This window comes from Notothenia rossii (assembly GCF_949606895.1).
Source record: "Notothenia rossii genome assembly, chromosome: 6".
Classification (NCBI taxonomy): Eukaryota; Metazoa; Chordata; class Actinopteri; order Perciformes; family Nototheniidae; genus Notothenia; species Notothenia rossii.
The window spans coordinates 37,667,189-37,794,017 of record NC_136909.1 but is presented as its reverse complement, the minus strand read 5'-3'; the positions used below and the strand labels follow the sequence as shown (position 1 = coordinate 37,794,017).

General features: G+C 41.6%; 2 protein-coding genes and 1 long non-coding RNA gene across 6 annotated transcripts; 1 reads left to right on the top strand and 2 right to left on the bottom strand.

Moving 5' to 3' along the window:
- Positions 1-21,919: 21,919 nt before the first annotated feature.
- Positions 21,920-32,041, bottom strand: rnf214 (ring finger protein 214). The gene is made up of 6 exons (XM_079687623.1): positions 31,666-32,041; positions 27,847-28,076; positions 27,638-27,771; positions 26,313-26,541; positions 23,317-23,526; positions 21,920-23,046 (listed from the first exon to the last, which is right to left on the bottom strand). The coding sequence occupies exons 1-6, from the start codon at positions 31,817-31,819 to the stop codon at positions 22,249-22,251; spliced, it is 1,755 nt and encodes a 584-aa protein (XP_079543749.1). The 5' UTR covers positions 31,820-32,041; the 3' UTR covers positions 21,920-22,248.
- A 903-nt stretch (positions 32,042-32,944) lies between these two features.
- Positions 32,945-101,267, top strand: snx2 (sorting nexin 2). Its single transcript, XM_079689228.1, has 15 exons — positions 32,945-33,265; positions 49,449-49,548; positions 50,900-51,060; positions 65,928-65,994; positions 67,941-67,984; positions 68,698-68,839; positions 70,882-70,960; positions 80,063-80,138; positions 83,027-83,140; positions 83,410-83,503; positions 84,337-84,542; positions 90,003-90,146; positions 97,700-97,780; positions 97,866-97,937; positions 98,407-101,267. The coding sequence occupies exons 1-15, from the start codon at positions 33,167-33,169 to the stop codon at positions 98,455-98,457; spliced, it is 1,530 nt and encodes a 509-aa protein (XP_079545354.1). The 5' UTR covers positions 32,945-33,166; the 3' UTR covers positions 98,458-101,267.
- Positions 101,268-108,491: 7,224 nt separating this feature from the next.
- Positions 108,492-110,912, bottom strand: LOC307042325. Of its 4 annotated transcripts, none has more exons than XR_013809081.1 (4): positions 110,810-110,912; positions 110,374-110,434; positions 109,702-110,273; positions 108,492-109,522 (listed from the first exon to the last, which is right to left on the bottom strand). It is a non-coding gene; the product is annotated as an uncharacterized lncRNA (long non-coding RNA). The 4 variants fall into 4 exon arrangements; XR_013809082.1 differs by having other exon boundaries at positions 108,492-109,825; positions 110,026-110,273; XR_013809080.1 differs by having other exon boundaries at positions 108,492-110,273.
- Positions 110,913-126,829: the final 15,917 nt, after the last annotated feature.

Below are 126,829 nucleotides of genomic sequence, written 5' to 3'. Positions count from 1 at the left end.
AGAATAGATTGTGAAAAACGCTATTTTCTTCAAGAAAAAATCATGACAATGTGTATAATACATAAAATAAAGTTAAGCTTAATAAATAACACTGAAAAATACTAGAAATAAGTACGCTTTTATTGAAAATAGTTTATCATAATAATATATTTTTTTTGGCAGGGAAAAGGAGGCTAATATACCGAATGACCTACAGCTGTTTTTAACAACATTTAAAGTGTTTTAGATGCACTTTTCCTTTATAAAGACCGTTAAGATCCCAGCATGGGCCCTGTCAGAAAGTTAGGCTGCAGAGTAATCGTTCTGAGAGAAGATGACAGCAGAGACCTCTGATCGCTCATTCTCACTGCGTCTGTGATCTCCTCCTGAATGAAATAATAGTGAAATAAAAGTCTCTAATTTCACTGAGGGGTGCCCAGAGAGCCTCTTGAGGGCCCCTGAGGGTCCCCAGACTCCACTTTGAGAGCGGTCGGTCCAGCCCACGTTTACAGGCTGCGGTAATGATGCTTGTTTGTCCAGCGGTCTGTAAATCACACCAACATTAGAGGTGTCACAGGATCCACTGGAGACACAGCAGAGCATCACTAATACCCCCCACCCTGGAGACGCGCCCCCCCTCACTCCACCCCCTGATCCATAACAGCAGCCAAACAGAACAAAAAACACCCGGCTGTACAGGACATAAAAGTAGTTTTAAACCAATACCGACCATCTTTAACACTGTAGATCATTTAGATGTGAAAGAAGCTCTAAAACAAAGAGGACAGCCCTCAATTAAAAGCAATTTAATTAGAATATATTTAATATTCGTATATATGTGGGATCATTTATTACAAGGAAAATTGGGTTTTGTGACAGTTGCTCCATTTTAGAATAAAAAAACAAACAAACATAAACATAAGAATTTAAAGTAAAATGACCTATAAAAAAATATATAATACAACAAAATACACAATTATTCAAAGTATTGGCAATAAAGAGAGGATCAATACATGTATTTATATAAAAACAAGAAGTTAGAGTAAGAATGTTTGTTCTACACTATATATCATTTACTGTACTGTATAATATAAAATATACAGCAGTGTATAATTTGTATTTGATATTAATGCTTATAATATCTGATGATTTTTTGCCTTGAAGTTAATATTACAAAAATAATCCTTTAGGGTTATAAAAGCGAGATTTAAACTCTGCTATTATTTGCCTCTACTAAACCCAACCTGATACTATTTTTACTTTATTTCTATATCATAAAATAGTTGTATGGTTTAGTAATGTAACACTTTTCTTTACAAGGTTAGAAAGTGCTTCACTGAAATAGAACCCAAATAGAAAATTATATTTAAAATACACAAAAATGAGGGATCATACAAGGACTGATTGTTCCTTTTTTTTTTAAACAATAACCCTTAAAACGGCCATTTTTAGCTAATGTTCAGTATTTGTATGTTGTGCCTCTACTGTGTCATGTCTCCATGCTTTCATGTTCAAAAAGCTCTTTATTGTTCTCATACTACCTGTGCTGCAGCACCTCTTTTCACCCTCTGTCTGAAACCAGAGCCCAGTCTGCTCTGATTGGTTAGCTGGACGGCTCTGTTGTGATTGTTCAACCGCTACCATGTACAATATGTTGAACATAGTGATGTCATTATGTTACAGAAGTAAACAAAGTAGTCAAATGGAGATGTTTCAGGCCGGGGGGGGAGTGTTTGGGAGAGAAACTCCCTCTGGAGGGAACACAGGGATTGTAGCCTTTGCAGACCGTTAACGTGCACAAAAACCTATAGAACACACTATAGCAGTGGTTCTCAAAGTGTGTGTGGGGGGGGGGGGTGCAGAAGCATGCCAGGGGGGGGCGCGAGACACCAGGAGGAAAAATGGTTATAAAAAAAAAAAAGATTAAAAAAGATCAAATTTGAAAGATTATTGATTCGAAAAGAATATGATGCAGTGCAGTACTATTACGTCTGGGTCTTTGTGTTTCATTAAAGCTCGGCTCTGTGTGTGTGTGTGGAACGAGCCATTTTGTGTGCGCGAGCGAGAGAGAGACAGCGCACCGGTACTGGAGATCGTTGTTGTTAGCTTCTGGTGCTAGCGAGCTATGCTAACGGATATAAGGAGTTTTTTCAACAACAAAGTGGAGGAGAGTCCTCTCCTGTCAGACTGAGAGGCTCAGTGAACTAAAGGACTCTCAGTGTTATCTCAGTGGGTCTCAAACGTTTTGGTCACCATTAATGTAAACAATTATTTCCGAGGCACACGTTTATATGATCATTATAGTTATAAAAAAATAAGAGAATAAATGAAAAACAGGTATGAAATGACAGTAAAACAAGAATAAAGTTTAAAAGGGTGATTTGTAATATATCCATAAAGAAAAAGTAAATCTGTTTACAGTTCTGTTTCATATGGGTGTTGAGAGAGGTATCCATAGATCTCTTCATTTTGCTCTCAAAGTGCACCAGATTGATGCTTTTAACTTCAACATTTAAAAATAAATCTTCCCGGGGGAGCTTCCCCCCGTACCCCCCTATGTGAGGTCCAAACACCACCTATAAAAATAGCACTTTACCCCTGCTTACACCTATATGCCGTGAGCTGATTATCGAGCCTTCATTGCAACAGTCACACTGTGTATTTGCGTGGGGATGTTACGGTATCTGAGAGGACCCAAACGCAGGACACGGCAGAGTGTTCAAAAAGGGTTTATTAGTGAACAAAAGGTGCGGGAAGGATAATCCGGCAGGAGTGGCGAGGAAGTGGAGGCTGGTGACGACAACACGGCGGTCAGAGAATGATCCTGGAGCACAGGAAGAAAACACGTTAGCGTCAGAACATCCAGAAATAAGGTAGCTGATAATGCTGAGTAGCCTGGAGGTTTACCACTGTGGTTTAACAACGATCTGGCGCCGACAGGTTGTGGAGCCTCTGCTGATATGCCGTTGTAGATGGCTGATGAGAATCAGGTGTGAGGGTGAACAGCTGATTGCAGCAGGTGAGCCGGGAGCCAGAGTGACAGCCACCACGCCCACACAACAGGCAAAGGGAAAACATCCCCAAGGAGGCGGCTGGAAATGGACAGCCACCACAGGGGAGTGTTGCAGTAGAACATTCCACTGTAGCGCCCGGTACAATAATGGGAAACCCTAAATGTTTGAGCACCCTCTATGAAACGTCAAGCTACCCCACAGCACCCCCAAAAGAAATCTCTGGCGCCGCCACTGAGTCTGACTATTTGTGTTGGGGAGGGCCCGACTTTTTTTTTTCTCCAAAGAGGGGGCCTGGCAGAAAAAGTTTGAGAACCACTGCACTATAGGAAAGGGAAAAACCCAAAAAGTACAACATCAGGGGTGTCCAAACTTCTTTCACCAAGGGCCACATACAGAAAAATATACTAAGGGGCCCCACTAAAGGTAAAGTATTGCCTCATAAGTTGGTAAAATCAATCAAATGTAGGCAAATTATGCTTAATACTTGAAAATGCCATAAGAAAAAAAACAGCCAATATCACAGTTCTCCATAGGGTTTCATTTATTGTGTTGGCAGCTCATCCCTTAAAACAGGAGCCTCAGATTGCTGATAATAAGGGGAAACATGAAGGGTGTATTTCAAGGTTGTTAGGTATTACATTATACTTTTTGAATTTGCTGAGGACCACATTTGGCCCCCGGGCCGTAGTTTGGAAACCCCTGATTTACATGCACAAAAACCTTGATAACACAAAAAGCATAGGGCCCCTTTAACTTCATCTGGTTCGGTCATCATCAGGTCAAGTGGACATCTTTTTTTTTCTTTTCACAAATGTACTGTTCTGTTTAGTTTTCAGTTATTTTTAATCCATCTGTTTCTACACACAGAAACCCCTCCTCAGTCTTGGCTCTGATTCCAACTAGCAGCACCTCTATCCCAGCCCCCGCCTCCCCCCCTCTGTGGTCTTTATTCTCTGCAGCATTCTCCATTCATTACAGCTGCTTTACTGTGAGACGAGCAGCTTTTATTGGCACTGCTGCCTGTAAAATCGGTCGAGAGACTAACCTTTGCACAGAGGGAGGGAGAGGGTTTGTTAGAGGAAAGATGGACGTTCACACAGTAAACAGGAAGCAGCACACAAATACACACTGTCGTTATTTCCCACACAGGACTGCAGAAAGACACATTTTCAGGCAATGTTTGTGACTGTGTTCTGATATTTATTAGGAAGCGACGGCTCCTTTAACCTCGCCCATCGACCGCCCAACGCTCCCATTAAGGCTGACTGGGGTGTCCACAGGAAGAGAGAATGTGAATGTGAGTGTGTGTGTGTGTGTGTGTGTGTGTGTGTGTGTGTGTGTGTGTGTGTGTGTGTGTGTGTGTGTGTGTGTGTGTGTGTGTGTGTGTGTGTGTGTTTGTCTTCAAAGTGGAATCTTTAAAAGACTATAGGTTGTTTCTTGGAGTGTTTATGAGCTGAAACCTCCCTGTTAGCTGGTTAAGGTTCATTTATCCAATTCGACGCTCTCCACTAAAATGAGTGTTGTTGTTCAAAGAAACAGAGTGTTTTATTTCTACATCCTTTAAAGAGGTCCTTTATGATTGTTGTGGTTTACCCTCTCCTGTAGTGTGTTGTATAGGATTTGTGCACATGTCAATCCCAATGAGTCTCCATTGGACTCTTTTGTTTTCTTCTGTAACATAGTGACATCACTACGTTACACTTCTATTGGCTAGCACTCCAACACATTGTACGTGATAGGCTAAGGGGCGGGACATCTCTAAGCGGTTGACCAATCACAACAGAGCCAGCCAGCTAACCAATCAGAGCAGACTGTGTTCTGGTTTCAGACAGAGGGTGAAAAGAGGTGCTGCAGCAAAGGCAGTATGAGAACAATAAAGAGCTTTTTGAACATTAAAGCATGGAGACATGTCACAGTAGAGACATTCAATATGAGCCTGAAAATGAGCACAAGTTGTTATCTTTAAGAAACAGATTTAGAACCATGAAAGAGAACATGACTGTCGATATGTAGAACACAAAATGTAGTGTTTTGCTTTTCAGTGAGGAAACCAATGTAACGGATGATTACGATGCAACGTGATAGCCTGTAACAGAATCAGAATCAGAATACCTTTATTAGTCCCACAGAGGGGAAATTTGCAGCGTTACAGCAGGAAAGAGCCACAGACAGCTTAGTGTTGCATATCTTAAATGCGTTAAAAAAGTACTAAGTTATCATATAATAAACAAACAACACAACAATATGCTAAAAAAGTACTAAGTTATAATATAATAAACAATAAATGCTAAAAAAAGATAAAAACTAAAAAAGTTACATAATTTTCAAAAATACCAATCAAAAACAAATCAAATCTACATATCAAATCCTGTAGCAGTTCTTAGGATTTAGCAGCCTGGTATATATTACAGTTATTAAAGATGTCATATGTATATAAAGTATATATTGCACATAAAGCACATATTGCACATAGTTTGACGGTATTTAACAGCAGCAAGTTACACAATCTACAAAATACAAGATAGATACCTTGTAACAGTAACAAGGGTTTAGCAGCCAGGTATATTACACAGTCACTAATGGCATATATATATTGATTGATTTAGTGGCCAGGTATAAATTACACAGTTATTAATGGCATATATATATTGCACATATAGCACATATTGCACAAAGTTGGTTTGTATTTAGCAGCAAGGGGTGTTATAGTCTGTGTTGTGTTGTGGTGTGTGTGTGTAGGAGGGTCTACTAGGGGCAGTGCTGGTTGTAAAGTCTGACCGCTGCAGGAAGGAAGGACATGCGGTATCTCTCTGTGTGACAGGTGGGGTGCAGCAGCCTGTCGCTGAAGGTGCTGCACAGTGAGGACAGGGTGTCCTGGAGGGGGTGGGACATATTGTCCAGCAGGGAGGACAGCTTGGCTGCCATTCTCCTGTCTCCCACCACATCCACAGTGTCCAGTCTGTTCAGTCTCTTCCCGTCCGCAGCCGAGATGCTGCTGCCCCAGCAGGTCACACCATAGAAACTGGCTGATGCCACAACAGAGTCAAAGAAGATCTGAAGGAGTGCCCCCTGCACCCCGAAAGACCTCAGTCTCCTCAGCAGAAAGAGTCTGCTCTGTCCCTTCTTGTACAGAGCAGCAGAATTATCAGTCCAGTCCAGTTTATTTTGTTCAGATGAACACCCAGGTATTTGTAAGATTTCACAATCTCAATATCTGCTCCCTTGATGTTCACTGGTGTCGGGGGGGAGTGTTGGCGCCGTCTGAAATCCACCACCAGCTCCTTGGTCTTCGCTGCATTCAGCTGAAGGTGGTTCCTCAACAAAAATCAATCACATTCGTTTTACAATCTCTCCAGTTTTTTTTAAATCTTTATCGTCCATGTGTGTTTGAGTGCGCACAGTCCAAGTATGTGTGTGTGTGTGTGTGTGTGTGGGTGTGTGTGTGTGTGTTAGGGGTTTCACCAACTAATCAACTGTGTCTTTATTATGACGTAACGACTAGTCGACTAGTCGACTACTATTTTGAAAAACGTGTCGACTAGTAAATATTGGTAGTTGTGAAACCCCTAGTGTGTGTGTGTGTGTTGTGTGTGTGTGTGTGTGTGTGTGTGTGTGTGTGTGTGTGTGTGTGTGTGTTAGGGGTTTCACCAACTAATCGACTAGTCGACTAGTCGACTACCTTTACCACTAGTCGGCGCTGTAGGCCCTAGTCGACTAGTCGTGAAAAAAATGGAGGTAAACGAGGTGCTGCAAAATGCTACAAAACACGTCCGACATTCTTATGTATGGCAGTACTTCAACGAAGATGTAACCAACTCCACAGTGAAGTGTCAGTTGTGTACAGCTGTACTGAAGTACAATACAAATGCATCTGCTATGCGCAACCATCTAAAGATGAAACACCCGCTGCCGACAGCTAGCACTAGCAGTAATGCTAGCACCAGTGAGCAACGGACCGGCGTCAGCACTGAACAGAGGCAAACGAACAGCAAGAAAACACGGGTCAACAGTGATGCGGATGATGAGCTACGGGATTACTGCCAGCGGACACCGCCTATCCCCACAATGGATAATCCACTGGAGTGGTGGGCAGAAAACGTGCACCGCTTCCCCCGCTTTCGAGGAGCTACCTGGCTATTCCAGCCACAAGCACCCCGAGTGAGAGGGTTTTTTCCCTGGCAGGCAACACTGTCACCCGAAAGCGGTCAAGCCTCCTTCCCTCACATGTCGATGCGTTGGTGTTCAAACCAAAAATATGGAAAGGTGGACGTTATCGTGGAGGACAGCGAATAAAGTGTTGTGCAATGCGCTGTTGCGCACTGGATTTACGTGGCATTTATGTAAACAAGAGTTTTTTGCTGTCGATTTTGGTGAGTCCAGTGTTTGTTATTTACTCAGCCATGTAACACAAATTAAAAAGCAGTGTTTAATGTTACTGTATGAGTTCCAATAGAAAATACAGTTGTAAACCTCTCTTTGTGTGTCTTTATTATGACGTAACGACTAGTCGACTAGTCGACTACTATTTTGAAAAACGTGTCGACTAGTAAATATTGGTAGTTGTGAAACCCCTAGTGTGTGTGTGTGTGTGTGTGTGTGTGTGTGTGTGTGTGTGTGTGTGTGTGTGTGTGTGTGTGTGTGTGTTAGGGGTTTCACCAACTAATCGACTAGTCGACTACCTTTACCACTAGTCGGCGCTGTAGGCCCTAGTCAACTAGTCGTGAAAAGAATGGAGGTAAACGAGGTGCTGCAAAATGCTACAAAACACGTCCGACATTCTTATGTATGGCAGTACTTCAACGAAGATGTAACCAACTCCACAGTGAAGTGTCAGTTGTGTACAGCTGTACTGAAGTACAATACAAATGCATCTGCTATGCGCAACCATCTGAAGATGAAACACCCGCTGCAGACAGCTAGTACTAGCAGTAATGCTAGCACCAGTGAGCAACGGACCGGCGTCAGCACTGAACAGAGGCAAACGAACAGCAAGAAAACAAGGGTCAACAGTGATGCGGATGATGAGCTACGGGATTACTGCCAGCGGACACCGCATATCCCCACAATGGATAATCCACTGGAATGGTTGGCAGAAAACGTGCACCGCTTCCCCCGCTTTCGAGGAGCTACCTGGCTATTCCAGCCACAAGCACCCCGAGTGAGAGGGTTTTTTCCCTGGCAGGCAACACTGTCACCTGAAAGCGGTCAAGCCTCCTTCCCTCACATGCCGATGCGTTGGTGTTCAAACCAAAAATCTGGAAAGGTGGACGTTATCGTGGAGGACAGCGAATACAGTGTTGCGCAATGCGCTGTTGCGCACTGGATTTACGTGGCATTTATGTAAACAAGAGTTTTTTGCTGTCGATTTTGGTGAGTCCAGTTACTGTTCGTTATTTACTCAGCCATGTAACACAAATTAAAATGCAGTGTTTAATGTTACTGTATGAGTTCCAATTGAAAATACAGTTGTAAACCTCTCTTTGTGTGTCTTTATTATGACGTAACGACTAGTCGACTAGTCGACTACTATTTTGAAAAACGTGTCGACTAGTAAATATTGGTAGTTGTGAAACCCCTAGTGTGTGTGTGTGTGTGTGTGTGTGTGTGTGTGTGTGTGTGTGTGTGTGTGTGTGTGTGTGTGTGTGTGTGTGTTAGGGGTTTCACCAACTAATCGACTAGTCGACTACCTTTACCACTAGTCGGCGCTGTAGGCCCTAGTCAACTAGTCGTGAAAAGAATGGAGGTAAACGAGGTGCTGCAAAATGCTACAAAACACGTCCGACATTCTTATGTATGGCAGTACTTCAACGAAGATGTAACCAACTCCACAGTGAAGTGTCAGTTGTGTACAGCTGTACTGAAGTACAATACAAATGCATCTGCTATGCGCAACCATCTGAAGATGAAACACCCGCTGCCGACAGCTAGCACTAGCAGTAATGCTAGCACCAGTGAGCAACGGACCGGCGTCAGCACTGAACAGAGGCAAACGAACAGCAAGAAAACACGGGTCAACAGTGATGCGGATGATGAGCTACGGGATTACTGCCAGCGGACACCGCATATCCCCACAATGGATAATCCACTGGAATGGTTGGCAGAAAACGTGCACCGCTTCCCCCGCTTTCGAGGAGCTACCTGGCTATTCCAGCCACAAGCACCCCGAGTGAGAGGGTTTTTTCCCTGGCAGGCAACACTGTCACCTGAAAGCGGTCAAGCCTCCTTCCCTCACATGCCGATGCGTTGGTGTTCAAACCAAAAATCTGGAAAGGTGGACGTTATCGTGGAGGACAGCGAATACAGTGTTGCGCAATGCGCTGTTGCGCACTGGATTTACGTGGCATTTATGTAAACAAGAGTTTTTTGCTGTCGATTTTGGTGAGTCCAGTTACTGTTCGTTATTTACTCAGCCATGTAACACAAATTAAAATGCAGTGTTTAATGTTACTGTATGAGTTCCAATTGAAAATACAGTTGTAAACCTCTCTTTGTGTGTCTTTATTATGACGTAACGACTAGTCGACTACTATTTTGAAAAACGTGTCGTGTGTGTGTGTGTGTGTGTGTGTGTGTGTGTGTGTGTGTGTGTGTGTGTGTGTGTGTGTGTGTGTGTGTGTGTGTGTGTGTGTGTGTGTGTGTGTGAGTGACCTAGAGGTCAAGTCTGTCAGGAGGTCTAATCAGCCGTCCGTACAAGGAGAAGGCCCGGCCCTGTAACTCACAGCATGGTGTACCCCCAGGGGAAGACCGCGACGACCTCGGGGGTGATGGCCTTGGAGACTCCTCGGGGACGCCGACGACCTCTCTGGCGCTCCCCCCATTCGCAGGCTGCTCCGGGTCCGATTCTGGCAGAACTGACGTCTGGAGAAGGGCCTGCTGGTCGAAGATCAACCCTGTTGCGCCGATACGTGGTCCCCTCCACACCGACCAGATAGGACTGGAGTCCCAACTGCTGAAGGCACACACCTCTCCTCCATCGGCCCGTCCTGTCTCCTGGGAGCGGCTTCATCCGTATGGGCTGGCCGACGTTTAGCTCCGGCAGATCTGTCATATGTCAGCTTTGCTGCTTGATGTTTCACTTTCAGCTTGTCAGGAACACCCGTGACGACCTGAGGCACCAGTAGCTGGTCGGCCACAGGGAGAAGGGTTCTCAGTCTCCGCGACATAAGCCGCTGTGCTGGGCTGCAATGCATACCCTCAGTGGGCGTATTTCTCCAATGCAATATGGCCCTCCAGGGGTCCTCTTTGGCACGGTCTGCCCTTCTGCACAGGCTCTTTACAATTTTCACTGCTGACTCCGCTTTGCCGTTAGCCTTTGGGTGCCTCGGTGAGGCCATGACATGCTCAAAACCCCACTCTCTCGCAAACGCCCGGAACTCTCCACCGGCAAACTGGCCTCCACCATCAGAAATGGCCCTGTCTGGGACACCGTAGCGTGCAAACTGTGACTTGCATCCACGGATCGTGGTGTCCGCTGATAGGTCAGGGAGCAGGTCGATCTCCCAAAAGTCAGAATAATGGTCCACCAAAAGCAAGAAGTTCTGTGCTGCATAGCTTTACAGATCCATGCTTACTAGCTGCCAGGGACGTGTGGGGAGCGGGTGTGACATCATAGTCTCTTTCTGTTGTTCGTGTGCATACTCATTGCACACAGAGCACTTTTGCACATAATCCTTGACTTCCCCTGGCATACCGGGCCGGTAAAGTATATCACGGGCCTGCCTGTAGCACGCCTCGCCCCTCACGTGGTTGTAGTGGATCCGTCTCAGCATTTCCGGGCGCATAGCTTTTGGAATGATGACGCGCTGACTCCTGAAGAGCACGCCATCCTGTGCACTTATCTCATCTCTGATGGCCCAGTAGTCCCTGACGGCTACAGGGGTCTCCTCTTTGTGTCCTGGCCATCCCTCCAGCACGACAGACTTAAGTGTTTGAAGACACACATCCTCCTCAGTGTGTGTCCGAATCTGTGCCAGGCGTTGGCTGCTGACATTTAAATAGTCTGCCTGCTGAATGGCCGCCGTGTCACACTGCTCCTGCTGCATGCTGCAGACCATTTCACGTTGGTACAGTGTGTTTGTTCTCTGTGGCGGGGTTGTGGCTCTGCTGAGCGTGTCACTTATGTACATCTCAGGGCCTGGCTTGTATACCACCGCAAGCAGAGGTGAAAGTGGTTTGAATTTCTTGCAGGTACTATAATGCTACCCCGACCTTCATTGGTTCATATTGTTCTCCTCCGGCCCCCAGCTTCATGCATCCCTGAACACAAACTTCAAATTTTTAATGCCTTTATGGGGTAGAAATTAGAAACACTTGACAATATGTATAGTCAATTATTTATTTTCAATTGTGCATACAACTTGTGTCAAAACTTAACAGACCATTAGCAAGGCATGTTGAGGGAGGTAAACTACACACTTTTCCACATTTTCCACAGAGGGCTGAAGTAGCTCTCCTCTTCTGTGTACCGGCGAGCCATGCAGCTTGTTGAGTGGGCTGCTCTTCTTCCTTTGCCCAGTCAGGTCTTCACATAAGGCAGTGGATCCCACTGTCTGCATGGTGGTCCCACAGAGCTGATGAAGAGGAGATTTGCTGCATTTTTTGCTGTAAGTTTGCTCCTATACTCAGTTATGATGTTGTTCATTGTGCTGAACCCCCGTTCACAGTCAGCATTGCTTGGAGACAGTGCCACTGCCATGAGCAACTTCTTCATTTTGTTGGGAATGTTTCTTCCTCCACTGGCCTTGTATTCTGTGAATCCAAGATGGGCCTCTTGTTGGTTCACATGTAGGACATCACACAAAGCCCTCACCTCATTATCTCCAAATCGAGGATTGTCATGGTCCCAGTTGTCAGGGTTGAGGACTGCCATTTGATTGATAAGGCTGTTATAAGCCTCTTTTCGGTTGGCTGCAACACTGGCCTGTGCTCTGTTTGCTGTGGTTGTGAAGAGTCTTTCTTTCATATTGTCTGCCACTGCTCGGATGAACTGAGCAGAGTCAATGATGGGAGACCTGCCAACTCTTAACTCCTCTCTCTTGAATTCCATCACTTCCTCTGCCTGACTGGCATCAACTGCATGTTGTCCTGGGTAGCGATTGAAACTTTCTATGCGTTTGACATACGTCGTCATGATGTCATGGGCCTTTGGGAGTGTGGTCTTCCTGTTCTGAAGAATTTCTGACAAGTTCTTAAGTTCAGTCAGAACATCTGCCATCAGTGCAAGACTTTTCAGGAAGTTGATGGAGCACAACTTAGAAAGCAGACCTTTGAATTTGGCCCTCTCTCTGCTGTCCCTTGTATCATCCTCTGATCCCTCACGGAAATGTTGTGCCAAGGCTGGATAAGACTGCCAAACTGCAGAGACTGCCCTCCATGAAGAAGCTACCCATCGAACACTGAACACTTTTCCAATCCTCCTGAGGGCGATGTCCAGGTTGTGAGCACATTCACTCAGCTGCCGCATGTTTTTTGGTGACTGGCTATATAATGAATATAGGCTGTCCATGAATGCCAGGAAGTCCTTTGTTCCCCCTGTCACATCCAGTGCCTGGTCAACAGCAAGCTCCAGTCTGTGATTAAGGCAGTGCCATAGTATGATGCCTGGGAAGTCATCCTGGAGCAACTTCCCAACACCTGACTTCACTCCCAGCATGACACTGGCCCCATCACTGCAAAATCCAATGAGGATTTCTCTCAGCAACTCAACAGTGAAGCCATTTTTAAGCAAGCAACCCATAATCTGTTCCTTGATATGAGCAGCAGACCATACTATCCAGCTCAACCAGGTCCAACGGAAAGGCAATGGGCTCCATGTCTCCATCAACACTAGCCTTCAGGAACACAATTAGTGTTGATTTGTGCCCAACACTGGTTGACTCATCAGCCAATACTGTGATTTTGCTCTTGGTCTCTATTATCTTTTTTAGAAGTTCCTTTTTCATCTGTGATGACACATGCTCAATTATGTCAACACAGACAGTTTTGCTATGCAAAACACGCCCCAAATCAGCAGAATTTGCATGCTGCAGGTCAATCAGAATCTCAAAGTCTGTGAAAGGCTTGTTGTTCTTGGCCACATAATAGGCTGTCATGAATACCTTGACAGTAGACTCAAACACAGGCTCCTGACTACTCGCGTTCATGTTCAGAAGAATATCTTTATTTGCTGTCTGAATAATCTTGACTGCTTCATTATGTGCTGCAGAGTTCTCGTGTTCGCGGATTTTTTTGCGCAGTGATGAAAGCTGGACATCCCTTGATTGACCAGCTGGGATTATCTTTCCATCAGCCCACTGAATAGTAATATTAACACCACGGGAGGCCATGACACCCAGATCCTTCACATCATGGCATGGGGTACAGCCTAGCCTTCCATTGTGAGCATACATCCATCCATTCATGTTTGAATTGTTCATATTGTTCTTCTTTCCATATAGAAGGGTATGCAGTAGGGCTAGCATCACCTGTGGTGGCTTCTGAGGGACCTGCTGCCACTTCTTCTGGCTGAGTCTCCTCTTCCTCCCTCTGGGCCTCAACTGTTATAAATTAGAATAAAGATGTATAACTAAATTCAGCAGACAGTCAAAAATGTACAAGTCTCTGTCTTTCTTTGAATTTTCCGAATATTGGTTACATAAATTAAAATACTAATAAAATAAAATGTATGCCACAATGTGCAGATTAAAATAGAAGATATCAAAGCAAAATATTTAATGTTAAAATAGTATGCTGTGTACATATTGTGTTCTGAGTAAGATAGCCATTGACTATATAGAGCAGGGGTGCCCAACCTTTTTTGAACCAAGACGGCGGCAATCGTTGACGGGGGGGGGGTTATTAACTATAGTTATTTGACCACAATATTTGAACACAATTACAGTTTATTTTATTTTCAACTATATTCTTCTTCTTCTTCTTCTTCTTCTTCATATTACTACTACTACTACTATTATTATTATTATTATTATTATTGTTATTGTATATGTAATATTTTTCACTCCCTTCTCTTTTTCAAGTGAGGGTGCATAACATTCAACTGGGACCCTTATGCACCCCCGTAGAACCGGGCCTGGAGGTGGCCAAACTACGGCTCGCGGGCCACATGCGGCCCGTTGATGTGTTTAATGTGGCCCGTCCAATATTGGTATAAATGAGCCAGGGTTCCCGCGCTGATCTTAAAAAACCTTAAAGTCTAAAATACAACGATCCAATTTTTATTTATGTTATCCCCCACTGTCCACACACCGCGCGCGCCGCGAAAAGTCCCTTCCTCCCTGGTCGTCGCAGCTGCGCGTGGACGTCGCCCCGCGTGCGGGAGAATGGGATTAAAACAACCCTCAGCCCGACATGAATCAAGACGGAACCAAACAATGCCCCCCGGCCCGGCTGTCACATTGATACATCATTGTGGCCCCTGAGCCACAAAGTTGGGCCACCCCTGTTGTAGGACATTAACGATAAAACAGAATATTGTTGTTCTACTTTTAGACATCTTGAGATCGACTGGGGATCGACTGGTTGGGCACCCTATATAGAGATATACAGTTTGCTAGTTAGCTAACTTATTATATTCATCATGGCCATGTTCATGTCCATTCTCTGGGCTAAATAAGCATCATCACCTGTGTCATCTGTGGGCGTTGTTTTTCAAATTTTAAGCACATTCTGAGTTTCTTCATCTCTCTCCTTTCTCTTAAACATCTGAAGAGTCGTCGTTTGCATTTTTGCTTTAATTACCACGTAGCCTAATTTTCTAGCTGTCATTCAGTCACTCCATTCTTTTCTCCTCCCGCTGTTCTGATCAAGTGGGGAAAAGCTAATATGTGACCCGCTCTATCGAAATCAGTCGGAAGTCGCAACGGCTCATTTCAAAATAAACGTGAATTTGCGTAAAAAAATAGTTTTTCGGGGTTCGGGTGTTTTGTTTGATTTTAAATAAACAAAGTCTTGGCTTTCAGAATATGAAACTTGTTTCGGCAAATTCAGATGATAAATACAACTTAGAAGCTTGTAACGGCATAATTACAAGCGGAGAACGGAGTAACTTGAGGTCACAGCAGGCATAACAGCAGCCGGTGTTTCTCGTTAGTGTTTTCCCTGGGACACAAACACAATACGCACAAACGCAAAAATACACAAACACACACACGTATATACACACACACACACACACACACACACACACACTCGCGAGCTTCCCCCAGACCAGTAATCCAAACCAAAATATCTGCCCTTCGTAGTATAAATTCCACGGGTGGAGCTGTCAATTCTTCCTGGTCCTCCGGACCGCCTGGAAATCTCTTACCGGTACTAAGGACCGGGTAGGACCGGCACACTTTCAACACTGACCGCAAGGCAGTAGTTCTGAATTGTGAGGAGCATGCTCTGAAGGCGCTTTGGCGCACTGAGGGGCTTGGTGAAGATGGACACCAGCGGGCGGTGGTCAGTCTCTGCAGTCACATCACCCCTCCCATATAGGTAGTAGTGGAAGCGTTGGCAGGTGAATACGATGCTCAGGCACTCCTTTTCGATCTGTGCGTAATTTTGCTCTGTTTGGGTCAATGCCCGGGACGCGAATGCGACAGGCTGTCCCCCTTGAAGCAAGCAGCAGCCCAGACCCGCCTGACTGGAGTCGCTCTGTACGGTGACTGGCTTGCGGACGTCATAGTACCTTAGGACTGGCACCGCCGTGACCAGTGCCTTGATTTCCTTCATGGCGGCATCATGTTTGGGCAGCCAGTGCCACATCACATCCTTGTCCAGCAGTCTCCTCAGCGGCTCACATACCGCTGACAAGCGTGGAATGAATCTGGACAGATAGTTCACAAATCCGACACACCGCTGGACCCCTTTTGCGTCTGTTGGGTTTGGCATGTCCAGAACCGCCCTGACTTTGTCAGGGTCAGCCTTGAGGCCCTCCGCGGACAGTATGTGGCCGTGGAAGCGGACCTCCTTCACTCAGAACTGCAGCTTTTTCAGGCCCAGTCTCAGCTTTACTTCCCTGCATCTGTCCATCAGAGCTATGAGGTTTGTGTAATGGTCGCGATTGGCCTCATCCTCTGTGTCCCCACAGCCGACTATAAGGATGTCATCGGCTATGGACTCAATCCCTGTCAAGCCGGCCAGCAGCGCGTTGTTTCCCTGTGACTAGTCCCTCCCACGAGAAGCAGGGAAATTAGTTTTAAGAGCAATGGGACGTCCTTTCCTCCGGAGCGTCACGTGAAGCGACGTCCGTTTGTGATGACGCTGCACAGCTGATCATCTGACAGCAGCCAGCTCTGTCCCTGTTATTTCCACACACACCCCCGCCTCTGTTAGTACACATTTACTGACACAAACATTTGTATCATCTGTTGTAGACCAAAATAAATAAAAAATAAAATAAGAACTAATTCTCAAAAAACGCCATTCTTAAAATGTATAAACGAACAATAGTTTGATTAATATTGATTAGAGTGCACAAAATAAATAAAATAATTGAGAGAAGAAAAAGAGATTTTGTGGAGACACCATGTGGGACCATAATTCACCTTGCTTATTGTGTTGCCACACGGACCCTTTAGTGGTAACACCTGTAGCTTTAGCTGCCATTCCTGCTAGCTCGTCAGGCAGAGCAGTTCATATGTTAACCTCTCTGATATTAATGAATAATAAAGATTGGAACTCCATTCTTAATACACCGCCTCCGACTCCCATTTCACGGCACTACACTGGTGACCCTGACTAGTCCGAGAAAGTTTCTGGAAAATTAACGAACATGGCTTAGCGCGATGTTTTCATAAAGCTGCCGGAATTCTGGGAGCATGCCGCGGAGGCATGGTTCGCGCACGTGGAGGTGCACTTCGCCTGCCGACATGTCCGTGACGGGGACCTGAAATACTACCATGTGGTAGCAGCGCTGGGAAGCTCCACGTCGTCCAGGTTGGTGGGATTTATCGCAGCCCCCCCACACCATGGCAAATATGAGGCGATTAAGGCCCTTCTCCTTAAGACAATTAGCTTATCTGCTAAGGAGAGGGCCCGCCAGATACTTGACATTCAAGGCCTAGGAGACAGCAAGCCATCTCAGCTGATGGAGAAAATGCTAAATCTGCTAGGGGGGGAAGATCCCCGGATTTTATTCAGGGAGATTTTCCTGCGTCACTTGCCTCCCCGGGTCCAGACGGCGCTGGCCAACACGCCTGTCACGGAGCCCCGTGCCTTGGCTGAGGAAGCGGATCGTGTTTTCCTGGCTACACAACAGCCCGGTGCAGAGACGTTAGCCGCGACGCTCAGCGGCCCATCTGCAGCCAAGAAAGCGTGGCGGAGGCCGGACACGGCTGTATTGAGCCGGCGTGGAGACACCGGAGAGTGCTTTTACCACGCACGTTTCGGGACAATGGCGAAGAAATGCATCGCTCCGTGCAGCTACAAACCCCCGGGAAACGGAGGGGCCGGCGCTCAGTAGTGGCCCTGAGCGTCGGCGGCACGGGCAGGCTCCTCTTCGTCAGCGACAGCGTTTCGGGGAGCCTGTTTCTGTGTGACACGGGCGCACAACGGAGCGTAGTTCCAGCGTCGAGTGAAGACGTCACCCGTGGTGGGCATGGACCGCGATTGACGACGGCTAACGGCGGTCCCATTCACACGTACGGCGTGAGGCCGTGTGTTTGTGCATCGGAGGACAGCGTTTCAGCTGGGATTTTGTGACAGCGGACATTTATTTTCCCCTCCTCGGAGCAGATTTTTTGTGTACTCATGGACTCTTAGTGGACGTTAAGAATAGGCGTTTGGTTGATGCCTTAACGTTTTCTTCCCTCGTGTGCACCCTTGGCAGCGCAGCGTATGACGGGCTGTCGGGCTCGCTGTCCGGGACACGGGACCTGTCGCTGCCCACCTTCTCTGCGCTTACCGCTAAGCATGGCGTGGAGCACCACGTCACTACCGAGGGGTCTCCTGTCTACACTAGGGCCCGGCAGTTGAACCCTTCTAAGCTGGCTGTAGCGAGGGCGGAGTTCGCAACCATGGAGCGCCTGGGCGTTGTCCGCCACTCCGACAGTCCTTGGGCTTCCCCCCTGCACGTCGTCCCCAAACCGAACGGCGGGTTCCGCCCGTGCGGGGATTACCGCCGACTCAACGACGCCACTACGCCTGATCGCTATCTGGTGCCGCACATTTAGGACTTTTCGGCGCATCTGGCCGGTACGGGGGTGTTTTCCATGGTGGACTTGGTGAGTGGATACCACCAGGTGCCCATGCACCCCCTGGACATTCCCAAGACAGCAGTGATAACGCCTTTTGGACTTTTTGAGTTCCTGCGGATGCCTTTTGGACTCAAGAATGCCGCTCAAACGTTCCAGCGCCTGATGGATTCGGTGCTGCGGGACCTGCCGTTTGTGTTTGTCTACCTCTACGACATACTCGTCGCCAGCGCTTCAGTGCAGGAGCACCTGTCCCACCTCCGAGCCCTTTTCACGCGGCTCACGGATTAATCATAAATCCTGCAAAGTGCCAGTTCGGGGTGTCTGACATTGATTTTCTGGGGCACCGCGAGGGCGGTGCTGAACCACTGCCGGCGAAGGTGGAGGCTGTTGCGGCTTTTCCTCGCCCGCTCACAGCCCGGTCGCTCCGTGAGTTTCTGGGGATGGTGACCTTCTACCACCGTTTCATCGCCCGGGCCGCACACATCATGCGGCCGGCCGCTGTATGAAGCGTTGAAAGGCAAGACTCCCGTCCAGGCGATCGACTGGACAGCAGAGGCGGACGTTGCTTTTGCTGAGGTTAAAACCGCGTTGGCTCAGGCGGCTTTGCTGGCACACCCATCATCTGCGGCTCCCATCTCCATCACAACGGACGCGTCGGACTACGCGATCGGCGCGTGCACGAACAGTGGGTGGAGGGTAGGCTTGGGCGGTATGACGGTATTACGGTATACCAGGGTATTTCGAAATCCCGTCGGTATGATTTTCAATACCGTGACGTCACAGACTGTGCGCCAAATCACATATGCGTTTCATTCTATTACACTGACACAGAGTCTTGACAGGGACGACATTGGTTGTAATGCACAGCACGCGCCAGCAGAGGGCAGGGGAGGGCAGTCCGTCTTTCCTGCTCTCAGAGCTCAGCACAGAGCTGAGCTGAGCAAGATGGCGGCAGCATTTGCCGGCCCCGAACTCGGACAACTAGTAAAAAAGAAAAATGCCTCTGCGCCTATTTAGGACTATTTTGGGTTTACTCGTCGCCAGTGACTTCATCCAGCACAACGAGAGACAGAGGCACTTCTTTGGGAATGTTTAAGACGGGGTGAGTGAGTGTTGACATTTTTTAATCCTATGCAACTGGTTGATGGTTTTGTAGTCGAGGTCGGACGGTTTTAAAAACGAAAGCATTTACGTGCTAAACATTCACGCGAGTAATCCAATGAATCAAATGGAAATAAGGTTTTTAACACATGCATGGAATAATATTGCCAAACTACTTAGTGAATATAGCAAACTTTATTCAATAAGTCAAGTATTTACTCCCGGAAAATGTTTATGTATGATGATATATTGTTAACTTAGCTCACAATGGAAACAACGTCGGACATCTACAAACGCGTCCTGTATCCGATCTCAAAATGTGCTATTTGCACAATGTGTCATGTATGCAGCCCTTGTTTTGCACTTGCGCGCACGTCGCGGCACTTTGCGAGCGTCTACCGGCTCGGGCTGCATTTTACACCGAACATATAATATACCGTTCGAAACATCTATTTGCCGCAACACGCCACCTCGCTCAAATCGACCCAAGTCATACCGTCATATACCGTATACCACGGTATGATGTCAGCAAGGTATGACGGTATGAAAAAAATGATACCGCCCAAGCCTAGTGGAGGGCGCTTGGCAGCCGCTCGCCTTTTTCAACCGCCAGCTGACGCCCAGAGAACGCAGGTACAGCGCCTTTGACCGAGAGCTCCTTGGACTTTATTTGGCCGTGCGGCACTTCCGTTTCATGCTGGAAGTTTGTCGACCACAAGCCGCTCACCTTCGCCATGTCAAAAGTGGCGGAGCCTTGGTCGGCACGTCAGCAGCGGCAGCTGTCCTACATATCGGAGTTCACTACGGACATTAAGCACGTGGCTGGCAAGTCGAACCTGATTGCTGATTGCCTCTCCAGAGTCGTCATCGGTGCCGTCCAGTTGGGCCTGGACTATACTCGCATGGCGGCGGACCAGGTCACAGATCCCGGCATCCAGGCTCTGAAGGTGGAGGGCGCGGGGCTGCGCTTGGAGGACGCGGTGACGTCTCCACGGGCCTGTCGTGGCCAGTCGTTCCCGCCAGCTGGAGGCGCTCTGTGTTCGAGGCGGTGCACGGACTGTCACACCCCGGCGTTAAGCCTTCGGTGCGCTTGGTGGCCGTGAAGTTCGTCTGGCATGGCAGGGGTAGACATTAAGGGTAAAATGCCACTGGCCCTCCGGGCCGGTGGAATTGTATTATCACTGGCCCCACCATTGTAACCACTGGCCCGGAACATTCGTCCAAAAATAAATCGACTTATAATGAAAAAGATTAACACATTTGTTGCAATAGTAATTTATGCACTAACTACATTACTACTAGTACTACAACATTTGAATCATCAGTTCTTCCTCATTTTCCTCAATTGATCATATTTGGTTTATTAAAATAATGATATTCTGTTCATTGTTAAAAAATGTCTGTAGTATTATTATTTGTATAATGCGCTTTCTGCCTTCCTGTCATTAGGAGTTAGAAATGTAATGGCTATGTAATAGATTTGATTAGAACCTTCATTATCCTAAACTGCTGGGACATTTCCCTATAGCCAATACCTTTATATTTTCTACTCTTCACTTACTTGTCAGCATAGGTCGGCTTTGATGTACACTACAATATGTTATATATCAAAACCCAGTTAGATTAACATTCATTGGATTGCACACTTTGTTTGTTTGTTTGGATATGTAGCAAATTAACATTTTAAATAGCGCTTAATGACTGACTGAATGGAAAGGACAATAAATGAAAATTTAAAACGAAAAAACGATCATGAAAATGTTTCCAAAAAATGAATAAAATGATTTTTGACCACTTTGTTGTTCAGATATATCACATTTGTAACTAAATGATACATTAATTGAAACAAAATACGGTATAAACTGAGGAGTGACTCTCGTGAGTTTCATATATTTTCTTCACTCCGCTGGGAAACTGCTCTCATGTCAAGAAGCATCACATCAGTGCATGCACTGCATCGTCCAATCAGTGAGCGATACACAGTAAGGGGGCGGGGCGAGTGTCTGAGGATTTCATCGGAGGATGGTCTGGTGGTTCCTCGATTATAGCTCCTCCATTATCGATCCTCGATCCTCAATCCTCCGACAAAAATAAGGATATTGGGACGCTACTCAAGATGGCGCAGACAAATCAACTTCCGGTGAGACCGGGAGCGAGGAAATGAAAAATAAGAGAATTGAGAAGGGCCCCTTGAGTGAGTGTACAGAGAGTGGAAGAAGTACTCACATCTTGTACTTGAGTAGAAGCACCAGAGTGTAGGAATACTCGGTTAAAGTAAAAAATCCTGCATTCAAAAATGTTACTCAAGTAAAAGTACAAAAGTATTATCATCAAAATATAGTGAAAGTAGCGACAGTAAAAGTAGTCATTGTGCAGATTGGTCCATTTCAGAATAATATATATGATATGTTTTATAATGATTGATCATTAAAGTGTTCTCAAAGCTGGTAGAGGTGCAGCTAGTTTGAATGAGTTTGGATACTGCAGGGTAGCTTGTGAAGTGTTGTACTTAGTTACTTTACACCACTGGTAAGTTAGAATCCAGTACTGCACAAGATACATGTGATAAACATGATAGCATTATAAATCAACTTGTCATAGTTAAGCCTGGATAAAAAACCTCCACGCTTACATTCACAAAAATGGTTGAGTATTAAGAGATTACATTTTTATTTATTCTTTCATCATAAATTAACCAATCAGAATTGCAACTTATTCAATATCAGACAACTTTATTTTGGCAAACTTCTTGTTTAGCTGCATGATAATAACAACATGGCAGTGAAACATTGAGAAGATTCGTGTTGTTAATCATTAAAACAAAAATATTGAAAAGAATATCAGTTTTCTAACAACGTCGCAGTCACATGATAAATTGAATTCTTTAATTAACTTATTTGCAGCTTGTACCCTAGAAAAAGACATCTGTTGGACATTAAAAGCTTATTTTTGGAATGTTTTTAAGTGTTTCTCCGTCACTTCCCGGGGCAGAAGGGGCAGGAGTTGTTCTTGCTGGACTGCAGCCACACCCGGATGCAGTCTCTGTGGATGGTGTGGCTGCAGCCCAGGGGGTGCCGGCTCTCTGGGTCCACGTGGTTCTGGCACACCAGGCAGGGCTTCAGAGGCCCGGCAGCCTGACCCCCCTCTGCCGCTCTCTGCGGGGGGGGTGTCGGCCTCTGGATGGGGCCCGGGGGTGCGGGCCGGCTGATGGGCCCCGGGGCCGACCTCTCGTTCTGCACCAGCTTGAAGCCCACCTGCTCGATGACCTCTTCCATGGACATGCCGGCCAGCGTGCCGCGGGAGCTCTTCACCTGTTGGAGCAGCGACGTCAGCTGAGCCCTGTTGCATTGTGGGTAGCGAGCCCCAAGCTTCTCGAGGACCTTGTCGAGTTTACCGGCGGGGGCGGAGGTGGCAGCGGCGCCGGGGGGAGGCGGGGATGGAACTGCAGGATGGACAGGCTGAACGGGAGGGGACGGAGAGAGACTGGGAGGGGGGGTCACCCTCATCTGAGCTCTGATGTGGGGCTGGAAGTGAGGCGGGGGCAGGTAGACAGGCTGGTGCATGGGTGGGAGGGAAGGCTGGAACTGGTGTGGGGGTGGGGGGTGGTTGTAGCGGTGGCGGAACTGGGGACAGGGAGGAAGTTGGAACGGTTGCTGGTAAAAGTGTGGGTGTCTCTGGGGAGGGAAGGGTCGAATCACTGGGATTGGAGGAGGAGGGGGCATGAACTGGGGGCGGACCAGGGACTGCATCACCTGGTTAAATCTCAGGTCAGCCTGCAGGAAGAAATAAGAGTTAGCTATAAGTCAAGATTCAAGGCTTTACTGCCATGTGCACATTAGCTACAGTGTAGATATGGCAATGACAAACTGAAGTCACAGGCTCCTCCAACAATGCAACATACAAATACAATTGAAATAGTGAGTCATTCAGTAAACATTTAAACTCTGACCCGAGGGACCAACACTTTAAAGAAGAGCGGCTCTCCACCTTGAGTATAAATACATCTCCCCTTATAGATATCCTTTTGGTGGGGGTTGTCTTACCATAGGGACCTGGGGCAGTGACGGCACGTTGATCCTGGGGAGGGTCTCTAGCTCCCGGCCCTGCTGCAGCTGCTGCAGAACCTCCTGGAAGCGTCCCTGGAGCTCCGCCTGGTTCCTCCGCACCAGCCCTTCCTTCTTCTCCCACTTCTGCCTCTCCTGAGGGTACTGCTGCGGGAACTCCGCCCTGAGCGTGTTCAGGTAGTGGCCCACCTGGGACAGGTCACCACAGGGTCAACATTGGAACGTTGGGGTCTGGTCATAGTCTTGTTTCCAGCAATGTGAACCCGGAAATGTTGAGTACGCCAAAATGTATGATAGAAATGTAAAGTAGTGGGTCCCCAGCACATGGAAACTGCAGGATGCTAACTTGTATAAGTTGGGCATATAGGCTATTTAATAGGGATGCACCGAATATTCGGCCACCGAAAATTATCGGCCGAAAATGGTTAAAAAGGCCCTTTCGGCTTTCGGGAAAAAATATCACCGAATGTCAGAGAACAGGGTTAAGTTGATCATACTCCGCATATTTGTCCGGGTGTTTTGATTTCAAGTGGTGGAGTAATCCCGAAGTGGTGAAAGTCTTTGCAGTTACACCCCCTCGAGAAATGTCAGCTGAACACGTTTTACAAATCGCAATCCGCGCCTCTTTCTCTGATATTTTGAAATATCTCCAAGCGGCAGACATGTTGGCTGTGAGCCAGCCGCGAGCATGGTCGCGCACCGTGCTTGTCGCCGCGTTTTGATTACGTCATCACAACAACACGTTAGGTTACCAAACTTATAGGTGCATTTGTTGTTGTTGAAGGCCTGGCTGTTACAGTCTTTATTTACACTATTTTGTTGTAGGCCTACCGGCCTAGATGTTTATGCAGTTTTAAAGCACCTTGGCTTTGTTCTGAATGCACTTTGTTGTAGTTATCCTACAGAGAAAAGAAAATGCACTTGACTTGGAATTAATGTACTGTATGCATTCAAAAGTGCTGAATAAATGTTTTATGGACCCATAATAGTGATTATTATTTAAGTTAAGTTTTGCCATAATCATGTCTTTTTCCATAATCAGGTAGCTGAACAACATTGGTAAAAAATGTATACATTATATATATATATATGTATATATACAGTGGGGCAAAAAAGTATTTAGTCAGCCACCAATTGTGCAAGTTCTCCCACTTAAAAAGATGAGAGAGGCCTGTAATTTTCATCCTAGGTATACCTCAACTATGAGAGACAAAATGAGAAAAGAAAATCCAGAAAATCACATTGTCTGATTTTTAAAGAATTGATTTGCAAATTATGGTGGAAAATAAGTATTTGGTCAATAACAAAAGTTAATCTCAATACTTTGTTATAAACCCTTTGTTGGCAATGACAGAGGTCAAACGTTTTCTGTAAGTCTTCACAAGGTTTTCACACTGTTGCTGGTATTTTGGCCCATTCCTCCATGCAGATCTCCTCTAGAGCAGTGATGTTTTGGGGCTGTCGCTGGGCAACACAGACTTTCAACTCCCTCCAAAGATTTTCTATGGGGTTGAGATCTGGAGACTGGCTATGCCACTCCAGGACCTTGAAATGCTTCTTACGAAGCCACTCCTTCGTTGCCCGGGTAGTGTGTTTGGGATCATTGTCATGCTGAAAGACCCAGCCACGTTTCATCTTCAATGCCCTTGCTGATGGAAGGAGGTTGTCACTCAAAATCTCACGATACATAGCCCCATTAATTCTTTCCTTTACACGGATCAGTCGTCCTGGTCCCTTTGCAGAAAAAAAGCCCCAAAGCATGATGTTTCCACCCCCATGTTTCACAGTAGGTATGGTGTTCTTTGGATGCAACTCAGCATTCTTTCTCCTCCAAACAGGTCTAGTTGAGTTTTTACCAAAAAGTTATATTTTGGTTTCATCTGACCATATGACATTCTCCCAATCTTCTTCTGGATCATCTAAATGCTCTCTAGCAAACTTCAGACGGGCCTGGACATGTACTGGCTTAAGCAGGGGGACACGTCTGGCACTGCAGGATTTGAGTACCTGGCGGCGTAGTGTGTTACTGATGGTAGCCTTTGTTACTTTGGTCCCAGCTCTCTGCATGTCATTGACTAGGTCCCCCCGTGTGGTTCTGGGATTTTTGCTCACCGTTCTTGGTATCATTTTGACCCCACGGGGTGAGATCTTGCGTGGAGCCCCAGATCGAGGGAGATTATCAGTGGTCTTGTATGTCTTCCATTTTCTAATAATTGCTCCCACAGTTGATTTCTTCACACCAAGCTGCTTACCTATTGCAGATTCAGTCTTCCCAGCCTGGTGCAGGTCTACAATTTTGTTTCTGGTGTCCTTTGACAGCTCTTTGGTCTTGGCCATAGTGGAGTTTGGAGTGTGATTGTTTGAGGTTGTGGACAGGTGTCTTTTATACTGATAATGAGTTCAAACAGGTGCCATTAATACAGTTAACAAGTGGAGGACAGAGGAGGCTCCTAAAGAAGAAGTTACAGGTCTGTGAGAGCCAGAAATCTTGTTTGTTTGTAGGTGACCAAATACTTATTTTACCGAGGAATTTACCAATTAATTCATTAAAAATCCTACAATGTGATTTTCTGGATTCTTTCCCCCCATTCTGTCTCTCATATTTGAAGTGTACCTAGGATGAAAATGACAGGTCTCTCTCATCTTTTTAAGTGGGAGAACTTGCACAATTGGTGGCTGACTAAATACTTTTTTCCCCCACTGTATTTCTATTAATCATTTTCGGCCTTTGGTTTTCGGCCAACTGTTTCCTATTTTCGGTATCAGTTTTGGCGAAGAATTTCCCATTCGGTGCACCCCTACTATTAAACGCAAATATGCTAATCCTGCAAATTGCCCAACATATGCAAGTTAGCATCCGCCAGTTTCTATGTGTATTTCTATAAAAAAACGTTTGTGTACGCAACATTTCCAGGTTCAGAATATGAGCTGGTAAATAGACAGTATCATTCTGAATTCAAAGCTGAAGTCCGTACCTCCCTCAGCCAGCCCTCGATGCGGGCCATGGCGACCTCCCTCTGCTTCTCCACGGCAGAGATCTCGTCCTGCAGGGCCAGCAGCTCGGCTTCCTGCGCCTCCTTACTCCCCCGCTCCATCTCCTGCCGTAGCTCGTCCAGCTCCTCCTGCCACCTCCGCTGCTCCTCGCTCTGGTCCTCCATGAGAGCCGCCAGCTTGATCTCGTTGTCCTCCAGCTCCTTGGCCAGCCTGGAGAGGAGAAGGAGTGTGTTCAACAATATTATCCATGTATTTGTTGATTTAGATGCAACTGACACAGAACAGTTTTTTAACAGTCTGACATCAATAAAATATGATTTTTTTATTTTCCCCAATTGGTTTTACTGGTCTTGCAAATCTATACAAACCACATAATTAACCTAATAACATATCAGTGGCTTCTTTTCAACACTAGTATAGTGGTACATTATTGAGAACTGAAAATCGCAGCTGGTCAAAAAACGTTCGTTACGTAGCCAAGATGGGGGCGGGGGTGGCTAAGTCCATAGGGACTTGGCTTGGCAACTGGAAGGTCACCAGTTCAAGTCCCGGAGAGACCAAGTGCTACCGAGGTGTCCCTGAGCAATGCATCGTTCCCTACACTGCTCCCCGGGCGGCGTACATAATGGCAGCCCACTGCTCCTAACACTAGGGTGGGTCAAATGCAGAGACCTTCCCGGGCGCTGTGCAATAGCTGCCCGCTGCCCACTGCTCCTAGTACTAGACTCCTGGTACTAGGATGGGTTAAAAGCAGAGAACACATGTCACTGTGTGCTCTGCATGTGTGGCCATTAAAGAGGATTTCACCCCTCCCAATATTATTATTATGGCTTTCATGGAGTGTGAGAAGTGTCCAGCGTTCCACACCCAACTTTTCGTCATTGATACAGCACTGGTTAATTAAAAATATTATTTTAAAACATGCCCTTTGGTGGATGATGTGTTTGACAAATCACAGGGGATGCATGAGCATATTCAAAAAGAGATGGTGAAAATAATGTAATTGGCACATTTGGCTGCTGCGTTGTTAGAATAGAGTTTGGCTAACCAGCAAGCAGTTCCTGATCTGCTTTAATCTTATTTTTAAATGTTCTGGGTGGGCTGGACTCTATCAGTCTGGTTGGAGCCGGTTCAATTCCTGGCCTTGCTGCGTGTTCATTTCTTATTATTTCAAAGAAAGTGAAGAACATGTGCTGTATCCGCCCAATTATAGGGAACCACTTCACGATTGAATGGATTCTTCCTTAAGCCATTATTCTCCCTTTTGACTTATTTGACAAAGAAATGCGGTCTTCTTGGTATTTACCTGTTTCTCTCCTCCTCTGCTCTGTTCTTCTCTGAGGTCATTTCCTGTTTCTTGGATAGGAAGTTCTTCCTGGTGGCCTTGGAGTTGTTCAGCTGCAGTTTAACTCGCAGAGACTCCAGTTTGTCCAGAAGAGCCTGGAAACAAAGTCACAGTGTGATGGAGGAACAACTTGTTTTAACTTTTAAACAGTGTGTATGTGAGGGTCTCACCAGGTGCTGCCGGGTGGCCTCCTCCTTCCTCCTCTGCACCTGTTGCTTCTGTTTCTCATGCGCCATCCCCTCCTCGCCCTGCTGCTTCTTCATGTTGTCGTACTGTTCCGTGAGGCTGGAGCTGTAATCCAACATGGCCGCCACCTGACTCTCCCAGTCCGTGTCCGTGTTGACGCCCACCTCTTCGGTCATATTCTCCGTCTGCACTGACTGCACTTTTTGCAGCAGGTCTGGGAAAGGAAAGGAAACCAGTAAATAAGAGGGTCAAAAACTGTAAACAACGCAAAGCATAGTATTAAGAGACAAGAACAGGCCGCATCACATTAAGACTCATTGGTGACTCATATTAAGATTATATACATTTGTTGATGCTATATTCATGTCTTTTAATCTGAGTCTAAATGTGTCATATTTTATAAACTTGCATATGGGAAGCATTTTGCTTGGCAAGCCCAGTCTGCTCTGATTGGTTAGCTGGCCTGCTCTGCATATGTTGGAGCACTTGCCAATACAAGCATGAGTGTTGCATGGTGATGTCACTGTGTTATAGAGGTGGGAGACAAACTTTGAATTGTTAGCCTTTGCAGACAATTTACAAGCACAAAAACATATATGACACACTACAGGAAAGGGAAAACCAAGAAAAGCATAATCTTTTTAAATGCAACAACATATCCTGTATTGCACAATACTCGACTGACTTCCTGTTTGATTCTGAGAAAAATTACAGATAACTTACTTCTCAGGCAAGCTTGTGTCTCTTACATGTTAATAGCAAGAAAGCAGTTCAAACCTATAAATTGTATTAAAAGTTAGATATCATATCAGTAGAATGGTCCTTAGAACACATACACAATTACTGTACTGGAGTACTTAAATATTTTCTTTCAAAGGCACTTTCCAAGTACCTTACAACATGAACAAATATATATCCAATTATTAATTTTCATTGTCAATCTTTAAAAAATGTTTTTAAAAGAGTCAAAAGTAATTTTCCATGTTAAAATATGGATTAGGATGAGGACTTTATTGGACATTTCACATGCTTGGTATCAGTTACTATAGTACACTATATATATATATATATATATATATATATATATATATATATATATTAGGGCCGGGACTTTAACGCGTTAATTAAGATTAATTAATTACACAAACATTAACACGTTAAAAAAATTAACGCATTTTAATCGCACTTATTTTTGCCCTGCGGAACGTTTCTTACTGGATGAGTTTCAGGCGTACCGATTATACTGGAGCACCAACTAACGTTCATGACTTCAGACAACAACAAACCACAGTGAACAGGAGTCAAACATGAACGAAGAAGCTGATGAGACCGCTTTGGTTGGCCCCGTGGATGGGACATTTTGTTTTAAAAAACGGACGGATGGAAGCGTCGATAAGAGCACGGTTGTATGCAAATTATGCATAAAGGAATTCGCATATCACCGCAGCACATCAAGCCTCAAGTATCACCTCAAGGCAAAACATATAGCAGCTAGCGTGGAAGCTAGCGTGGAAGTTAGCCCGACTCCGAGTACAAGGACCCACACCATACTTGCCCTCAGAAATCGGGAGCATTTCAAAATGCAAAATTGGGGGGGGGGGGGGGGGGGGTGCGCTAGTGGATCGCCGGAGCTGTTAGATTAACATTAACATGCTTATTGTAGTTGTAAGTGCACTGCCTTGCGGCCTGTAGTACCGTCCTTGATGGAGCATATGTGTGGACTGGACCTGCATTTTACAGGAAAGGAGTGAGCAGAGAGTAGAGTAGTTGTCGATTCTTGTTCTGTTTTCTGTGAATATCTGCCTCACCCTCTCAGACTTCTGAGTTGCGCGTGCTACTAAAGAGACGTGTTACCATGGAAACCAAACAATGGTGTAGCTGTATTAAAGTCCAAGTGGAAACAGTCGTGTGTAAATCTGATTTTGTCAGAAATCGGGAGAAATATGACCCCGGGAGGAAACCGGGAGAGGGCAATGAAATCGGGAGTTTCCCGCGAAAATCGGGAGGGTTGACAAGCATGACCAACACCCAAGCCACACTCAACCAGATGACTGGTTTCAGGGCCAGGATAACTAAGTCCACGTCTGAAAAAATAACCAGCTCACTGGATTGCACTCGACTGTAGACCACTTGGATTGGTAGAAGATAAGGGGCTGCAAAAGGTACTACAGATTGCATCGTCTGACACAACATATGAGCTGCCATGCAGAAAGACAGTGACAAAAAGAATCCAGCAGCTTTATGACAATGAAAAGGAAGATAAAGAGAATTTATTGGAGAAAGCCGAATGTGTTGCCCTGACTGGGGATCATTGGATCTCGGTAAGCAATTCAAATTACCTCTGTGTGACGGCACACTTTATTGACATCTTCTCACTGTTCTCAGGTCAAATATTTATATGTGATAAAAAATGTGATTAATTTCGATTAATTAATTACAAAACCTCTAATTAATTAGATTAATTTTTTTAATCGAGACCCGGCCCTTATATATATATATATATATATATATATATATATCAGTGACGTGCGGTGAGGTTCATGGCTGGTGAGGCACTGACTCTTTCAGAGTCAGATTTACAAATATTATATTTTGACCTTAATCAAAACATTTGGTTATTTTCAAAAGCTTTTTTAGTCTGATGCGCCAATTCATTTTAAACAGACCGTTCAACAAAAGGATACCCAAAATCTAAATATTGGATTGTTCTTTCTTTGTAAGATCCCATTTTCATTAAAATTGTGGTCTTACCTTGACTTGAAGATTAAGTCCATGCTCTCCTTCTGGACAACAATCTCTATTAGTTTTTTGTAAAAGTCCTCCTTATCTTCCTGTAGTTTCAAAAGTCTAGTTTGTTGTTTGTGTCTACCGTCTCTGCGTAGAATAACAGTAGCAACAAGAACCTGTGGGCTCACGTGCGCCCCCTTCAGTGCGGCAGAGGTTATGGCTGCCTCTCCTGCTGCTTTTTTCATTGCCGTTATATGATGAGACCAGCGAGCCTAAATATAATATATACGTTAAATAAGTTATTTAGAGACAATGGATGGCGAGGATAAATTTAATAAAGGGATCTACAAACATTACATTGGTGACCTACAGTGAGAAGGTAACAGGCATGCGCTTAGGGCCCGCTTTCCAGACAGTTTCTGTGGGTTGACACATTCTGAGGTGAGGCAGAGCTCATCTGTGCCTCACCTCACCCCACAGTAACTGGCTTGAGCGCGCTCACAAAATAAGTGCCCGCGCTAAATTAGTGCCCGTGGTCCAGCAAGTTACTGTGGGCTTACGAGAGGCAGAGCTCGTCCCTGCCTCACTTCTCATCGCTCCCCGTAGTTGTAGCGGAGCTTGGCAGAGCCTCCCCTGAATGCACGTCGCTGGTCTCTAAATAACTTATTTAACGTATATATGATATTTAGGCTCGCTGGTAAAGATAATCTTAATATATATATATATATCTATATTAAGATTATCTTTACATTTGACAGCAGCATAGTAAAGTGAAGAACACATTAATGCATCAATCGTTATTATGAAATAATATAATACAGAGTATTTTAAACTGGGCCATTCTGCATAATGAGTACTTATATTTTTAATTAAGATTTTGAATGCAGGACTTTTAATAGTAATAAAGTATTTCCATACTGTGGAATTAACATTATTACTTTTACTGTAGTAAAGTAAAACAGGAGTAGTTCTTCCACAACTGTTTTTACTCTTGACAGAGTACATCAAGTGTGCTGCAGTATTTTAGTACGTCCTCCACCACTGTCCCTCCCTTTATAAACCCGTAATGATGTTACCTTCCACCGTCATGTTTGCTAACGCTAGCTCCAGGTCTTCTTCCTCCTCCTCCTCCTCCTCGTCGTCGTCCTCCTCCTCTTCCCCCTCGGTTAGATGTCGACCTCCTGGCTCTTCCTCTGACGGCATGCTAGCAATCTCCCCGCTAGCAGCCATACTGTATGAAATGAAACTTAAAGTTAAACCTTGCTCGTTAAGATGTTTAACAGCTCTGGCAGCTAATATGCTAGCTAGCAGCGAAAGTGGCAACACTTAGCGCATAAAGATTTTTTTTCAAATGTATTTTTTTGCGATATAAGCTGTTGACAAACTCCAGTTTACACTTGCCGCCATTGACATCCGAAACACACGGAAATAACTGCGTGTCGTTAAATTTGGTCCGGCTGTAACGTCACAAAGCTCGTCTATGATACAAAACATGTTTTTTTTTCTGCAGACAACTTTATTAAACATGGCAGAACAGGGAAATGTCAGTAGAAAAGTCAAAATAAGTAAGTGCTATCATGCCACACTGTGTAAATACTCTTCTACAAGTGAAAGGCCTGCTTTGAAAACTTACTTCAATAAAGTAGCCTTAGTAATGGGAAATGTAGGGTCAATGTAGTTAATGCAAAATAAATGTGTGAATGTAGTGAAGTACATATTTGTGTCTCAGTAAGGTAACATTTCCTCCGGATTAGACATACATAATAGAAATTAAAAAAAATAAAGCCTATGTAAGGTCTAGGGATGTTCACACATTTTCTCAACAATTTCAGATTTTACTATTTTCAGATTTTCTTTTTGTATTAACTTCTATTTTATGTGCAATTACATAACTCCATAACGTTTAATCTGCTTTCCTTTATTCAACTACTATTTTAATCGTTTTATTTGGTGTTTAACTACTCATTTAATTAATATTATTTATTGGATCCATTGCAATAGTAACGTTTCTTATTGGCGTGTTTTTTTTAAATAAATTGCTTAGTTTAATTGGATTGTTGTCTACTGAATATTTAGTTGTTCTGCTCATTTTGTGTGCTTATCATTTTTTAAATTAGATTATCTTATTTGTATTTCTTTTTTTATTTCATTTTTGTTATTGTTGTAGATATGGGGAGGAGCGTTGTATAAGCCAGGGACTCAATTATACATCTGTGAAAAACTTTTAAAACAAATAGCCAAGTAATTACGAGATTTGAGATGCTCTTAATCAAAAGTATTGTGTGAATTTATAAAATGTGAAGTTTCCCTAAGGTCACCGTCAAACTGGCGGTGACAGGAAAGAGCTGCAGAGTGAGACCTCTTCTTCTTCCTATCGTCTCTGACTCCCGTCCATGCTCCCATCAGGACTCCTGTTAGTCACATGACAGAGCCGGGAAAACCTCCTGACTCCCCGCTCCTTCTCTCCTCCCCTCGCTCTGTCAGTCTACTGTTTTCTCGCTCTCTGTCTGTGTGTGTATGTGTGTGTCTGTTAGCTAGCTGTTAGCTATCGTCACAATCAACCGCAGGAACGACACCATGGCGGACACAGCCAGGGACCCTCCACCGGACCACACCGAGTTCCATGAGCTGGAGGACGGGGAGGACCTGTTCCCGGAACCGACTTCCACTCTGGAGGTAAGGAGGAGGGGATGAAGGGAGGCCGAGGGGAGCTTTGGCAGGCAGGGCGTGATGCTTCCAGCTGACAACAGATGAAAACTTAAGAGGGGGGTGAGCAGTCAGGAGGAGAGCTTTTAAAACGGTTCATTTTTGAATGGGGTTTGGCGTGTGAGTGGTTTTTCCATCCCTGCACTGTCATCATTCAGCAAACAGACGTTTAAACAGTACTGAAAATGATGTTTTTAACAACACTAACGGTGGCCTTCAAAGCCACCGTTACAGGAGTCCAGGAGGGTCATATTTGCACGGAGAGAAACGCAGAATAGGTATGTTTGCCCCACCGTCATGTGACTGTCACGCAGGTGTAGGTGATGCATTCAGGGCAACCTGGAAAAACGGAAAATAACCCTTCAGCAAAACTAAAAGTTCGTTTTCTTGTGTTGTTGAACTAATTAAAACAGTGGTTGAAGTTGTAAAGTTATTGCATCATAATGTAATGCCGGAGGCAGTGTTAGGACGAGTGTTAATCTGATAAATTGAAAGGAAAAAGACACTGAAAAAAATAATGTGTTTTGGACATTTTCAATAGTGTTCACTTATAACAACTAAACAAGAAATTGAATTAAAGTGAATACAACTAATCACTACAGGCATGGTATTTGTCCTTAAATAGATAACATTTGATCTATCATGAGTCATTGGCTTTGGAAATGTATAGAATATGGACCTAAAAACCTCAGGAGCATGATATAGCTTCTCAGAAGCGATGATGAAACCTTGGATGAGGAAGATACACTTTGTTGGCCAATTGCGTTGGTGCAAGAAATTTTAATCATGTTACCAGTAACGGTGAAAATATTTCCACATAGTGCGGAGCAGCTTTGTAGTATAATACAAACAAAGAGCAAAACAAGTCCTCAATTGACCAGACCTAAACAATATATGTCAGATTGTTTCCCGATTTAATTCGATTTTAATATTAGTATAAAGACAATGTACAGGGAAAAAAAAGTTAATGGAAAAAAACAACCCTCTCATAAATGATCCAATTTCACCGGATTCCGTTTTTCACACCAACGCGGTTCCAGGGCCGGTTTGGAGCTGGAGCTTGAAAAGCACCGTTTTTTCCCTGTTCACACCGCAGCAGCGGAGCCGCCTCTAAGCTCCGGAATGCGGTTCGTTTCAAGCACCAAAAAGTTGTCGGTCTAGAAAGCAAGCACCGCATACGTCACGCTTACGTCGGAGGCAGGGGCGGGATCAACCTCTAACAACAACAAAAAGCCCGTGTTTTATCCAGTTTGTACACAACAATGGAAAACCTAAAACTTAACAAGCAGCAATCTGGTCTTCCGAAGAGGTACAGAGGAAGCTGGAGGGGAGCACGCTAGCTAGCTCTAACGCCATCGAATAGGACGTATATTTACCTTCTTTCGCCTACGGAATCGTCGTTGAAGTTGATGATGATGATTGTAAAGAACTTTTGAATGTAGCATGTAACGACTGTAAAATTGGTAGTAAAGTCGTCCAATTTCTTCCTTTTCGTTTCGACAGAACAAAACCAAAACGAGTAGCGCTTCAATACAATCGGCCATTGTTGTTGTTGTCGATGTGAGGTGTTTCCGCGCGGTTTGGCTTTATGAAGCAGGCACGCAAACGGTTACGTCATGACGCAAACGATGACGCAGCACCAGTTGGGCTCTGAGCCGTGTGAACAGAGCGGGAGCTGAACCGGTTCCGGTCCAGAAAAGCTCTAGCACGGAGCTCGAACGGGAAAAGCCTTGGTGTGAAAGGGACATTAGAGGCGGCTCCGCTGCGGTGTGAACAGGAAAAAACGGTGCTTTTCAAGCTCCAGCTCCGAACCTGCCCTGGAACCGTGTTGGTGTGAAAGGGGCATTATTGTAAGTTACTGTACACTTTTGAAAAATGTAGTTAATTTACTATAATTAGTTTGTTTAATATCGAATCATATCAATTTGTTTTAAAACTCAATAAATAACAAAGAAGACCTTTGACCGGCACTTTTCTAATTTTGTCCGGAAGATCTAAACTTTAACGGGCATGTTGACCGGCAAACAAATATTCTATCGGGAACTCTGGTATATGTGCACATCTAGATACAGCTATTTGTTGAAAGGAGAAAAGTGTAGTTTATGTAAATATATTATTTAAGTCCATGTGACATAATAGACTTCATTTGGGTAAGCTTAAATAATTCCTGTTGATGATCAGTCATTTTTGTAGGTTGGCTCACCGTTTCAATGTTTTGAGTGTACCAGTAGTGATAAATACAATTCTTACTGATTTTTGCTGATCTTACTATTTAAGATTTGAGCAGGAAAACAGAGTGTAAAGGAGTGAGAACTCTGTCTTTTAAAAAATCTCAGATTATCAGTTTAAAAGCAGTTTATTAAACAAAAAGTTTCTTCATCTGCTGTGCCGTAACTTCACACAAACACGCACACCATCATACAGACACGCACGCACGCACGCAAGCACACACACACACACACCTTTTTTTCTGTTTTTGACACGTCAGCACTCTGGATCTCATTCTAGTGATGATTATGTTCCTTGAATGTCACAACAGCATTCTTCAATATGGGTCTGTGGTTGAGACACATTGAAGAGACGGATCACGTTTTGTTCAGTCGGATAATCTCCACATGTCTACCCTACTTTTATAATTTTCGAATCATAAATCTAATCGATAGATTTATGATCGATAGATTTATGATGGCACTCTATTACCTCATAAGTTAAGTTATACATTGGCAAAATCAATGAAATCTAGGTAAATTATGATGTAAGTGAATATGACTTGAATATGAAAAACAGATCACAGCTCTCCATATGGTTTCAATTATTTTGTTACAAAATGTGTTTCGAGCTAATTCCTTAAAACAGAAGCCTCAGATTGCTTATATAATAAGGGTAAATAGGAAGCATATATTTCAAGCTTGTTAAGAAAAGCCAAATAACTTATTTACATATCAACTAAGATTTGTTAGAAAATGTTTTCAACTTTAATTGACTGATTTATTTATTTGAAAGGTGGGCTTATTAACACATGAAAACTGTGTAATATATGTTTACATATATATTTAAGGAGTACAATATAAGACAAGCACAAGTTTCATGTGTGGGCCATATTACTTTTTTAATTTGCTGATGGCCAATTCAAAATGGACAACGGGCCACAGTTGGCCCCCGGGCCGTAGTTTGGTCACCGCTGCTGTAGACCTAGTAAAGCAATTTGGGTTGAGTATTCATGTTGACTGCAAGGGCTGGGGATGGACAGTGACCCTTTATATTATATAATACGAATTGTTTTATTCGATTACAGTTATTGTGTTTTGCTGATGTCAGCATCATTCCTCTCTGACATGAACTTCCTGTGTAGTGTCCTCAGGTTCCCTTTTCACAAAGCTATTTCCTGCACAGCTTTTAGCCATGCTAGCAGCTAGCAGTGCTTTCTAAACTTTTTTTACAATAGTAAAATAGCGGTGTCTTTTTAATTCGATATGGGATGGGCCACTGTTTGGCATGACACACAAAACATAACAATAATAATATAACTTTTCCCAGTTAAATACATTGAAATGTAGACACTTTTATAAATTAGACATTGAGTTATGTGTATGTTTAGGTCTGTAACAGGGCTGCGGTTAATCAAAAGTTGATTAAAATCCTAATATTTAAACTTTGTGAAATATTGTGTGTGTGTGCGCGTGCCTGCGTGCTTCCTCTGAACCCTGTGTGTGTTTGCTGAGTAAGGAGTGAGGAAGCTCCTCTCATCATCACTCATTTCCTTCTTATCTTCCCATCTCTCCCATCCTCTTCCTCCTCTCCAAACGTGGAAGATCTACAAGTTTGTTTGTTCAGGGGAGCAACAGATGAAGTTTCATCTTTTGCTCAATGCTCATACATTTTTTCATTCTTCTTTTTAGAATAAAACCCTTCAAATATTGTTTAAGTCTTTATATTTTATTTCATTTTTAAAGTTGAATTGATTGTTTTTTGTTCCGTTGATTTCCCTTTATAATGTGTTGCATAAATGGGTTCTGTGCCTTCAGAAAGACCTTTGTCTACAAGGCAGAGTATAGAATATCTTTGTTATGTTCTTTTTTTTTCTTCCAAAACCCTCATATACATTTCCAGGAGTTAAAATATATACAGACAAAATGTCCTTTCGTCAATCATCACATACATTTACAGTCAGTTCTTTGAGGTCGCAACTCGTAAAAAATGTTCATAAAGCTCTACAGTCCATAAGGCAGTGTGTGTGTGTGTGTGTGTACTTCGTATGTGTGTTAGTTACGACACACTGCACATGTGATCAGTAACTGTCTGCTGTATGCAGATGAGCTTGTGGTGTTTACAAGCGGGAGATGTTGCAGGAGATTAAGACCTTTCCATTTCACCTTTCCGTTCGGTTAGCCAGAATAACACGCATTAAAACACATAAGGAAATGAAACAATGAACCAAAATATCCACTAAGTCCAGCTTCATTTATTAAACCATGAGTTTGATGTTCAGCATAGCACTCTTTCCCACTTTTTTTGGAAAATGAGTTTGCCAGACAATATTTAACCATAGTGTTGTCATTATAAGACCATTTTTTGCCACATATATGCAATACGTCATGCAAAATATGGACACATTTATTCATGTCCATTGATTCACAATAACGTAGGTCATCAAATATCATACCATAATCAATAATGTAAGAAATTGACTGCGGTAATGTTGATATATAATACTATGAGTTAATAATTGAACATTAATCAGGTCATCATGTCCATACATCAAAATGAAAAGCAGTTATCCTTTTTATTGTGCTTTATTAGCAGTAATGTATAGTCATTTCCAGTGACATGCCACAATGTGGAGTCATTTCAGTAGAGCGTAGAGAGTTTTATGAATTTATATTATTGTCTTCTTAGCTAGTATTAAAAGGGCCGGGCACTATATTCATATTAATATCCATATGGATTTATGTGGCAAGATATTGTCTTAGATTCTGAATATTTTAGTATTACATAATTGTCTTTTTCTGGTTTGAAAATACTCCATTAAAGTAAAGGGATATTCTGAACCTCACAGACAGTTTTAGATATCTATTATTTCCCTTTTTAAAAATTTAAAAAAAATATATGAACATATTAAAAAAATGAATTATTATTATTAATTAAAAAAAATTAATACATTATTAGTAAATCTTACAATATAAAATACAAATAAAATCATTATATTGAGGTATTTTCTCAAAAATGTTGTTATTTGATTTGTTTCCATATTGTTATACAAAGTCCTTTTTAAAATGCACCAGCTTTTAATATTCATACATCATTAGTGATTTTCTAAATTTGACAAAACTTTAATCTATTTATTTTCTGCACAGGCTGGTCATGTATTTCTATTAAAGGGGCCCTATTATGCTCATTTTCAGGTTCATATTTGTATTTAGTGCCACTACTGTGACATGTTTACATGCTTAATTTTCAAAAAAGCTCTTTATTTTGTATACACTCTAGAGCAGGGGTTCCCAAACTTTTCAGCCCGTGACCCCCAAAATAACAGTGCCAGAGACAGAGCTAAAACATATACACATCGCTGCAGTTATTATCCAGTGGACTTTCTCAGGACTTCTGATTTATGGGGGCAGACCCCCACAAAGAAACAAATATATTTACACATGTAAGTTCATCATCTTAACAGTTTTTTATGCTCAGCGAGTCATCCGTGAGCAGAGCATCAAGTTGGCATGCCTATAAAAGCTGAATGCGGCGATTACCATCTTGTTTAGCAAAACGCCTTACAAACGTATTAAGAATGATCTAAAGCTTTAGTGCGTTTTGACAGTCTCTTCTCTGTCATTGTAGAACGCAAATACCTCAATCCTTCCGTGTACTTGGGTCCGAATGCTTCTCGTTTTGCGCCGTCCCGTTCAAATTGCTGCCAATCACATTTCCACGCCCGTGCCAGTGCCGGGGGAGGGGTTACAAGGCTCACGTCTTGTGCTGCATTCACTTGCACTCTGACATCAGGGATTTTCTCTCATAAATGTCACAACTTTTATTTCAAAACAAAGTTGCCAACTCTCCCCTACTTTAGTGGGAACAATGAGTCTGCGTCTTTGATGTGCACAGGCGAATGATGCGGGGATGCAATGTAGACAGGAATAAACGCAGATCATCCTCTGGCTGCAGCCTTGACCGGTACTTGCTTTTGATCAAAGTAAGTATTATTACAGTTAAAATAAAGGGCGGTGCCGGCCGTCAGCAAACCGAGCCGGCCGTCAACGGCCCGCTGATGACCAGCCGTTCTGTGATTCTCCAGAACACACAGATGGCCCCTGCCAGGACGGGTCCATGAAAATCCTAGCTTCAAATAATCGTGGTCATACTTCCTCTGTTATATCTCTAACAGGCTCCGCCCTCTACTGCACTCTATGGGTACCACCTTATCATGCAAGCATTCACCTACTGAGATTTCTATGGACGGCGCCGGGGCGGGCCTACCTGAATGCGTGCGCATCTCACTTCCGTATATTAGGAGGCCCCGCCTCCTGACCATCATCCTTTACTCTTGAGCGAGCGGAGGTGATAGCCTAGCACTGAGTCCGAGACGTACTTTTTGAGAGAAAGGAAGAAAGAGAAAGAAAGATAGCGGGCGCCAATCCCCACCACCTCTGCTTCGAGTGTTTGGGGAACCAGGATATGGCCGAGGCGGTGCCATTTCACGTTCGCCATTCCTTCCGAGTCCGCCGTCCATGGAAGTCCACCGCCCAGGGCTGTGCTCTCCCTGGATGATGATCATGGCGGCGGGTGTGTGGGCTACTCGGTCATTGCTAGAGATGCCCCCGCCTCACCAAGTCAGAGTGATTATTGGGTCGCAAGGCCGAATAAGTAGCTTGGTCCACAAGCCTTGCCCCAGGCCCGGTTCTCCCGGGGACCGGTGCTCGGTGGCTTCACATGATATAGGGTCGACCCTACTTCATCACAGGCCGCCGCCGCTGCCTGCCGTGTGATGTCCCTGGGATATCACAGCATGGCATTTTTCCAAAGAGGACCGTGTTGATCTCCTGGGAGCCCCCGTCTTTACGGAAGGGCTCTATGGATCGATCTCCTTGCTCACGGGATAAGGAGTAATCGCAGCGTGGCTGATTCTTGCCCATCCCCAGCGGAAGAAACACTGTCCTACACTCCCCGCCCCCTTCTATAAACCCAAGTAAAGGGAGCCAGCAGGTGGGCGTGTGCACCTGAGTGGAATAAACTGGGTGCTGTCAAAGCACTGTGCAGGTTCAAGAGACGCTATTGCTGGCGTGCTCTTGTCAGAAAACACACCTTGCCTGGTATAATAGCTCCGATTAATGCATTTCGCCCTTGTGAGAGTGGCCGCGGTCCGTTCAGGGACCTCCGCAGGGGAACGGTGGTAAACTCTACTTCTGTGTGTGTGTGTGTGTGTGTGTGTGTGTGTGTGTGTGTGTGTGTGTGTGTGTGTGTGTGTGTGTGTGTGTGTGTGTGTGTGTGTGTGTGTGTGTGTGTGTGTGTGTGTGTGTGTGTGTGTGTGTGTGTGTGTGTGTGTGTGTGTGTGTGTGTGTGTGTGTGTGTGTGTGTGTGTGTGTGTGTGTGTGTGTGTGTGTGTGTGTGTGTGTTGCATTCAGTGATGCATTCAGTGAGAACGAGTGCATTTATCCCAGAGTAAGAGCAATCTCTCTCCACTTTTTCCCATAATGTCCGTTTCGAAGAGAAGGCATTGTGACGGCGCTCGCGGCCCCCCTCCCCTGAGGGCGTGCCGCGGTGCGTTGAAAGACCTCAGTAGAGAGAAGAGTCATCGCAGCGCACGCTCCTCCACAGGCTTTTCTGCAGACGAGGGAGCGTAACGCGACGGTGAGACGAAGGGAGAGGTGCCGGCACGGAGATCTCGTGCCCGCGGCGCCCTCCACCTCTTCAGCCCACCCCGTGGAACCGGCGTGCCGGCACTCACGGGGACTGGCTGCCCGTCTTCACGGATCTGACTGGCCTGGCGGGGGGAGAAAATCTCTCCGCCCGGGACGAGAGGGCGAATCCGCCTCCTCCCTGTACAATGCACAGATCACTACGTTTTCTAATAAGAATGAGGTTGATCTGTATCCAAACCTGAGTGTCTTTTGTTTCCACAAATGCTACACTTACACACAATGTTAACCGTACAAATTCCCCATTCGCTGCCCCAGCTGTTGCTCCTGTAAAGGAGGTGGCTAGTGGGCTTGCACAGATGAGAGGGATGAACCGCAGGGAGTGCTATCTAAAGGAGAGCGCTATGCGGGTGCAGGGACATTATGGCTTCCCATTATGGCCGGCGTATTGCTGTCAGAGAACACACTACACCTAGAGCAAAGACTCCAATTAATGAATTTTTCCATAGTGGTAAAGGCTGCATTATGGCGGAGCCCGCACTCACACAAGAGCGCGTGGCGGTGCATTCAGGGAACTCAGGACACACTACGCCTATAAAGACTCCGATTAAATGCTGTTTACCGTAGTGGTAAAAACAGCATTATGGTTGAGCGCGCGCTCACACAAGAGCGCACGGCGGTGCGTTCAGGGACCTCAGTAAATAATCGGCCCTTTCTGTGTCGACCCTCCATGGGCAAATCTTCCCTTCACAGGGAGTTTTGCGGCGGAACGGGTCACCAGAGAGTGTCACAGCTTCATAGCTGCGGCCCCACAGCTGAGGGCTTTCCATTAACACAATGTTATGGGGAATGGAAACTCAGCTCTGTGCTAACAAAGTGGATGGACAAGACGTTGAAACGGGGCTATTCACTCCAGTTTTGCAGCGTCCCACCAAATTTTATGGGCATGCCAGAGGAAATCTGTCTTCCCAGGAGGAGATTGGTTTTCTCTCAGCAGAGATTCAGGCTCTGGTGCAGAAACAGGCTGTGTCTGTTGTGCACCCTCAGCACAGAGAAAATTGTCTTTATTCCATGTACTTCCTGGTTCTCAGGAAGACAGGGGAATCAGATCTATTCTAGATCTCAGCAGCCCGAATCGCTACATTGCCTGCAGAAAATTCTGCATGTTAACTATAAAACAGTTAATGGGGTTATTGCAAACCGGGCGATTGGTTGACCACCATCGACCTGAAAGACGCATACTTTCATGTGGAAATTGCTCCGGAGCACAGAAAGTGTCTTCGTTTTGCCTTCCAGGGAATAGCCTACGAGTACAACAGATTACCGTTCGGCTACTCCCTATCCCCATGCACATTCAGAATGTGTGGCCACTGCGCTTCAACCGCTGCGCGCCCACGGCATGAGTTTTTCTTTTACTTAGACGACCTCATAGTCATGGCCGGGTCCAGGGAACAGGCAATGCTTTGCACAGCACAATTGATCACACACCTAACCAAATTAGGCTTTGCGTTCAATTGAAAAAGGAGCACCCCCATACCTCACCAACAGGCGTTGTAGTTGGGAGTGGTGTTCGATGCAGGCGCGCTACGCGCAACCCTGTCAGGGAGCAGAAGTGCGTCCCTTCTCCGGGCGGTTCACAGGCTGCGACAGGGGGCAACAGTGACAGCTTTAACTGTCATGCAGACTCTGGGTCTCATGGCGGCTGCTCACATTGTGCTCCCGCAGGGGTTACTGCATATGCACCGCCTGCAGAGGTGGTTCTCCAGCCTGCGTTTGGATCCCAAGAGGCACAAACGGCGGCTGGTGACCATCCCCCCCTCAGTGGAGGGCAACCTCCGGATCTGGGGATCTCCCGGGCGCCTCCGGAGGGGGTCTCCACTGGGACGGGTAACCTCCTACATCACAGTGTTCACAGACACATCCAGAACAGGATGGGGAGGGACCTGCCTGAAGAGGGCTATAGGTGGGCGCTGGTCTCTAACAGAAACACGACACAGCAACCTCCTAGAGCTACGGGCGGTAGTGTTATTCCTCCAGCATTTCATGCCCCTAATTCAAGGGAGACATGTATTGGTCAGGAGCGACAACAGCACCACAGTGGCTTATATCAACAGGCAGGGCGGAGTCCGCTCCGCCACCTTGTTGGCCACAGCGGAGAGGCTGCGGTTATGGGCTTCAGAGGTGGTGTTACAGGGCTCGACATTATAAATGGCCCGCTGGTCCGGAAGCACTAATTAGACCCCCCGGGCCAGCATAACGTACTTTCCACTTGCCCGCTCGGGCCACTAAAAACATTGCTTTAAAAAAAATTGTCCTGTGGTAGGCCTATTGGTATTTTGACTAGCAATTTAGTTAAATTGTTTCGTTTATCAACGCTACAACATAGCGTTCCGTGATTCGGTTGTCGTTGTTGGGTGAAAAGCAAACAGCTGTTTGCTGTGGAGCGCAGCGCGAGCAGGCTCCCGTGAGCGGGAACGCGCTCCTTCACTACAGACTATCGCACCACCTAACCATTCGCCAAAATGTTTTTAATACCAGCGGTAACCGGCCAAGCGCCAGGCAAAAAACAATCTTCAAATAAAAGAAAGTCACCGGAGGAGTTAAAGGAGAGTGACAGGGAGCATGAGAAGAAGAGGTAGAGAAAGTTTCAGCCAGTTTGATCGATGGAGTTGGCTTCTAGTGGTGCAGTGCAGTCCTAAAACCCTTTTTATAATCTATCGATTAGATTTATGATTCGAAAATTATAAAAGTAGGTTAAATCTGGAGATCATCCGGCTGAACACAACGTGCATTTATCAAACAGGTTTGTTTTCCACAGACCTTATTTCCAGCTATTTTCCAAAACCCTGTGGAGAAATCCCATTGCTTTTTGTCGAGGGAACCAGCAGCTTACTTCCTGGTTTTAGGACGCGTCACTGGCTGCACCTCTCAATATGATGCCAATATAAACAAGGTCTTCTGTCGGCTCTGTACATCAATGCCGACCTATGCTGACAAGTAAGTGAAGAGTAGACAATATAAAGGTATTGGCTATCGGGAAATGTCCCAGCAGTTTCGGAGAATGAAGGTTCTAATCTATAGCTATTACATTTCTAACTCCTAATGACAGGAAGGCAGAAAGTGCATTATACAAATAATAATACTCATAATAGCAGACATTTAAAAAAAATGACCACAATATCATTATTTTAATAAACCAAATATGAACAATTGAGGAAAATTAGGAAGAACTGATGATTCAAATGTTGTAGTACAAGTAGTAATGTAGTGAGTGCATAAATTAGGCTACTATTACAACTAGGGCCGGGACTCGATTAAAAAAATAGAGGCTTTGTAATTAATTAATCGAAATTAATCGCATTTTTAATCACATATAAATATTTGACCTGAGAACAGTGAGATGCCATTTTGTTCACATGGATTTTAGTATACCATTGAATAATGACTGAATACATAAGCTTAAGCAACAAAATATTGTTTATTTTTTTCAAGGTGGTACTTAACCAAGAACAACAGAAAAGTGCAATTTTTGCCATAAAGTGTAGCAATAGCATATTTAGGAATATAGTACATTTCAGAGATTCAGGTAGCCTATAGGTAGGTAGACCTTCTGTAAACTTTAACACTTTGTTTTTTAAGTAAAACACAATATTTTCAAGTACATTCAGAACATTGGAAACCCTGACTATTAGAAAACATCTCTCTGTTGCTTCAGAGGCCATAACAGACTTTGTTGATTTACCAACAGTTGATTTAAAAAAATCTAATCAATTTCAGTCCAACTCTCTCAATAACCTTGGCCAAAACAATAATCAGTTCAACATAAAGTGCCAGTTGCACCAACAACGTAATAAATAGTTCAACATAAAGTGTACCATTTAAAATAAAATAAAAAAGTGCCAGTGATTGACCTCAATCCCTCCTATTCTTCCAATATCCTGATGAAAAATAAAATCTCTCTGTTGCATAGGCCACTGTTTAATCAACGCGAATTGGGTGTGGGTCCTTGTACTCTGAGTCGGGCTAACTTCCACGCTAGCTTCCACGCTAGCTGCTATATGTTTTGCATTGAGGTGATACTTGAGGCTTGATGTGCTGCGGTGATATTCGAATTCCTTTTTGCATAATTTGCAAACAACCGTGCTCTTATTGACGCTTCCATCCGTCCGTTTTTTAAAACAAAATGTCCCATCCACGGGGCCAACCAAAGCGGTCTCATCAGCTTCTTCGTTCATGTTTGACTATTTTTCACTGTGGTTTGTTGTTGTCTGAAGTCATGAACGTTAGTTGGTGCTCCAGTATAATCGGTACCCCTGAAACTCATCCAGTGAGAAACGTTCCGCGGTGCAAAAATAAGTGCGATTAAAATGCGTTAATGTTTGTGTAATTAATTAATCTTAATTAACGCGTTAAAGTCCCGGCCCTAATTACAACAAATGTGTTAATTTTCTTCATTATTAGTCGATTTTGTTTTTGGTGGACGAATGCTCCGGGCCAGTGGTTACAATGGTGGGGCCAGTGATAATACAATTCCACCGGCCCGGAGGAATTTTACCCTTAATGTCTACCCCTGTGTTATCTCTGAGAGCCCTCCATATCCCGGGACTGGAGAACAGGGGGGCCGACCTCATGTTGAGGGGGGGCCCCCTGCCAGCTGAATGGACGCTTCACCCAGAGGTGGTGAAGCAGATCTGCGCCCATTTCGGGAGAGCGGAAGTGGATCTGTTCGCCAGCCTCCATGGCCCTGAGCGACGACCCGCCTTTAGGGGTGGACGCGTTTGCACACGAGCCATGGCCAAGGAAGCTGCTATACGCCTTTCCACCGCTGCGTCTCACTCTGACTCTCCTGGGGAGAGTGAAGCGAGAACGTCTGGTAGTCATTCTGGTAGCGCCGGATCACTCAGACCGAACCCCTCCTTTGTGCCCAAGAGCCTAAGGAGTGCGTTCAGGTCGAGGGCTATTCAGTTGGGGAGGATTTAGTCTTCCGCCCCATGGTGGGGCCAGGGAAGCTAAATTACACCTCTTCTGCCCGGTGCGCGCGTTAGCATGTTATGTAGAGCGCACAGCTACCCTGAGACGCACTGAACAGCTGTTTGTGTGCTTCGGGGGCGGGGTGAATGGAAGAGCTCTGTCCAAGAAACGCCTGGCAGGCTGGCTTTGCGGAGGCATTGCACACGCCTACGAGCAGGCAGGGACAGCCTGTCCCACGAGGGTCCGTGCGCACTCCACACCAGCTGGGGCTGCGTCGACAGCTTTATTCAACGGTGTGAGTGTGGAGGACATATGCACGGCGGCGTCTTGGTCAACGCCAGGTCCCTTCATAAAGTTTTATCTCTTGGATATGTCTGGCTCTTTCTCAGCATTTTCTAAATGCGCTTACGTTTCTCCGGACTCCTGGAGGGTCGCGGGGTGACGTAATGCGCTTTGGGCCCTTACAGGGCTAAAGGCCTGGGGGCAGGAGGGGGAGAGCCCTCCATACTATAGTCCGTACACACTCTGCACAGGGTCAGTGTCTGAGTGTGGGGGACATAGGGGGCACTTGCGCTCTCCCCGTGCTCTTTAGGGACTCAGGAGGGAGGGTGCATAGTGAACCCATACAGCTGCGGACTTTCCCTGTCTGCCTATAGGCGGTCGCAGGGGAGCCCTCAGCACTGTTTTCGAGCACACTTTTTTTGCGAGGCAAGCGCGTCAGGGTGTGCTCTATCGTCCGAAGCCTGGACTTCTCCACGGTTACAACCGAGGGAGAGGTGAGTGAGGCGCAGCGGCTGCTAAAGCCGGTCAGGGACAGTGAGGTGGAACGGTGTGCTGGACGACAGTGCGTGCATACATCGGGGCTCCGCCCACTATACCCTTAGAGTCCAGTAGAGGGCGGAGCCTGTGAGAGATATAACGCCGGGTTACGTATTGTAACCCTTGTTATATTAGCACAGGCGGAGCCCTCTACCCTGGGGCACTGTCTGTCCTATACCGCTCGCTGAAGAGTGGCGAAGGATGATGGTCAGGAGGCGGGGCCTCCTTTTGTACGGAAGTGAGATGCACACGCATTCAGGTAGGCCCGCTCCGGGGCCGGCTACGTCTATAGAAATCTCAGTAGGTGAATGCTTGCATGATAAGGTAGTACCCATAGAGTCCAGTAGAGGGCTCCGCCTGTGCTAATATAACAAGGGTTACAATACGTAACCCGGCGTTTTCTGCCAGACGCTGTCTCCTCTCTCACTTTAGGTAACTTCACTAAAAACACGACAGGTGTTTTTTTCTTTTGGAGCTGGTATTATCCGGATTTTCTTTCTTTTGTGCTAACTCAGCATAACTATTTACACTGACCTCCCTCTGATGTCATCTGTAATGATCCGCTGCTGATCCTTCAGGTTCACCTTCAGTGTTTGAGGAGTAGCTGCATGTAGGAAGCTCTGAGTTCAGCAGGATGCATGACACACACTTCTTCTTCTTCTGTGGAATATTCTGCTTCTTTTCAACTGCTGTACAGATGTTTCCATGCACTGCTTTCACTAACTCCTCTTGAACATTGAGAAACTTTGATGTGACAGTGAAATTATGCATTACTGTGGACCTCAGAGAAAGTGTTGCATTTTTAAGATGAAGGAGGGGTGGTCTCTCCTTAGATCTATCTCAGGGTGTCCGCGGGGTCTTAAAAAGTATTAAAAGTTGATAAATCAATTTAGCAAAAATTAAGGCTATTAAAAAGTATTAAACGGCATTTTCCAAGGTATTAAGAAGTCCCACAGCAACGACAACATGAAACACCCTTTAATTTACTGAAACGACATGTCGGGAAACCCCCTCAACGCGGCCCCATGCATAGCGCGCCGTAAAATGCTGCTTCTTATTTTAAGTTTCGTTGCCTTGCTCCGCTCTGTGGGGGGTGGGGGGGGGGGGGTCCCAAGGTGGGTAGACCGACATACGCAACGCTCTGGGGGTCCAACGGCTCCGTGTGTAAGCCCTATATGATCATTTTCTGATAACGATGAAATAGCCCGCCTCCCTCTCCCCATGTCTCCTGCTGCTGCTGGGCTGTCAGAAGAGGGGGAGGAAAAGAGAGGCAGGCACCGTTTATTAAATATTATTATACAGATGCATAGAGTCGTTATCAATTTGTTTTAAAGCTCAATAAATAACAAAGAAGACCTCTGATCGGCACTTTTCTAATTTTGTACGGAAGATTTAAACTTTAACGGACATGTTGACCGGCGGAATTTTTTTTTTTACGGAAACTCTGCCGCACGGTTCCCTCGTCCCTTGGAAGTGGCGGAGAGGTGGGTGTTTTTCATCTGCTGGTGGACTACCTGAGAGATATACAGCAGGAGAACACGCCGTCCACCGCGGAGAATAAACAGAAGGGCAACCATGGCAACCATGCTCCGGGGTCTTCTTCGCTGCTTTTGGTGTATTTTGTGGCGGCAGCTGCGCCACTTACAAGCCTGGCATATGTACTACAGCGTTTCCAGCATTTCCAGCGGTCTAGTGTGAACGGACACATCAATGAATCGAATGCGTGTGAACGGAAGACTTTTTTGCGTATGCGTTTTACCGTATGCGTCCTCGTGGGACCGGGGTCTAAGCCAAACTATATCCGGTCACAGAGATCTGCTATTTTAAAGTAAAGTCAACACATATCGACCCTAATATAGTCTATATGAGAACAGGTCTTAACATATATATCGTTTTTTGTAAACATATGAAAAATGTGTGAGGGTGATGACGTCAGAGCATCGTCCTATGTGCCAGGGCTTAGCCCCGGACAGCCCCAGCCCAATTTAACCCCTGGATATTTGTGAGGGAGCTCCTATATGGCATTACCCCGCTGAAGCTCACCAAAGTTTAATATATTTCATTGTTCAAAGTTTTGTCAATTGTTTTGTTTATTGGTCAAATACTGGTTTCTAATGGTTTCTGAGGAGTTTTACTGGAATGAAAGAGCACAGAGTCTACAGAAGCAACAAAGCAGCATACTGCATTAAACCTGACCTTCACAGAGAGGTTGAAGTTCATATGGAGAGGAGGCTTCAGTAGTCTGTCTGCACTCTGTTTAGTTGTGCTATCTTACAATCAATATAGTCAATGTGAGGTAAAGTGTGTAACCGGTTAGAACTCAAAGTTGTGATGAGGTCTTAAAATGTATGGAAAGGGTCTTAAAAAAGGTCTTAAAAGGTATTACATTTGACCTCAGGATTTCTGCATATACCCTGTATCTACATTGATGCAGATGGCTGAGTTAATAAAGTTTCCTGCTGCACAATGAGTAACATATGTTATGTGTGTTTCTGTGTGTGTGTTTACAGTCAGGACCAGCCAGTCTACCTGCTGAAGACATCAGCACCAACTCAAATGGACCAAAACGGGATTCGCTATTTGATGACGATTCAGAGGACCTGTTCGCAGGTACAAACACACACACACACACACACACGCAAACACACAGAACTGTTTTACCATGAAATCGTCCACATTTCGGTGTTCCACACCCGTGCAAATGTGCGCTGTTGTTGGTTACACATCGCCTCCAGGCCAAAATATCCAGGGTAATGTAGGAGACAGGAAGAATTATGCAGGGATTAATAATACATTTTATTGTCCTTCCGTATACATTTTTGATCATCTTTTACCGTCCGTCGCAAATCTGACATGATGAGAGTTTGGGAAGTACTAAAATATACCAAACATGGTAAAAAGTACATTGGTGGCTTGTCAAACTTTTTGTTGAACAATAGGAGAAACCCAACAGGGAATGTGATGTCATCAACAACCAGTTGGTCATCTTGGAAATATACCAACGAAAGCATCCCATTGACGTAACATGTAGGGCAACTTTTCCCTTTAAACTTTTTAAACATGGTCGTAAGGCACCGTTGTGTCTTTTGCTATAACTGCTAATGCCGAAGAAAAACAAACACAGCTAATTAAAAGACCATGGGATTATATTTTATACATTTCCAACATGGAAACTAAACTAGAGAGACGTAACCAACATTAGCAAGAGATGCCAAATAGCTAGTGTGGCAGCCATCTGCTGACTGTATATTGTCAGAAAGAAATTGCTTGACTACAGTAACACAAACCACTACAAATGGAATAAGACTTGAAACATGAAATGTAGCAGTATACAGTATATATAAATATACCGTTAAATACATTTTGTATGATAAACCATGGTTTTGATAGCATTCTGTTAGCATACCGTTAGCCAACTTACCTCTGTCCAAATGATTGTATAGTTGTAATTGGGCCTCTAGATCTGAAGGTCCTGTATCCACTTTATCCATTTGTAAACATTACATTGGCTTCCAAATATTAAAAATATTCACATTGCCGACAGGTGTTGGCACTAACTACAAACACCAGATGTGCGCTGACATCAGTAACAGTGATGGGCGGCAAGTTTACAAGATCCTTTGACCCTTCTTCTATTATTCAAATCATTACAAACAAAGACAATTCTCTCTGTTAGGGCATCTATACTCTTGGCTTCTATATTCATTTCAGATGCAAGAGCTGACAGACGACGAGTCGAAAGATGATCATTATTGTTGGCTGCTGCCGTTTCTTTAGAAACTATCCTGCAAAGATGGCCGCCCTGCACAATAACACTCTGAGATTGCATTTCCTATTCTCTTATGTCCTTCTTTAATGAATTAACATCATGTTACATAGAAAGTAACTTGAGAGAAAACATTGTGATCCCTTTGTTTGCCCCATTTTCATACTCGATCACACTCTATCTGTCCTGCTGCAGAGGCCACAGAGGAGGTTTCGTTGGACAGTCCAGAGAGGGACGTCCTGCTGTCTGATGGCCCGTCGCCCGCCATCACCCCCATCACCCCCCCCATCTCCATCCTCACCCCCCGCCTCGGCCTCGCCCATGATGACATGTTCACACACTCCTCCTTCGACGAGGTGAGTGCACACTTTATAAAAATGCTAAAACGTCTATAAAAAAATACTTTATTGATCAACTACGGAACCCTGGAGGATTCATTGAGAGAAAAATAAATAAAAAGTGGCCACGTTTTACTTTCTCGTTCGCACGAGTTAATAAAGCGTGCGCACGAGTTAATAAAGCGTGTGCACGAGTTAATAAAGCGTGTGCACGAGTTAATAAAGCGTGCGCACGAGTTAATAAAGCGTGGCCTCGTTTTATTTAAATTGAGGGATTCATGTCCTTGACTCAAAGTATCTGCTGCCCACAGCTGTTTTATAGAAGGAAACCCTCCTTCACTTTATGAAATCTCTGCGGCACCAGTGGCCTGTACTACGAAGCAGGATTTGCTATTTACACTATTCATTCATGAAGTATGACGCTGCGCTGTCAGCAGGCGTCTCCATGTTTGTGATTGGTCAAATGTTGCTAACCCCATCCCTTTCACGTGAACGCGCTCTCAGCCGGTCAGAGAAACCCTGGTTGATTTACTGAGTTGATAACCAGCTTCGTAGGACCGCTTATCGACATCGCCTTTGTCAGGGTTAGTTAAGCCGGGTAAATCGAACATATCCAGGGTCTGTTGAACTGGCTTCGTCGTACAGGGTGCTGGAGGCAGTAACGTGTAACTCAGCAGAATCTGAGAAGAGCAGCACCAGCTGCAAAGAGCTGTGCCTTTTAATGTTTACTTCACTGTGTTTCCCTTCATTTGAACCGCTGAATAGAGATCGAGGCTGCTACGTTTAACCTGGTTTAACCACACACACCTATACACACATCGAACTACCAGAGTATTCCCCCTCGTCACTGGCGGCACATATCAGACCCGGGCCGGGGGGCGGGGCCATATGACCGGGCCCTTTAAACCCAATAAAGCTTGACAAAAATATCGGGAGTCCGGGGTGGTAATCTGACGCTCGTGCGTAAAAAGTCGCTCAATCAGTAAGATTACAATTTTAAAAAATGTTTGAAAGAAAAGTAACAAAAGAAAAGGTGTAATATTTAAGATTTCGTTTCTGCAAAGGGTATAGAAACGAAATATATATCAGAGATAATAATGATATAACATGACATAAAGTCCAACAAACCACAAGGACAACGAAAACATAGCCTAATAAAATGACTACATTTCTGACACACCATTCACCATGGACAGCCAGCCGCCACCATGAAAGCACAGCAGTGTAAAATTGGCACGGCGGCCCATACATTCACGTACAAGTAGGCTACTGTACAAATTAAATTTGAAGTGTACTCACCACTACTTGAAGGGCACTCGGCGAGCCTTGCGCTCCGCGAACTCGTCCACAATCCGCTGTATGTCCAATTTCTCGGCTCGGTCACTTTCGATGGACAGCAAGGCCAGTCCACTCAGTCTCTCCTGTCCCATCGTGCTCCTCAAATAGTTTTTGATGAGTTTTAATTTGGAGAAAGAGCGCTCGGCGGTTGCCACGGTGACAGGAAGAGTCAGAAATAAGATGAAGGCTGTGCAAACCTCACTGAATGTAGATGTTACTGCTGGGTTGTAAACAATGAGCATTTTTACCAGATCCGCGACAGATTTTAGTTTTTGAATTTTGTCCCTGAAACAGGTTCTGAAAGAAAGCAGCTGGCCAGGGAAGCTGGCGGCGATGTCCCGACTGTAGTGCTCTCTAAGCCGCTGGGCAGCTTGGTGTAAATCCTCATCCTTTGCTTGTAGTAGTGTGTTGGGGTGAATTGCCTCAAACATGTTCACAGTTGCATTTAAGATGGTGAATCTTTGGGACAGTTGCTGGATGATTATAGCGAGACATGCATTGAAAACGGTCACCCGAAAGTTGCTCTCTGCGTCAGTGAGGCGGCTGTCTTCAGAAAGTTCATCAAAGTGTCTCTTAACTTTCCTGGCCCTGGTTGTTTCAAACTGTGTTTGACTTCCCCATTTATTAGCCAGGGCAAGAGTGGCGGACTTCGCCTCATCAAATTGTCCCCGATACTCCACCAAAACACTGATGGAATTTTGCAGTAGAGTAGATGCTTTGAGAATATCCGCGTCTTCTGCTTGCAGTAAATGTGAAGCACAATTTATGCTTTCCAAAATCTTGCTCTGCATGTTGACCAAAAATAGAAAGCTAAATTTACTTATGGCATTCTTGAGTGCACTTGCTTCATTGCGCTCATCCTTTTTGTCACTGGTAAGGGATATTTTGACGAGGGCTTTTATAATGTCTCCATATCTGTGCCTTAACGCAACAAGCGCATCATGGCGAGATGACCAGCGAGTGGGACATAAACGTTTTAATGTGATAGTTCTGCTCTCTGGCGTCATTCACTCACGCATTCACAATGCCCATCGTTTGATACTGTGACCAAAAAAGTTGTAGAGCGTCTCTACAGTGTCATAGAACTGCTTCACTCCAGGGACATTTTTAACAGAGTCGTTGAGAGCTAGGTTGAGATTATGAGCAGCGCAATGAACATAGTGGGCAAGGGGCTCATTCTCGGCTATTCTTGCTTGCACGCCACTCATATTAGCCGCCCCATCATAGCCCTGTCCGCGACATTTAGACAGATCTAATCCGTTTTTCTCTATAGAACCAAGGATTTTGTTTTCAAGCTCTGAAGCTGATGAACCTTCAGTCACTTCAAAACCCAAAAAGACTTCATTGATCTGTATATCTGTTGCAATATCCATGTCGTTCTTAACAACAGTTATGTAGCGGTAAACCTGACTCAACTGGTCTATCTTTGACACATCTTGCGTTGTGTCCATGATGACGGAATAAAATGGGGCTTCGTTTATTTCATCAATGATGTGAGCTTTCACACGTTGAGATAATATGTAAATAATCTCATCTTGAATCTGGTGACTGAGGTATTTCACTGACCCTTCTGGTCGGTTGATTAGCTCTTTCAAAACCGGGTCGCAGCGAGCCAATAATTCTATTATTGACAAAAAGTTGCCAGCTTTTCCCTGACCTAGAACCTCTCGATGGCCCCTGAATGCCAAGTTGCTTGAAGCTAGAGTGAGAGTTACATTAACAATGCGCTCCACGACCTGTCTCCAAAATTAGGCGGCATTACGCACATTCCTCTCCATGTCAGCGTCTATTGTGCCGTTGGTTTTCCACTGCTCATATACTACGCATGCACCAAGGCGTATTTGAGTGGATTCATGCCTCTCAATTTTAGTAGAAATATGTTTCCATTCTTTTATTCCGTTTACCCATGCATTGTTGTAGAACGGTGCCTTTCGGTTGGCAAAAAGCCAGCAAGGCTCACAGTAGCAGCAGTCCAATTTTGGGGAATAGCACATCCAGCTACGTGGAAATTTCATCCCAACTTTAGTGGTGGAGGTGTAATGGCTTTCTGAAAAACAACGGTTATCCTTGTCTTTGGGAAATGGACCTTTGGGTTTGCATGGGCCCATTTTAAGGATATATCTTTTGATATTGGCGTCCTCAATGTTTTCAAAATAGTTTGCCCGATCAATCGGAAAACGCTCCAGAGGATAATTGCAGGACACATCATGATCCGTGGTCTGAGTTTCACCCGTAGGAGTAGCGTGAGGAGGAGACCTGTTGCTGCTTTCATTCCCAGTGTCCGGAACTTCTTCACCTTGCGGCGCAGCAGGTAAGGAGCCGGAGGGGGAGGGGTGCGGCTGGTCAAGCGTCAGGCCTGGCTCTCCTCTAGACGAGCAGCTAGCAGCTGCTGAGTCGTCCCTATTATTATTATTATTATTATTATTATTATTATTATTATTATTATTATCATCATCACTACAGCCGAGAGACAGAAAAGGAAATAAGATAGGCGGCCGAGCTACACGAAGTAACAACAACCATGATATCAACATTTAACACAAACTCACATTTTCTTGCTGACAGACGTGTGTGTCCGTGATTGTAGCCTACCTGTAAATCTGGCTAACCCTCACTAACGTTGTTGGCGGGCTGGGGCTGGGGGATGAAACACGGCTGGCAGTGGCAACAACTTCAGGTTCATCTCCCGCAGGAGGAGGAGTACGGCGAAACAAATATCCATCTAGCTTGGACAATTTGGCTTTTCCTTGGTCCTTTTTATCTTTTTCTTTGCGTTTTGTAGCTCCACTTTTGTGTTTATAACTGCTCATGCTTAGGTAGTGCTCTGTTGAATGACAAGTGATTGATGATGACGTTGACGTTCATTTACGTATGATGTTGATGGACGGCTGTTGATGACGATTTTACCCAAAATACATTTGGAGACAATAGAAGGGATTCACTTGCAATTTTTCATGTTTTCATGTTAAATGTGAGTGTGAAAATAGCAGCACAAGTTCAACTCATATTATAGGCTACAATGCTTTATACCTAATATGACCACGAACGTCAGTGCACTCAGTGGCGCGAGGCAGCAGGGCCCGCCGGCAAATATCTCGGGGGCGGAGCCTGCTGCCTCGGCGACGGGCCCCCATTGGGTCCCGACCGTTCCGGGCCCGGGGAGCCCTGCCCCTACAGCCCCCCCTGAAGCTCCGCCCCTGCCCCTCGTTTTATGAATGAGATGTCCTGCCTTCTAATCTAGAGAACTAGTTATTCCATCATTACTTTTATTTACATTGAATAGCCATATGAGCTAATGTTAGCTTATTAGCTTAACGTAGCTAACCGCATGCAAAGGACCCCTGCCACATGGAAGATTCTCTCAACAGAACTGGAAGGACTGCACACTAAATTGAGGTAATTCATTACTTTTTCTAAGATGTTGTTACTGAAGCACAAGATATTATTTTAAAATGTGAATTGTAACAGTGGTTTCCAATTCAACACCAAATTGATAGATAATCAGTAGACCTAGTAAGTCATGTTATTTGTGGAGCTTACCATGTTTTAGTAATTTTATAACAGTATCTACCTTTGAAGGCGCTTTGTCTGTGCTCTTGTAACATTATTTGTTGAGGTGTTAAAGTAACTTGAAGTTACACAATTCTAACTGCATTTGCCCAGGGTTTGCACTGAAAAGTTAGCTTATCAAGCTAATGGGATCCTGCATTAGTGAGAACATGAGTTAGTAAGTTATAATTAAAGAATAAATAATACCATTTTATAAAACATAATTGATACAAATAAATTAGATTTTTTTTTTAATGTATTTTATATTTGTTCTTATTGACCTTTTGTCATTCTTCCATGTAGATGTTTGCTAATTGAGGAACAAATGGTGAGTGTAGAGTGTGTGTGTTTCATCGTCCTCATATTGTTAGGTAGCAGATATTGTACAGTTCAAACTATTTCTATAGAGTCTTGAGTTACAAGCCCAGATCCTCATGTGAATTGTTTTTACTAAAATCTGTTTCCCCTACATGAAAAGTCAATGGATTTCTGACACGTTATTGTTGTATTTTAAAATGCGGAAACTGAGTGACATGATCACGGCTCAGCCTTTAGCTGACTTTGAAGCGAGCCAGAGATCCACCTCATCCCTCCAACAGGTAATTAACCCTTGTGTTGTGTTCGAAAGCTGTTACCCTTCATGATGTTCGCGGGTCAATTTTGACCCATGATTTATCTCAGTCCAAAACATTCACAAATAATGACTATCAATCAATCAATCAATGTTTATTTATATAGCCCAACATCACAAATGTTACATTTGTCTCAGTGGACTTCACAGTTTGTACAGAATATCAGTATGACAATACGACATCCTCTGTCCTTAGACCCTCACATCGTACAAGGAAAAACTACCAGACAAAACCCACAGTTTAAAGGGAAAAATGGGAGAAACCTCAGGGAGAGCAACAGAGGAGGGATCCCTCTCCCAGGACGGACAGACGTGCAATAGATGCCTTGTGTAAATTGAAAAGATAATACATTTGCAACATAGGTAGTCCAAATGTTTGGAAATGCATGTGTGTATAATAGGAAGATGAATCCACGAGGATATCCATCCAGGACTTATGATCCAGGACCACAGCCACGACTCAAGATCCAGGACTCGCGATCCATGACACAGGACCGCAGGATCATCCATGACTCCGGATCCCGGCGTATATAGACACGAAAAAGAAAGAAATTTGGGGAAGCTGGGTTCATCGGAACATGAGAGTACACAGGTATAGACAGACAGAAGGAAGAACTAAGATGTCCCCCAACAAACTAAGCCTATGTCAGCAAAACTAGGGGCTGAATCTAATCAGCCCTAAGAATAAGCTTTATCAAAAAGGAAGGTCTTAAGCGCACTCTTAAAAACGGATAGGGTGTCTGCCGCCCGAACACAAACTGGAAGCTGATTCCACAAAAGTGGAGCTTGATAAGAAAAGGCTCTGGCTCCCATTGTACTTTTAGAGACTCTAGGAACAACCAACAACCCTGCATTCTTGGAATGCAATGCCCTAGTAGGACAGTAGCGTATAATGAGTTCTTTAAGGTAAGATGGTGCCTGCCCATTAAGGGCTTTGTAGGCGAGAAGAAGAATTTTAAATTCTATCCTGTGTTCTATAGGGAGCCAGTGTAAGGCAGCCAGAACAGGAGTAATGTGGTCCCTTTTCCTAACTCTGGTTAGTACACGAGCTGCAGCATTTTGAATCAGCTGAAGCGACTTGACTGAATTCTTGGTACACCCTGATAATAAGGAGTTACAATAATCCAGCCTTGAAGTAACAAATGCATGGACTAGTTTCTCTGCATCGTTTTGAGGCAAGATATGCCTGATTTTTGCAATGTTACGTAGATGGAAGTAGGCGGTCCTTGAAATTGATTTTATGTGGGCGTTAAAGGATAAATCCTTATCAAAAAATGTAACACCAAGGTTCCTTACAGTCTCACTGGAGGCCAAATTAATGCCATCCATAGTTAGTATATCTTTAGATAATTTGTTTCGTAGATTCTTCGGGCCAAGTACAATAACTTCAGTTTTGGTTGTGTTTAACATCAAAAAATGTAAGGTCATCCACGTTTTTAAGTCCTTGAGGCAGTCTTGAATTTTATTTAGATGATTAATTTCATCAGGCTTGATTGATAAATATAGTTGAGTATCATCCGCATAACAATGAAAGTTTACAGAATGATTCCTTATAATATTGCCTAACGGAAGCATATATAGTGTGAACAAAATAGGTCCAAGCACTGAGCCCTGTGGCACTCCATGGCTAACTTTGGTTTGCATGGAAGATTCATCGTTGACACGTACAAACTGAGAGCGTTCAGATAGATATGACCTAAACCAGCCTAAAGCAGTTCCCTGTATGCCAACTAAGTGCTCTAGTCTTTGCAATAGGATATCATGGTCGATAGTATCAAATGCAGCACTAAGATCGAGCAAGACAAGAATAGAGACAAGTCCCTTGTCTGAGGCTATTAGAATGTCATTTGTGACTTTAACCAGAGCTGTCTCTGTGCTATGTTGTGTTCTAAAGCAAGACTGAAAATCTTCAAATAAATCATAGTTTTTTAAGTAATCACACAGCTGTTTTGCGACTGCTTTCTCAAGAATTTTTGAGAGGAACGGAAGATTAGAAATAGGTCTATAGTTGGCTAAAACCTCTGGATCGAGGTTGTGCTTTTTAAGAAGCGGTTTTATCACTGCTACTTTGAATGATTGTGGAACATAGCCTGATAATAAAGACATATTCATAATATTTAATAAAGAAGTGCTAATTAATGGAAAAACTTCTTTTAACAGCTTAGTTGGAATTGGGTCTAAGATACACGTTGATGGTTTAGAAGAGAGAATCATTGAATTTAATTGTTCAAGGTTTATGGCTGAAAAGCATTCTAGTTTACTATCTAGTGTAATATTAGAACTTACGTTTCCGGGAGCTGTTGATAATACTATACTGGTCAAAGGCAAGAGGTCATTGATTTTGTTTCTAAGAGTAACAATTTTATCGTTAAAAAAGCACATAAAATCATTACTACTGAGTGCTATGGGAATATAAGGCTCAGTCGAGCTGTGGCTCTCTGTCAGCCTGGCTACAGTGCTGAAAAGAAATCTTGCATTATTCTTATTCTCATCTATTAATGAAGAGTAGTAGGCTGCTCTTGCTTTACGCAGTGCTTTCTTATATTCATTGAGAGTAATATGCCAAATTAAACGAGATTCTTCAAGTTTAGTGGAACGCCATATCCTTTCAAGTTGTCTCGACTTTTGCTTTATTTTGCGGGTTTCGGCATTATGCCATTGAGCTAATCTGTCGTTTTATTTTCTTCTTTTTCAAAGGAGCAACAGAGTCTAATTTTATTCGCAGCGCATCTGTAGCACTATCAACAACATAATCAATTTGGGGTGGTGTACATTTTGTATACGTTTCCTCCCTTACATGCAGACAAGCTATCGAGTTAAGTATTGGTGGAATCTCTTCCTTAAATTTGGCTATAGCACTAACAGATAGGTTTCTGCTGCAGGAGCTTTTGACTAATGCTTTGTAGTCTAGTAACAGTACTTCAAAAGTTACTAAGAAATGGTCGGATAAAGCAGGATTATGCGGTTCGACTAATAGTTGCTCAATTTCAATACCATAAGTCAGAACAAGGTCGAGAGTGTGATTATAGCAGTGGGTTGGTTTATTTACACTGACGGACAACAACAGAATCTAATATAGAGTTAAATGCAACAGTAAGGCTATTTTTATCATCGTCAACATGAATATCAAAGTCACCTACGATAATTACTTTATCTGTTTTAAGTACCAAAGTTAATAAAAACTCAGAGAATTCTGATAAGAATTCTGAATAAGGACCTGGTGCACGGTACACTGTAACAAATAAAATTGGCTGCAAAGTTTTCCAGGTCGGATGCGTAAGACTAAAAACGAGGCTTTCAAAGGAGGTATAATTACATTTTTGTTTAGTGTTGATAAGTAAACTTGAGATTGCTGCAACTCCACCTCCTCGGCCCGTGCCTCGGGCAATATGAGTATTGATATGGCTGGGTGGAGTGGCCTCATTTATGCCGACATATTCTTCATGTATCAACCAAGTTTCAGTGAGACAGCATATATCAATATTATAATCTGATATTAAATCATTTACCAATATTGCTTTAGATGCTAGAGATCTTATGTTTAAGAGACCACATTTAATCTTCCTTTTTTGTTGCACTGTAGTAGTTGTTACATTTACTTTTATTAGGTTATTATGTATGACACCTCTATTAGGTTTTACCTTAAATTGTCCTTGGGCAGACACACACACTGTTAATATTGGGTATTTTATTGGGTTCGGGATTCCTATGGATGACTGCCTAGGAGAGAGCGCAGAGAAGCGTGTAAGACTGCGACTCTGCCTCCTGGTCTCAACTCCAGTTTGTCATTGGATTAAGTCCACAAAGCCCTGAAATGTTTGCCGAAATGAGATTTGCACCTTCCAAAGAAGGATGAATGCCGTCTCTCTTAATCAGACCAGGTTTCCCCCAGAAGGCTGTCCAATTATCTACGAAACATTGTTTGCTGGGCACCACCAAGACAACCAGCGCTGAAATGATGACATGCGGCTATACATGTCATCATTGATCAGATTGGGGAGGGGACCAGAGAAGATTACGGTGTCCGACATTGTTTTAACTACACACCGACGCCACATTAAGTTTGGTGACTATCATCCAATGTTGTTTCAACTACATCATAACTCACTTCTAATGAATTCATAACCGTACAATCCTGTTGTAATTTTGTTGTATGGCCCCAAAACACATTACACAAAATATTGCACCCGTTCAGGTTCAAATGTTAGTGTACATATTCTTTGTGAAAGGTCAAGTTCCCGTGGGAGGAGAGGGGCCAGAGGGATGGGAGACCAGGTGCATGTTGCGAAAAAAATATTGTTACAGTGGATGGTGGGGGTGGGGTGTCTAAAGTCAAAGATGAATCCTGATTGGGCCAAATTGGACCAGAGTCACCCACAACAATTCCGCTCTGTCTACCCAGACACCAAATTATACACTTTTTTTTTAGCGACCTTCAGACTTGGCTAAAATTGTCAAAATCAGTTTTGTAGTGTTTATATAGCTGTTGTGGAGGATATCATAATGCCTTGTTCCGATAAAAAGAAACTAGAGCGTAGTTATTATATAATTTGAATTTGAAATGGGTCACGGGAGACCCGAACACAACATACGGGTTAATTAAACATTTACTGTGGACTATTTCTATACAAGGTAAATTCATGTCTCTATCAAGTCCAATGCCTACATAAAATGCCTGTTTACCTCATTCAAATTAATATATTGTTTAATAAATGTAGAATCTCAATATAACTGTTACTTGTTTCTAAATATCATAGTAGAAAGATATACCCCTACCATTTGATAGCAGTATATACATCTTATAACATGAAAATTATCTTTATTGCCACCAAATTCTGTTTTTTTTCTCCTTTTGCAAATGTATTTTCCAATTTAACCTAATGTGCATCAGTTTACATGATTGAATCAATAGGGAAGTAGATCCATTATTATTACTATGGGGGTTTCAGGTTTTTTAACAACAACAGCACTCCTCAGAAGTCAGGAACATTGACTTTATGTAACTTCAGTCGTCATGTTCTCATTTATTTTTAGGTTGTGTAGTCTTGATGTGTTTCAGAGAACGTCCCCATATGGTACAACCCAAAAAGTGGTGTGTGTGTGTGTGTGTGTGTGTGTGTGTGTGTGTGTGTGTGTGTGTGTGTGTGTGTGTGTGTGTGTGTGTGTGTGTGTGTGTGTGTGTGTGTGTGTGTGTGTGTGTGTGTGTGTGTGTGTGTGTGTGTGTGTGTGTGTGTGTGTGTGTGTGTGTGTGTGTGTGTGTGTGTGTGTGTGTGTGTGTGTGTGTGTGTGTGTGTGTGTGTGTGTGTGTGTGTGTGTGTGTGTGTGTGTGTGTGTGTCATCGTCCTCATATTGTTGGGTAGTAGATATCGTCTTTAGGTTGTGTAGTCATGTGTTTTGGTGGACGTCCCCATTTGGTACAACCCAACGAGTATAGAGTGTGTGTGTTTCATCGTCCTCATATTGTTGAGTAGCAGATATTGTGCAGTTCAAACTATTTATATAGAGTCTTGAGTTACAAGCCCAGATCCTCATGTGAATTGTTTTTACTAAAATCTGTGTCCCCTACATGAAAAGTCAATGGATTTCTGACACATTCTTGTTGTATTTTAAAATGCAGAAACTGAGTGACATAATCACGGCTCAGCTTTTAGCTGACTCTGAAGCGAGCCAGAGATCCACCTCATCTCTCCACCAGGTAATTAAACATTTACTGTAGACTATTTCTATACAAGGTAAATTCATGTGTCTATCAAGTCCAATGCCTACATAAAATGCCTGTTTACCTCATTACAATTAATATATTGTTTAATAAATGTAGAATCTCAATATAACTTTTACTTGTTTCTAACCCCTACCATTTGATAGCAGTATCTACCTCTTATAACATGAAAATTATCTTTATTGCCCCCAAATAATGTATTTTCTCTCCTTTTGCAAATGTATTTTCCAATTTAACCTAATGTGTATCAGTTTACATGATTTAATTAATAGGGAAGTAGATCCATACTTATTACTATGGGGGTTTCAGTTTTTTTTAACAACAACAGCACACCTCAGAAGTCAGGAACACTGACTTTATGTAACTTCAGTCATCATGTCCTCATTTTGTTTTAGGTTGTGTGGTCTTGATGTGTTTCAGAGAACGTCCCCATATGGTAAAACCCAACGAGTGTAGAGTGTGTGTGTTACATTGTCCTCATATTTTTGGGTAGCAGATAACGTCTTTAGGTTGTGTAGTCATGATGTGTTTCAGAGAATGTACCCATATTGTACAACCCAACGAGTGTAGAGTGTGTGTGTTAGATCGTCCTCATATTGTTTGGTAGCAGATATTGCACAGTTCAAACTATTTCTATATTGGAACCCAAATAACACAATATTTGATGTAAATATACTTATGGTGAAAACAATTATTAAGTCTTGCTTTCGAAGGAATGGCAGTATGTGCTTTTATCATGCATTATATTCTAATTTATCCTTTCAGATTCACAGAAGAACACAACACAACACTTCACTTCAACAAAGCTTCCTCAAAGTGCTCCAATGAAATGCAAGGTAAATAAGCATTTTGTATTTACATTACTCTATTAGAAAAATGAATTGATCTTAACTGGATTTCTAAAGGACATTTCTACTTTTTTGTACAACTAATGCACTTTACAGTACATGCCAACATATGCCCATTCACATGCAAATGTATGCCAACATTTTGACCATTCATTCACTGATCACAGAGGCCATCATTCACACACATTTGATGATGCTATCATTTAAAAACAAACTATACTTTTTTCTATCATATCCCACATTTTTCACTTTAACAGAGCAATTTCTCAAATACATTGTGTCTTGTTTCCATTTATGACAGCTGGGAAGATGAAAGAAAGTGGACAGGTGACGAAGTGAAGGCTATTGAGCGGCATTTGTATCCTTTCATAACAAGCTGCAGAGTACCAGGTAAAAAGGACTGTGACTCCTGTCTCAAGGCAGAGCCAGTAGCTCTGAAAGACAGGGACTGAGTTGCCATCAAATGTTACATTCACAACAGAATCATGTCATTAAAAAGGAAGATGAATACATAGGACTAGAACATGCCAACTTCGTCTGAGGTACAATTGTAGTTTGAAAATAATATTTGTTTCTTCATTCCCTGTAGTTTTATTGGTAGGGATTTAATAATCAGCCTAACCTCAGACGTCTTGTGTTAATGTGTGTGCTTGGCTTGGTTTTGATATTATCTTGTTTTCCTTGAATTATTTAATTAGTTTTGTTCTTGTACAAGCATGTCACATAAGCTTGACTGTCGCTGCCAAATGTTAATATGTTGACATGTATCCATGAGGGATTTAATGTGTTTTCCAACCCCCCTCTTGTGGTCACTTTCAGCCAACAGGAAATGTGTTTTTGACAATTATTTACAGTTATGCCATCATGTCTTTCATAAATAAGGTTTGACTATGTTCTGTCTCAACAAATAATATAACTAGTACTTCAAAAGATGGTTAATTCCATCATTATTTCCGAAGTTTTCACCATTGATTTCTTCTTGCCCACAAGTTGTTTGATGTGGTCTTTCAACTATTAAGAAAGAATTCGGAGTGAGGGCTACTTGTAACATGCTTCATTTATGGTAACTTTGGTAAACTATATTAAACGTTGTACGTTATTTAGACTGGTTAACTAAACATAGTGTACACTTGTCATGTTTCATAGAAGCTGGAAGTTTTAATAAAAAGTTAATTCCGTGCTTTTTACAAGCAAAAAACGACTTCACTGTCTCACACAATAGAGGATAGGGGCTAACGTTTCTGGGTTGTGGGTGGTCTATTCTGGGTGTAAAAAAAGGTTATTTTCCAATTTATATGACCAAATAATTGGTTGTTAGGTTCTAAGTCAACAAACAATGTTTTTAAGTTGTTGCTATTAGTCTTTCTCATAACAGGGAAATTATGAACCCAACTCTGGCAACAATAATACTCAGACAGGTTTTGTAGTTAAAAAGCACTACATTTTGAATAGTTGACACAATCCTGTGACTTTTAGTTGACTATTGTTTGGTAAAGGAATAGTCATGAGGGCAGCCTCTTTTAATTTCCTATTTTCTCCTATTCTGGTGTATACTTCAATTTATATATTTTGCCAGCAATTCATTAAATGTAGAAACAAATAAAGTGTTTCATCCTTTTTTTTATTATATACCTTTTTAACTTAGCTTGTTTATGTTTCTGGACTGCTCAGTTTTAATATGTTGTATCAACAAGTTAATATGAATAGACTTTTCGTGTCAGAGGTTACCTGACTGGCGAACATGACTAATTATTTAATGTTGAAGTTTTAGTTTTTTAATGTTTTATGCAGATATTTCAATCATAAGTAATGAAGGCATAGTTGCAAATACAGACTCTATTTTGTGTATTACTGGGTCTCCATAAGTCCCTTAAACTTGAAAATGTAGTGTGTATCTATGGGGTCACAATTCATATAAACATGAAATATCAGTGTGTGTTGCTAAGGGGCTCATAAGTCAAATAAACCTGTTCATGTCCTCATAAGTAGTATTAAAATCAGGTGTCCGCAAAATATAGCATTAGACAAAAGCTCAATAGATGGATGTCTTCCAGGAAGCATGGATATAAAATACTTTGATTCCCAGGTCCCGAGGACCTTTGGAAAGGCATGTCCCCATTTGTCACGTTTTTTTCACAAGTCCTGATATGTCCTATAAACGCGTGCGTGCGTGCGTGCATGCGTGCGTGCGCTCAGCTCTGTGTGCGTGTTCGGTGTGTTTCTGTGTGTCCGACACCACCGGCATTTGTTTTCAAATTACCACGAACAGTAATTTACACAAATCTGGTTCTCCATAGTTATACTTGTATGTGTATTCCAAAGTGAAAGACATTTGTTTAATCTTAATCTCGATGTGCTATAGTCCTGCCGGAGTGCACCGTAACGAACTATACTATCATAAACAAATGCCCCCCACACACACACACACACACACACACACACAAACACACACACACACACACGCAAAACGAGGCCACGCTTTATTAACTCGTGCGCACGAGAAGGTATCTCATGCGAACGAGAAAGTAAAACGTGGCCACGTTTTATTTATTTTTCTCTCTATGAACCCTCCAGGGCTCCGTAATCAACAGATGGAAAATTCAAAATCAAATATATACTTTTCAAGCATTAAACAGAGAAGGAGAAAAGTATGTTTTCTCCCTGAAGCTCTTACTAACATGCAGCTGCCCTCTTAGTATACTGATCAAACTTTACTGGAAGAATGAAAGTCAAGGAAATGGAAACCTGTAAAACTGGAAACATGACCGTTTTCACACATGTTTTGTTTCTGTTTTGTAAGATTGAAGAGGAGAAGGGCGACGATTCATTCGACATGCACATTTCAGTCTCTGACCCAGAGAAAGTGGGTGAGTACACTCTGATTCCACTTCCTTGTAGTCCTGGAATATCCTTGAACAATGAAATGTGTATTTTAAACAGGAAAGAGAAATTCAGCTGATATCAGTGCATTTCTACAGCAGGAAAAGGGGATTCCCAATTAGATTCTGGAATTTGATGATTATTTTCATTTACTTAAAACAGATTGGTGCGTTTTGTAGGCTGACCTGGAAGTTAGATCGCAAGGGCTTTCCTGACTATAAAGACTTTTTTTTTTTCATTGGATTTTCAAATATTGCTGGAAATACCATATTTGGCAAACACACGTTTATGATACTTACAAGTTTTGTTCACCGGGATAATTCCCACATTAACACAGCTTTTATGATTTCTGAAGCATTACTGCAATAGACAGGAGTAAAAAGCTAACGTAAGGCTATCCATTTGGGGGGAGGCTGTGGCTCAGTGGGGGTGTGCGTTGATCTTTGGATCAGGGGAGAGCTGGTTCAATCCCCACTGCAGTCAGCTTGTCGTTGTGTCCTTGGGAAAGACACTGCACCGAGTCTATCTAAGTGGCTTTGGTTAAAAAAGTCTAACAATTGACATGTAATCTTAACTTCATACACAACGGTCACATGACTTCACGTCACCACCGCTAAGCTAAAAGTGGCTAATGTTCGGTGTAGTTTAGTAGTCTCATTTAGTCTCTTGTTAGCAACCGCTTTTTTTCTGACACGCTAAAGCTTAGGACATTCACATGTCCAGTATTCACTGACGTATTTAAGTCGTTGAACAAAACCTCAATCTTGTGTTAACCAAAGACCTTATTTCGGAAATCTAACCATAAACAAATTTGAAAAAAACCTCAGGAGGGAACAGGAAGCACTCAAACTATTTTCAAGGTTTACAGTAGAACTCTCTCCTGCACTACTCTATTAAAGTGTATCTACAAACTAAGACTACATTTCCCATCAGCCTTCCCCACCTTTTCTTTCTGTTCTTTCTTCTTTTCTCCTTGAGGATACTGAACATGTTTGTGGATGATAATTCTCCTCAGCTGATCTCCCTTCATGTGCTGTCAGCAGAAAGTAAAGTGCTGCGTCGACACCATAGACTGTATATATAAAGGTCGACACTGACTCGGTCACACTGTCATCATACTTCCAAATTATTCTGCTAATGCTTTATTGATGCAACAGCATTGAAGCTCTGCATGCAGTTTGCACCCCCTGCAGGCTCAAATGTGTCACTACGCTCTTTTGTGAAGAATTGTAATAAACAAAACAAACTGGCTTTCAGATATATCAACTAATGGGATCAGGTGCATACATAAGACAAAAATTGGAGAAGGGGCTCTGTAAGGAAGTCTGAAGGAAAAGGCAGATTGTTTTCGGCTGCGTACTTTCAAATTCTAGCGCACTCGAGCCGGTTTCTCCAAAATGACATACCCCACCTTTAACTATGTGTAATTTACGAAGAATGAGAAGAGAAAGACGAGTCCATAAATAATGTCCTAAAGAGCTTTTTCAATCCGTGAATCTCTGGGTACAGCCGGTCATGAACATCCAGCCTCAAAGCATCAGAATACACATATTGGAGAAAAAACTCATCATTGGTTTCTATTCTAAAATGTTACCCCATAAAACCGAAGTGTGTGACGGCACAAACGGAACATAGTTTCAAAGTGTCCTGAGGGCATCAGAACACACCAGGACACATGAGGACTTTATTATCAGCTCTTACTTACTGCACTCACTTGACCATCCCTTTGTGTAAACATGCTCTAAGAAGACGGTAAATAAAACAGCTGAAACACCCAAAGATTTACTAGAGGAACACACAAGAAACCAGTTCAACCCGTATCTGAGTGTGTTCTAGTGTGTCTATGTATCCTTTGATACTGTTTGCATAGTGTGTGTGCACTCTACTGCTTATGCTGATGAAATAATGGAGTGTTTTTGTGTGTGTGTTCCAGGAGATGGGATGAATGCGTACATGGCCTACAGAGTGTCGATCAAGGTGAGAATAACAACATCTCAGACACATCTGCAGTTTTTTACCACAATCCTGAAGTTTGAAGGAGGAACATATCTGTTTAGCTGAATCTGAAGAGTATGTTCTCTGTAAAGTGTATCTGTCAGCGGATATTAAGCGGGAAAATCAGTTGAAGTCCAGCAACTATAAATATCTCCGGTTTTCCTTCAAAATTAAATCCCCTTAAACAAATCTGCTGTTCTTAGATCTTCACCTTTACTCGTGTCAAACATGTAATTTCTTTCATGAGGATGGCACCGTAGGAAAATTCAGTTCGATCAGAAAAAAAATTCCTATGTACAGTTTTTCCATTCGCCGGAAATGTACCGGACTTTGACCGATAAAATCTCTTTCAGGAAGATGAAATCTCTCCGGTCAAAGTTTTTCCCGTGAAATTAATTTATAAACTGCTATTATGCCAAATGCACTTTTCCTTGGCTTTTAAACCTAAATGTGTCCCTGGTGTGCATAGTGCATCACACAGTTTTAGAAGACACAACCCTCCCTCTTTTTCTCCTACTCTCCTTTCTGAAAAAACATTTGTGAAGTCAATAAGCTAAATGCACATAAACCACTATTTGAAATGTAAGAAGAAGCAACAGAGTATATCTGAAACAGAACTGCTGCAGGATCACATCTCTCTCTCTCTCTCTCTCTCTCTCTCTCTCTCTCTCTCTCTCTCTCTCTCTCTCCTCCAGACGTCCATATCTCTGTTTAAGAGCCAGGAGTTCTCAGTGAAAAGGCGTTTCAGTGATTTTCTGGGTCTGCACAGTAAACTGGCCTCCAAGTACCTGCACATAGGCTACATCGTCCCCCCTGCGCCAGAGAAAAGCATTGTGGGTAAGTGTAGCCACTCTCTAACACTAGTTATTCTCAAACTGAGGTACAGGAGTCTGGAAGTGTCATTCAGGTACATTGTTAAAGACGGCAAACAACAGCCAACATTATAAATATAACAACATAAATCAGAGTTCAAAGGTATGTAATGTTGGTGATTTCTTTACTTCACTAAGAACTAATTTAACATAATTAAAAACAGTACAAATAAGACATCATATGTAAAATACCAAATGTATCAATAAGGTTTGCCCCACATTAAGAACAAAATTATTCAATCTTCCATCAAGTCCATGTCCATTGGTGAAAAGTGACTAACTACATTTACTTTGCAGGCTCATATTACTGATATAGAAATGAATTAAAAATAAATATGAATTAAGATACCTGGCGGTGTTATAATTGAGGATTAAGATAAATATTATTCTGAAAAGTGCTACTCTTTATTATGAATAATTTCAGTTTTGGCACTTTGTATGAATTGACGCTAATGTTAAATAATATTACTATAACATTTTGAATGGAGGACTTGTGACATCTCTCGGTTGACCAATCACAACAGAGGCGGCCAGTTAAACAATCAGAGCAGACTGGGCTTTGTTTCTTCTGGCCCTCTGCCGTCTGCTCAGCTGTCGGATTGAAGATGTCTGGTTCAACCATTGTAGAGTGTTTAGTTCTCCATGATCATAACAAACCCTTCATACAAAGACCACTTGTCTTGCTGATTCTCTACCGTTTAATGTTCCTGTGTCGGGAGCAATCTATTTCAATATTTAAAAAGTCCCCCCAAATAAAATGCATCCATTACGCCAGCCTAACCCAACCCTATCCAAAACTGTGGAACAACCTGCCAGAAAATAGAGGCACACTCGGTTGACGTTTTTTGCAGCTGAATACACACTTTTCTTTACTTAGCTTGTTATTAGCAACGCCCCGCTTCTCATGGTAAATAAAACGTTTTTTTTAAAGTAATGATAATAATAATAATATTTTTTATTATTATTATTATTAAACAATAAAAAATATATTTTAGTTTTTTATTACTTTATTTTATTTATTCATTTTTTTAACCTCTTTCTTACTTTAACTGAGTGGGTTATCTGTTGTTGATGTTTGGTTATTTTTACTATATTTAAATGGATTTATTCTATACTCTTTCGACCTTCTTGTTGTCTAAGGCAGGGGTTCTCTAACTTTTGGTTTATGCGGACCACTATTTATTATCAAGGATTTTTGCGGACCACCTCATCTGCAAACATATATAAACGTAGTGCCAGATTCCAAGATTGACGGCGAAGGTTAGCTGGTTCTCGTTAGCCAGTGTCTCGTAGCACAGAACACAGAATTTTCTCTTAATCTTCCCTTTTTTTGTTTTTTCCTGCGGAATCTGGCTTGTAGATGCCTCCGACTGACTCTCATTATCTTCATTAACGGTAACGTTAACCCCTTTGCTCTTCAGATAACCTGATGCTAGCCACAGATCCATGTTTGTGGTGTTGCACACGTAACCATGGGTAACCAGTGGTGAAATGAAGTGTTGTCCATAATTAACAATAACAAATATCTGCGTTTTAACACTATGTTTATATATGTACTTATTTGTACAGTTTGCATATGAGGTGTTCTGCGTTTTTAAAAAAAAAAATTTTTTTACTGACCACCTGCAGTCGGACCACAGTTTGAGAACCGCTGGTCTAAGGTATCATGCACACATGCTGTAAAAGGTTTTCAAATTTGACTTGAATTATACTTCTTATTTTCTGTTTGTCTTATGTTTTGTTTTCATCTTGTGTATGAAAAGTGCTATACAAATAAAGCTATGTTAGTGCTTTAGTAGGATTTTCTACTACCTAAAAACATGAAAGACTACAGGGTCATGGCTTGACCCTGTGAAGCTTTAGTGTAAATGTGAACCTCATAGGAGATGATCCGTCAGCGGCAGCGCTGACGGATCAGACCTACAGTGTGCAGTGTGTTGATCAGCAGTGATTGTCGTCCCGGGAGCTAATGAGTTTTTATGGTAATGAGTGTGTACTCTTCTGCAGGGATGACCAAGGTGAAGGTGGGGAAGGAGGACCAGTCGTCCAACGAGTTTGTGGAGAAGAGGAGATCGGCACTGGAGAGGTACGATAAGAGGAAGATATTTAAAACACTTCAGAGCCACTATAATCATTTTTGTTTTAGTTGGTGGATGGGCAGAAACACAAAACATGCAAAATGTGTCTTTAACAAATAATTTTCCAAAATTGTTCTCATAGTCATTATGCAGCACAATCAATATTAATACACATCATGTATTAATTAGTTATGCAGCTGTGAGTAGGATCAGTTTTCAAATCCATCCTCAGCGTTGCTTTCAGGGACACATAACATCTAAGAATTGTTATATTTTATTAAAAAGTAGATTTTGAGGGATTAAGGATTGAAACGGTAACTGCAATCTACATCAGAAGGTTTGGAAAATATATTTGATTTTATTATAATAACAATAATAAATGGGATTTATATAGCGCTTTTCTAGACCCAAAGACGCTTTACATTATGAGTAAGGTCGACAAACAAAACAAGAACAAGAACAAAAACACAAACAAAAACAAAAACAAAACAAAAACAGAAAAGCAGTCAGGAAGATGTTGGTTCAGAGGGGGGAGGGGCGGGTTTAAGGATAAGCAGAGTTGAAGAGATGGGTTTTGAGACGGGACTGGAACAGGGTGAGGGAATCAGACTCAAGGAGGTCTTGGGGGAGGGAGTTCCAGAGCTTCGGGGCTGCCACAGAGAAGGCTCTGTCCCCGAAGCTCCGGAGTTTGGCCTTGGGGATTGAGAGCAAACCAGCTGAGGTGGATCTGAGGGACCGGGGTGGTTGGTAGAGGATAAGGAGGTCAGTGAGGTAGGGGGGGGGCCAGATGTTGGAGGGCTTTATAGGTGAGGACCAGGAGTTTGTAGTGAATGCGGTGTGAGACGGGAAGCCAGTGGAGTTCTTTGAGGACCGGGGTGATGTGATGCCATGATTTGGTGTGGGTGAGGAGTCTGGCGTCCCTATTAAAAGGGAAGTCTTTTTTTTAGATTGAATTGTTTAGAATAATGTGATACATTTGGGATGAGAAAATACAGGCCTTTTAAAGACACCCAAATATCGTAATTGGACTTGATTAAAGTTTAATTTTTTTTCTTCTTTTTCTTCTCATTAAAAACTAAAGGAAAGTCAAAAGAGTGGATTACAAACTTAAGGAGGTAAACAAAATAACTTGTAAAAGAGAAACAAATAAAAAAAAACTGTATGCAACAGTCTGTGTTGCTGCTGAGGTGGAAGCAAGGTGTTTATGACTTGTGGACCCAGAGCAGAGAGGTGGGCGGGGCTGACATTCTGCTGCCCTTTGCTGATGTGTTTGATTGACAGGAAGGTCAGCCAGTGACAGCCGATAGAGCTTAGAGCTGCAGAACTCCACACTGATGGAAACGCACAGATGTTTTAATTTCTTCTTTCTTATTTATATATTTTGTTTATGAATATTTATTTTTGTATATAAGATCTTCAGTCATAATAATCATTCCTAAAGAAAGTTTTTTTCAACTTTTTGGTTGAATTATAAGTTATTATAAGGATGATTGAAAAATGCAAGTGTATTAAAACATTAATATATATATACAGTGGGGCAAAAAAGTATTTAGTCAGCCACCAATTGTGCAAGTTCTCCCACTTAAAAAGATGAGAGAGGCCTGTAATTTTCATCCGAGGTATACCTCAACTATGAGAGACAAAATGACAAAAAAAATCCAGATAATCACATTGTCTGATTTTTAAAGAATTGATTTGCAAATTATGGTGGAAAATAAGTATTTGGTCAATAACAAAGGTTCATCTCAATACTTTGTTATATACAGATGTAGCGATTCATTTCAGACAGTTTGAAACGCGAGGGCCGTGATTGGTACGTGATCTGCCCTCGCTCAAGGGAAAACCTCCAGTTTGACTTGAGACCGCCCCCGTGATAGATAAATGTAATTATAATGAAGCCAGCTGCAATGGATCATTGATCCACCAGGGGGTGCAGTGGGGTTCCACACTGGAGCTCATGTGAAATAAAGTGAGATACAGTATGCTGGATGTACAGCGGAACTTTGTTAAGATCCATATGTCACGGATATCATACTACTGTGCTAAATAAGAGACATGTAATCATTTACAAAACATCACCATGTTGTTATTTAACAAAATAATTTGTTGTTCGAAAAAAACGAACGGGAGGAAATGCAGCCCGGCTCTCGATTTTTAATCCTAATTTAATCATCATCTTCACCACGATCATTTATGTTTATGTTCGCCGAATTGACATGAAATCACTGACACATATGAATATGCTGTATTCAACTTCATTAAAACGTTATTGACGTGCCTAAACTCAGTAATTCACCAAAAATATGTATATTTTAATGGAGCTTCGTCGGTCGATCAGGATCCCAAAGTGTAGCGAAGGGATCCTCATCTGGATGAAGGGTGTTATTTTCCCCATAAGGAACAAGTCGCTGCAAATTATCCCGCTTATTACATGGCCACATTCTCAACAAAGTAACGACATGACTCCCAATATTAATTGAAATGCTTTTATGGATTTAGAAAATGTTTTTATTGATTTAAAAAATAGTTGTCTGTATTGATTTAAATTGACATGCATCCGCTAAGAAAAATAGTCCGTTGTTACAGTTTTTTAAACAGTCTGAATGAAACGGCAGCTCTCAGCTGTGTATTTACACAACTAATGGCCCATCAACCACAGCTCTCTCCACCCCCCTCCCCCCCTGATCTTTCTTCTCCAGCAGCTAAATTAACAGTAGGTTACTCTGAGTGACCATAGACTGTATGTGACAAGCTTACAGTTAGTGACGTAACAACACCATAAAAGCTGGTGGGTTGAAAGCAATACGGGAGGTAAAAATAACTAGAATAATTGTTATTTATTTATTGTGGCTTTTATGTTTTTAGGTATAACATTTTATGTAATTCAGGCTTATAGTTCACCCTTCTCTAAAAGCCTTCAACAATGACAATATTCATTGTAATTTAATAAATCCTTCCAACACACATTGTAAAAAATAGCCTACTGTAAGTTAAGAAATCATTTCAATATGTACATCTTCTGATGTAACAACAATAACATTATAAATAGTAACATAGCTGAACATGGTATTGCACATTTAGCTTTGAGTGTTACTGACCTGAGATGTTTTTATTACATGAATTAAGGTGACTGAGGCTTTTTAACATACAGGGATGCAAACTCATCAGGTAAGAAAAAGGTGACAAGGATCCGAGCCCCCGGCTCCCCCACCCCACGGAATGACAGAGGATTTTAGCAGTCAGAACAACTAAAGCAGCAGTGTTCATAATAACAGAAACGCCAAAGAGTCACATCTAATAGAAATATATAAAAGCATTTATTTTAAATTGTGTAGCAGTCAGTTTATAATTTTGGCAGCACTGTTGAGCATTTTGAAAATATATTTTCGTGACTCTGTGCAAGGCTTAAGTCTTTTTATCTTTATAGCCACATGGTGTAAAGTAACTAAGTTCATAAACTCAACAAGTACTATACTTGGGCACAATTTTGAGATACTTGTACTTTATTTAAGTATTTCAATGTTTATCTACTTTGTTTTTCTACTCCACTACAGTTCAGAGGTACATGCTGTACTTTTCCTCCACTCCATATATGTAATCCCTTTAGTTACTTTACAGATGTGGATGAATGATGTGAAATATAATCAAGTGTTAAATCAGACTTTAGTTCCACCTGGAGTAAATCCACAAGCTACCCTGCAGTATACAAAGTCATTCAAACTAGCTGCACCTTTAGCAGCTTTGAGAACACTTTCATGATCAATCATTATAAAACATATCATATCTATTATTCTGAAATCGACCCATCTGCACAATGACTACTTTTACTGTCGCTACTTTCACTATATTTTGATGATAATACTTTTCTACTTTTACTTGAGGAACATTTTGAATGCAGGACTTTTACTGTAACAGAGTATTCCTACACTCTGGGACTTTTACTTTTACTCAAGTACAAGATCTGAGTACTTCTACTTTTACTCAAGTACAAGACCTGAGTACTTCTACTTTTACTCTAGTACAAGATCTGTGTGCTTCTACTTTTACTCAAGTACAAGACCTGAGTGCTTCTACTTTTACTCAAGTACAAGATTTGAGTACTTCTACTTTTACTCTAGTACAAGATCTGTGTGCTTCTACTTTTACTCAAGTACAAGATCTGAGTACTTCTACTTTTACTCAAGTACAAGACCTGAGTACTTTTACTCAAGTACAAAATCTGAGTACTTCTACTTTTACTCAAGTACAATATATATATACTTATACCACCTCTGTTTATAGCCTATGAAAAAAAACGATTAGAAATAGAAGGCTAAAGCTAACGTTAGCAGATAGTGACAATGTATGCTAGCTAGCTAGCTCAACGATTCCTTAAATAATATTGCCACAGAAAAACTTTTCAGTTCACATCACACTCTGCCACTCCGACAGGGAGCTCTGCTCTGAACACCTGAACGGCCCGTTCTAACAGCTGTTCACCAGCGGTCCAGTCTGTGCCACAGTGACTCCGGACGCACAGTTAATATTAACGAACGCACCCGTAGGTAATGTAGCTGCTGAAGCTAGACCATCATCTCGGAACAGCAGAGCCTTATTATACATCCATGAGCAGAGCCGACAGGCAGGAAGACTCGAGCACACAGCTCGTACTTCATTATAATATATAAAAAAAGAACACCATGCGTGTCATGATGGCACATAACAGCTCACGGCCGCAGATTACTCCGGGTCCCAGCCCCCCCCATACCCGAAAAATATTTGTATTGCAGATCTACATGAATCACACAAACGACTTATTTTGGATTCAAAACGGCGAATTTCGCCGAAAGGTGACAAGTTTGCATCACTGAACATAGACAGAGCACAACTGAAAGATAACATCTGAAACGATGTAACAACATAATACACTTTTCGGGGATGCTTGGGATGTGAGTGAGGGACACGGCTTAGAACGGGCGTGTCGCCTGGCAGGACAGGAGAGTGTGTGCACCAGTCTGCCTTGATCTATGAATTCATGTCCGTGACACTCACTGCTGCCCACAGCTGTTTTATAGAAGGAAAACCTCCTTCACTTCATGAAAGTTTTTTAACCACACACACCTCTACACACATATGACAGGTGTTATTTTCCCCATAAGGAACAAGTCGCTGCAAATTATCCCGCTTATTACACGGCCACATTCTCAACAAAGTAACGACATGACTCCCAATATTAATTGAAAGGCATTTATGGATTTAGAAAATGTTTTTATTGATTTAAAAAATAGTTGTATGTATTGATGTACTATTATTCTTAGCAGATGCATGTCAATTTAAATCAATACATACAACTATTTTTTAAAACGGCAGCTCTCAGCTGTGTATTTACACAACTAATGGCCCATCAACCACCGCTCTCTGCCCCCCTCCCCCCTTGATCTTTCTTCTCCAGCAGTTAAATTAACGGTAGGTTACTCTGAGTGACAAGCTTACAGTTAGACACAACACTGTAATTGCAAGTGACCCTCAGTTAGTTGACTTTTATGTTCAACTGCTAAATTCGTTACTGATAAAAAAAGGGCTTCTACTGTACCTAATTACCTTAACACTAGAACCGCATGAGGTTTTTGTATAGGCCTACCTAAACCCGTCAAATCCCGCTATTAGAATGCAATTTTTAACAACATAGGGTGCTACATAACACACTTTCAGGAAAAGTCACGGACTGGGAGACTTTAATATTTTATTGAAAAAAAGTTACATTGCACACACACAACACACATCACACAAATTGACCCGATTGGCGGTTCTAGTGTTAAATAAACTCACTAATTAATGAAACCAGTTCAATACGCATTATTCTTATTCTTATCATTCTTTATGAGCGCATAAATAGTCTTAAAATCAGATGTTTTTTAAATGAAATCTGACGGCAGGCAGTTAGCTCTGATCACCTATGATAAAAGCGCCGCACCTAATCGCTGGCCATTCAGCCACAGACACTGTTCGAAATGGGGGGAAGCTAGGGGGAGCTTGGCTCCCCCGAAAAGGGAGGGAGCTCCCCTGATGGCTGACTTTGAGATAAATAGGGGGAGCCCAAAACAATCGTGCATATTTGTGTCACACAGATTAGAAATGTTGAGTTTCTGTAAATAACAGTTCTTGAAATAAATAATAGTTATTGTTCATTACAGTTTTTGAATATTTGTTTTATATTTGTGAATATGTCTGGGTGTTGCCATCTGTACGTGGCAGCGCTGCATTCTTACTTACGTTGCTATGGTTATGGCGGTGATGCCGGCGCGGTATTTGAAATGTTCATATTGATATTTTTTTAACTCTGGCTGTGTAATAAAAAAATAAGGCAAAACGAAAACAGCCAAGCGTCACAGCTTTTGGATTCACAAGCAAAGAAGCGAAGGAGTCTAAAAATGACAACGTGAACGGAAAACAACTTTTAGTTGGCCGGCTGTAAGCGACGTTAGGGTCGAGCTTGACAGCTCCACACCGAGGGAGAGGCCTGCCGATGCGGAGCCTGAAGAGGCTTCAACAACGGCCACATCCGCCGGCATAGTGACACCGTCAGTATTAGTAGAGGAGTGTTTTTATAGCAATTGATCGCATCCGCGCTGCTGCGCCAGTCAACAGAGCGTGCGTGTGACATATTTAGTAGCAGGATGTGCTCTGAAAAATAGGGCTCCCCGAAAGCAAATGGGTAATTCGAAAACTGACAGAGCTCCCTCTATACAAATCAAACTGTAGACGGTGTGAAAGCACCTATTGTTTTAAATAATGGTCGGAATGTGACCTGTGAGCCTTCTGAATTACCGTGGGACAGCACATTCTAAACTAAAATGTTCAATCAATAAAGTAACATCTTATCTTATCTTAATAATATCTTCATATTAATAATAATAATAAATCATACAGTATGTGTCCGAAAGCGAGCAGGAGGAAGCAAACACAAAAATATACTGCATATTAAAGCAAACGATTGTAAAGGTAAAAGTATGAGCATAACAAATAAAGAAGTGTAATGTAAACATTTACATTATAATTATGATTATTTAATATATAAAGACTATATATTATTGAATTACAAGATTAGATATACTTTAGTTGATCTAAAATATTGTTGTGTTCAAATGCTCTTCAAAACACAACTGAAAGTCCATGAAACTTGTCTTTCTGTATTTGTGAATGAAGCGCCATCTCCTGGTTAAAACCTGAAATTGAAAATCTGGCAACGCCCTCTTCGGAAAATAGTGGGAGGGCCTAACATTCCTCTATACTGGTCTTTGGCAGGCAGGAAGCTGTAAGCTGGAGTCCGAAATTCAGTGCTACATCTGTACCCTTTGTTGGCAATGACAGAGGTCAAACGTTTTCTGTAAGTCTTCACAAGGTTTTCAAACACTGTTGTGTCCTCTAGAGCAGTGATGTTTTGGGGCTGTCGCTGGGCAACACAGACTTTCAACTCCCTCCAAAGATTTTCTATGGGGCTGAGATCTGGAGAATGGCTAGGCCACTCCAGGGCCTTGAAATGCTTCTTACGAAGCCACTCCTTCGTTGCCCGGGCGGTGTGTTTGGGATCATTGTCATGCTGAAAGACCCAGCCACGTTTCATCTTCAATGCCCTTGCTGATGGAAGGAGGTTGTCACTCAAAATCTCACGATACATGGCCCCATTCATTCTTTCCTTTACACGGATCAGTCGTCCTGGTCCCTTTGCAGAAAAACAGCCCCAAAGCATGATGTTTCCACCCCCATGTTTCACAGTAGGTATGGTGTTCTTTGGATGCAACTCAGCATTCTTTCTCCTCCAAACAGGTCTAGTTGAGTTTTTACCAAAAAGTTATATTTTGGTTTCATCTGACCATATGACATTATCCCAATCCTCTTCTGGATCATCCAAATGCTCTCTAGCAAATTCAGACGGGCCTGGACATGTACTGGCTTAAGCAGGGGGACACATCTGGCACTGCAGGATTTGAGTCCCTGGCGGCGTAGTGTGTTACTGATGGTAGCCTTTGTTACTTTGGTCCCAGCTCTCTGTAGGTCATTGACTAGGTCCCCCCGTGTGGTTCTGGGATTTTTGCTCACCGTTCTTGTCATCATTTTGACCCCACGGGGTGAGATCTTGCGTGGAGCCCCAGATCGAGGGAGATTATCAGTGGTCTTGTATGTCTTCCATTTTCTAATAATTGCTCCCACAGTTGATTTCTTCACACCAAGCTGCTTACCTATTGCAGATTCAGTCTTCCCAGCCTGGTAATTTTGTTTCTGGTGTCCTTTGATAGCTCTTTGGTCTTGGCCATAGTGGAGTTTGGAGTGTGACTGTTTGAGGTTGTGGACAGGTGTCTTTTATACTGATAACGAGTTAAAACGGGTGCAATTAATACAGTTAACAAGTGGAGGACAGAGGAGGCTCTTAAAGAAGAAGTTACAGGTCTGTGAGAGCCAGAAATCTTGTTTGTTTGTAGGTGACCAAATACTTATTTTACCGAGGAATTTACCAATTAATTCATTAAAAATCCTACAATGTGATTTCCTGGATTATTTCCCCCCATTCTGTCTCTCATAGTTGAAGTGTACCTAGGATGAAAATTACAGGCCTCTCATCTTTTTAAGTGGGAGAACTTGCACAATTGGTGGCTGACTAAATACTTTTTTGCCCCACTGTATATATATATATATATATGTGTTCAGATTTCTACTGTGTGTTTTTGAATTTGGACTGAAACCCTTCAATGTTTTTTCTGTTTTGAAGGATACAGTCATTTGACAGGCTCTGTCCATGTGTAAAATAGGTCTAATAACAATGTAATTACGGTGTAATATGGTCGTTATATTTATGTTACATAGGTGCAATACTGATGTTACTTGGGTGATATATGGGTCAACTAACAGTGTAATATAGGTTTAATAATAGTGTATCATGGGTGTAATAAGGGTGTATTAAGGGTGTAATGGCAATCAATCAATTTTCCAAAATATTTATATATTGGCCATTTAATGGTTAAGGAAGTTTACATTTTTAAAGAAGAAGCTTGTTTCCTACAACAAGCAACAAGGAGATTAATTAATTATAGATCAGAAAGTGGTCATGATGATAAATAATATCTGTGTTTCAGGTATCTGATGAGAACAGTGAAGCATCCCATCCTGCTGAAGGATCCCGACGTGCTGCAGTTTCTGGAGAGCTCAGAGGTAACTGATGAACCATTCCTCCTTGTTTTCCTACAGAAAGGATGTTCTTACTGCCCGACCTCTTTTTAATGCCACTGGCAAATTTCGAAAGACCAGTCAGCCTTTAACAGTCTGCTTTGATAGTTACAAACTTCTTCTTTCGCCAAAAATAGCCAAAAAATAAGTTGTGATACTTTAAACCCAAACACAAACACTTTGGAGCGCTCAGGAAAAGAAGCTGGGAGCAGGACTTTTTCTCGAGGCAATAGAGAGGCGAAGTCCCGCCCTTCTACTTCCGCCCCATGGGACCTTATTTTGGAAAAATTATGTATTGAAGTCAATGGGGAGAGAAAGATTATCTTTCGATCCCGTTTGAATTGTGCCACAAATTACACATATGATGTTTGTCAATCTTAAAAAATAATTTCCATGTAAAAAAAGTCACAGTTTGTCGTAGAACACGCAACTAGAAAGACTACAAATCCCAGAGTCGCGTAAGTGATGTCATTAACGTTACACATTACACTCGTGTTACTCACCGAAACCTTATAAAGCCGGTCCCGCATGCTGGCTCTTACAGAACCGACTAACTCCCCTTGTGTGTATGTACAGCTCTCAACATACCCAGCCTTGTAATGATTTTCACCTCTTTTAATACTTTTCACCTCATTCTGAAAGAAAGAGGTGAAATGTGGTAACGTGACGGCCATCTTGGTGTTGGTGACGTGTGCGAGACCAGAGATGTAGGTCATTGAGCGGTCAACTTCACAGTTTTACGACACATTTAAAAAATGTTGACCTGCAAAATTGTCTTTTAAATTGACAAACATCATATGTGTAATTTGTGGCACAATTCAAAGGGGATCAAAAGATAATCTTTCTCTCTCCATTGACTTCAATACATAATTTTTCTGAAATAAGGTCCCATGGAGGTCCACCGGAAGGGGAGGGACTTCGCCTCTCTATCACTTGTGGCGCTATGCACTCACTCCCCATTGGAAACAATTGAAAAAAAACTCCGGTGCTAAAAACTTACGTTATATAGACACAGGCCCTCACTCTTGACAAAATAACTGATGGACTGTCTGAAATGGCGGGAAAGCCAAATAACTAACCCCCCCAAATAACAGCGAAAAAACTCTGTCTGAGTTTTCTTCACGTCTTTTTCCCAACAAGCAGCGGAACGTCCGGACGAGGTCAACCCAACGCGCCTGTAAAAACTGCCTTCGGGTTTAAGAGTCTGGCATTTCCTGTTTCCTCGCTTTATTGTCCACTCAGACTAAATTCTCTGTAACACTTCGTCTCGTTGGCTCTAACTGTCCCCCTCCTCACCCCAGTCCCTAGCCCCCCGCTCTGCCTAACAGTTGATGGGATTGCGTTGGGAAGGAGCCACAACAATAAATGGCCCCTTGTCACAGATTTAACAGATGAATCACTCGGACGCTTGACCGAGCATAGCGCTCCGTCCGGCCCGCTAAATGAAACACAACCAGAGGACGGGGTGGGGGGGGAGGACTGTTTGCAATTCAAAGCTATATTTACCCCCCCACCTTTACTCATTTACCCTCCGAGGAGCCTTTGGGACCAAGCCGTCCCCCTGGCTGCTGCCGCTCCACCTAAATTAGATTGGAAGGGGGGGGGGGGGTAAATGTGCTCCAGCGATGGAGGAAAACGTTGCATGTCCGGAAGAAAAGTAAACTTTTCCAAAATGAAGAAAAATGAGCCTATTTTCAGACGGACATCGGGGCGTTTTTAGAGTGACGCGATGGGGTCTTAGCTGGTTTTTGGGGCTGTTAAAGTTGCTCGGCACGCTTTAAATCTGACTGGAATTAGAACGTGGGACACATTACAATCAGGGGGGGGGGGGGGGACAGCTGTAATGGAGTTAGACAGAGGCGAGAAGACAAAACAAGAGCAAATAAATGTAGTTAAGATATAGATTGAAACAGAGAGAGAGAGAGAGGGGATATTAAGGGAAGACAAAAATAAAATGTTAAAAATCTAAAGGTTGAACTAGAAACGGCAACGAAACAAATGTGAAAGATGGCACTCTAAAATATCTACATAAATTAAAGATCAATTAAACACTTTAACTGCAGGAAATTAAATCACCATTTGAGACAAGATGTTTAAAACAATGAGAAAATGAGCGAATGACTCACAAAGAAAGCATCAAAAAGAAATAGAAACATTAACACTGGAAAAAACCAACAAGCTGATATTTACACGTTTACAACAGCAATGGTAAAGTGTAGATAAAGCCAAAAGGAAAACGAGTAAAATTACATATTAAATAAAGAGGCAAGCCTACAAAGAGCTAAATGAGAAAATACTCAATCACAACCGGCAAAAGGTTGGTGGAACAACCTCCTCTGCTGCATGTCCCAGATACTGCAAGAATTTAATTGGAGGAATCTTGTTTGTTGCTTTGTTTTAACATTGTTTCGCCTGCCGTCTTGTAAGCACACTTGTCAAAGTATTAATTCATGGTTTTTCATAACTTTTATCAGTATGGTGTTATATCGGCATCATTTTGTGAGTGTATTACATAAATTAAATCACGGCAAAATATGTTAATATTCTTGTTTGTGTTATCTACATGGAGCTAAGGCTATGCATTTATTAAGTGTCCATAATACAAAGGAATATTTCTTGTAACTCTAGATCACATTCTGTCTGGCAACACTTCTGTTGTAGTGTACTCTGCTGATGTTTATTGTCTGATAAAGCTTAAAGTCTAGGTGGAAAAAATAAAGAGGCAAGCACACGTTAATGAAAAAAAAGAAAAGTTACACAAGAAATAAGTTGCCATGTGTTGCAGTCTGTACTGTGTGTGGTGGTCTGCCAGGGGCCGGGGGTCGCTGTAAAGTCTGACATCCTGTTTGTTTATTTGTTGTTGTTTGGTCCAGTTGCCGCGGGCGGTCAGCACTCAGGCTCTGAGCAGCGCCGGTCTCCTGCGGATGGTCAACAAGGCCGCAGAGGCCGTCAACAAGATGACCATCAAGATGAACGAGTCAGACGCTGTGAGTACAGAGAGAGGATGGAAGGGAGGAAGAATTTTTTAAAAGGGGAATAAGGATGTAGAGGAGAAGGGAAGGAAATAACCAGAGGAATATGAACTGATGAAGCAGGTACAGGTAGCGTCGAAAGGAAGAGGAAAGAAAGGAAGTGAGTAAACATGTAAATAAAGTTAATATGAGGGTATGAAGAAATGCTGAAGGTAACAAAGGAAGTGGTGAAAGTTAAGTAAAAAGGAAATGTGTGTGTGTGTGTGTGTGTGTCTGTCTTTCAGTGGTTTGAGGAGAAGCAGCAGCATTTTGAGAACCTGGACGTTCAGCTGAGGAAACTTCATGCCAGTGTGGAGTCTCTGGTCTGTCACAGGAAAGGTATAATGACGACTGGACGTCGTAGGGTGTGTGTTTCTGTTTCAAATGACTTCCCAATGATCGCAGTGGGAATTTCGTTAACAAGAATTCTGACTAAATGTTTCCTTTCAACGTGATGGCACCGACCAGCACACTTCTCTTGATTAGCCTAAGAAAAGTGCTTGCTATACCACATTCTGGTGGTTTAACAATATATTTTGTTTATTTAATAAATGGCTTATTCGATAGTAATCAAACATGCCTCAACAGCCTCTCTGGATTTTCTTAATAAAAATTTCTAATAGTGGTTTGGTTCTTTTGCAGGGCATGTCACAACAGCATTTGTTCTTGCAGGCTCTTTAAATAAATAGTTAACATATTGTAGAGTTATTAATATGATTAATGTATTAGAATCTTCTATAATTTTATTTTTTTCAATTTACGAAGCCAAGCATTAAATCCACAGGTGGAATATATGGAATTACTGTACATGTCTCTATTTATTTGTACTACTTTCATTTTTTGTTGAAAAGTCTTAACCCTACACAGATAGGGCCGTACACTCAATGTGAGTTAATGTGCACTTAAACAAAAAAACAATATGTTGTTAGTTAGTTAGTTGATTTTTTTTGTAAAGAATATTTGTATAAATGAAATCAGATATTTACGTCCAGAACCGCATCATGTTCTGGCACCAGACTGAGTTCCTCCTCTCCTCTCCAGAGCTTTGTTTTGTTTTTGTTTTTGTTTGTGTTTTTGTTCTTGTTTTGTTTGTCGACCTTACTCATAATGTAAAGCGAGGCTACAGTCTAGAAAAGCGCTATATAAATCCCATTTATTATTATTATTATTAGAGCTCTCGGTGAACACGGCGCAGTTCGCCAAGTCTGCCGCCATGTTGGGGAACAGCGAGGACCACACAGCTCTGTCCCGGGCTCTGTCCCAGCTGGCCGAGGTGGAGGAGAAGATCGACCAGCTGCACCAGGACCAGGCCAACGCAGACTTCTACCTCTTCTCTGAGTTACTGGGGGACTATGTCCGCCTCATCATCGCCGTCAAGGTACGAGTCTGAGGGTAGATTCACTCTGCACACAATAGTATACTGTATGCCAGGGCTTCTCAAACTCCGGACCAAGGTCCGGATCCGGACCGAACTGCAAATCAATCCGGACCGAACCCTGTGTCCCATTATTAAAAAAAAAAAAAAAGAATATAGGCCTATATAAAAAAAAAAAAAAAAATCTGATTCTGACGTAAATTAAAGTGGACCTATCATGCTATATTGGAAAAATATATTGTAGGGCCATACCTATACAAACATGTCTGTGAAGTTGTTTGCTTAAAATACCAAACAGATCTCCCATTGTAGCCATCCCTCATAATGCTCATACCCCTCTTTTGCAGCCCTGTTAGAGAAATGTGGATTTTGGGTCCTTAGCTTTAAAAAAATAAAAAGAGGAGGCGGAGGAAATGCCTGATCAGAATTCTACCGGAGATAAAGTTACATTCTGCTGTGATAAAACGCCATCCTGTTCTAAACCACATCAAAGATTATTTTTGAAACAGTATGGAGCTCAAAGGCTTTTTCTCTTGCGGGTTTATCACAAGGTGAGTTCCTTTTTGTATTTCCTGCTTTTTAAAAGACATGTGCTCTACAGTAGAGGTTAGCTCTGAGTGTTAGCGAGGCTTGCTAATGTAAACAAAGACGAGATTACGTCCAAAACATGTAGGGCATTTTTCTGATAGAAATTTTCTGTGGGTCCGCTGCCGATTTGACGTCAGATCGGCAGCAAATCTGTACCCGCTCGTTGTACCCCTGTCTTTAAAAGATTTGGGTACGGGGGAAAAGAGAGAGGTTTTTATTGTCTGCAGCTGCGTGAGTTGTCTGAAGCGCCGGGGACACATCTTTATGTATAAAAGACATCACAAAGTGCATTTTGCATGATAGGTCCCCTTTAATGTATATTTTATTGTGTCTGACGCGTTGTGAGAACAAACGTGCATATATATTTACTTGTGTTCGCGAGCGTGACACGCATTGCAGACCGCAAGTTAACCACAAGTTTACCTTGACTTTCTAAAGCTTCTAATGCCATTTTTGCCGAGGTTCAAGGCATTTGCTACAGACAAAAAGTGCCATTTCTCCCACTAGTTCAAGCCATCATACTGTATGTATGTATTGAATGTGTGTGTGTATACAGGGGCGCAGTTTACCGACATGCAAGTGCTTGGACCAGAAGGGGGCCCCCAAATAAAGTGGATTAATCCAATCCAACTTTATTTATACTGTATACTAGCACTTTAAAACCTCCAGACCAAAGTGCTGTACAGAGAGATACATAAAATATAAAATCACACAGCTCAGCTCACAAAACATAAAATTTAAAATAAAAGACACAAACACAAAACACCAGAATAAACGTAACAATTTTAAAATAAAAAAGATTAAGAAGGTCCACAGCAACGACTACATGAAACGCCCTTTAATTTACTGCAACGACATGTTGGGAAACCCCCTCAAAGGGGCCCCATGCGAGCCGAACCTTTGTTGCTCCTCTCCCGGGGGGGGGGGGGGGGGGGGGGACTTTACTGGCATTGATCCGGACCATTGACCTTGTATAAAATTCACAAGTGGACCTTTAACAAAAAAGTTTGAGTACCCCTGCTGTATGCTATATAATACGGGTCCCCAGCACATAGAACCTGTGGGATGCTAACTACTAAAACTAAAACAATCTAGGAACTAGAGATGTTAAGATTCACCGATTCGCATCGGTGCACCGGCATAAACGTTCAAGATGCGAGTGCACCGGTTGAAAGAGTGCACATCGGCTACAGTTTGGGTTGAACTCGCGATGCATCGATTGCGTAGCGTCTTTGCATCGGTAAAAAACCGATTCATTCATATAAAATCCCCTTATCTTGTCAACGTTCAGCAGAGACGATCTTTGATATTTGCTTCGCCACTACGGAGAACGAGAGTCTCAGTTATCAACACACACGGAAGTTGAGGAGAAAGAGAAACACAGCGCAGCGAAAAATACCTACAAATCAAACGTTTGGCAACACTTCGGATTGTTCAAGAAAGACGGTGTAATAGTCATTTATGCTATATAGTTGACCGCAGGTCATGGAGAGTAATAAGGTATCCGTAGACCTTTGTATGAGGTATCTTTATTACTTAACAGGTCTACAGCCATGATACATAGATCCGTCCTAGATGCGGACTTGCATACACACAGTATCACTCCGCAGCCGCACCCCATCAGTAACGTCCTCATGGTATATGTGCGCGGCACTATTACTACAGACGGTCAACTTGAAAAATCACTCGCAAATTGTTAACGATGCCGAGCCGCTTTAAAGTACACAAGTAGTACGAGGAACTTAGCGACGCACATAAAGAGGCGACATGGGGTCTGTGGCTGAAAAGAGAAACCTGAAAGTGAGACATATGAGTTAAATCACTCAGTGAGGTGTTCTGTCAGAGAGAGGTGTTTAGCTTACAGCAGCCTGTGACGGCCAATAATAATTTAAATGTCTTCCTTACTGTAAGCAGTTATGAAATACCTGTTTGTGAAAGGTTATTTGTTTTCTTTATTGTTCAGATAGAAACCACTGCTTTCTGCTCACTGGTGAGTTAGCCTCTGAGTGTTAAGCACATCAGGCTGGCAGCTGTATGGGCATTGCTCTATGGTAGCTGTTATTTGCACATTGTTAATCATGAGCAATGCATCCTTACATTGTTTAACTGTGAGGTGTTATACAATTGTACTCTGGAGAGCTTTTAAAGGTAAAAAAATAAACGGCATGATGGGATGTGCAGTACCAAATATGTAAAGCACTTTTTTGTTAATGTATGATTTGCTGCATATAAGGAATAAAACAAAAATCCTCTGTCGTACCATATTGAAGTATCATTATTTTTGCATCGCATCGTATCGCCCCGAATCGCATAATGTTGAATCAAATCGTATCGAACTGTATCGCAACAGGGGTGAATCGTATCGTATCGCATCGCCTGGTGTTTCAAAGGTATCGTTAATGTATCGTATCGTGGCAACGTATCGAGATGCGCATCGCATCGGCCTCAGTGATGGAGATGCACATCCCTACTAGGAACAGGTGCATACAAAACACAGGAATATACATATAAAAAACTGACAAGAGACAAACATCAAATAATAGACTCAAAATGAAATACAACAAAGGTCTAGATTATTCTTCAATTGTGCCAAACAATTTTTTTGCACTTCCATTTCTTCATCTCAAATATCATATGGCTGCTTTGCCCTGGCTGTAAGTGACGTTCCCCGCTGTTAGCTAGCAAGCTAAAATATAATTGGTGCTAGCAGATCAAAACAGACTGCTTGAATAACCCAGTAAAATTAATGTTGGCTTCTTTTCAACACCAGTATTGTGGTACAATTGTTAAATAGTGAACAAATCCACATGTATATTTCTTGCTTGCATCATCAGGGATATCATTGTGCATGTTGCCATACTGTGTATCGGGATGCACTTATGCACTCAGAATAGCACATGTAAGAACAGATGTAAGGGAATTGAGACACATAAAAAGGTTTTTAAGTTCTCCATGGAACAAATACCGTTTTATATAGGACATTGAAGTTAAAATCAGTCATAACCAAAAGTCTGTCCTGCTAATCTAGTGATAAGAGGCCTGTACTACGAAGCTGGTTCAACCTAACCTGGATATGTTTGAGTTAGCCGGTTGGCCTAATCCAAATCATACGCGCTCTCGCTAAACGGTACTACGACGCGGGTTATCAAGTGGATCGCTCAAGCCAGCCGTGGCCTATCTAGCTAGGTGCGCGTTCACATGAAATGGGTGGTATTTGGAGCATTCGACCAATCACAAACATGGAGAAGCATACTGACAGCGCAGCGTCATACTTCCTGAATGAAAAGTGAACTTTAATATTAGTAAAATATGAAGAAGTTAAACTTTAAACATCCATGACTTAAACACTTTATCCCGGATCAAAGCCACATAGCTGCACCTGCAAGGTGAATACAGCTGGTAAAAGAAAAAGTGTTTGAATGCGTACATTAACAGGTTTATGATATCACTGCCCCGTCTAAGACACGATCTGAGTTTAATTACATTTGACTCGAGTCAACTTAATGTGTTGCTTAAAATTATACTTCTGCATACAGTATGTGACATTGTGAGTGTTGCGCGGCCAGTTACGGGTCAGCTGACTCAGATAAGGAAATATATGATACATTATGATGTGATATGCCGCTGACTGTACTTAATGTTACTCTGATCTGGTTACTTATGTTGTGGCAGATATTTAAGTAAGCTTTCTTAACGCTAATGTTATAATAGTCAGATTGCTCTGAAGATGGGAGGTGATTTTCTATTAATGTTCACGTTCACACAGTCGGGGATTTTTGCCGGCCGTCTTTGCTGCAACGGCAGCTTTTCTGTATTTCCTTTCTCCTGTAATATGACTTGATCGCTTTAAACTCTGCACACTGAGCTCTGATTGGTCAGCAGGCAGTGCTTTCACTGAGTTGCGCTCTTAGCCTGCAACCTAACCTGGTCCGACCAGGTATACTTACCTGTGTTGTGAGAGTTGGGATTGGCCCCTATTTGAACCTAGATTCATAAATGTTTATAAAGGTGTGACCTGTTGTTTATAATTGTGAATACATTTTTGTGCTATTTACTATATAAAATACGTGCACATTTTTTAATATACGTTATCCTTATACTTTATACATACTGTATCTCTCCAAAATAAAGTCACATAATTGATACATGCACCTGTCTGTGGTCTAGCACAGTGCTATGTTGTACTCTGGTATGTGAGTTCAAGTAGCTATAAAGTCAAAGACGGGAAGATACAGATAGTTTGACTGGGACTTGTGGAGCCATTGACATGATTCGTCTTTGGATAACAAGTGAATGGCTTGCCCTGTTTAGGGACAGAGAATGGCTTTGCTGGAAAATAGATTTCAATGTGACTGCATACTTGTATCATTCATTTTCAGTTTTTTCCTTGGCCAAGCCTTTTCATCAAATCTTGAGATGCAATCTATGCAAATTATTAAAAAAGGAATTTAGTGTATTATATAGGTTTTTGCGCATGTACTGTAAATGGTCTGCAAAGTCTAAAATCCCTGTGTTCCCCCCAGAGGGAGTTTTGGCAGAGATGATATGCCTTGTGTAGCGCACATTATACAGAGGGCGATCTTAATGCCAATAATTTAGAAACCATATTATAATAAAGTAAAAAACCTTCTGATTTCTCTTACTAGTTTTTGATGCATTTCTTTATTACAACACCACACATGTATTTGTTGGATCTCCCCCAAAAAACAAGTAAATAGTAGTATTTAAACTAGTGACTAATCATGATTGATCACATATTATTATTGTGATTACAGCAATTACATTTGTTCATGGTCAATTGACACCGCAAGGATTTGATTGATCTTGTATTTCTGGGACATTCTGTCTGTATTAAACTCTGTGTTGTGTGTGCAGGGCGTGTTTGACCATCGTATCAAGACGTGGCAGAAGTGGCAGGACAGTCAGATGCTCCTGCAGAAGAAACGAGAAGCCGAAGCCAAGCTGCAGTTCAACAACAAACCAGACAAACTGCAGCAGGCCAAAGACGAGATCAAAGAGGTGAGACGCACACATGGACTGGAACAAGTGGTCCAGTGGAGTGAAGAACAGCCTTTTGTGCACGTTAACGGTCTGCAAAGACTAACATCCCTGTGTTCCCTCCAGACTGAGTTTCTCTTCCACACACTCCCCCCTGCCTGAAACACCTCCATTTGTTTGACTCATTAGTTTACTTCCGCAATATAATGACATCACTATGCAACATGCTTCTATTGGCTATAGCGTCATAGGGTAGGGGCGGGATATCTCTAAGCGGTTGGGGCGCGATATCTCTAAGCGGTTGACCCATCACAACAGAGCCGGCCAGCTAACCAATCAGAGCAGACTGTGCTCTGGTTTCAGACAGAGGGTGAAAAGAGGTACTGCAGCACAGGCAGTATGAGAAAAATAAAGAGCTTTTTGAACATTTAAAGTATGGAGAAATGTCCCAGTAGAGACACTATCTACAAATATGAGCCCTGAAAATGAGCAGAATAAGGCCCCTTTATGGTTTGATTTGAACAGCGAGCCTGCATATGAGAAATGTCACTGGGTTATTCTACCCGAATGAGGAAATTGTTGTGCAGCATGCTTACAGGGCATTGCACAAGGTAAAGATAGGATAAAATATGATAAAATGTAATAGGAAACATCATATACGGTAGAATACACTGTAATAGACCAACTTAGTACAACAACGTAATATTTAAACAAATACTATTATATTCATACGTTATACAAGTGTGTGAGGGAAATTTAATTTGAAAAGAACATGAGATAATTAAATGAGATATAAGCTTCCAGAGGAATAATAAACAAATGTTAATAAAGGCAATCAAAAAGACATCATGTTGTACTGTCGTATACTAACTAAGAAAAAAGATAAATAGACAGCAGTCACAATTACGTCTGTAATCATGTCGGCATTTATTTTACCTGAGTAATATCTTTGTCCTTAAGCCTATGTGTCAAATAAATACTGCACTGGTCAATGATTTGCTATATCTCTAAGTGTAATATGAAATGATAAACATGGCAAAGTTAGTGCTTCTCAATCTGGTATAAAACATAGCTCTCTTCCCTCTGTGGCTCACCAATGAGGTAAAAGAAGCGCACCTCCACAGTTCAGTCATGTGAAAAGTTTTTATCTTATTTATTTTTTATATAGAAATCTTGTTTTCCTCCAGTCGACTCAACTAAGAACGACAAACAACAGCAGTAGAAAAGTACTTTATTAGAGCATCTGTTGAAGCTGTCACCACACAAATTCATCCTCCCTGTCAGGAAACAGCTCACACACACACACACACACACACACACACACACACACACACACACACACACACACACACTCACACTCACACTCACACTCACACTCACACTCACACTCACACTCACACTCACACTCACACACACACACAGCTGGTGTGGTTGGGGGTCTGGTATTAGAGCTGAGGAGCTGTCAGATGTGGGGTTTTGGGAGGAGGACGGGGGGGTTTGGGGGAGGCTGTCAGAAGCTGCAGACGAGGACAGATCGCAGTAGAGTTACAAACAAACATTTATTTGGAGCCGACAAGAGTTTTGCCGCCCGTCAGGAGTCGGGTTTTGGTTCACGGCTTGACAACAGCCAACAGAAAACACACACTGGCTTTTTCTGAAGAATAAAAAAAATACTTTTACTTCACGCTGCTGCTGTTAATGTTGGAAACCTGGTGAACAGCTGCTACACAAACACAGTTACAGAGAAGGACTGTAAATACATAAGGAGCAAATCATTCAAAGGTGGGTTAGGTAAGTTTGAGAAACCGGCTTGAGATACGCTTTTTGTTATATTCCATGGAATGCTCTTAACATCCCGATAGCAATGAATATTTTAAATACTTTGACAAAAAATCCATAAAAAAAGTCATCTGTGGAAGCCATAGTAATGTAAAAAGCATGACCAATCATCTGAGCCGGCCCGGCTAAAATAACTGGATGGCCTACCTGCCTGTCAGCCTTCCATCTGTGCACAAACTTACCTCGTACCCTCATTGGTCATGTGCGCGTTCGTGTGTGTTGGAGGAGGGGCTCTGTAAGGAAGTAGCAGATTTCTTCCGGTTGTGTATTTTCAAATTCTAGGGCACTCGAGCTGGTTTCTCCAAAATTACCTACCCCACCTTTAAATAAAAGTGTGATTTTGTGTGCAGGATCCTTTTAAAGAGGACATATTCTGCTCATTCTCAGCTTCCTATCAGTATGTTGTGTCTCTACTGGGACATGTCTCCATGCTCTAATGTTCAAACAGCTCTTTATTTTTATCATACTGCCTGTGCTGCAGCACCTCTTTTCACCCTCTGTCTGAAACCAGAGCCCAGTCTGCTCTGATTGGTTAGCTGGTCGGCTCTGTGGTGATTGGTCAACTGCTTACAGATGTCCCGCCCCTTAGCCTATCATGTATAATGTGTTTGAGCGCTAGCCAATAGAAGATTGAATGTTACATAGTGATGTCACTATGTTCAGGAAGTAAACAAATCATTCCAATAGGCATTTCAGGCCTGGGGGGGAGAGTGTGTGGGAGAGAAACTCCCTCTGGAGGGAACACAGAGATGTTAGCCTTTGCAGACCATTTACATGCACTAACAATTATAAAACACACTACAGGAAGGGGTTCAGAATAAATGTTAGGTTTCGTGGAAAGGATAATAAACAGGGGGAGTACAAAATGGAGGATTGGAATTAAATAATTGTTGTAGCTACAAAGATGTGCGCATCACCACACACAGAGACATGTGGTCCATGCATTTGACTCATCTTCATTTTGAGGAGCTTTTATACACGCTCCATACTTTGTCTGATCCGGGACTTGAACCGACCACCTTCCGGTTCCCTATAGACTGAGCTTCTGCCGCACAAAAAGCATAAGCGGTAAACATAACTTATTGTTATTTGACATTTTGTCATAACTTGACAAATTGTAATTGACTCACTTTGTTATGTAGTAATCTGCTGCATTTTGTAATAAACAACTTGAATATGAATTATGTTTCACACACTTTGAAGTAGAGTATTTGTTAATTATATAATGCACGAGTTGCTCTTTTCTTCATGAAAGCCCGTTATGTCTTCACTCATCACGATCATTTCATATTATTTTAACAACAATGTTCGAGTCATGCATCAAAGCCTGAATCATACTGACCCCAAATGTCTTTTAGAAGATAAAATGAGTTCTTGTTGGATCTTCAGAATCTTTTTTTAACGGCCAAAAAAGCATTAAGTTTCACCATATTTTTTTCCTTTCTAGAATACTACATGTACATAATAACAATAATAATAATATTGTATTCTTACATTACTGCATGTATTAATACATTTATATTAAAAACATTGCAGCAATTTTTAACAACCACTGCAACATGTCATTTTATTTCAATGTATAAATCATTCAGGCTGTTGCAGCAGGTCATTACAATGGCATTACATAATGTTATGTTGAAGAGAAAGGGTCAGAGGTCGATACAATTGCACCATTGCAAACATCGAAAAAATGGTTTGCCAACTTTAGACCACACTTCCTTTTTAAAGTATTTATATTTAAATATCTATATCTAATCGGTTGACCTTACTAAATAACACAATAGAAATGTATTGTTTTCATTACAATGGTTAAATTACACCCTAAACAAGATTATTACTTTTTTCTACGCCCTTGCAGACCATTTACACGCACAAAAAGTCACTATTCATACAGACAATCCAAACAGACCAAAGAACTAAATTAGTAGAAGATGTGTACATTGAAATTATTTTTGATTGAATATGTCAATTTGTGCACTTTGTATTCACATCTTATTCATAAATCCAGCTTGACAACCTACACACAATACATATTTGGTATTTTTCTCCTAATGCAAATATGTAGAATCTTTTTAATACAGGAATAATAGAGCTAAATACATTATCATGGCCATGTTTTTCTTACATTTATATTTAATGTCAGTTAACATTGAAATGAACACTAAAGAACACCTTTTTAAAACTCAGAGATGAGACGCGGCAGGGTTTGGGCTCTGCTGTCACATTGTGAGCCCGCGCTGCCCCCTATGGGCTCCACACAGGAGCTACAGCCAGAGAAACACTGCTGCTGACTGCACAAAGACACTGTTCCTAGGTCATTCTTTCAATGAAATTAGTTTTGTTCTGATATTAGTGTAGTAAAGGGTGTGAAACTCTTGCTTGCTCTTTTCTCGGATACAACCATGTGAGTTAAAATGCCTCAATCTTCTTGTTTAATGCAGCTTCTTAAATATAAGAATGTGCTTTTTTTTCTCTGCTTTATTTAAATGAAATTAAAGTCATTGTTTGTTTCTTGCTCAGAAACATTGAGCAGTTAAAAGACATGGGTTTGGAACTAATATTTGCGTCATTTAGGCCCATATTTAGAAAATATTCTAAAGTAATTCCCCTAAAACCAAGTTACAATATTGTACCCGGCTAGCTGTTTCCCCCTGCTCCCATTATTTATGCTAAGCTAGGCTAACCACATCCTAATGTATGGGCTAGTAAAAAAAACAAATCACACAATATTTGGTCAAAACAGAATATCTGAAAATATAATAATAGTGATTGTCCATTCCCTCTAATATTGCACGTCATCTCACAATTGCAAAATAAGATTTTTAAAAATGTCTGACACAATATTTAATATCCATCTTCTCCTCCTTTTATTAATTATTTATCAAACCTTTATTTAACCAGGTGGTCCCTTTGAGATCATCGATCTGTTTTTCAAGTGAGACCTGTCCAAACCTCCTACTTTTGGAAAGAAAGAAAACTAGTGTATTTAACATGATACTGAACTATTGCTTAGCTAAGGAACTTATACTCAAAATAAACAAAATTACAATAAGATGTTGATAAGTAATGAAACACCAAATTGCTCCCGTAAAATAACGTGAAATGTAATATTAACAGTTTAAAATTCTTAAAATCTCCCCCCCTTTAAAGCATGTAACATGATCTGGTGTTATAGAGTCTCAGGGAGGGCTTTCCTTTGGTTCCGGTTTCGTTTTCCCTCGGTGTTTGCTCTCAGTTCTCGGGATCTTCCTCTATGATTTTGGAAGCTCAGAACATTTTTCCTGCCTCTTTAAATGTTGTTGCATTTTCCCTGCCATGCCTTCCTGCAACCAGGAGATTGAGGAGGTAGGACCTGTCTGTGTGTCTGTATGTCTCTGTCTGTCTGTCTGTCTGTCTGTCTGTCTGTCTGTCTGTCTGTCTGTCTGTCTGTCTGTCTGTCTGTCTGTCTGTCTCTCTGTCTGCCTGTCTTTGTGTCTGTCTGTCTCTGTCTGTCTCTCCGTCTGTCTGTCTGTCTCTGTCTGTCTCTGCGTGTCGTTATTATCTCTGTCTGTCTTTCCGTCTGTCTCTGTCTGTCTGTGTCTGTCTGTCTCTGTCTGTCTCTCCGTCTGTCTGTCTGTCTGTCTGTCTCTCTGTCTGTCTCTCTGTCTGTCTGTCGGTCTTTCTGTCTGTCTCTGTCTGTCTCTCCGTCTGTCTTTCTGTCTGTCTGTCTCTGTCTGTCTCTCTGTCTGTCTCTTTGTCTGTCTCTGTCTGTATGTATGTATGTATGTATGTATGAATGACTGTCTGTCTGTCTCTTTGTCTGTCTGTCTGTCTCTGTCTGTCTGTCTCTCTTTGTGTCTGTCTGTCTCTCTGTCTCTGTCTGTCTGTCTGTCTGTCTGTCTCTCTGTCTGTCTGTCTGTCTTTCTGTCTGTCTGTCTGTCTGTCTGTGTATCTGTCTGTCTCTCTGTCTGTCTGCCTGTCCGTCTGTCTCTCTGTCTGTCTGTCTGTCTGTCTGTCTGTCTGTCTGTCTGTCTGTCTGTCTGTCTGTGTGTCTGTGTGTCTGTCTGTCTGCCTGCTTCACACCTTTGAGTTGCCTCATTGCACCATTTAGATTTTCAAATTCACCTCTGTTGGGTTCGATATTTTAGTGTCAACGTTCATTTTGTATTTGTTTCCGTTGTTTCGTTTCCTTCCTGCTGTCAGTCCTGAGTCACGTGAAGAAGTATGTCAGTAGATCAATTTCCTTTTCTTTTTTTCTTTGGGAATGTTAATTTTCTGAATATCAGTGTTAGAATTGCTCATTTAGGTTCAACATTTTAACTCGAAACTTAAAATGTCATCACGGACAAACCCCTTTCATGTGACCCCTTACATCACGTAGATTTGCATCCACTTGGCTTACAGGGCAAACTTGGTTTAGTTTCTTTATACATTATATAACCTTAGTATGAATCTTATTAATTCCCATTATTATTTCAGCCTTTTTTAACACCCATGTAACAGTGTGGTTGGTGTGTTAGCTAAGTAAATTGCAATAATCAATAACAATGAATAAACTACACGTTTCACCTCTTATTAAGCAAGGTTATTCCTTTGATGGAAGTACATGCAAGATCATTTACTTGATGAAATTAAAGTTTACATTTTACAAATCTTAGAAACTTGCTGCAGAAAAATGTTGTGTCATGATTTCAGCGTTTTTTAAAGTGTTTTAAATTGTCAAATTGTCTTTAATAGATTAGCAACAAACCATCATTCAACCGTAAATTAAAAATAAATTCAGTACATTTGTAAAAATGTGTGTTTTGTAAAATAAGACTTTTCGAGAGCAACTATTTACTTAATGTGAAAATAATTTCATGAGTGTTTCCTATTCTCACAGTTAAAGCGGTTAATAAAAAAATTATCTTATTATAATGAGCTATTTGCTTCTGTGTGATACTGTATGTGGAGTTACAATATATATTTTGCTACATTTATTAATTCTGGATTTATAATCATCCAGGATGACATAAAGTGGTTCAGGAATGAGTCCTAAACCCGGAAATAAGTCAGCATTTTAGCACTTCCTGTTTCCTCATCTCAGATTCAACAATATTGTAATCATATTTTTGGTTAGATGCCTGGATTAAGGTCTGTGTTTACCGGTTCACGAGATTTTAACGTTCTAGGACATAACATTTCTCAGTAAACTCCCCACTCGTAAACAGTGACGTAAAGTAACTAAGTGCATTTACTCAATACTGTACTTAAGTACAATGTTTAGGTATTTGTTCTTTACCTCTACCACCTGTGCTCGTAAATGTCTGTGTTGCTAACAAGTTACTAAATTAGACTTCTAAATGTCATCACGCCTAACATTAGCCGCCTTTAGCTTAGCGATGGAGATGTGAAGTCATGTGACCATGCTGAAGTTAGTTTATAGCTTAATGTTAGCTTTTTACTTCAGGCTACTGTATTACATTTACAACTCAAAAGTAAGTATCAAACGTGTGTTTGCCACAGTCTGTAATATACTGAAATCCAATGGGGAAATCGCATTGCTTTTTGTCGAGGAAGCTCTTGTGATGCGAACTTCCGGTTCAGCCTCGAAAGATATGTCACCACTGCACCACTCTATAGCTTCTGTGCAGAAACATTGTTCAGTTGTAAATATATTATTTTTAAATGTCAGCCAATGAGTACAAATAAATGACTGTCTTAATTGCCAAACTACTTTTGAGGTTAGTTTTACAAACCCTCTGTTTGTGTTCCAGCTGGAGGGGAAGGTGGAGCAGGGAGAAAGAGACTTTGAACAAATCTCCAAAACTATACGCAAAGAAGTCAGCAGGTTTGAGGTGAGAGCATTTCATGGATCAGTGAGTGAGAATTTAAATGAATGATTTCTGAAGTTCTCTGATGTGTGACTTTCAACTTTTACAGAAAGAGAGAGTGACGGACTTCAAAGCGATTATAATCAAATACCTGGAGTCACTGGTTCAGACACAACAGCAGGTAAAGACATCATTATTATATTTTTGTAAAAGCCTCAATATTTATAACATTTAGCATAATAATTTATCATTTAATAAGTTAAATATAAAACTGTGTAAAATCGAATAACATCAATTATCACAAATTATATGGAAGTGTACTGCTGCCAAAAATTCCATTTCAATTGAAGAGTTATTTTCATGTATGATGGTTCAACTTTTCGAAACTCAATTGAAATAAAATAAATGTAATGGATTCTTGAGCCTTTTGAATGAGATGTGTTAAAGACAATTATGTTTGCATTGTTTCATACCACAATGACACATTTCCACAGGGCATTTGTACACTGGACCATAACGTTTAAATGAATTATCAAACTGTATTTAATAAAATGATTTTGTCCTACATTGTGAGTTCACAATGTAAAACCAAAATGGATGAAAGGCACAATAACAAAACCTGAATATGTTTCCTTTTTTCACTCTTACAGCTGATTAAATACTGGGATGCTTTCTTACCCGAGGCTAAGGCCATCTCATAGAGTCCGCACCAACACAACAGACAGTCCTGAATGGCTCCGGTCAAACTACACTACCCATAATGCACCGGGCCTCCCAGTTCACCACCCTCCTCCTGTTTATGTGAAGAAGAGAAGAGAAGAGAAGACAGTGAATCAGCTCCAAGAATCTTTTCTGCGGTTTAAAAAAAATCAACAACAAAAACTCTCTTGAATTTATCATTTTTTATTCTTCTTTTTATTTTCCGAACTCAGTGTTACGTTCGCGTCCATGACCTGAGATATTGTTTTTCTCCTACTTGATTCTTTAACAATAATACTGTTAGATAATTTTAAAGTTTCGCCCTTCACGTACAATCTCCTTCTAAGGCCAAATTCCTAATCAATAATTTGAGTTTCCAATTTCATGTAATGTTGCATTGAGTTTTATTTTCTAGCCTGAAGCTTAAAATCCTGTACGACATGAACGCAGCATGAGTTATGGCCCTGGTGATGGCTTTCTTCTCCTCACAGATTCTAACATGGTGTCACTTTTTACAAAGTAGAGCTCTTTTGTTCCCACCAGATGCAAAGGGGATGGGTGAATGTGGAGCAATCTCTCTGTTAAATAGTATTTGAGTTGATTTTGAAGGATTGTTCTTGAAGTTCCTCAACAAAGACTGATATCCACACCCCAAGGTAAAGATATGATTCGTTTTCTCCATTAGTTTGGCCGTTAGATGTATGGAAGCACATTACTACGGTGGCTAACAGGTGCAAAAGAGCTAAAATGGCCCAAAACATTTCCATTAGAAGAAACATGTGCACCTTCAAAAACGATGCAAATATAAAAACACAATTTTTTTTCCAAAAAACATGAAAATGAAGAAACATCTTCAGCAAGTTGACAAAATGTGCAGCATTTAGAAAATGATCACCAACTGGTATTTTTTATATTTGCATCACTTCTGAATATAAGATTGTTTCTCCTATTCTAAATGTTTTTGGCCGTTTGCACCTGTCGGCCTCCGTACTTTCCCGCCATAAATATATCAAATGTAAACAATTATTGAAATGGTCCGGGTGTCATACTGAAATGTGGTCAAATAAAAACTGGGAAGTCAAGAGTTGTAGCACATACAGAAAAACATCTACATGTTCCTGCAATTTCCCTCCGGGCAACAAAATCCTGAAGCTATGATTGGATGTGTCTGGCTGCAGTGTTATCTGGGAATTGTAGTTGACTTCTCCCCTAAATGTTGAACCTTCTGATTTTCTTTTCTAAAGAAACAAATGTCCTCCAGCTGTGTTTGAAACCAGGAAAGTGAAAATGTTACAGCAGTTATCCTGAAGTATGAGCTATTGAATTCCACCTGTAAACATTTCAACATGATAGGATTTTTCCAACAAAATTTCCCCAAATCAAACCTTGGAGTCTAAATGAATAAGCTGTGAAACTGATCCGGAGTCAGTGATGAAGGACGACTGACTCCATCCTGTTGGTTATTTTGTTGTCTTGTACCTGCCTGCACCGTCGCCTGGTCGATCCCAACACTTCCTCCTCACTTAAATTACAAAACAAGAGCCCTTTTCTTTCGTTGCTGTATGATCGTAAGTGAAGGCAACACTTTTTGTTTCTGTCTCATGAACATTTCCAAACCTAGAAAAGTTATTATTTTTCATTTTACTACCTTAAATCAACCAATGATTTGGTCAATTTCAAATCATGCTTTGACATTTAGTTTCAATTTGTTTAGACATTTTCATTGCATATAGCTATTGTAATATTTAGGTGTAGCAGGTGACTTGCTGGTGGAGAACCAGTAAAAATGGAAGTAAAATGGTAGTTTTTACAACTTTGTTTTTACGCCACATTACTCGTTAAGTTATCATAACCTAATCTGGTAAAGTGAGATCCACTCATAACAGTTTTTAAGGAAGGGCACTATGTAAATATTGCAAAAACAGTCTGAATGTAGAAACAGAAGATTAAATATTTATCAGCAAACTGCAAAACTGGATTTATTTTCTCCCCCATTGCCAAGGAAAACCTTTTTCTGGCAACACAATTAAGTGAATCTCTGTCAAATCACATGAGATAGTGTTTAATCGTCAAACAGTCATATTCTGCGTTTCTTCTGCAGATGAAGGACTTCTTGGTGTGTGTGTGTGTGTGTGTGTGTGTGTGTGTGTGTGTGTGTGTGTGTGTGTGTGTGTGTGTGTGTGTGTGTGTGTGTGTGTGTGTGTGTGTGTGTGTGTGTGTGTGTGTGTGTGTGTGTGTGTGTGTGTGTGTGTGTGTGTGTGTGTGTGTGTGTGTGTGTGTGTGTGTGTGTGTGTGTGTGTGTGTGTGTGTGTGTGTGTGTGTGTGTGTGTCCGCCCGCCCGCCCGCCCGCCCGCCCGCCCGGAGAGCAGCTTCATATCTCTTCCTGTGTTCAGTGTGAGGGCTTTAGTTGGGTAACTGTTCTTGATTTAGTTTCGATGGAATTTTCACCCATTTCTTTATTAAAATAAATCAGACATTCTGCATTATCAGAAGCTACAAGTCAGACATATCGTTACATAAATGTTGAAATAAAAACTGGAAGTATTGTTTTTTTCTTTTAGCCCTCACTATCCCTCTTAAATCGTATAATTGATTGCTACCTTTTTGTATTTCAATTCCCTTTTTTGCCGCCCAAATGATGTGCAATGTTTGAGAATTTTCAATTGATTTTATTATTTTGGTTTTCTTTCACAGATGATTCAATTCTTTATTTGAGCAGATTTAAAAAAAAAACTTTTTTCTTTGACATTCCTGCTGCGCGGCAGAACAGACGTTTAAGAACTTTAATTACAATAAAGGAATGTATCTCATCCATGGGAGCACTGGGTTTTAATTGTAATTATTCATCTTTTTATTATTTATCATGCAGATTGTAATAATGCATTTTATTTGAAAACACTGAGTAAAGATTTATAAAAACATAATTTAAAAAAGTACACCTAAAATATATACAAATGTCGCTTCTTTTGAAAATGGTAGTGGAGCCATTACTAATGTTAACATTTTTATTTACCAACCGACATTTTAAAACATATTATTTTTTTACTCTTACTGTCATTAATATTCCCCATTCTCTTTATTGATATGTTTGAGATTTGAATTACATTTTAATTTATGCATTAAACATTTTAGATTAAAATGATCATCATAGAAATATAAAAAACCTTTTTGAGATTTGTATTTTCAATTTACATTAAAGCATGGAGACATGTCTGAGTAGAGGCAAAAAATATGAAACTGAAAATTCACAGAATATTTCAGGTTTTGACTGTAATCACCTGTGTGAAATTTGAACTTTTGTTATTTTTTTCCAAAAATACAACTGTCAGGGACTCAAAGTGATAATCAGACTGGAAAAGATTCATACAAACTGTCAGGAGGCTTCACATCAGCTCTGCACACACACACACACACACACACACACACACACACACACACACACACACACACACACACACTGAGCATATAGGCAGAGTGCTGTCAGAGAGTGGGCAGTGCATTACTTTGCATTGTGGCTGTCACACCATCGACTAGCTGTCATATTCACGCTGCAGGTTTCTGTGGAAGACGAACATATTCACATCTGATTTTATGAAGAAATTAGTACCTCCATACAATGTGTTGCAGACATATCTACCAAAAATAGCATGCTAACTCGCTAGCCCGTTCTCTCTTGTAATACCACTTAACAATCCGATGTAGATTCGTCCAAGTGTTTACGAGATGGTCGAAACTAAAAACCTCTCACACACATACAAAACATCCCAAACAAGCCAGCATTTTTTTTAAAGCACACTACCATCAATCATGATATTATTTTTAAAAGATTCCCTTGACCCAGATTGTTGGGGGGCAACGGTGGCCAGTGCCCCTGTAACAATGAGCTTTGACCCCCTTGTGGGGAATATCTTATAATGATAATACAATTTTAGGTAGCGTTGTGCTGGAAGTAGCTGAAGTTAAGTGGAATGCATTTGACTTTGACTTTTTGCAAAACTTAAAATGTTGAACACTGTCTCGCAAGTGAGCAAATGGAAATGTGTGTTACTGTAATGTAATTGTGTTATTAAAAAAAAAAAAAACTTTTATAATGATTCTTCCATCAGTGTTGTCGATCCCAAAATGATTTCTCACATGTTTCTTGATTATGAGGTCATGACTATTCGTTTTTCACGCATAATAGTTTTGTCCATTTCCCTTAGATAAACAGACTGGTTTTATTTACCAGGGCAAGCAATACATCGTGAGGTTGCATTTCACACATCCCCTGTAAATCATCTCCCTTTTAAAATGATTTTCCTTACAGAACATACAGGGCCGTTGATACTGCGGTCCTCCTGTCCCTTCCAGGCTGAGAATAATGTAGGTAAAGCTGCATCCTTAACCCCCCACTATCACTTAAACCCAAGAGTAATGGTGCATCCACTTTTCCAGCCTCACCTCCACCTCTAGAATTTTCTCTCTGACTCCAGAATAATGCATCTGCATCTGTTTTCCGCGCTCACTCTAACCCCTCGCTCTTGCATGACTCCAGAATAATGGAGATGTATTTATTTTTACACCCTCCATCTTGACCCCGCGTCGCTATCAATCTGGCTTTAGAATAATGTAGGCACATCTGTTCCGCTCACCCTCCTAACCCCTCAATTTCCCCGCCACTTCAGGATAATGTAGGTGCATCTATTATCACACCCTGCTGCTGTCTCCCGACCCGTTTTTAGAATAATGTGGCTGCATTTACAACAACCAGCCCCCCCCCCCTCAATAAACTATCACTGCGGTGTCTGGAAATAAATAAAACGGCATAAAGTGCAGCTTTAAACTTCAAGATGGTGTGGAACAGGGGAAGTATTTATTATTTCAGGTCATAATTTACACCGAATCCTTTCCATATTCTTTCCACTTTCTCCTCTTTTCCTCAGGGACACAAACAAAGTAGAGGTGCATGAGGGAAGAGAATGAAATAAAAAGCACTGGGTAGCAGATAAGAGTGTTGTTGCAGTGTAACCCTCGCCTTCTATTTATCATATCTCCAAATGGCGGTGTAGCTGTTGTGCTGTGGTCAGGATACAGTGACCTTAGTTGATCAACTACCCCCCTAGCAGCCTGATAAGAGGGCTAATATAACAGCGAGCGAGGGGGGAAGGTTGTACTGTAATTATTTCTGCACTGTCAGAGGGGGAACAGACCGCGGCCCCCCAGCCGATTCAAATCTGAGGGGAAACTAAAAAGAGGAGGAGTGGGAAGGGCCGCCACAACAACAACGCCAGTGAGACAAATATCAGCCAGCCGCCGCGACACGCCTGAAATTGGACCAGTTTGTCATGCACAGGGCTGCCACACTACATCTAAGATGCCACATAAGACTTAATTCAAACTTTACTAGTTCAACAGAAACAGCAAATACTCACTAGTAGATATTTGAAAGAACATTTTGCAACATGTAAGATATAAACTGAAGGAAATACAAACATACCAGAAATGACTACTACAATTCAAATGTAAACACAATTGAAAAGAAAGGACATAGTTTACAGACAGAAAATACAAAAGGCAAGCAAACATAGAAAAATGCAAATCAATTGCAACAAATATTGATGACTATAAGAGTTATTCTATTTAAGACAAAAGTTAAAAAAGAAAATCAGCAATTCCTATGTACTGCTGAATTGTTCTTGGCAGCAATTGGTAGGAAATACTGCATTTGTTGGGGACTATTTTCACTGGTGGATTAATCAACATTTGTGCTGCTGCTTGTGAGTATTTGTGGCAGGAGGATGCGGTGCATGTGGAATTTAGTCGACTAAAGTCTGTACATGGTAGGTAAGCAACACTGTGCAACTCTATGGCTCATTGATGTGTTTTTAATAGTCCAATAATGGAGCTCTAAAGGCCCAGATACACCGGCCAGTCACCTGAGAAGTCGCCGACGCCGACACTGACTGTTGCGTCGCCGGACTCTCCTGCGTATTTGCCGACTTCGCGCACTGGAACACACCGCAAATCCGAGCCGAGCACGTATGAACTGCGCATGCGTGAGTGGCAATAACTCTCCTTACCAGCAGTATTCATCATTCAAAAGAGGCAACAACCGGAACAACCGGAAGACAGAGAAGAAGAACAGACTCCGTGATATAAACAAACAACAAATAGCGTTTTTCTTTCCATTTTCACTCTCGTCCATTGAAAACATGAACGAACAGGAGCAGGACGAACGGGAGGTACTGGAGCTAGCAGCCCTTGGACTCACGCTTGTGTTAAATCATTTGTTTACCTCCCTCACTTCCGTTAACGCTTCTCATTCACTGATTCGCTAGCTGAACAGCCAATCAGTGTTATCCCTTTGCCCGACTTCCGGTGGTGTTCTCGACGCCGATTCAACATGTTGAATCGGCAAGAAAAGGCGTCAGGTCGGCAGAAAAGACCCGACGGTGCGGCGCACACCACTCCGAATAGGGCGTGCCCACGCTCATGTTCGCCCTGACTCCCATTTACTGCCGATTTCGGGCCGGTGTATCTGGGCCTTTAGGCACAGAGTTAGAATATAAATCAGGCTTTGATCACCACTAGATTGATCTCATTAAACAGTGGTGCAGGTCCTAGAGAGCCCCAGCACCTATTTTCCATCTCTTCATTTGTTATTTGTCTTAAATGGGACTTGGAATTCCTCTCTTCATATGTTTGAACTGATACTTGATTACCTTATCCCCCATTAGCTTCTGATTTGATGAACACACATGATCTAGCTTATAACCTGTGGGTGGTGCAAAAAGAAAAAAGAGAGAAATATTCAGTTCCGGGGCTATTCATGTCCAGGTTTATAAAAGGACTTTTCACGTTTTAAGGAGTATTTGTCTTGTTTGGTAAAGGACATTCAGTTTTGGAATGTGACTCCCTGGTTCAGTCCTGTGAGCCAAACAGATACGGTAAAATATAGTCTATTTATCTGTAGGCCTACCTACCTCACATGCAGAACAATCATTAGGCGCGTTCACACCAAGTACTTTTCCCACAAAGGTTCCTGAGAACTACGATTTAGTTGCGTTCACACCAAAAAGTCCCAGGAACTAAATTAGTTCTAGAGAACCTTTTTTACCCCCTTTTCCGTCCCTGCTAGAGAGCAGGGACTTTCGTGGGAGAAAAAGGTTCCTGTGTCCACGCCCCGTCAAACTCCCAAAAATGTTTGTGAAGCCGCCATTTTATTATCCTCGCATTGAATTATTAGCATTAACATTAGCCCAGCACAAAAACGCAGAGAGACTAACTTATGACAACTCAAAATAAAACATGGGAGCGGTGGAGATGAGGAGGTGTCGGCGTTCGGGCCGTTTACTCGGAAAGCTTCAGTAGAAGCTGCTGGGTCCCTAACTCCGGGTACTTCCGGCCGGGGATTTTGGGCGGCAGTATACGCTGTGAAGTTGTTTGCGGCCTGCCAGTAAATCCAAAGCAGAAGAAGAAGAAGTGACGTCAGCGGCTTCATTTGCCTAATCCACCCCAAGGAACTAATTTCCGGTGTAAACGCGATCTGTACTTAGTTCATGAGAACTAAAGAGTTCTCAGGAACCTTTGTGGGAAAAGTACTTGGTGTGAACGCGTCTATTGTGCAAGTTTTAGGGTTGTGGCATGGCACCAGTTGTCGGTCAGCTAGCATGCCAAACGTTTAGCCCCTGAAATAGTGCTAGGTTTTGAAGGCAATTTAATATTGTGGCCAAACCGTGTAATGACAACTTCATTTCAGTGTCTGTCGATGTCAGTCTTGCGGTGGAATGGGGCCCTAAAATACTAAATCAACTACCCAGTACAAACAGTTGAGTAGCCCTTTTTTAAATTCTAAGTTCCTAAATGTGCTAAAATGTATTAAAAACGGGGTTATTTTCCTTCCTTCCTCACTCATGCAAATAGACCCAACACCAATTTGGGAGCACTGCGTTTCCCAAGTTTAAAATGCAGAAAATGAACACATTTGTGGATCAGACAGAAACTGTATTGATGTCTCGATTATCAGAACAGTAAGAAAAAAGCCTTCCTCCCCACAGTGTTAAAGCAACCTCTCACTGCATATTTGGACAGTGCCAACAATACTAATGCTAAGTCTGTTCTGGGTTCCCTGCGTAAACGGTCACAGGCTGCAGTTGTTCTGGAATTATCAACCCGTTGGCAGTTGAGCTTTCCCCTGACGGATGGACCTCCAGGGCTACGGAGAGCTACTTAACGGTGACGGCCCACTGCATCACTCCCAATGGGGAAATGAAAAGTCCCCGTTTATGAAGAATGTACGAGAACACATCTGGCAGAGAAACTACAAGAGGAAGTATCAGAGTGGAGATTGGTGAAGCCAGAGACAAGTATTGCAGTCACAACCGGCAAAAAGCAATGTCAACGCCCTCTGAAGCTGGATCTATTATTTTAGCATCGCAGAAAGACCTTTCAGGCGGGGGTCCAGACTTTTTGCAAGAATCCGAAAAGTTCAATTTTCCACCTCAGAACATATGCTGCATATATTTTAGAGAACAATCAATCAATCAGTCAATCAAAATACCTTATTAATCCCAGGGGGAAATTAGGTGTTGTGACAGCTTCACCATATACCTATTAAATAAACAAATATTTATATAAACTGAAGGTACAAGAAGGAGGCAGGACGTCCTCCACAGCGCAGAGACCATCTGAAGACTCATGGTGAAGACATGATGAAGACTCAGACTCATGGACGAGACATGATGAAGCTCTTGATATAATCCTAGTTGTTGGCCAAAACAGTCCGGAAGCCCTCGATGGAAATGCTGTTGTCCGAAATAAAGTAAATACAACTACACTCCAGATTTTCCATCTGAATGTAATACATACCCTCATTTATGAGGCTACTGGAACTCCAGCTGCTGTACTCGGCATTGACAGGGAACAAATATTGTTATTTATTTTCTGACCATGGCGAGATTGAGGTTCTTAAACATTTCTTTGAACGAAATTCAGATCTGTGATTAAGGGCTGTCTCCACACGGCTCTCAACATAACGGCAGCTGAGCAGGTAACAGTTCATTTTGAGTATGATTATAACCCCTACCAGCGCCATATAGATAGAAGAGTTACGACAGCGGAAGTCCAAAAACGGTTATCGTCATGTGGTTCATGCAGACGAGGATTGTTCCCCGGAAGTTCATGGCGGGCAATGTGAATGCATTGATAACAGGAGATAGAACTACGATTTTTGGTAATTATTAGTGAATAAAGGTTTTGATTTGCAATATTTATACAACAAATCGATGTGTATGTATTTACATCAATATGTTTTAAAAAATAAAATAGAATTTGCTAATATTAAGTGATAATATTAGGATTAGTGTGAACAACTAGTTTACATGTTAGGCTAACAGTGCCTTGGTTAAAGAGCCTGTTGCTGTTTATAGCTTTGAATTCTTTAAAACCAATATTATCTTCTTAAACTTGTATGGTAGTCAGGAGCATCACTTTCTAATGTTTATTGATATATTTAGAGGGAGGGGATCTAAAGGAATGCTTCAAAATTCAGATTAGATTAATTTCTACCATTTTCTTAAATTCATGGTAGTTTCAGTAATCCCATGGTAATTGAGGACACAAGTTATCTAAATGACTAATGTCATCTTTATGGCTTTCAGAAAAGACAGGAGACCGACAGGTGACTATCAAAGGACTAGCAGCAGCAGCAGCAGCAGCAGCAGCAGCAGCAGCAGCATGATGATGATGATGTTAAATGTGTCGTTTTAGGAACATCCATTGCAAATACATGGAATTCAATAAACATTGAATAGCATATCATGCAGTATGTCTTTGCCTTTTCCTCCGTGTTGTCCTGGTTTGCTGTTCTGCCTGGGGATGCTCAAATCGCTCCGAGAAAGGAGTACGAATGTACGGCTTCCCCACTGACACAGAGCGGAGGAAAAAATGGCTTGCTCAAGTCAGCAGGAGCAATTTCACGACCAACAGCAAAAACATATGTGAGGTTATTATATACAAACACTGCATTTGCACTCTTTCACAAAACCACACCATTGGGAAAGCGTAATGTTTTGTTTAATACAAAAAAACAGGGAAAGGCTTGAAAAACACAGAGTTGAGACTCAGGGTGCAGGGTGAGGGTCTCAGTGCAGGTATTCAGGCTCCATTGAATCCCCCTCTGGTTCTTGTGCTGAAAGAGGGAGTAACAGACAGGAGAAAGGGTTATACACACCTATATAGCACACCTATTGGATGGGAAATTGCCTTGGGGAGATAAGGTGTGGTCTTTGTGCCCAACTGAAGTTATGGAACTTTATTATTTTTGAGTTTAACAAAGTATGACAAATGGCATCAGTAACAGATGTGATATGAATTTTTATAAAGTTGTCTCACATTCTTGGTCATATTTTATATACAGTATGTAATGAGTATAACATGTCCAGTAAGTATAAAGTGCTTCCTAATACCGTGTATTCAACCACTATGGAATATGTATGTGGGCAGACAAAACTGAGTTGTTCTGTGTGTGAAGTAACCTCAAGTCACTCCGCAGGCACATTTTGATGCAGACCAGTTTGTCAAGACAAAAAAGGGCAAGACTAGGCTGAGAGCAGAGGCTATACCCACCATCTTCGTGCATCGCCCTGTGGTCAAAAACAGAAGGTTCCCTGCACCACGATTCACCCCGGGACCTGTATCTACAAAGCCCATAGCTCATGATCACAGCTATAGTGTGAAAGGTGACACAGGTATAATAAGTATGAACTCTTAGTAACAAAAGTAATATTTCTTATTTTTAAGTGGTATAATATTTTAAATGTTCGAAAATCTACAGTGCCATGTCTTCTACTTACATTAGGAAGAAGGGATGAGGAGACTGAGAGAAAGGAAAGTGAGGGTGGAGAAAGAGAGGACATGGCTAGTGAGGAGAGACAGGGAGGGTGGACACCACCCACTCAGCCAGCAGCCAGTCAGCATACGAGGGAACCAGCAGCCAGTCAGCATACGAGGGAACCAGCAGCCAGTCAGCATACAAGGGAACCAGCAGCCAGTCAGCATACGAGGGAACCAGCAGCCAGTCAAACAGATCTATTAAAACAATTAAAGAGAAAATTAAAGAGCCAAGAAGGAATCACCAAAAAAGCAAAGTCTGCACTAAGAAAAATCAGGAAGGAAAATGCAGCTCTCAAGAAAACAATGAAAATTAGGGACAACAAATATAAGAAAACGTTTTCAAAAGACCAACTTAAGGCATTAGGCAGACTCACCACAAAGGGGATGAAATGGAGCAATGACACAATTAAGAAGGCTTTAAAAATTCGCTTTGCGTGCGTACCAACGGGTTACAAAACTCTGCAGGAATTGCAGATTCCCCTTCCAGGAATAAGGACACTGCAAAGAAGGATGCAATGTGTTAAGTTTGAGCCTGGTGTGTAACAGCTAACACCACTGCCCCTCCACCCGTAACATCACTGCCCCTCCACCTGCCAATATCAGTGCCCTCCACCTGCCAACATCACTGCCCTCAACCTGCCAGCACCCAGCCAGAGGAGCGCAAACAACAAAAACAAGCAAGGTGTCCCGTCATGTACCTGGAAGTTTGGGTGAGCAAAATGGAGTAAGAGAGGGACTTGAAAAACCTTGGTGGCTCTCTACTCATGTTGTTACAGTTGTCTTGGTTACAGCTCATTTTTTTTGCCATTTCCACATCTTTAGAAAATATGAAATAAATGAAGTGAAATCAACCTCTTCTCTGGAGAACAAACTTTGATTTCTCTGTCTTGTGAGTTTGCAGTCTTGCAGTTTTGCTCCTCCACTTGTAACATCACTGCCCCTCCACCTGCCATACAGTAGGTTACTAACCAGATGACTTATATAATACAGTGATAGAATACATGTTTAGTATGCTTACTTATATAAAACAGTAGTATTAAACTTACCTTGTGTTTTCACTCTCACTTAAGTCCCTCTCCCTTTGCCATCAATCCAAAATCAGCTGAGCTGCAACATTATACAGACAGGTAATAATCAACATAATCACAAGGACACAATATGGCTCTGCTAAAAACACTCACTCTTACACGCACCAAAGTTATATTTATCTAATATTTAACTCCCTCCACCCCCGCATACAATCCGGTTTAGAAGCCAACGACGTTGGACGAAATGACATTAAGAGAACGGAATTTACAATTAAAAGGCTGTTCAACGTGTGTTGCTAACTTGATCCGTTATCCTAGCTTTATCTGTTATCCGTAAACGTTCCCTAAATCTACTAATTTAGGGATAATCCACTGACATCCTTTAACACACATGTTGATTTGAATCAGATGTACTGATAGTATCCGCAATATAAATCTTTAAACTTCTTCTTACCTTTAAAAGTCCGTCACGAACGGTCGATTATGCTGCAACTCTACAGCTCTGCTAGCCTTGGCGCTAACTTCCGGGGAACGATTGAGAGGCTCCACGATCCGCCATTGCTGTAAAAAAGTGGTCCATTGGATTGAACGGATATGACGTAACTCTCAGTCTATACGGCGCTGACCCCTACTATCTTCCAATTACACATTATTGAGTCTTTTTTACTTTATCATATGTTTGGCTATATAGTTAAGTTTTCCTCATTATTTTTCTTCTATTAATCTAAACTATCAATCCTGCCATACAAAATAGTGTTTTTTCCATGGAGTAAATCTGTAAATCAGCTAAAGCATTGTTCCTTCAGCCTAATTATACCTTGCCAATCGTTCTCTGTATTGTTCCTACATTGTGCTTCTGTCCTGTTTCTTCTCCACGGCTCAAATGTACTGTCATATTTGATTTTATGCCTTAAAATCGTACAGTCTAACTTCTCTATAAACACGTGTCATTAGAGTTAGCTGCAGGCTGACTTTGGTAATTCTTAAAACCGATTGGAAGTCGTTAGAATTCAACCAAAGTTAGTTTGACCTTGAAGACAACAAACAAGAAACCCAAAGCTGCTTTCTAGCTGCTGCAGCATAATTGTTAAGAACCCCCCCTAAAAAAGTGTCAATTGTAGCTTTTATTGTGAATCCAGGAGGATGTATGGGCCAGTGTCGCCCGGTGATAGATGACACGATACCCAGCTTTCCTGATTTCGCAAATTTCTATGAAATGTGTCCTGAGTTCAGGAGGCGAGGAGATAAGAGGCTGGAAGAGGCTCGCCGGCCAATAGGATTCATCCATTTCTGCCTCTTATCTGCTGATAGAGGAGGAACCTCTCTGTTCTTTTTTCTTTTCCTTCCCTCCTCTTTTTTCAACTCCCTTCCTTAGCTTATTCAATGCCATCCTTTACCTCATGTCTCTTTCTCACTTCTTTCCTCCTTCAATCTTCTTTCATCTTCCTCCTTTTTGTCTCCCGTCGTCATCTTCTCTCTTTTTTCACAGATCTTTTGTTTTTCTATTCTTTCTTTTATTTTCCTTAGTCCAACTTGACTTACCTCTAGTTTTTTTTCTTTATTTATTCTCCTCCACCTCTTATTATATTTCTCTACTTTTCTTTTGTCTCCTTCTCTTTTCACCTTCCCTTCTTTATCCTAATCGTGTTATTTCCTATAACTTTTTGTTTTTCATCTCCTCCCTTACTCTTCTTTTTTAAAACAGTGTAAGGCAATGACATAACAATGAAGGGTTACAATGTTAATCGGAAAGAAACTTATGTCCCTCCCTACAGGCCGATCACACAGACTGCGTGGGGCCTCACCTCGTGGAGGGGGACTCACCTCGCGGAGGGGGCCTCACCTCGCGGAGGGGGCCTCAACTGAGCCGCAAATGCGGCGCACCTATGCGCTTATGCGGCGCAAGCTGGTTTTGCCGCTGCGAGGTTCCACTAGCTAGGCCTACCTCCTCTGCTTGCGCCGCTATACAGCTGTTATCTGATTGTTTGTGCTTTGAAAGGTCAGCGGTACACACAGGGCTGTTTTACGATGTATCAAGTGAATGCAGCTTAATTGGGGGAGAAAAATTACTTCGCTTTCTGTTCAAACACTCTTACAGAGCAGTATTTTGGTTAACAGTTAGCTTAAAGGTCCCATGTCATGCTTTTCCGGTTATTACCCGTCCCCTTGTGTGTTATGAAGGTTTTTATGCATGTAAACGGTGTGCAGAGTCTGAACCCTCAAAGTACACCCTGTAGCGAGTAAAACTCTAACACAGAAAATACCTCCCCAAAACGCCTCGTTGGAGATACGTCACCGTCCATTGATTCTTCCGGGCAACTCATGAGGTCATGCGTTACCCGGAACCAAATGTTAGCTTGAATTAAACCGTGACTTATTAAGATGTTACGCAGATGTTTAAGGATTTGTTTTACATGTGTATTAGTTAACAGGGTATGGGAAGGACAGAGTAGCCTACATTTCACACATAGTGTATTTAATTTAAATGTATTTCCCCCGTTGACTTCCAGCATGATAATTCATGTTGAATAAATGCTCTCAGCCGCAACGATGGCAGATGCAGTGTTTCCTCAGTGTGCTGGCACAGCTCAGCCCTGATTCACTGAAAAACAGGTTGGAAGTGTTTGTCTCTAAAAACCTCTGAGGCGCTCCGCAGCTTCCGGTAAAACTGCCAGCGCTGCCATTCGTCCGGAAGAGACACTTGATCTTCTTTAAGACACTTCAACCCTTTTTTTCCTGTCTTTTTGTTTTTTTAAGATCTCTTAAAACAACATTGATTGTTTCCCAGAATGACTTTCTGTCGCCGTGGTAATGATTATGCAGATGTGGCACAACCTTTCCGTTTGACGGGCGGTTCCCACAGGGCGGGTGGTGACACGGCGGATGCTGCCACGCAGACAGGCGCCCCCCCCCCCCCCCCCCCCCCAGCCTTCTCCTTGTGCTTAGTCTGGCCTTTTCCTGGAGGGTGGAGGAGGTGATGGAGGAGCAGGTCTGTTTAAATCAACAATTTAGCTGTTATCTTAAAATGAAAGATTCTACGATAACACATTAGGCCTACCTGACTGCTTTGAAACTATTTAACCTGATTAACCTAAATGACTAGATTTTAAATTCATAAATATATCTCCCATAAAATATTGTTGATAAATGTTAAATGATCTTTCCTCTCTGAATGACTCAAATATGATACTTTTGCACCTTTAGTAGGGACAATGTATATCTTGTATCAAGTCAAAATTGGAAGAATTTGCACAAAAAAGGGAACATGTTCTAATTCCAATTAAAACCCATATTAATGAATGATTTATGGTTCTCTAGAACTTTTGAAGTGACTACAACCATGTTTATGTGACACGTGATCCCACACCTGCAATCATAAAAACAGATGATAAAAGTATTTTGACACGTGAAGTAAACGTCTTTGTGCGACAGTAAACCCTTTTCATGCTCTCCCCTTCTCCAATGACAGCCCTGCACTGATTTATTCTCCCGGATGATTGGCCGTCTCATTGACAGCAAACCTTCTTCATCATATCTCCACTTTTCCTCTCCTTCTCCTCCAAATCATTTTTCCTTTCATATTAAGTTTTTTTTTCTCTCCCTCTGCTCTGCCACTGGATTTCATTTGACAGGAAATATTCCAGGCGATGTGGCGTGGTTGTAGATCTCGGGCCGTGGCAGACGGTATTGATCGAGCTGATTTGCATAAATAAATCTATTGGCTATCTGACACTTGCCAATATTCTGGGCAGCAGGGAGTGGCGGTGCTGAGTCGGCCAGGTCACATTATCATTGGTGATGGAGCTTTGATGAAGTGTGACAGCGCTACACAGCTGCTGACTGACTGGCTGACTGGCTGAGAGACTACACTGTAAAAAGTCACGGGCCAGGTTTAACAGCAACATGTGGCTTTGTGAGGATACATTAGCCTGGATATCTATATATAGTTATTAGTAAGAGATAATGTCAATGACCGTATGTTTTGTTTAGTACTGTCAATCAATTGAAAAATATAATTGCGTTAACCACAATAATAATCCGGGATTTTTCATGATTTATCACAAGTTTAAAATACTAGTGTTTTCATGTATTTTTTTTTTACTGTATTAGACCATGATTCCTGAATTATCTACATTTTGTCGGGCAATTTTCCTGGAGCAACTTTTGATCCAACTTGGAAATGTGATTCATTTTCATTAATGTATTTTTAACAGGTTGAGGTTTCAAGATTTATCACAAGCATTAAGTTGATTTTTGTCATACATTTTGAATGACAATATGCATTTGTGTACCTTTTTACCTTTAACCCCCCATTGGGTCCTTACGGGTTAACCCATTAAATAAATAATTAATGATTTATTTAATTAAAAAATGCAATCCTCAAGTGAAAATGACAAGTCTTAAAGCTTTGTGTTTATATAACACTTTACAGGAATCCTTTGTTTACTTCCATAATATAATGACATCAATATGTAGCTTCAATTTGATGCCGCTCCAACACATTTTACGTGAAGTGGCGGGACATCTCTGAGCGGTTGACCAATCACAACAGAGCCGGCCAGCTAACCAATCAGAGCAGAGGCTCTGGTTTCAGAAAGAGGGTGAAAAGAGGTGCTGCAGCACAGGCAGTATGAGAAGAATAAAGAGCTTTTTGAACATTAGAGCATGGAGACATGTCCCAGTAACACTAAATACTAATATGAACCTTAAAATGTGCATAATTATGTCCTCTCTGATTTTGATACCAGTTGATACTAATAATCAAAAATATAAAGTGTTCGTCCACAGCATTGGAAGAATGTGGTGAAATATTTGATGACAAAGTTTCCGTTAATCTTGAGATATTTTATACTTGACTGAAGAGATAGGGCGACAACAAGTAATCAAAACCAAAGGTCTTCTTTTGACTTTATTAAAATGTCAATGTGTGATAAATGACCACAAGAATTACACCTTTAGCACTAGGTACATCCGCTATAAGTTAACTTTGATCAGTTATAAACCAAAAACATACTACAAACTGACCCCCACCCCCCCTCCCCCCGTCGACAGGGGGTCTAGTCTGTGTACGCTTTGATACTTAGTTTATTGGGCTAATCCCAAAGTGGCAGAATAAACATTATGGCTGTTGCAGCTGGTGAAGAAATACCCCTTACAATGCTTACATGGTCCTGACCCCATGGTTGATAGCCACTAAATCAGACAGATCATTACTAAACGTGATACGTGCACATGCATTATATGCAGTTCACACACATATATTTAAAATCGAGGATTATGTTTGGAGAGTGGATTGCACTTTGTGTGTGCTTTTCCGCCTTTTTCTCCTCTTAAGTGAGTGTGTTGCTTCATCTTTTTGTGTGGGTGTGTGTATCTGTGTGTGCAGTGTGCGCAAAGCAGTGCAACCCTCTGGTTTCTTTGTTTCTGTCAGAGGAAAAGGTCAAAGCAGCAGAGAGAATTAATTGAAAAGTGAGAGAGCACAGCTGGCTCTGTCAGACCAACCAGGCCTCTCTCTCTCTCTCTCTCTGTGTGTGTGTGTGTGTGTGTGTGTGTGTGTGTGTGTGTGTGTGTGTGTGTGTGTGTGTGTGTGTGTGTGTGTGTGTGTGTGTGTGTGTGTGTGTGTGTGTGTGTGTGTGTGTGTGTGTGTGTGTGTGTGTGTGTGTGTGTGTGTGTGTGTGTGTGTGTGTGTGTGTGTGTGTGTGTGTGTGTGTGTGTGTGTGTGTGTGTGTGTGAGTGAGTTTGTGAGGGTGTGTATAATTCTATGTATGTGTACATTTAGTTAGCCTCTTTCATAATAGTAAGTGTTTTGTCTATATTTAAAATGACTAGGTTAGCTACGTTAGCTAGCTAGTTTACAGTTGATCAGCAATAACATTGGAGGAATCATGTGATCAAATTGTTACCATAAGCCAATAACACTTAGTTTTAAGTACGTTTCCAATGACAGTGAGAGTTGGCCAAGTTTAGAGTCCCCGAATGTCAGCAAGCGTAAGTGTTTTGGGTCGATGTCGCGCAAGTAAGCCGTCGGTGTTTGCCAACCCAGTCTCATGGCATTTCGTGTTCACCAACACGATTTTTAATCTATTAATTTGTGTTCACCAACACGATTTTCTCCTTTTTTTCGTGTTGCACAGCATGATTTTAAAAGCAATGTATTTCTACTGGTAATGTGTTTCGTGCCTGCAGCACGTCTTTTTCTCCGGTCGGGTCGTGGAAGACCGGAAGCTGTGTAGTTCATAAAAACATGTTCTTACTCAATATCAAGCCACAATTGTTGCTTTTATTTTAAATCGTATAATTTCGGACTTTTGTTGCCGTCTGTGAGGAAAATAAATGGGGCTCAGAGCCTCAGAATACTGAAATCTATATTTTTAAATCTTTTTTTCCTTCTAATTTGTTATTCTTTTCAAAATAACGCACTGTTATTTACTCACCAATAACACACAATTATCCTTGCTTTTATTTATTGGTTTAATTCCATAATCTCTGGCTTTTTTGGTGTCCGTCAGGAACTGAATTTCAAAATAAAAAAATAAAAAACATATAATTAATAAATGGGTGAAAATCGCTTGTGTCCATAATGCGCAGCATTAATATATACCCACATATACGCTCATTGTTACTTTGTAATTCTACTCCACAATTCAGAGATTAACCTGATTGCCAAGTGCCAACAATCAGGAGAGATATTTGATAGTTGGTGCTTGAGAAGACTAAACATTTATCTGCAATTGACATGAATGGAAACGAGTAATAAAGTATATTCATTACTCGTTATTCTCTACTAATAGTTCATTAAAGACTGTATAATGGCTATTTTGCACATCCCTTTCAAGATTTCAAGATTTTCAAAGGTTATTGACATATCATATTCAAAACTACGGTGTATGCAATGAATGAAAATCTTGGGTCACAGGTTCCTCAACAGCGCATTACAAGACATCTATCAACATGGGTTTGTACCTCCACCATTAAACTGTCATATTCTGCACATTTCTTATAATATCTACATACATAAGAATATAATTCATATGTATAATATCAGTTAAAATAAGTGCTTCAACATAGTTAACATTGCAGGAAAGCAATATATTAGACGTTAAGTACTTTGTCAGGCTTAATATTTATCTGTTGATAGATACCCCCAAAGCTTTTTTCTCATTTAAAAGAGGACCTTAATCTAAAGTATTATTTAATGTTTAAATAAAGGTTAATTCGTTTTTCTGTTTTGCACATCCTCCTATTAATATCTTTTTACATCTGGCACTAAACTGTTTTATTGTAGAGATCACTTACAGTATCTTCTTGATTTTTTATATTCTATATTTCTATCACAGACCTTCTACTTTCCCCCTATGAAAGTATGTACTCTTAATATTTTTTTAATCAAATATAACACATAAAAACAATAATTCAATAACGTGCTTTAACCACTAGGCGGTGCACACAAGGTACACACAGCTATAATAACTTTGTATTATTATGTATGTACAACATCTGAAGATGTGTAGTTTTATACATGTTTTCACATAATTTTATAGCATATTGCTATACTATTTCAGACTCAGTATTTACATTCTTATATTCAAAGAAAATCAAAGTCCTTTTATATCAGCTGTGCACCGTTATGGTGTAAATATAACCTATCTACGAATTAGATCAAATATAAAAGTCAGCCGAATTAAGGTTGATACTGCAAAGAGACGTATTGTGTGAAGAGAAATGGAAGATGTTGTTTAATTGTTGATATATTTATGATCCACGTTAAGTATTCAGTTTCGGCGGCATTTCTTCCAGTTTTTCCAAAGGTCTTCTCATCAGGGCTCTATAAATAAAGAACTACGCCAGATCTGTAATATGTAATGCAGCCGAACCGTGTATTACAATGCCGTTATGTGATGACTTTCAAAGAGAAAAGCCAGAACACTCGGAATTAAGTATTATTTTATTATTTTAAAATATTTTCCGGATTTCATATCATATAAACACCAAATCCCAGCATGCATTGCGGCTAAAACATCCAATCAGCGAGCTTAAACCAGGATCTTGGGTAAGCGCTCGAAATGCCCACCTCTGTTTCCGGTGATTTTTATTTTGAAATTCAGTTCCTGAAGGACGCCAACAAAGCCTGAGATTATGGAATTAAACCAATAAATAAAAGCAAGGATAATTGTGTGTTATTGGTGAGTAAATAACAGTGTGTTATTTTGAAAAGAATAACAAATTAGAAGGAAAAAAAGATTTAAAAAATACAGATTTCAGTGTTCTGAGGCTCTGAGCCCCATTTATTTTCCTCACAGACGGAAACAAAAGTCAGAAATTATACGATTTAAAATAAAAGCAATAATTGTGGCTTGATATTGAGTAAGAACATGTTTTTATGAACTACACAGCTTCCGGTCTTCCACGACCCGACCGGAGAAAAAGACGTGCTGCAGGCACGAAACACATTACCAGTAGAAATACATTGCTTTTAAAATCATGCTGTGCAACACGAAAAAAAGGGGGAAATCGTGTTGGTGAACACGAATCAATAGATTAAAAATCGTGTTGGTGAACACGAAATGCCATGAGACTGGGTTGTGTTTGCAATGGCCCATACTGCAAAACTAGTGCTCTACAGTTGGTACTCCAAGCATACATTGATGCTAATACTTTTTGGACTTTTTCTTTTGAGTGAGTATTTTTACACTGTATTGTGTTAAATGTGTTCTTTATTCTCGCGTCCAGGAGAGAAGCTTTAAAATGAGACTAAATGGAGTCTCTGAAAAGATTCAAATGGGATACTTTAATTAAAAAAGGCGCGGTAGTGTTACAGACAGAATATTGTTCCGGCAGAAAACAGCTGTGATCTGGTTCTCCTGAGCAAGAAGAAGATAGCGGATCTCTCCTCCGGCGCTGCTATATATATCCCCTGCTGGCTCCTCCCCGCCAGCCGGCTCACCTCGTCTCCAATGTCCGTTATTGCATTTAAACAGAGGATAGGTTCTTTTCACATTCAATATATGCTTAACACGCCGTTTCTCCTCATATTCTCTTTCATCACTTTTAATTTAACATATTCTAAACGCTGTAATCAATACTCTAAACAATACTTCTCGGCTCGTTTGGTTTCCGGTCATTCCGGATGTTGTCACATGCTACTCTCGTCTGTAAACAATAATGTATTCAAATAAACTGTACTTTCATTTAATATTCAACATGGTAGTATCTCGACATCTATCGTTGTAGTGTTAAATCAGTAGGCTTCGGTTTTCACCACTCCAAGTCATTTCGCTTCTCAATTCACCTCTTTAGGAAATCGTATATTAGCCACATGCTAAATGCTAACCGTAGATGAAGGACTTTCAGACTAAAAGCTTAACTGCTTGTGCACAAGAATTTCTGGTTTTTCAGTATAAAAGAGCGTTTAAACTGACGGTATGTTTAAGCTACATTATAGCATCAAAACATTGATTTTAATTTCTAGTAATTGCCACTTTTACTGAAGTGAAAACTATAACTCATCTATGCTTATGGCAGTCCTGGGACAGCATTTGAGTTAGGATACCCGTTTGTATTTAAAGAGCATTTGAAAAAAAATACCCAGAAAAAGGAAACCCTTCAAGACAAATGGATGACTGTTGTGCATTTCTTATAGTGTAGAGCTACTTATTTTATTGAAGGTATCTTGAAGTTAAGAAATCTCAATAATTGTTCCAATATTGGTTTGTACGGTTCACATACTTTTTCTTTTTACAGTATTTTCTTTGTACTTGTGTGTATACTCTGTATGTGTGTGTGTTGATGTGCATGCACTCTTGATTGAATGTATACATGTGTGTGGGTGCTCCCTCATTACCTGGCATTGTTCCCGGTGTTGTGTCGTTGTGGGAACGCACCGTGACAACCTGCTGCTTGCGTATGCAGGAGAACAGCACTGATGGCAGAGCAGAGTTAATAGCTCTTCTGTGGCAAAGCTCTGATTTGTCAACACCCCCCTCACGCCCCCTAAACCCCCTCCATACCCCCACCCCGTGATACAAACACAGAGTGGCACAATTTAATGAAGTTGTGTTCTTTAAAGCAAGTGGCGGTTTGCAGGGATGGAGGGAGGTATGAGAACCTCTCTGCTCCTTCAGCTCATCTGTTTCTTTGAATAGTTTCCACGAGCAGATCGATGCACCGGTTTTCTCCTGGCCTTTCAGCGTGTCACCCATCATTGAGGGATGCAAATTTAATGTCAGAAACTAGCCTGACACTTTTCCTGTCGGGGGGCCGGGCGCAAGAAAAAGCGCCGCAGCTCAGCAATAAATGGGGTGAAGGCCTCGTTTCTCAGAAGGCCGACAAGAGAGAAAGAGAGACCTTTTCCATCAAAGTTTTCTCTCTCCGCTCTGACAAGATGAGGATGTTAAAGGACACTTGGTAAAGTTCATCTCTCTCCAGATGGAGAGGCAGCAAAGTCAGAAAAAAGGGAAAGGAAGTTCTCTGACTGTTGAGGTGAGCTGAGGCAGACAATAACTGTGATGCAAACAAACTACGACCAGAATGATATAAGAGTTAAGAGATAAATCAATCACGTTAAATTCAATCAGTGAACGATCTCTTAACTATCCGTTATCTCTGGGGTCAAGAAACCCTCTCTCTTTTGATATTTCTTTGTATTACACCTCTGGTGACTGCAGCCATCTGGGTAAGGGATGGTGTCTCCTCTGCAACCTCCGGTACCCCTTTTCCATTAAAATGACCCCCATTGTAGTTCCTTGTTAGTTGGGTTCCCAGTTGTTTCAACTTGCGAACCAGTTTGCTTTACCACCAACTAGAGCCTGACTGGAGCCACGTCATAATGTCACATAACGTTTAATCCCTACTTTCCTAGCAACTATTTACATCATCCAAGGAAACACACCAGTAAATACACCTCTCTTTGTCCGCTCCAAGAGCCTCAAAGGGCGGACTCCTTAGCTCCATGATGTCCCCCTAACATGGCACTTAGACTATTTACATCATCCAGGGAAACACAACTTGAAAGGGGCTTTCTTATAGTTAATGAAGTAATTAAACAACAACATTTCATATAACCTTATATTACCATAAAAGAGTCAATAAGTAATATTACTATTAGCTTATAGAGGGCATTAGCACCACAACAGGTGACCGAAACAAGTCATATTATCATCATTAACTATATCTGGTTTTATCATTGACAATAATGACCTACTAAGGACACTATAACAGGTTTCACATCAAAGGGGCAGTAAAGTCTTATCACACCCCCTATTGTGCAACATCCTTTATGACGGGCAATAAAACAATAAACAAACAAGTAAAAAGATAAAAGGGTCAAAGGTCAGGGATGTCAGAGTGACAGGTGCCACATCAAAGGATTTGGAAGTGGGACTAAGGTTTATGAGGGTCATGAATTACTTATGAGGGTCATAAATCACTCTCTTATCAGGTACTTAATCTCATTCTGACACATACAGTTGTTTTATAACTAGCAAAGATTGAAGGACTTCAGTTTTTTTTTTAAACCCAGTCTAACTGATCAATTCAGGCTCACTGGTCTGTAGGTCGTACTTTAGATGTGTGACTGCGTCGGACAGGTCCTTATTCTCTTCTTTTTTCTTATTCAGCTCCACCTTTTTGTTCTTTGAGATCGGACTTTTTCTTTCTAATCTTTATATGTTTGTATCATTCATAATAATTTATATTTATATATACAGCTCTGAAAAAAATTAAGAGACCACTCCAAATGTGTCTTGAGTCTCAATCTTTGAACGTATTTGAACGTATGGCAGCCATTCCATTCCAGTGTCTGTTGAATTCCAACACACAGAAATGTTGTCAGTAGTTCATAGAATAAAATAAATGTACATTTTACTCAAACACACCATAAAACCAGAGAAACTGATAACTAAACTAACATTTTGCTGTAGGCTATACAAATTATTTTCACAAACAGGCAAACCACATTTCTAAGTTAAACTCAAAATCTGCAGAGGTTCACCTAAAATCCAAATTGCTTGGGACATGGATCCTTCTTCAGAAGGATTTATTTTGAAAGAATCTCCTCAGTAATTTTGTCAATAATGAACTTCAATAAAAAAAAGTAGAGCAACTAGGTACTGTACAATTTGTATTTGCCCATCCTTTATCCATTTTAGAGGTGTTAATCTTTACTCTCTGGTTTTCTGATATGCTCCCGTCGTACATTTGCTGTACTATTGTTTTTCCTTTTGCATACCAAAAAATTCAAGTCTTTCAGTTTAACACCCCTGATTATTTTTTTTAATGGGTTGAATGGAATGTAGCTAATCTGATATTTTAACGCAGGAGACTGGAGTTACTTGCCTGGCCTCCCTGCCTAATTCTAAAGAATTTGAAGTAAAAAAGCATGAATTAATGATATCAAGGTTTCTATCTAACAGTCCCATATGGGCGATCTTGTCTGGCGATAGGGTGGTGACAGATTTTTTTCAGGCTTTAATTCTGAACTTTTTTCAGCGGCTCTGCTTTTTCTTTAAGCGCCTGCAATCAACATTTTCAGATATTTCTGCAGGTTACAAAAGAGAAAGAGTCAGAGAGAAAACAGATAATGAAAGAGAAAGACCTTTTCGAGAAAGTTTGGTAAGTCCGTCTTGACAGAATGAAAATGTGAAAGTTCACCTCTATCTGCTGGAGGATAAAACTGAGAAACAACAAATTAGGAAAAAAGTGCAAGAATAAAAAGAGCAAAAAGAGGGGAAAAAAGATCTCGTAGTCCAGGAAGAAACATAACTCACCCCAGATACTTGCTGGATATTTGACATTGTACCATTTTACTTTTTTAATTATTCTCTCACTTGTGAACGTTTATTTGTAGATCTTCCATAGCCCCAGTATTTTCTCCAGACCAATAGAACAATGGTATAAGTTGCTTTTTTTCTAATCACACTGTAATCTTTGACATTTTTTTTGCCACATTGTATATTTGACAGATTTCTAAAAAAACATTTACAAACGTTATTGTTGTGCTTTTTCTTCCAGTTGCTGTGCAGAGCACAACTCTTAAAAGAAAAGAAAATATCTAAGGACAATGAAAAAGGAAACACGCATGCTGCAGATGGTGAGTAAAATGTACTCTTTCCTAAGACTGAATAAAAACATCTTGAGGATACAATTGCCACCTCGATGGCACCTCTTTACCTGCTCTCTTAATGACATTCCTCATATCCCCACTGGTATCAAACTCTATGGAAACCCTTGATGTACTTTCCTCAACTTGACCCACTTTGAAGTTGTTCATTGCAGTGGACCTTTCTCAAACCTCAGACTAGGTCAACAGTCTCAGAAAGATGCCACCTATTTAGCTCCTGTCACTCTCTGGCACATATTGACCTTATTATTTTTTGTCTTGAGTTCATATACGGACATCTGCATGCTGCATGATTTCCGCCCCGCTAGCGAGTGTTTTAAGGATGGGAAAATGAAATTCAACACTCAGAGTGCATTTTCCACTTCTGATCACTTTGCTGGGAGAAATGCAAAAAAACCTCTGATCTCTGAAGTCTGAAGTGTTTCTGCTGATTCATTCTCCGTGTGTCAGCAGAGCGTCAGAACAAAGTGAACACGTCTGTCCGAGGCAAACACAAAAACACTCACCTATCAAATCACGTTGTTCATATTTAAAGGTCCCATGTCATGGCCATTTCTACGGATCATAATTCCATTGTTGAGGTCTACCAACCCAGTTGGTCCACAACTTGGGACGTAGTATTTTTACAAAAACACCTCTGAAATTGTAAGATCCCTACGTTTTGTTTCACCATTCATTCCAATGGCTGGCGTCTATGTCACCTGATCTTCAAATTTCTCCCTGCAGAAGAAAAAAACATGGCCGAACTTCGTTTTATTCTCGGTGGAAAATGTCTATTTTAAGGTTAGTTTGGCCATTAAAATGCGTTTTGATGTCATTTGATGCGAGAAATATGAGTTGTTATTTCAGATTATGTGTGCAGTGGATGTACATGATCTTTAGTTTGCTAGTTATTACGAAGATTACTTCAGGAAATTGTGTCCATACAACGTTTTCATTGTTACCAAGGTGGTTGCTAGGGACGCTGCTATTGATATTATTTCTGTTATGTTGTGTAACTGTTTAATGGTGTTATCTTTATTGCTACCCCCTTCCCCGTCAATTTATAGTGTAGGTCCACAGCGCAAACGTATTAGTTTAACAAAATCTGCATCCAAAATTGTGGCATAGATACGTTATTTTCCCCTGTGCAATTCTCCATTTACTCAACAATAACACATCCTTGTGTTTATTTATTTGTTTGATTAATAAACACAAGTTGGAGTCCGTCAGGACCGAGGCTCGGAGCAGCTCATTCGCTTTAGAGAATATTACACCCGGAAGTAAGTGTTCTCTCCGTTTCGCTTGACAAACCCCGTGATAGTCCTCAAGCTCTGTGATTGGATGTTTGAGTGTGCTCCGAGGGTTACGCCGAGCGTTGAACAGCACTTGAAATGGGATGGAACCACGGCAGACTGTCCAAAACTGGATTTGAACGGGTCCAAATATCTTAAGATAAGATATACTTTATTGATCCCAAGTTGGAAACATTTGTGTTACATTAGCATGTGGAACAGTTGTAAATATGCAGTGGTGTTTATTTTTAAATCATTTAGTATAATCACGCAAATTCTGTGTTTTATATTTAATAATTCTGTGTTCTTTATTTATTGATTGTTCAATACCTGACAAGGTCGGAGGTGAAAAACTTGGGTTGCAGGTTCCTCAACAGTGCATTACAAGACATCTATCAATATGTGTGTATACCTCCACCATTAAACTGTCATATTCTGCACATTTCTTTTACTATCTACATACATCTTATAAGAGTATAATACATATGTATAATATCAGTTAAAATAAGTGCTTCAACATAGTTAACATTGCAGGAGGTCTACACAAATATTGATAGATGTCTTGTATTGCACTATTGAGGAACCTGCGACCCAAGTTTTTCATTCAATGCATAACTACACCGTTTGTGTATATGATATGTCAATAAACCTTAGAAAATCTTGAAATCTTGAAAGGGATGTGCAAAATAGTCATTATATACAGTCTTTAATTAACTATTAGTAGAGAATAACGAGTAATGAATATACTTTATAGGGATCCTATTAATATCTAATAATACAAATAATTAAATTCAATAACATGCTTTAACCACTAGGTGTCCCTTTATATCAGCTGTGCACCTTTATGGTGTAAATACAGCCTATCTACGAATTGGATCAAATATAAAAGTCAGCCGAATTAGTGTTGATACTGCAGGACACGTATTGTGTGAAAAGAAATGTAAGATGTTGTTTAATTGCTTATATATTTATGATCCACGTCACGTTTTCAGTTTTGGCGGCAGTTCCTCATGTTTGTCTAGAAGTCTTCTCATCAGGGCTCTATAAATAGAGAACTACGGCAGATATGTAATATTTAATGCAGCCGAAACTGTGTATTACAATGCTGTTATGTGATGACTTTCAAAGAGAAAAGCAAGCACACTCGGAATAAAGTATTATTTTATATTTTTTAAATGTTTTCGGTCTGTTTCCGGGATTTGTCTATGACGATGTGATGTGAGATGTGAGACTGGGCTGGAGAATTGCACAGGGGAAAATAACGTATCTATGCCACAATTTTAGACGCGGATTTTGTTAAACTAATACGTTTGCGCTGTGGACCTACACTCTAAAAACAAATGCCTTAACTCAACAAAGAAAATCAACGCAACAGTTTGCATCGATGTTTATTAAGTTAAGACAACTTCTAATAAAATTGTCTTAAAGCAACAACGTTATTTGAGTTAGGGGAGAAGGCTTTTTCTCTACAATCAGAGGTGTTTTTAATTACCACTTACTTAATAATTGGTAGCATAAACACAAGTTTTGAAGTTGATTGCTCAAAAGATTAAGTTGTTCCGACTAGTTTTACCACATGATTTAAAAGGAATTTGAAGTTGTATGTACGTAATTACCATCATTGTGAACACACGTTTTTAAGTTGACAACCATTTATAAATTAAGTTGCTCCAAATATATTTTATTCAATAGTTTTTTTCTTAGCTTTTTCGTGTTTTTGCCTTTAATATGCCTGATTATATGCAGCTGCGGAGTGAATGTATATACAACCAGTCTTCCTGAAAGAACTTGCGCTGAGCTTCATTTAAATCTTGAAAAAATAGATAAATAACGCAAATTTAAATTGCCCCACAAATAATAAATAAACACATTAGCCATATTACCATGGGAAATGGGGACACAGCAAATAAATGCTGCCATCACAACGAGGTTAGAGGCCTTTGCATATTTAAAGCCAGTGCCAAATATGTAAAATCTGTAAAGTTTTTGTAAAACTACAGAAACAAACTCTCAATGGTCACCAATCTGCAGATCACACACATCAATTTTACAAAAGATGTAACAAAGATGTTTACATTGCCGA

Coding starts and splice junctions, on each gene's coding strand:
- rnf214 (XM_079687623.1), bottom strand. CDS start 31,819: ATGGCTGCTAGCGGGGAGATTGCTAGCATGCCGTCAGAGGAAGAGCCA. Junction 28,077..31,665: donor AGCAAACATGACGGTGGAAG/GTAACATCATTA, acceptor TTCCTTTCCCAG/ACCTGCTGCAAAAAGTGCAG. Junction 27,772..27,846: donor AGGCCACCCGGCAGCACCTG/GTGAGACCCTCA, acceptor CTTTGTTTCCAG/GCTCTTCTGGACAAACTGGA.
- snx2 (XM_079689228.1), top strand. CDS start 33,167: ATGGCGGACACAGCCAGGGACCCTCCACCGGACCACACCGAGTTCCAT. Junction 65,995..67,940: donor CTCTGACCCAGAGAAAGTGG/GTGAGTACACTC, acceptor TGTGTGTTCCAG/GAGATGGGATGAATGCGTAC. Junction 83,141..83,409: donor AGATGAACGAGTCAGACGCT/GTGAGTACAGAG, acceptor TCTGTCTTTCAG/TGGTTTGAGGAGAAGCAGCA.